Raw genomic sequence first — 144,179 nt, 5'->3', positions numbered from 1 at the left:
TTAACCTTCAATGAAGTCGTTTTATCTTTATAGTTAAGCGATTCTACCTAAAATGAAAGAAAACTTGGCTTTAATAATTCTGAAAAATTCTTCAAAATTAATGGAATCGTCAATAAAATTGCTAACTTTTTGCATCTTGTCTACAAAGGAGAAAAGAGTGTAAACATTGAAGATATTTTCACCACTTTATTTTAAATATTTTATAATTTATACTTGTATTTGAGTACGAAGTTGGAAATTGTACACGCACAGAAAAAACATGTTTGGACATGGTTGCCACATCCATTTAATGCTGTGTAATTGTCGAAATCGAAAACCATGTATGTATTTTGTCTTTGTAAAAATAATTTTCGAGCGGAAAAAAATATATGTTGGCAATAAGCATTTAAATGGTTCTCAGATGCCGCAAACATTTTCTATTATTTAAATGATAGAATTTGAGGCCATTACATGGTCGGAAAATCATGTACCTGATCATTCAATTTTTTGACTTTTTTGTAGAGAAAAAATTATTTTTATAGGTTACATATAGACATGTCTAGAACCATTACATGGCCATAAAGACCATGTACATTGTTTTCGTGACCATTTATTTTTTTAATTTTTTTTTTGCAGCGAAAAGATTTTTATAAAAACATTGAGCAGGTACACACGATTTTCATTTTGAGCGTCAGTCGTGTGTTGATTGTTTCTTAGAATGGACGGAGAATATGGAATTACTATGTTTTGTGTTAATTTATTTATTCAGGTTTTATGTGAACACAAAAAAGGAAAGTGTAATTAAAAACAAGTATATACGGCCGTAAGTTCGGCCAGGCCGAAGCTTATGTACCCTCCACCATGGATTGCGTAGAAACTTCTACTGAAGACTGTCATCCACAATCGAATTACTTGGGTTGCGGTAACACTTGCCGATGGCAAGGTATCTTAAAACTTCCTAACACCGTAGTATATACCACATAGTCCATACATGGTATATATTAAACTAAAAAAGGCCGATTAAATACGTATATAATTAAGTTTAAAGTTTCTATAGGAATAAAATTTTTACAAAATACAATTTTGACATTTGCTATAGTAAATTTTGGGAAAGATTTTCTATAGAAATACAATTTTGACAAAATTTTCTATAGAAATAAAATTTTGACAAAATTTCCATAGAAATAAAATTTGACAAAATTTTCTATAGAAATAAAATTTTAAAAAAATTTTCTATAGAAATAAAATTTTGACAAAATTTTCTATAGAAATAACATTTTGACAATGTTTTCTATAAAAATAAAATTTTGGTAGATTATTTTTGGCTCGAGTGGCAACCAATGGACCAATTTTTGTGTGATTGGGGATCGGCTATATATAACTATAGACCGATATGGACCAATTTTGGCATGGTTATTAGCGGCCTTATACTAACACCACGTTCCAAATTTCAATCGGATCGGATGAATTTTGCTCCTCCAAGAGGCTCCGAAGGACAAATCTGGGGATCGGCTTATATGGGGGCTATATATAATTATGGACCGATATGGACCAATTTTAGCATGGTTGTTAGAGAACATATACCAACACCATGTACCATTTGGTGCCGGATCGGATGAAATTTGCTTCTCTTAGAGGCGCCGCAAGCCAAATCGGGGGATCGGTATATATGGGGGCCGATGTGGACTAATTTTTGCATGTTTGTTAGAGACCGTATACTAACACCATGTACCAAATTTCAGCCGAATCGGATGAAATTTGGTTCTCTTAGAGGCTCCGCAAGCCAAATTTGGGGGTCCGTTTATATGGGGGCTATACGTAAAAGTGGACCGATATGGCCCATTTACAATACCATCCGACCTACATCAATAACAACTACTTGTGCCAAGTTTCAAGTCGATAGCTTGTTTCGTTCGGAAGTTAGCGTGATTTCAACAGACGGACGGACGGACGGACGGACGGACATGCTCAGATCGACTCAGAATTTCACCACGACCCAGAATATATATACTTTATGGGGTCTTAGAGCAATATTTCGATGTGTTACAAACGGAATGACAAAGTTAATATACCCCCATCCTATGGTGGAGGGTATAAAAATTACCTGGTTTTTGTTCTGCATTTTGCTATATGGTACAATTTATTTTTATTTGCAGTTATACTCGTATGATGTCTGCGTTGGTACATTTGATGACCATTGTCTTTTGATTCAAACAAAATTCTTTTTATCAATATAATAACATTTTAGATGAGGACAATTTTATTTTTCTTTGAACCATGTTCACTGAGCCAACATGGTTGCAGATGAAAATGGTACATGGTCGCCGGAAAAATAGCTCCTATTATATTATTTTTCTCTTCGAATATGATTGTGACAATCATGTTTCTTCTCTGCGTGTAGATGTCGTTAACATACTTTTAAAGGACTCTGATATCACATGAAGAAGGAAGGCGGAAAAACGAATAAATAATGAACCAAGTACTTAACTTAAATTTAAAAGAGAATTGTTCCTTAAAGTTTTAACTAATTCAATTCTCCACTTCTTAGGCTCGGAATCTTGGTATTGATTGCAAGAGTAACACCAAAATCTTTGGAACCGTGTATTCTTTTTCAGTGTATAGGAGCTACATGGCATATGATATTGTGTTTGCTTGCAATACGCATGATACGTAGTTCGATTTTCCGTCCGTTCAAAAGGTACAATTTAAACAAGTAGGTAAAACCCTCTATCATACACGCAGAGAAGGAACATGATCACCTCAAACATGTTTCAAGAGCAAAATGTTATTTTTGTACGGTAACCATGTAACATGTTTGTCACTAAAATGTTATTTTCTCGTCAAATATAACCTGATTGCCGAAATCAGATACATGATTTCCGAGAAAATAACATGGTTGCAAAAACCATGTTACATGGTCACCACCCAAAAATAACATTTTGCTCTTAAAACATGTTTGAGGTGATCATATTCCTTCTCTGGGTGTAGATTGCGCACAAAGTTCCAACAAACCTGTCACTCTCAATCGAATTACTTGGGTTGTGGTAACATTCACCGATGTCAAGGTATCTCAAGCGTTCTAAAAATTGTCTATTAAATTGAAACATAGTCCAACAGAGTCTTGTTAAATAAAAAAGCAAGATTAAATGCCTAAAGAAGCCACTTTCATTTTTGATCGGTTTATTTAGAAGTGTCTATAATTATGAAATGATATGAACTAATTTCCGCATGGTATGTTAATTAGAAGACCAAGTTCAACAAGACTGGAAGAAATTTGATCCTTCATGAAGATCCACAACTTCTTGACAAACATTTTTACAATTTGTTGTTGTTTATAGGCCACATTTCTTCTATTGATTGTTTGGTAGTTGTTTTGGAGTTTTAGTCATTTTTTGATATTTTTGGGCTTTTGAGCATAAAGATTAAATTTTTCCGACCTAATATATTCAGCAGTTTTGTTGGTCGTGTTAAGAGCAAAAAGTCATCAAAATCGAATTTGGCGAAAACCCGAAATCGAATTTGGCGAAAATGCAGAAATTACCTTTCTCCTCTCATCGAGCAGTTTCGGCTGGGAAAAATGATTTTTTGTTTGGACAGAATTAAATAGAAATAAAAAAACATATTTGATTGAAAAAAGAACAAAATAATTGATTTATTCGGCAATTTCAATTGATTTGGTCGAAAAACGCAATAAATTTTTTATTTGAAGCAATCAATTATTTATTGTGTTATGCTTTATTTACTTATAATTATTTTTACATGAGTTTATACTTGTTCTTTTTCTAATTATAATTATAATTGCATTTTTCTTTAGATTTGATTCAAAATTTAATGAACCAGTGAATAGTATGAAAGTAATTATTTCCGAATAATGGAGGTATAAAAATGTATGAAATATAAAATTTGTTTCTATATTCTTTACATTAAGTTAAAATATATTCCAAAAAAATCGTCGCCAAAAATGTTCGTTTTTGGATCCGGAAGTGGTGCAAAATTGACACAGAAGCAATGAATTTAACATGGACTTCCCAGCTAACAAATTCGAAGTTGTTCCACAAATATTTCTTTTAAAGCGCATCGCGGAATCCCTCATCAATTTTTTTCCACTTCCAGTGCAATCCTTTTGGACAAGTCCACAAACATTTAGGTGATCCCGGCATGCGCTTTAACATGCCGGGATCACCTATCGATTTGTTTCTATTTCCGATGAAGTCCCTTTGGACAAGTCTTAGAAAGTACGGAATAAGGCCGTTTTATGTGACAATTTAAATTTTGGACAATTAAAATTCGCAATAAATGATAGAAAATAAATAAAAAAGAAAAAAATAAAAAACAAATAAAAAATTCATACCCGCTGGGATTTGAACCTGTGCCGTTTGACTTTTTCACTTTCATGGAAGTTCTTTTGAGAAGTTTTCATTTTATTTTCCTTTTTATACCCACCACCATAGGATGGGGGGTATATTAACTTTGTCATTCCGTTTGTAACACATCGAAATATTGCTCTAAGACCCCATAAAGTATATATATTCTGGGTCGTGGTGAAATTCTGAGTCGATCTGAGCATGTCCGTCCGTCCGTCCGTCCGTCCGTCCGTCCGTCCGTCCGTCCGTCCGTCCGTCCGTCTGTTGAAATCACGCTAACTTCCGAACGAAACAAGCTATCGACTTGAAACTTGGCACAAGTAGTTGTTATTGATGTAGGTCGGATGGTATTGCAAATGGGCCATATCGGTCCACTTTTACGTATAGCCCCCCTATAAACGGACCCCAAAATTTGGCTTGCGAGGCCTCTAAGAGAAGCAAATTTCATCCGATCCGGCTGAAATTTGGTATATGGTGTTAGTATATGGTCTCTAACAACCATGCAAAAATTGGTCCACATCGGTCCATAATTATATATAGCCCCCATATAAACCGATCCCCCGATTTGGCTTGCGAGGCCCCTAAGAGAAGCAAATTTCATCCGATCCGGCTGAAATTCGGTACATGGTGTTAGTATATGGTCTCTAACAACCATACAAAAATTGGTCCACATCGGTCCATAATTATATATAGCCCCTATATAAACCGATCCCCCAATTTGGCTTGCGAGGCCTCTAAGAGAAGCAAATTTCATCCGATCCGGCTGAAATTTAGTACGTGATGTTAGTATATGGTCTCTAACAACCATGCAAAAATTGGTCCGCATCGGTCCATAATTATATATAGCCCCCATATAAGCCGATCCCCCGATTTGGCTTGCGAGGCCTCTAAGAGAAGCAAATTTCATCCAATCCGGCTGAAATTTGGTACGTGATGTTAGTATATGGTCTCTAACAACCATGCAAAAATTGGTCCACATCGGTCCATAATTATAAATAGCCCCCATATAAGCCGATCCCCCGATTTGGCTTGCGAGGCCTCTAAGAGAAGCAAATTTCATCCGATCCGGCTGAAATTTGGTACGTGATGTTAGTATATGGTCTCTAACAACCATGCAAAAATTGGTCCACATCGGTTCATAATTATATATAGCCCCCATATAAACCGATCACCAGATTTGATCTCCGGAACCTCTTGGAACACCAAAATTCATCTGATTCAGTTGAAATTTGGTACGTGGTGTTAATATATGGCCTCAAACTCCCATGCAAAAATTGGGCGATATCGGTCCATAATTATATATATAGGCCCCATATAAACCGGTCCCCAGATTTGACCTCCAGAGCCCCTTGGAAGAGCAAAATTCTTCCCATTCGGTTGAAATTTGGTACGTGATGTTAGTATATGGTATCCAACAACCATGCAGGAATAAGAAGTTTTAAGATACCACAACCCAAGTAATTCGATTGTGGATGACAGTCTTTCGTAGAAGTTTCTACGCAATCCATGGTGGTGGGTACATAAGATTCGGCCTGGCCGAACTTGCGGCCGTATATACTTGTTTTTATTGATTTTTAATTGAAAAAATATATTTATACAAAAATATATGCCGAAAAAAAAGACAAAAAAAAAACGATGTATAACATAAAAAATATTCTTTTTGCAAAATATTTAATAAAAAAAAATGCCGCTTATGAGATTTGAACCATAATAATAAAGATCATCTCAGGAAGTACTTAGAATGTCATGCCATGGTTCATGTCACAAACATTTGAATAGACGTTTTGATGCACCATGTTCAATGGTGTTTGTGGCTGAGTATGCTAGGCGTTCTGGCAGGCAGGCACAACTTCTAAAGCAATGCAAATAATTCAAAAATGGAGTACTTCCATCCTATGACAAGCCCATGTAAAATTCATTGGATATGATCCAAGTTTGCACTATTCCGTATCACAGATTGGAGATCCAAACTACTTTTTTGGATTCTCTTTTTTTTTTGCTGAGTTGTCATAGGACGTATGTCCACCATTTCAACAACCGTTGCACAGAATTTGTATCACATCTTAAGATATGATCCGAATTCAGTGTTTTGGATGTGAATTAAAAAATTTTGTGATATTTTGACAAATCAATAATAATAATCAATTATATTTAAAAATTCGCAATTTTCTAGAATGGATTCAGCATTTTTTTTATAAAACTTAAAAAGTTTGTACCATTTTATTAATTTTTACTCTATTTTTAATCTAGTTGAAGCAAAAAAATTACCCATTACAAATATGAAAGAAGCGAGTTATAAACAAGTATATACGGCCGTAAGTTCGGCCAGGCCGAAGCTTATGTACCCTCCATCATGGATTGCGTAGAAACTTCTTCTAAACACTGCCATCCAGAATCGAATTATTTAAGTTGCGGTAACGCTTGCCGATGGCAAGGTATCTTAAAACCTCCTAACACCATCTTCTAAATTGTATGTAAGTCCATACGAGGTATATATTAAATCAAAAAAGATCGATCCAATACGTATATAATTCAGTTTGACAAAGTAGACATAAAATTTTGACAAAAATTTCTACAGAAATAAAATTTTAACAAAATTTTCTATAAAAAATAAAATTTTCACAAAATTTTCTATAGAAATAAAAATTTCGACAAAAAATTCTATAGAAAGAAAATGTTGACAAAAATTTCTACAGAAATAAAATTTTAACAAAATTTTCTATAGAAATAAACTTTTGACAAAATTTTCTATAGAAATAAAATCTTGGTAGATTATTTGTGGCTCGAGTGGCAACCATGATTATGAACCGAATAAAATTTGAACAAAATTTTGTACAGAAATAAAATTTTGACAACATTTTCTATAGAAAAAAAAATTTTGAAAATGATGAAAATTTTATTATGAACCGAATAAAATTTTAACAAAATTTTCTCTAGAAATAAAATTTTGACAAAATTTTCTATAGAAATAACATTTTGACAAAATTTTCTATAGAAATAAAATTTTGGTAGATTATTTTTGGCTCTAGTGGCAACCATGATTATGAACCGATATGGACCAATTTTTGTGTTATTGGACCAATTTTGGTATGGTTGTTAGCGACCATATACTAACACCAAGTTCCTAATTTGAACTGGATTGGATGAATTTTGCTCCTCCAAGAGGCTCCGGACGTCAAATCTGGAGAACGTTTAATATGGGGGCTATATATAATTATGGACCGATATGGACCAATTCTGGCACGGTTGTTAAAGATCATATACTAACACTATGTTCCAAATTACAACCGGCTTGGATGAAATTTGCTTCTCTTTTAGGCTCCACAAGCCAAATCTGGGGATCGGTTTATATGGGGGCTATATATAATTAAGGACCGATATGGACCAATTTTTGCATGGTTGTTAGAGACCATATACCAACATCATGTACCAAATGTCAGCCGGATCGGATGAAATTTTCTTCTCTTTGAGGCTCCGCAAGCCAAATCTGGGGATCGGTTTATATGGGGGCTATATATAATTATGCACCGATGTGGACCAATTTTTGCATGGTTGTTAGAGACCATATACCAACACCATGTACCAAATTTCAGCCGGATCGGATGAAATTTGCTTCTCTTTTAGGCTCCGCAAGCCAAATCTGGGGATTGGTTTATATGGGGGCTATATATAATTATGGACCGATGTGGAACAATTTTTGCATGGTCATTAGAGACCATATACCAACACCATGTACCAAATTTCAGCCACATCGGATGAAATTTGCTTCTCTTTTAGGCTCCGCAAGCCAAATCTGGGGATCGGTTTATATGGGGGCTATATATAATTAAAGACCGATATGGACCAATTTTTGCATGGTTGTTAGAGACCATATACCAACATCATGTACAAATGTCAGCCGGATCGGATGAAATTTTCTTCTCTTTGAGGCTCCGCAAGCCAAATCTGGGGATCGGTTTATATGGGGGCTATATATAATTATGCACCGATGTGGACCAATTTTTGCATGGTTGTTAGAGACTATATACCAACACCATGTACAAAATTTCAGCCGGATCGGATGAAATATGCTTCTCTTTTAGGCTCCGCAAGCCAAATCTGGGGATCGGTTTATATGGGGGCTATATATAATTATGGACCGATGTGGACCAATTTTTGCATGGTCATTAGAGACCATATACCAACACCATGTACCAAATTTCAGCCAGATCGGATGAAATTTGCTTCTCTTTTAGGCTCCGCAAGCCAAATCTGGGGATCGGTTTATATGGGGGCTATATATAATTAAAGACCGATATGGACCAATTTTTGCATGGTTGTTAGAGACCATATACCAACATCATGTACAAATGTCAGCCGGATCGGATGAAATTTTCTTCTCTTTGAGGCTCCGCAAGCCAAATCTGGGGATCGGTTTATATGGGGGCTATATATAATTATGCACCGATGTGGACCAATTTTTGCATGGTTGTTAGAGACCATATACCAACACCATGTACCAAATTTCAGCCGGATCGGATGAAATTTGCTTCTCTTTTAGGCTCCGCAAGCCAAATCTGGGGATTGGTTTATATGGGGGCTATATATAATTATGGACCGATGTGGAACAATTTTTGCATGGTCATTAGAGACCATATACCAACACCATGTACCAAATTTCAGCCAGATCGGATGAAATTTGCTTCTCTTTTAGGCTCCGCAAGCCAAATCTGGGGATCGGTTTATATGGGGGCTATATATAATTATGGACCGATGTGGACTAATTTTTGCATGGTTGTTAGAGACCATATACCAACACCATGTACCAAATTTCAGCCAGATCGGATGAAATTTGCTTCTCTTTTAGGCTCCGCAAGCCAAATCTGGGGATCGGTTTATATGGGGGCTATATATAATTATGGACCGATGTGGACCAATTTTTGCATGGTTGTTAGAGACTATATACCAACACCATGTACAAAATTTCAGCCGGATCGGATGAAATATGCTTCTGTTAGAGGCTCCACAAGCCAAATCTGAGGGTCCCTTTATATGGGGGCTATACGTAAAAGTGGACCGATATGGCCCATTTTCAATACCATCCGACCTACATCGATAACAACTACTTGTGCCAAGTTTCAAGTCGATAGCTTGTTTCGTTCGGAAGTTAGCGTGATTTCAACAGACGGACGGACGGACGGACGGACGGACGGACGGACGGACGGACATGCTTAGATCGACTCAGAATTTCACCACGACCCAGAATATATATACTTTATGGGGTCTTAGAGCAATATTTCGATGTGTTACAAACGGAATGACAAAGTTAATATACCCCCATCCTATGATGGAGGGTATAAAAAAATAATTAAAAGAACTTGCTCTGTAGTTAATATAGAGAACATCTTTGGGAGGACATTTTTGGAAGTGCTTCTAACACAGAAAAAACTGAAGCAATTATTGGCATAATTGACTGAAAAAATTATATCAAATACGATTTTTATTAAGTCAAATATGAAAATAATTGGTTTAATTAAAAACTGGCAAAAATATCAAAATTCCCTTGTAATTGAATTCACAACACATCAATTACTATGTTCAATTGGACCAAGTGTAAATGTTATTGATTTAAGTATAATGTGTAATTGCCTGATAAAACTATTTATGACGTTGCTACGTAACGAAAAATAAACAAGTATATACGGCCGTAAGTTCGGCCAGGCCGAATCTTATGTACCCTCCACCATGGATTGCGTAGGAACTTCTACTAAAGGCTGTCATCCACAATCGAATTACTTGGGTTGCGATAACACTTGCCGATGGCAAGGTATCGTAAAACTTTTTAACACTGTCATCTAAATTGTAAGTTAGCCCATACGGGGTATATATTAAACAAAAAAAGACCGATTAAATATAATCTAGTTTGACAAAATTTTCTATAGAAATAAAATTTTAACAAAATTTTCTATAGAAATGAAACCTTGACAAAATTTTCTATAGAAATAAAAACTTGACAAAATTTTCTATAGAAATAAAATGTTGACAAAATTTTCTATGGAAGTAAAATGTTGACAAAATTTTCTATAGCAATACAATTTTGACAAAAATTTCTATAGAATGTTGACAAAATTTTGTATAGAAAAGAAATTTTGACAAAACTTAGTATAGAAATAAAATGTTGACAAAATTTTCTACAGAAATAAATTTTTTACAAAATTTGCTATAGAAATAAAATTTTGACAAACATTTTTATAGAATAAACTTTTGACAAAACTTTCTATAGAAATGAAATTTTAACAAAACTTTCTATAGTAATAAAATTTGACAAAATTTTCTATGGAAATAAAGTTTTGGTAGATTACAAAATTTTCTATAGAAATAAAATTTTGACAAAATTTTCTATGTAAATAAAATTTTGACAAACATTTGTATAGAAATAAACTTTTGACAAAACTTTCTATAGATATGAAATTTTGACAAAACTTTCTACAGTAATAAAATTTGACAAAATTTTCTATGGAAATAAAGTTTTGGTAGATTATTTTTGGCGATATGGACCAATTTTTGTGTAATAAGTCATCGGATATATATAACTAAAGACCGATATGGACCAATTTTTACATGGCTGTTAGAGGCCATATATTGACAAAATGTACCAAATTTCAACCGTATCGGATGACTTTTGCTCCTCCAAGAGGTTCCGGACGTCAAATCTGGGGACGGTTTATATGGGAACTATATATAATTATGGACCGATATGGACCAATTTTTGCATGGTTGTTAGAGACCATATACTAACACCATGTACCAAATTTCAACTGGATCGGTTTAATTTTGCTCTTCCAAGAGGCTCCGGAGGTCAAATCTGGGGATCGGTTTATATGGGGGCTATATATAATTATGGACCGATATGGACCAATTTTTGCATGGCTAGTAGAGGCCGTAAACTAACATCAGGTACCAAATTTCAACCGGATCGGATGAATTTTGCCCCTCCAAGAGGCTCCGGAGGTCAAATCTGGGGATCGGTTTATATGGGGGCTATATATAATTATGGACCGATATGGACCAATTTTTGCATGGTTGTTAAAAACCGTATACTAAGACCACGTACTAAATTTCAACCGGATCGGATGAATTTTGCTCCTCCAAGAGGCTCCGGTGGTCAAATCTGGGGATCGGTTTATATGGGAGCTATATATAATTATGGACCGATATGGACCAATTTTTGCATTGTTGTTAGAGGCCGTATACTAACATCAGGTACCAAATTTCAATCGGATCGGATGAATTTTGCCCCTTCAAGAGGCTCCGGAGGTCAAATCTGGGGATCGGTTTATATGGGGGCTATATATAATTATGGACCGATATGGACCAATTTTTGCATGGTTGTTAGAGACCGTATACTTAGACCACGTACCAAATTTCAACCGGATCGGATTAATTTTGCTGCTCCGGGAGGCTCCCCAAGCCAAATTTGGGGATCGGTTTATATGGGGGCTATACGTAAACGTGGTCCGATATGGCCCATTTTCAATACCATCCGACCTACATCAATAACAACTACTTGTGCCAAGTTTCAAGCCGATAGCTTGTTTCGTTCGGAAGCTAGCGTGATTTCCACAGACGGACGGACAGCCGGACAGACGGACGGACGGACAGACGGACAGACGGACGGACGGACGGACATGCTTAGATCGACTCAGAATTTCACCACGACCCAGAATATATATACTTTATGGGGTCTTAGAGCAATATTTCGATGTGTTACAAACGGAATGACAAAGTTAATATACCCCCATCCTATGGTGGAGGGTATAAAAATAGAAACAATAAAATGTCATTTATTTTTATTATTAAGAAACTTTGTAAGTACATGGTCGATTTACCCGCAAATAAACCATGGTATCGGTACCGCGAGTCGAATTGATTACATTAGCAACATTTTTGGTGCATTATATTTTATTTTTCCCGCAGGTACACAGTCTCACATAAGTTTACATACCCTTGAGGTTTTTACCTTATAACTAAACATGTTTCTTGTTGTTGTTTATAATCCAGACTAAAAACATCTTCTTGATAATGGACAAATACTTTGTTTTTCAAATTAATTTACAAAATCTAAGGCATATATATGCATATTTTATTATATTTTAATAATTAAAGAAAATACAATTTCTTAAACCGTATGTAAACTTGTGTAAGACTGTGTAAGTACCTTTATCTAAATACTAGTGTTTTTGGTCAAACGCATATTTTTTGTGGAAACTACACCCAAAGAATTCTCTTAGTAAAAATGAACATTTTTATTGTGAGTCTAGCGTGTGACGTGTTGGAGGAACTCTTTCTCTCTCAAGCATATTTACGAAATACTGATGTACACTGAAAAAAATATTGACCTAATATTGAGGATTATGCAACTTAAAATTTTAATTAAATTTAATTAAAAGAAAGTTTATAATCCTTGCTTCAAAAATTTTTTCATTAAATTTAGGACCCAAATCTTGAAATTTTGCGTCCCTCTGTGAAAGTTGTAGATCTTTGAAGTAAGGCAAATATTCCTTAAAATAAAGGAAAACATTTTTAATTTAAAGAAATCGTCTTTAACTCAACTGACATATTGAATATTTAAATTTAAGATAAAAATGCTTCAAATGTAGGCTAAGACTTATTTTAAGGATTTGCATCTTTGGTTTAAAGTTTTTTTTTAGCATTAAGAAAACAGTTTTTACTTTGAAGTACTTGGCATAATTTGGATTTTGAAACTGGAATTTGTTTGTACATGAATACCTTTATTAATATATCGCAAACAGAGAATAAAAATTCGATAAATGAGATCTGTATCCAATTTTAATTTTATCGAATCTAGATTTAAAGCCAGGGAGGTCCCTAAAAAATGTCTTTATTTTAAAGAAGCCGCATCTTTGGCTCGGAATCAATACCAAAATCCTTAAAGGAAGGTCAAAATCTTTGGATCTAAGTAAACTTTTTTTGAGTGTACGTTCACGCAAACAGAACTTGCAATTTTTTAAATAAAATTTAAATAAGTTTTACCATTTTATGAATGCTTAATCTATTTTTAACCTATTTGAAACAAAAAATGTAAAATTTTCCGTTAAAAATATGAAAAAAGCGAGTTATAAAAAAAATTGACTGTGCAGCTAAAATAAAGAACTTCTTTGGGAGGACATTTATGGAAGTGCTTTTACATTTATGGAAGTGCTATTTGCTGGCAAAAATATCGGGAAGGGACCAAATATCGAGTACTGAAGTAGCGGATCTTTGTGTACACGCCACCCCCAAACTTCCCTGAACATTTGAAGCAAACTAGAGAACATAAGCCCTATTTTCCAAATGAAGGGAAGGGGGAGGTCTCCCACCCCGTCCAAATAATCACAAAAGTAGGTACTCCGTTTTAATTTCATAGCTTCCTTTCTCGTCGTCTGTAAATTTCAAGTAAATTGGTGAAGTTTAATTTGTTTACTATATGTACTTTAGGAAAAAATCGAGCACAGGGGAGGTTGCCACTCCGACCAAATTTTAAAAAATTATTGTACCCTATATTAACTTAAGTAATTATAAATTGAGTTGGAAATGTTTAGTTTTTTCACTGTACTTAATAAAACAGTTGGACAAAGGGGAAGTCCCCTCCCTGACTAAATATCGAAAAATTTAGTATCGGATCTTTGCCTAGACGCCACCCCTTACCTAGCCTGAAAATTTTAAGGAAATCGGAGAAATTTGGTGAAATTTTCAAAAAGTCGGGCAAATTAAAAACAAAAAAATTAGGTAACCTATTTTCACAACATGATAACCTTCTACGTTCTCTGAAAATTTGAAGTAAACCGGTTCAGCCGTTTCAGAGCTTATTCTGAACATACAAGGTTAAAGTGGCAGTCCGGTTTATTGTCAGGCTCACTTAGACTATTTAGTCCATTGTGATCCAAGTAAATAAATAAATATTATTCAGATTTTATTTATACACCCAGAAAAAAGTGAACCATGTTTATGTTTGAAAAATAAAATATTTTAGTAATTTCAACATGATACAAAAAAATTAATAATTTTTGTCAAATTAAAGAAACTTTATTAAAAATAATATTAATAATAATAATTTTTTTCTGTCCTTTAATAAAATTTCATATTTTGGAAGAAAATTTAAATCAAAAATTGTTAAAATGCTTTTTGGGCTCTGTTAAAAACAGATAAAATTTATGAAAAATTTACTTATTTGAAAAATGTACTTATTTGAATCCAAATTACGTAAACTTCACCCATTTTAGGAAAATATGAACTATTTTCTATTTTTATACCAACCACCATAGAATGGTGATGGGGGTATAATAGGTTTGCCATTCCATATGCAACACATCGAAATATCGATTTCCGACTATATAAAGTATATATATATATCCTTGATCAGGGAGAAATTGTAAGACGATATAAACATGTTCGTCTGCTTATCTGTTGTAATCACGCTACAGCCTTCAATAATGGCGCGATATATTAAACCGATATTTTAGCGATATATTAAACCGATCTCCTTATTTGACTTAGTGAGCGTATAGACACCCCAATTTTTATCCGATTAGGCTGAAATTCGAAATGTAAAGGTATTTTAGGTCAAAAGAGTTGTGTCGAATGTAATGTGTATCGGTCCACGTTTTTGTATAGTCCCCATACCGGTCTAGGCTTTGATATAGACCCCCTATAAACGAATCCCCCGATTTGGGATCTTGAGCACTTATATTCATGCGATTTGCTTTAAATTGGAAATCTAGAAATTCTTTAGGTTCAGAAAGAAGCGTGGTGAGTATCTGATCAAGTTTTTACATAGACCCCATATAGGCCGACCACTGTCTATATTTTAGTGTGAGTCATACACTCAAAAAAAAAAGTTTACTTAGATCCAAAGATTTTAACCTTCCCTTAAGAATTTTGATATTGATTCCGAGCCAAAGATGCGGCTTCTTTAAAATAAAGAAATTTTTTAGCGACCTATCTGGCTTTAAATCTAGGACCAATAAAATTGAAATTAGGATACAGATCTCATTTTTCATTCTCTTTGCTCCAGTTTAAAAATCCAAATTATAACGGATAATTCAAAGTAAACAATGTTTTCTTAATTTCAAAAAAATCTTTAAACCATACACGCTAAATCCTCAAAATAAATCTTAGCCTATATTTGAAGCGTTTTTATCTTAAATCTAAAGTTTCAATATTTCCTTAATTTAAGGACAATTTCTTAAAATCTAAAATGTGTTTCTTTACTTTAAGGGAAATTAGCCTTAGTTCAAAGACATGTGACTTTAACGGAGGGACGCAAATTTACAAAATGTATGTCTTAAATGTAATGAAAAAAATTTTTAAAGCAAAGATCATAAACTTTATTTTAATTAAAATTTCATTATTTTAAAGAAATTTGTTATTAATATTTTGTAAATTTCGCATCCTCAAATTGAGGTTGCGTAATCTTTAATATCACGTAAATATTTTTTTCTGTGTATAGACACATCTCCCCCTTTTTGAATTCTTGGACCTCTAGACTCCACAATTTTTATCCGATCGTCATGAATTTTTAAATCTATATAATCCTAATGTAGACCGGTCTCTTCATGTGAACTTCTTGAGGGGATAGAAGTCATCGAAATTGCACGAAACTAGAAGTAAACATTTTCCGAGTTTAATCCTCGTGCTCATTCGAGTAATGGGAATAAACATCTATAGAATTTAGATTTAAAATCATATGAAATTCTATTCTATTTGATTCATGGTGGTGGGTATTTCAGATTCGGCCGGCCCGAACTTAATGGCGTATATACTTGGTTTTCCCCATTTTTAGTTCACGTCCTTAATGTAAGCAAAAAATAATTGAAATAAGAAAAATTTTCTCACATTTGGCAAAATTGAACTAAAATCAAATGATTCTCAAGAACTTGTAGAAAATATGCAATAAATTGTTCCCTTTTCAAAATAAAGTAAGACTCAAATTTTAAGGTTAGGACTCGTTTATTCAATACTCTAAGCTCGCTCTATACTCTCTGACCGTGAATAAGAATTCAACTGTACAACTAAAAAATGTTGCGCCAAGTGCGATACTATCAATGTCATTTAGTACAAGAAAGAGATAAATAGTAAATAATTTTATAGGGGGCCTTCAGGTGGTATCGTTTGTAAAAGCAGGGTGTTTACAAACTAAAATGAAGGTAAATCGGCTATAAAAAATGTCGTTGTCTTTTTCTGGGGGTAGATAATAACACTGTCCATAATTAATTTTGAATGTTGTGAATAATAATAAATTGGGGCTAGTAAATATTAATAGGGAGTTTTCGAGTAAAGTGATGTGTATTAGAGAGGGTGTTAGCACCAATTAAATTGTCCACATATGGGAAATATTATAATGCAATCCACAATTATCCAAAATATACTCACACATCAAAGGAACATACCACAATAAGCGATGACTAGGCTAAACATTTTATTGCAATAAAAATTTGTTCATAGAAATCTTAGTTATCTAGCCAAAAATAGCCTTTCCCAAAAAGCAAAAAAAAAAAAACGCAAAATAGCCACAAGCCTAAAACTCCATATAAGTCACTCAGCCATTTGTGGTATTTTGGTGGTCTCTAAGCAATTAGGTAACCATTGCTGGAATTGTTTCCTTTGCATCTAATGTCTATGGGAAATCCTCTCCGTTCCTCTGCCCCTCTATGTATTTAAGTCAGGCGTTATGGATTAAACTCCAATTGCACTGTGACATAATATTTTCTTTTCGTTTGCAGGATTTTGAATGAAAAATAAAATTAACACAACTTTTGAATGGGACTACAGACATAAATACACACATCTGGAACGGCAAAAGTGTTTCCTTGTTATTGCGTTTGAAGTGGCGCTCGAAAGAGTTGTACCAAAAAACCTCCAACAACCCACGGTTACGAGGCTTCCATTCGATGGCAATGTCATAAACTGGTTGCTGGGGCCAAAAAGACTTCCGACAAAAAAACACAAAACAAAACCGAATTTATTATTTGCTTCCGATTTTGGGGCGACATAACTATGACCGACCGCCAATATGCTCCGAGAGGAACAAGTCAAGAGGTTTCCGTTACAAGATCTTCAGGCGCCTGGTAGACGCCTGTCTTAAGAGGAAAGAAATGAAGTCTGTTCGAGATTTCAATAATTTGAATCGCTACCAAGGCTGGGGGCAATATGGCGTGCGAGGGTGAGTCTAAGTTGCATATTTTAATTAGTGGCAATGTGGTATGAAAGCCAATATTTTATTTGTGGCAGGGGGTATCTTGCAATTTGGCCAACCTCTAGTTCGCTGAAACTAGGAGCTGTTGTTTTTAGCAAAAATATTGGCAGTGGCATTCAGGCAAATGTAACGAATTTGATGGTTGCATGTTGGTCAATTTATGCCCAAAAGCTTGTTTAGCGGTAATCAGTTAAACTTTCAAAAATTTTCCAAAGATTATTGTTTGGTCCGGTTGAAAGTATGTCCGTCCATCTGATGTTTTTTTCTTTTTAAATCCTTCTATGAAGTTTAAGTTCAGCAGATGTTGCCATGCAACATATTGCATAATAGAATGTAAAAAGACTTCGCTTTAAATGTGCACAGTGCACTATGGGCGGAAATCGGAAAACAGCGGCAAAAAGGCAAATTTTCAAAGTGAAAAATTAGTAGATGTTCCAATTGAAATTACTTTACAATATCTTGGAAAGTACAAATCGAAAGTAAATGTAAAACTTGGTAACCCTGTTCATGAGCAAAATGCTATCAATGTTTATCAAAATTTATGCAATTTGCGTGTAATCTATGATACCACAAATTTGAAAGAGTTCGTGTTTAATGTTTTCGCAATAAAAGGGTATAAAGAAAAGTTTTAAATGTGGATTCTAAGAGGAGATATAAGTAGTTTAAAATGTTGTAAACACTTTAAAAATATTGTTTGTGTTTGAACTTGTATTTGAGGTTTCAGCAGTGCTGTTTATTTGTGAAAATTTTAGTACATACGTAAATTTGCGAGGAATATATCTAGAGTTGTTATCGTTTGTTAACGAAAACCTTAATTCGTTAGTTTTCGTAAACACGTATACTTTTACGTGTTGTAAATTTTGTCTGTCCACACTTGCCCATTCTAAAATAAATTTAATTTTTCTAGAAATAGTGATGATCAAAATAGCGAATTTTTCTCATTTTGACTGAAAAGCAAACAAAATACAAATTCTATCGTTATTTTCTGGAAATGTAAAATACTACATAAAACCGACGAAGAGTTAAGCAAATTACTTAAAACGCAAAAATTGTATTAAAAAGAATTGGGAAAGCCAAAAGAGAACCAAAATAAGGATCCTATGGCCAAAATTGGGAAAATTAAGCGATACATATATATATGGGAGTTATATCTAAATCTGAACCGATTTCGATGATTTTGAGCAGGTACAGATAGTACTATAGAAGATTACATCTTGCCAAATTTGAGTACGATCGTTTAATAAATAAGGGCTTTATAGTCAAATTTGGTAATATCGGTCGATACATATATATTGGAGCTATATCTAAATCTAAATCGAATTTGATGACATTTTGCACACTTTAAGAGAACTATAAAAAATTACTTTGTGTTAAATTTGAAGAAAATCGGGTAGTAAATCAGGGCAATATGTTCACATTTGTCGAAATGGGACGATACATATGTATGGGGTAGAGGTGTGCACGTGAGTAATATTTTACTCGCGCACACTCACTACGGAAAAATCTTACTCACGCACGATATTGTTTGGTAGGAGTCAGGCTCGCGTAGACTCACGAAAAGAAAATTTAAACTCACGCACGAAATGTCTTGGTCCATCCACTTCATCCAAACTTAGTTGGAAGATCTGGATTGCATCGTTTCAGCCTATTTAAAATAGATTCAGGGTCAGAAGGGTTTGCAGGTATCCACGCATGTGCTCTAGGTCTTGCCGGTATGTCTTTCTTCTCGACTAACTCTAGAGCAGCTCCTTCCCAAACTTCACCAATTAGTATCAGAGCAGCTTTAAAACATTCTATAGACCTCTGGTCTTCAAATGCGACTAGCTTAAATCGTCCTTGATACCAACCAGCCTCTTGGTGTCGAGGATCTGGGCCGGGAATCTTTTCCAGCACCTGTGAGTAGACGACAGGCAGAGCATTCTCAATTTCCCAAGAATTCCTTGAGCCCATTTTAAGGAATCGCTTTGTTTAGCCGACAGCGTGCTTGGGTCGACTGATCCTAACTTCTTTAGGATAAACAAAGCATTTCTGCGTTCCTAGAATCTCTTTCGTGAGGGATTACCTCCTTTTGATATCGTTACCTTAGAAAAAGTTCGACTTGTCAGAGTGTCGCCACCTGTCGACCCGTCTACAGGTCGGCTAATTGGGCCTAACTCTTGGTCATTGCCCAAATTTATAACTCCAGTCGATACCCGTCCACTGGGCCCAGAAGTTAGCAACCCAGTGGATGACTTTGAATTTCGCTGCATGGTGGCTTAATATCCCACCACACTTGAAATTCTTAGTAGGTACCTATTACGATGAGTTTATGCGCTATTAAAAAAACACGTCCGTTCCGTTCGACGGTTGAATAGATTGTTAGGTAGGACTCACGCTCACGTAGACTAACGAAAAGAAAATGTGTACTCACGCACGAAATGTTGTGACTCACGAAACATACCGTGACTCGCAAAAAATATCGTGACTCACGAATAATTTTATAACTAATTTGCCTTAGGGACGTGTTTGAAAATATGAGCATGATAAAATCGAGAGCGCTATTAAACTCTTAACATCCCAGGTGTCACTAAAATTGTAAATGGATTCATCTGGTAAGCGTTTTATGTCCGTGAGCCTGATTTTTTCGTAAGCGTATTTTTTCGAAATTCGTTACTCACGCACACTCACGAAGAAATTATTTTCGTGACTCCCGCTCACGCACGATTTATGATTTGCCAATCACGACCATGCACACTCACGCCATTGCCATCAGTGTGTCTCATGACTCACACGTGAGCCACGAAATTGTTCGTGATGCACGACAATTTCGATTTTTTCCAAATTTGATCCGATTTTTTCCAAATTCAACCGCGTTCGTCCTTTTACCAAGAAAACACGTTGAACCAAATTTCATCCAAATCGGTTACTAATTGCGACCGGAATATTGCGAACAACAAGCACAGATGGACAAAATTAGATACCGAAGAAAGTGATTTTGATGTTTAATATGTTTTTAATATTAATTTAATAAAATTTCTACTATTTACATCAAGTTCCGGGGATATGACACTTTCTTAATAAGAAAAAAAAAAAATAGGCAAGCATAAGTTAAAATATGATTACATTCTGTGATATTCCAAGTGCACCCAAAAAAAAGGTTTACTTGGATCAAAAGATTTTGACCTTCCCTTAAGGATTTTGGTATTGATTCCGAGCCAAAGATGCGTCATCAAATTTTCATTCTCTTTTCGCGGTTTATTAATAGAGGTACTCGCGTTCATACAAATGACAGTTTAAAAATCCAAATTATAACAGATACTTCAAAGTAAAAAATGTTTTCTTTACTCCAAAAAGACTTTAAACCAAAGACGCTAAATTCTCAATATAAGTCTTAGCCTATATTTGAAGCGTTTTTATTTTCAATATTTCAGTTAATTTAAGGAAAATTTCTTTAAATCAAAAATGTGTTTCTTTACTTTTAGGAAAATTAGCCTTAATTCAAAGACATGCGACTATAACGGAGGGACGCAAATTTACAAAATTTGTGTTTGAAGCAAAAATTATAATCGTTGTTATACCCTGCGCCACATTGTGGAACAGGGTATTATAAGTTAGTGCATATGTTTGTAACACCCAGAAGGAGACGAGATAGACACATGGTGTCTTTGGCAAAAATGCTCAGGGTGAGCTCCTGAGTCGATATAGCCATGTCCGTCTGTCCGTGAACACATTTTTGTAATCAAAGTCTTGGTCGCAGTTTTAGTCCAATCGACTTCAAATTTGGCACAAGTATGTGTTTTGGCTCAGAATAGAACCCTATTGATTTTGGAAGAAAATTCAGATTTAGATATAGCTCCCATATATATCGTTCGCCTGATTTACACTCATATGACCACAGTGGCCAATCATTTACTCCGATCTAATTGAAATTTTGCACAGGGAGTATAATTAGCATTGTAGCTATGCGTGCCAAATTTATTTGAAATCGGTTCAGATTTAGATATAGCTCCCATATATAGCTTTCGCCCGATTTACACTCACCACAGAGGCCAATTTTTTGCTCCGATTTAGTTAAAAATTTGCACAGGGAGTAGAATTATCATTGTGGCTATGCGTGCCAAATTTGGTTGAAATCGGTTCAAATTTAGATATAGCTCCCATATATATCGTTCGCCCGATTTTCACTCATATGACCACAGTGGCCAATCTTTTACTCCGATTTAATTGAAATTTTGCACAGGGAGTAGAATTAGCATTGGAGCTATGCGTGCCAAATTTGGTTGAAATCGGTCCAGATTTAGATATAGCTCCCATATATATCTTTTTCTGATTTCGACAAAAATGGTCAAAATACCAACATCTTAGTCGAAAAGTTGTAAAAATGATTCTAATTTTCCTAAACTTCTAATACATATATATCGAGCGATAAATAATAAATAAACTTTTGCGAAGTTTCCTTAAAATTGCTTCAGATTTAAACGTTTCCCATATTTGTTAATAACATTGTGCCGACTTGAATTTTGAGTCTATAGATTTTGTAGAAGTCTATCAAATTCTGTCCAGATCGAGTGATATTTAAATGTATGTATTTGGGACAAACCTTTATATATAGCCCCCCAACACATTTGACGGACGTGATATGGTATCGAAAATTTAGATCTACAAAGTGGTGCAGGGTATAATATAGTCGGCCCCGCCCGAGTTTAGACTTTCCTTACTTGTTTTAATTAAAATTTCATTATTTTAAAGGAATTTGTCCTTAATATTTTGTAAATTTCGCATCCTAAAATTTAATATCACGTAAATATTTTTTCAGTGTGGGATATTAATTCTGACCCCTCTATAGTAACGCATCTGGAATAAGGGGAATTTACTCCCTTTTTGTTGGTAACATTTGTTTTTGATAAGAAATATCGATATACCATGTTTGGAGACACTAGATTGATTGGAAAAAATGCCGCAAATTTTCAATTTCCGCCCATAGTGCAGTGGTTTGCAAGTATTTATTTAACTATAAGACGAAAGAGGGGTTTTCGTGTGGTGGAGGTAGACTTGCCATATGGCCGGGATTCGCCTAGATTCTTGCCAAAAATCCAGGAATATCAATTATTCAACGCATATATTTCAATGTTTTCCTATTTTGTAGTGTTTCCTATTTTGTAGTTCGCCACGTCCGACATTGCAGGACGTGGCGAAATTCCCAAATCCCAACAATTCGAGTCATTTTTAAAAATAGGCGAAGGAACTCAACTAGTCAGTTCAGTAAAGAATAGTAGTAAGTACATGTGGCAAAAATGAATTAGACCGAAATAAATTTATATTTTATATTGCAAGTGTATGATAGGTTAGGTTAGGTGGCAGCCCGATGTATCAGGCTCACTTAGACTATTCAGTCTAAGTGAGCCTGATACATCGTGTGATACCACATTGGTAAACTTCTCTCTTATCACTGAGTGCTGCCCGATTCCATGTTAAGCTCAATGACAAGGGACCTCCTTTTTATAGCCGAGTCCGAACGGCGTTCCACATTGCAGTGAAACCACTTAGAGAAGCTTTGAAACCCTCAGAAATGTCACCAGCATTACTGAGGTGGGATAATCCACCGCTGAAAAACTTTTTTTGGTGTTCGGTCGAAGCAGGAATCGAACCCACGACATTGTGTATGCAAGGCGGGCATGCTAACCATTGCACCACGGTGGCTCCCAATATTTAGATTATGTGTATGACATTTAGATTATAAAAAATATGTTATTAGTTTACTTAATAAATAAAATTTTATACATTTTTTTATTTACTTCTTCCAGAATCAACGGGGCAAAGTCCCGGATTTCGCAACCATCATCTGGCAAACCTATATGGAGGGTGGTTTAGATTCGGCCTGGCTTTCAGCCGTATATACTTGTTTCCCATTATTATATTTTCATATCATTGTTGCTGTTGTTTTTTTATACCCACCACCATAGGATGGGGGGTATATTAACTTTGTCATTCCGTTTGTAACACATCGAAATATTGCTCTAAGACCCCATAAAGTATATATATTCTGGGTCGTGGTGAAATTCTGAGTCGATCTGAGCATGTCCGTCCGTCCGTCCGTCCGTCCGTCCGTCCGTCCGTCCGTCCGTCCGTCCGTCCGTCCGTCCGTCTGTTGAAATCACGCTAACTTCCGAACGAAACAAGCTATCGACTTGAAACTTGGCACAAGTAGTTGTTATTGATGTAGGTCGGATGGTATTGCAAATGGGCCATATCGGTCCACTTTTACGTATAGCCCCCCTATAAACGGACCCCAAAATTTGGCTTGCGAGGCCTCTAAGAGAAGCAAATTTCATCCGATCCGGCTGAAATTTGGTATATGGTGTTAGTATATGGTCTCTAACAACCATGCAAAAATTGGTCCACATCGGTCCATAATTATATATAGCCCCCATATAAACCGATCCCCCGATTTGGCTTGCGAGGCCCCTAAGAGAAGCAAATTTCATCCGATCCGGCTGAAATTCGGTACATGGTGTTAGTATATGGTCTCTAACAACCATACAAAAATTGGTCCACATCGGTCCATAATTATATATAGCCCCTATATAAACCGATCCCCCAATTTGGCTTGCGAGGCCTCTAAGAGAAGCAAATTTCATCCGATCCGGCTGAAATTTAGTACGTGATGTTAGTATATGGTCTCTAACAACCATGCAAAAATTGGTCCACATCGGTCCATAATTATATATAGCCCCCATATAAGCCGATCCCCCGATTTGGCTTGCGAGGCCTCTAAGAGAAGCAAATTTCATCCAATCCGGCTGAAATTTGGTACGTGATGTTAGTATATGGTCTCTAACAACCATGCAAAAATTGGTCCACATCGGTCCATAATTATAAATAGCCCCCATATAAGCCGATCCCCCGATTTGGCTTGCGAGGCCTCTAAGAGAAGCAAATTTCATCCGATCCGGCTGAAATTTGGTACGTGATGTTAGTATATGGTCTCTAACAACCATGCAAAAATTGGTCCACATCGGTTCATAATTATATATAGCCCCCATATAAACCGATCACCAGATTTGATCTCCGGAACCTCTTGGAACACCAAAATTCATCTGATTCAGTTGAAATTTGGTACGTGGTGTTAATATATGGCCTCAAACTCCCATGCAAAAATTGGGCGATATCGGTCCATAATTATATATATAGGCCCCATATAAACCGGTCCCCAGATTTGACCTCCAGAGCCCCTTGGAAGAGCAAAATTCTTCCCATTCGGTTGAAATTTGGTACGTGATGTTAGTATATGGTATCCAACAACCATGCAGGAATAAGAAGTTTTAAGATACCACAACCCAAGTAATTCGATTGTGGATGACAGTCTTTCGTAGAAGTTTCTACGCAATCCATGGTGGTGGGTACATAAGATTCGGCCTGGCCGAACTTGCGGCCGTATATACTTGTTTTTTTTGTATTTTCATATCATCTAACACATAGCATCTCATATTCAATGAAGAGCATTCGGTCAAACTTATGTCGCTATGGGAAATAGCAATAATCTCAACATCACTTCCTATACCACAATCACAGCAACACTACGTACTCTTTAATGGCTCCTTGCGCTGAACTTTGATTGTACAAAATCGGGAAATCAAACACAAAATGTGTCATTCACTTTAATAATGAATTTTCATTTTTTTAATTTCAATTAAGAGCAAAGTTTATGAGTTTGTGAATTTTTTGCTGGATTGTTTGCCACCAATAGCTTTTCAAATGTTTAGCAGGCAATAGGTGTGGAAATTGGCATATGTATGTTGTGGCCTGGTAATTCAAATTGAAAGCAACGTCTAAGGAAAACTTTACGTAATATAGAAACTATCCTACATGTAAGTTGATACAACATGGTGTGAAAAATGTGAAAATACGATATAGTTATCGAGTTGACAGAATGGATTAAGTATTTGTATACCCACCATCATAGGATGGAGGTATACTAAATTTGTCATTCTGTTTGGAACACGTCGAAATATCCCTGTGCAAAATATCACGTAACTCAGAGTAAACTTTTGGCCTCTTGGGCTATATAAATGTAAATCGGGCGAAATCCATATATGGGAGCTATATCTAAATCTGAACCGATTTCAATCGAATGTTAATTCTACTTTCTGTGCAAAATTTCACATAAGTCGAAGTAAAACTGTGGCCTCTGTGGTCATATAAGTGCATACACTGTTAGAAAAATATGTTTTTCATATGTTCCGATATAAACAAAATGTGTTTCGGGCACAATTTTAAAACACAATATATTTAAGTGCAAACATATAATGTTCCTAAACTAACAGTAAATGTTTGGGACATCTATGTTAATATGTTAGAATATATTATGTTTGGGGCATGAATGTTTCATAAAAATCATATGTGTGAATGCAAACATATATAAATTTACAAATTTCGACTAAATATACATATGTTGTGATATGTTGTGATATCAACATAACACAGCGAAAGAATGAAAAGAGAACAATTTCTGTGAAACCGCTGGTATGTTGTTTCGGAAAACTGTTTTATGATAAGGCCAAAAATTTGATATGCTTAAGTCTAAATATTATTTAATTTGAATAAAGAGAATAGACATTCGGAACCAAGAGAATAGACATTTGAAAAAAACAGCATATGTTTTCGCCTTGAGAGCAGCATTTTATGTATGTGTGGACATGTGTTTTGTTTATCATTTTGGCGTATGGGCACAATTTTTTTCTTGGTTCGTTAAAAGAAATCAGGGGTCTTCATAAAAATAACTATACTCTTTTTAGAGTTGGTACAGTAAAATGAAATAAGGAGAAAATAGTGAAAAATTACACAGTAAAATGTGTAAAAACAAAGTTTAGTTCCTCTTTATTAATAAGTAGTCCACGAGTAGTTGACGGACACCTTCAAATATAAAAGCGGGCATTAAGTTCGAGTTTTGCAGCTAAAACAATTTAAAAAGTTTATTTTCTTTAAAATGAATTATTAAAGAAAAATAAAAGGCATTTTAGAGCGATGGTGTTAAATGCTAGTAAACAACTGTTCACGCCTAAATAAATTTATGTTTATATTATAAAATTATTTATGTATGTTTATACTCGACTCCACATTCTTCTTTTGTTAGAGTTTTTGAATTCCTTCCAAATTTTAAAGTTTTGTACCAGTTTTTGTTACAAAATTGTTATTTTTGCAATAAAAAAATAATATTTTATACAAAAATCATTCAATTTCGTTTATATCAAGCACTGTTACTGACTATAAATCTTTAATAACCCACATTTCGAAGTTTCATTATAAAAATTTAATACAGTATAAATATAAATGTGTAAATTAAAAAAAAAAAGTGTTCGGTCGGAGCAGGGATTGAACCCACGACCCTTTGTAATTAGTAATCATAAACATTTGTGAGGTAACATTAATATAGGTCTGGGAGATAAACCGCAGTTGCATATTTAAGAAAATTAAGGGGTACATGTTTATGGGTGCTTTGTCTCAATCTGACTATAGTTCATATTACAAATTATGTTGAGTGAAAATGTCCCTACATTGTGGCCCTACGTCCCTACAAGACGCTCAATATATAAAAAAACCTACATATAGGGAATTTCCCCTACTTCTAGCAACACTGGCTGTAGTTGATATTGCACCTACAGAGTTATGTTAGTATGCCACTAATATTGAGCCCATTATAAAAAAGAGAAAATCGTTCAATTAGTGTGGGTAATAAATCCAAATTTGTAAAAATCGAGCAATATTCTTATGTAAGAGCTACAAGTAAGTATAAATACGATCGGCTAGTACATCAAAATTTGAAATTTGAGTAACATTGTTTAATAAATAAGAGTATTATGGCCAAATTTGGGAAAATCGAGCTATGCATATATATGGAAGCTATATTAAATCTGAACCAATTTGCATAATATTTTGCGGGTTTGATTAATACAACACAAGGTTACCTTGTGCAAAATTTGAGTAAGATCAGCTAAGACATGAGGCCTCTATGGTCAAACATAAAGTCCTTAATTACCAAAATTTTCAAAATTGGGCGATACATATATGGGAGCTATACTACATCTGAACCGATTTCGATGAAATTTTGTACATACAGTTAGTGCTATAGAAGATTACTTTTAGCCAATTTTGAGTAAGATCGGTTGATAAATAAGGGTTTTATGGCCAAATTTTGAAAAATCGGGCGGTACATATATATGGGAGCTATAGCTAAATCTGAACCGATTGAGATGATTTTTTGCACATATAGTTAGTGCTATAGGAGATTACATTTAGCCAACACTGATTAAGATCGGTTAATAAATAAGGGTTTTGTGACCAAATTTGGAAAATCGGGCGATACATATATATGAGAGCTATATCTAAATCTGAACCGATTTTGATGAAATTTTGCAGATTTAAATGGAGATGAAAAAGATAACTTTTTGCCAAATTTTGTGACCGTTTGTAAAAAAGCGCAAAGTAACTCCGTTTGTTCAAATCTGGCGATACATATATATTGGAGCTATATCTAAATTTCATCCGATTTCTTCCAAATTCAATGTCGTTCGTCCTTGTGCCCAAAAAACTCCCTGTACCAAATTTCATCAAAATCGGTTAATAATTGCTAAGATTAACCATGGAAATATTTGCAAAAGATTCCCATTTCAATCCAAAGTCGAATATAGATAGTCGAAAGACTATCATAAGTATAATTGACTTTTGATTTGATTCGATTTTCAAACAGTCGATCATTCGAATTGAAAGATGTCGATAAAAAGTCGATTTTCGATTCTGTCTCCCTACATGATCCATAATAAATTACTCAAACAACCTAAGAATGTGTAATTCCATTATTTATTTGTTTAAAACCAAAAGCCCATTTTCAGTACATTTTATATCGCTTAACCCTGTGAACTATCAGGCTGATTACGTTGCTGGCCCATCATTACAGAAACCAAATGTTTCAGGTAATTGAAGTGATCTTCAATCTTATTGGTGTCATTTCGAGGAAAACACAACACACACTTGCATTTGGAACTTGACCTCAACAAAGAAAGTTCATTATCACTATGTCAAGAGGGCAACAAATGAAGCCCATGTTTCTATGGGCTTACAAAATAGGCACACACCATTTTTCATGGGCTGAGCTATTACTCGCTGAATGAATAGTGCCAGACAACAAAGTGCAAACTAACAAATAAAACTAAATTCCAAATTTAAATTTAATGGCATTTTTTCAGGGGTTCCATTCCATTTCGATGACATATTTTATTACTCATTTATTCACATAAATATACGTGTAGATTAAATTTTGGACATTTAATGAATTTGTCCCCACTGTTAGAAACTGCTGTGGTTGTTTGCGAAAAATTCATTCCTAAGATATTATATAATAATTTTGGGTAATTAAAGAAATATTCGGTGTGAGGGTATTTTGTAGCTTTTATTGAAGGTAATAAAATGCACCTTGGCTAAACTACTAGCCCCTGAAAAACATTAATTTAATGCTATGTATTGGAAAGATGGTTTCTATAGTAGTCATTTAAGAATCCACATTGGCCACGTTGTATATACACATAGGCATTGTCAATTCAGTGACTGACTGATGTAAATAATTAAATTTAGAGTCATGTTAGTAACAGTGGCAATTAAGATAATTACTTACTATCAATGCCCTACAAAGACTTTCGGTATTTACAGATCTTCATTTGATTGCAAATAAGTTCCCGGGTTCGTTACGAAACATGTAAGGAAAGTCTAAAGTTGGGCGGCGTCAACTATATTATACCCTTAACCACCTTGTAGACCAAAATTTGGGAAATTTTTAAAGCTAACTCCATTTTTATGAGATTTAGCTATAATTCATGTATAATATATTTCATTTTTAAATTTTTTGCTACTTTTACCATTTTACAAAAATGTGGGCTAGATCTCACCAATATAGGTTTGGCATCATGTGGTTATATGAATCAAGATCGATCGAAAGACTAATATGGGAGCTATATCTAAACTTGAACCGACTATGACTAATCCAGCAAAAAAGAGCTTTCAAAAAAGTAGTTTGAATCCCCAACTTGTGAGTAGTTCAATTTTGGATTATCTACAATGACGGAAGTACTTCATTTTCGGATTCTTTGCTTTGGAAGTTGTGCCTTAGAAGTTCATTTGAATGAAAAACAAAAAAATTAAACACAAATAACTTAATCGGAAGTGGAAAACATTTGATGGAGTAACAGGTTGGCTGATAAGTCCCCGGTCTGACACATAGATGGCGTCGCTAGTATTAAATGCATATTATTTTTATTTATAGTACCAACCTTCAAATGATACGTGTCAAAATTTAACGTCTGTAAGTGAATTAGTTTGTAAGATAGAGCGTCCTTTTTGAAGCAACTTTTGTTATTGTAAAAAAAAAATGAAAAAAAAGGAATTTCGTGTATTGATAAAATACTGTTTTCTGAAGGGACAAAATACGGTGGAAGCAAAAACTTGGCTTGATAATGAGTTTCCGGACTCTGCCTCAGGGAAATCAACAATAATTGATTGGTATGCAAAATTCAAGCGTGGTGAAAGGAGCAGGGAGAACGGTGAACGCAGTGGACGCCCGAAAGAAGTGGTCACCGACGAAAACATCAAAAAATCCACAAAATGATTTTGAATGACCGTAAAATGAAGTTGATCGAGATAGCAGAGGCCTTAAAGATATCAAAGGAACGTGTTGGTCATATCATTCATCAATATTTGGATATGCGGAAGCTCTGTGCAAAATGGGTGCGGCGCGAGCTCACATTTGACCAAAAACAACAACGTGTTGATGATTCTGAGCGGTGTTTGCACACCCTCACAAAAAATCGCTTCTGTAACATATACTCCCAAACATATATTGCTTCAAGCATATACATTTTTGGGTATTGCCCAAACATTTATATGTTTGATCTCTACCAATATAGAATATGTTTGAAAGCATATTGGTCTAAACAATATATGTTTGGGTAGTCTAAGTTCCAAACATTTTGTATTTTTGCATCCAAATTCAATAATGTTGTCTTCCAAAAAGCAATATGTTATTATGTGAACATATAATATGTTTGGAAGCATTTTGCACCCAAAAATATTATATGCTTAAAAAAAATTCTCCCAAACAATATTGTGCTCAAAATTTTATTTATTTATTTATTTATATATTTACAATCATAATGAATTATGAAAATAAACAGGTAATATAGGTGCTAACAACATAGGTTTTCGACCTGAATGCTCAAAATTTTGTTTCTGCCTAATTGTATATTCCCCCACATCTTTCTCACTTCCACGAGATTTTTTAGTTCTTAGCACCTTTTTCTGTAATACAAACATTGTAGAAGAAATTATTCAATTTTATGATTTTTTTATTTTAATTTTATCTTTTACCGGACGGGGATTCGAACAGCGGACCACACAGTTTGTAAGGATCAAAGAAGTAGCTGATCAATTGCCCAAGGAAAAATAAAATGTTAATTTTGTAATAACAAGCAACAACCACCAACTTAATTCAATATCGCTCCCTGTTAAATAGCGCTCCAAGCTACTAAACACATATATGTTTATAGGCTATTTCTAAATTAATATATGTTTGCATCAAAGCATATTATATTTACAAACATTTTATGTCCCAAACATAATATGTTCTAACATATTAACATATATGTCCCAAACATGTTATGCTAGTTTATGAACATTATATGCTTGCACTCAAAAATATTGTGTTTAAAAATTTGTGTTCCAAACATATAATGTTTATAGCCAAACATATGAAAAACAGTCTTTTTCATCCGTGCAGCTGTTAACTCGTAATACACCCGAGTTTTTCCGTCGATATGTGACAATGGATGAAATATAGCTCCATCACTACACTCCTGAGTCCAATCGACAGTCGGCTGAGTGGACAGCGACCGGTGAACCGTCTCTGAAGCGTGGAAAGACTCAAAAGTCCGCTGGCAAAGTAATGGCCTCTGTTTTGCGCATGGAATAATTTTTATCGATTATCTTGAGAAGGGAAAAACCGTCAACAGTGACTATTATATGGCGTTATTGGAGCGTTTGAAGGTCGAAATAGCGGCAAAACGGGCCCATATGAAGAAGAAAAAAGTGTTGTTATACCAAGACAACGCACCGTGCCACAAGTCATTGAGAACGATGGCAAAAATCCATGAATTGGGCTTCGAATTGCTTCGCCACCCACCGTATTCTCCAGATCTGGCTCCAGCGACTTTTTCTTGTTCTCAGACCTCAAAAGGATGCTCGCAGGAAAAAAATTTGGCTGCAATGAAGAGGTGATCGCCGAAACTGAGTCCTATTTTGAGGCAAAACCGAAGGAGTACTACCAAAATGGTATCAAAAAATTGGAAGGTCGTTATAATCGTTGTATCGCCCTTGGAGGGAACTATGTTGAATAATAAAAACGAATTTTGACAAAAAAATGTTTTTTCTTTGTTAGACCGGGGACTTATCAGCCAACCTGTTATACCAGAATGCCCTTAAAAAGAAATATTTGTGGAACTACGAGAAACCAGCAATGTTTTTTGCTGGTTTCTAATTGACATTGCACATATGATCCCAGCAAAATAATTTGGAAGTTCTTCCAAAGGCACAACTTTAAATGATGTTATTTATTTTAACTACCCAGGAAGTTCTTTTAATTCAATTTTTATAACTTGGTTTTTTCATACTTTTAATGGGTAATTTTAACTTTTGTTTGTTTCAAATAAGTTAAAAACAGAGTATGAATTCATAATATGATACAAATCATTTAAATTTTGTCGAAAAAAATGGTAAATCCAATCTGAAAAAAATTTGGTTTTTGTAAATATTTGAGATCAAACGTTTTCGACAAGCGATAGAATCCATTAAAAATTATAAAACATTATAAAAAATATTTATTTGACAAAATATCACAGAATTTTTTAATTTACATCGAAAACATTGAATTGGGATCACACCTAAAGAAGTGATGCAAATTCAGTTCAACGGCTGTTGAAATGGAGCCCATGTTAAATTCCTCGCTTCTGCGTCAATTTTGCACCACTTCCGGATCCAAAAAGAACATTCTCTTTACTTTTTTGGCGACGCTTTTTTTTTGCTGGGATTTGTTTATAACTAAAAACAGCTGATAATTGAGTGCTCTTTGAAGATTTTACTGGAAAAAACTTCTATAATTCTCAAATTTTTTTTCCGACTTTTTGGAGTAAACGAACAAACAAGTAACAATTTGTGATAATTATGAAAATTTATCGGGTACGCGAACAGAGCTAACTAATATAACTTAATTACATAGGGGAACAAAATTAAACTTTTTTAGTGTTGATTGGAAATTTATAGCAAATTCATGTAATTTGAGGTCGCTGAATTTCTCCCCGGTCAAGAATATATATACCCTATATATCGAAAAATCGATATTTCATCGGAATTCGATATTTCGAATGACAAATTTATTATATTCCCATCGCCAATCTAAGGTGGTGGGTATAAAAATATTTGAAATCAAATCTAAGTTTTTTGACATTAGAAAACCAAAATAATGCTACTCGGTCAACTCTGGTTATAATATCACTTTCAATTAATTTTGTCGATTTTCACTTTATTATTGTCAGAGCACAAACAATTGTTTAACTTAAATGTTTTATAACCGCTATCAGAAAAATAAATTCTTTTCGACAAATTAAAAAAAAAAATTTAGATTTATTAAATTTTTCTCATTGAAAGGGAAAGAAAAATTTGTAGTTTGAAGAAAATATTGGTGTTCAAAATTCCAAAACTGAGCCATATGGCAAATACGCCCATAATAAATTCATCCCTTTTAGACTGTTAGAAAAATATGTTTTTCATATGTTCCGATATAAACAAAATGTGTTTCGGGCACAATTTTTAAACACAAAATATGTAAATGCAAACATGCAATGTTCCTAAACTAACACTAAATGTTTGGGACACATATGTTAATATGTTAGAATATATTATGTTTAGGACAAGAATGTTTCATAAAAATAATATGTGTGAATATATAAATTTATAAATTTCGAGTAAACATAGATATGTTGTGATATTTTATTCAGAGAGCGACAGAGAGAGAGAGAGAGTAGAGAAAGAAACAGAGATCAGGGCTGCCAATTTTGCCGATTTATCGGCATTTTGATGATTTTTGACTCCAAAAATAGCAAATGCCGATTTTCCGATTTTTGCCCCAAAAATGACGATATTAGCTCCGTTCGAAAATTTTCAATAAAAACAGTTCGTTTACATGTTTAGAGCCAGCAAAGGAGAGTATAACTCATTTTAAGAAAATTTTATCAAAAATCTGCCTAATTAAAAAAATAATATTTTGAAGTTGTTGATCAAATTTTTGTGGTTAGTATATAAAAAATGTTGTTTTATTCCAAAGAAATGTTTTATATGGAAAATTGTGTTAAAATATTATTTCTATAGAAAATTTTGTTAAAATATTATTTCTATAGAAAATTTTGTCAAAATTTTATTTCTATAGAAAATTTTTTCAAAATTTTATTTCTATAGAAAATGTTGTCAAAATTTTATTTCTATGGAAAATTTGTCAAATCAATAAGATTTTTATGATCAAATTTTGAAAATCATTGCCCGATTACATAAGTGAATATTAAAGATATTTTTTTTAATAAAAACTTAAATCTAATCATAATTTTTTTTTGTTTATGCAAAACTGAATTCATTATGCTTTTGTTGATGAAATGATAATGTTCTGTTCTTAATATACTTTTGTTTTTAAGCAAAAAATTAGTTTGTTTTAAAATTATTTACATTAGAGATTTTTTGACGATTTTCAAAATAGAAATGACGATTATGACGATTTCTTCGGAAAAAAGTGACGATTTTTCTTGAAATTTTATTGGCAGCCCTGACAGAGATGGAAACCCGGAGGTTTGACGAAAGATATCAACATAACGTGGCGAGATAATCAAAAGAGAGCAATTTCTGTGAAACCGCTTGTATGTTGTTTCGGAAAACTGTTTTATGATAATTTGAATATTAGAATGAATTATTTGATTTGAATATTAGAATGAGTATTCGGAGTAAAGAGAATAGACATTCGGAACCAAGAGAATAGACATTTGAAAAAAAAAACAGCATGTGTTTTCGCCTTGAGAGCAGCATTTTATGTATGTGTGGACATGTGTTTTGTCTATCATTTAGGCATTATGGGCACAATTTTTTTCTTGGTTCGTTAAAAGAAATCGGAACGTACGAGGAGTAAGTCCATATATTCAGACAAAGGAAATTAAAAAAAAAAACGGTGGAAAATATACCAAAATTACAAAGGGATCTTCATAAAAATAACGAAAGGGCTCTATACTCATTTTAGAGTTGGGACAGTAAAATTAAACAGTAAAATGTATGAAAACAAAGTTTAGATCCTTTAGTTATTAATAAGTAGTCCAGGAGTAATTGACGGACACCTTCAAATATAAAACCGGGCATTAAGTTCGAGTTTTGCAGCTAAAACAATTGAAAAATTTTATTTTCTTTAAAATGAATTATTAAAGAAAAGTAAAACTCAAAACAGAACGATAATGCCAACTTAATATCGACCTTAAAGGTAAAAATGAAATTAAGTACAAAACACTATAAGTTTTAAATGCATTTAAAATGATGTTAAATGCTAGAAAAAAACTGTTCATGCCTAAATAAATGTATGTGTATATTATAAAATTATTTATGTAGGTTTATACGCGACTCTATATTCTTCTATTGTTAAAGTTTTTCAATTCCTTCCATCATTGCAAACTTTTATACGAAACACTGTTTTTTGTTACAAATTTGTTATTTTTGCAATAAAAAATAATATTTTATCAAAAATTCAGTCCATTTCGTTCATATCAAGCACTGTTTCTGACTGTAAATCTTTAATAACCCGCATTTCGAAGTTTCATTATAAAAATTTAATATAGTATTCATTATGTGTAAATTAAAAAAAAATTGGTGTTCGGAGCAGGGATTGAACCCAGGACCCTTTGAATGCAAGGCGGATATGCTAACCATTGCTCTACGTGGTAAATAAATGTATGTTTCTGTTAAATAATGTTTTCTTTGCATCGGCTCGTGGGCGCCGCAGACTATGCTATATAAATATAACGATAATTGTCTACAGATGATCATAACAGCTACGTAGCCCAGTGGATAGTGTGTTGGCTTACAAACTGTATGGTCCTCGGTTCGATTTTCCGTCCAGGCGAAAGGTAACATTTAAAAAAATTAGATAATTGAATAATTTTTTCAACATTATTTGTATTACAGAAAAAGGTGCCAAGAACTAAAAAATTTCGTGGAAGTGAAAATTATGTGAAATTCTTCCAAGCGTATAATATTTTTGGCTCAAAATGCTGCCAAACATATAATATGTTCACATAAAACAAACATATTAATGTTTCGGCAGTATCCAATAATATATGTGCTTCCTGCAGCCGGAGTTTTCTTTTGATGCAAAAATAGTTTCGTTAAAAGGAAATGAAGAAGATTAGAGACAACCGTTGCAACATTTGTCATGAATAAAATTTGTTATAAAATGCTTTATATTTATAACAAGGGTGAATTTCGTTTGTCTAAAATTTCGTTCTTGCACTGAAAAAAATATTGTCGTGAGATCAAAGATTTCGTGTCTTTAAAATACGAATGGAAATTTTGCTTAGCATAGAAGACGAATTTCTCTAATATAAAGTTTTTTTTTCTTGTCCAAAAGTCGATAAACTTTTCAATGAAGTCGTATTATCCTTATAATTAAGTGATTTCACTTAAAAATGGGTATCATAACATGAAAGAAAAAATGTTAGGGCTAAGGTCAACTTGACTTTAATAATTTAGAAAAAATCTTTAAATTTAATGAAATTGTCTTTAAATTTGTTGTCTTTTTGCATCTTGACTACAAAGCAAAAAATCGTTCAAATATAGGACATGTTTTTCAACACTTTATTTTAAAGACGTTTTTACTTGAAACACAGCATAATTTCTACTGGAAGTCGAGTATTAATTTGGAAAATAAAGTAGTCGGTAACTCGTTTTTAAAGCGAAAAATTAAAATTTGCTTCCTAGAAGCAAGTACACAAAACCCAAATTTAAAAGAGAATTGTGTCTTAAAAGTATCCTTACTTGTATTCTCCGCTTCTTTGGCTCGGAATCAATACCAAATTTTTTAAAGTAAAGACAAAATCTTTGGAACCGGGCATGCTTTTTTTCAGTGTGGGGAAAGTAATTTTTCTTGGGGTGTATAACTTTTTGCTGCTGTTTTAGTTAATTTAACTAACGTACACAAGTTTTTAATAAAACATAACAATTTTCATGAACTAAAATAAAATTAAATTTGCTTTAGTGCACTGGAGAGTTCGCTGTTGTGTGTGTGTGTGTGTTTTTTTTTTTTTGTATGAAATATAAAATTAGGGCAGTTTCAATAACTTTAACTTTTTGTTCATAGGCTCCTTCAATCCAGAAGTAATCAAAAATCCATAAACATCCACACTCATTTGCAATGCTAAAGAAACACGAATGATATTTTTAACGAAAAAGACTACATTTTGCTGATTTCAACATATGTTAAAGGAAAACTCATATTTATTAAAAACAATTTGTGGTGTGACTAGTTTACTGTGTGCTTAAAAGAAATAGACTTTCGCAATCGCGAAATATTGGATAGTGAGAAAATCGTCTGTTGCAGTGGACTGTCAAGACAATCTCTTGCAGAACTACTACGTAACAGATTAGAAACTTGATTATTAGAGCGAGTTATAGTATAGAGGCACAGGGAGGGAAAATTTTTGTTTTGTTTTAATGGATAAAATTGAAAGCAAATTGAAAGCATAGTTTATAATTTCACAAAATTATTCAATAAAGTACTATTCCCCTCTCTAAAAAAAATGCCAAGGTTTCCAACGGAAAACTCTCTTCCTGTCACCAATGAACTTGTGGACTTGTATTTGCTTCATAAGAAATTTTTTCCACTAATTTCCTCTTTAGTGTGACATAACAGAAATCAACAATAACAACAACATGCTCTTTATCGACATTAATCAAATCAAATGCATTCATCGTTCATTGTGGAGCGTAATATGAAATTAGTCCTGGCTACTTCTGTTCACTGAAAATTTTCGTCGAAAACTTGTTATTCGCAATCCTCATGAACACCTAGTTTCTTTTGGCGAAGTGATGCAATCACATATTCGAATGGCATTCCTTATTGATGCGGTTTTGCATGCGAACGGCAATGAGAGCGCATGGTGGAAAAATACAACTCATGTTTGTGTCTTAAGTCTTTTGTTTTGTTTTTATCTGGCAAATCCATGATAATGCATCATCGGACAAAGAAAACTAAAAAGATGTACATATTTGAACTGCCTTAAACATACATATATTAATAATAAATTTTCTATATATTTTTGACAAATTTGCAGAAAAAAAAATAATAACACTTAACAAAACAACACCGTCATGGGTGTATATTGCATTAAACGAATGAATGCACCAAATGGGAGGATCTAAAGTAGTTTTTGGACTCATATCCACTTGAAAAATTTAATGAACTATACATGTTTATATGTTTATATTACAACACTTGTGGACGTCTTTACATGGAAAAAAAAGAGACACACTATAGCATAAACATATACCTAATATCTTAACCAAAAATTTTAAAACCCTCTGCCATCTCAACCCGCATAGTGTAGCATTCAAGGAAATTGCGTCTGAGTTAGGGATGGCATTGAAGAATTGAGTTTTTTGCTGTTTTTAAATTTTCACTGCATTGCTTAGATCCAATTTCCGCAAGTCGAAGTACCTACCAACATGAATCAAATATAACAGTTTCATCTTATAGCTACGTCGAGTAAGGGATTACTTTAAAATATATAGAATTTCATATGGATTTTTAGACACTCTTCACCTAGATAAATTTAAAGTTTCTACATGTCGAGGCGACGTCGAATACAGGATTTATAAGAACCATTTTTTTAGTTTTAGAAGAATTTTTCAAAACAGGTTGGCAGATAAGTCCCCGGTCTGACACATAGATGGCGTCGCTAGTATTAAATGCATATTATTTTTATATAGTACCAACCTTCAAATGATTCGTGTTAAAATTTGGCGTCTGTAAGTCAATTAGTTTGTGAGATAGAGCGTCTTTTGTGAAGCAACTTTTGTTATTGTTAAAAAAATTGAAAAAAGGAATTTCGTGTTTTGATAAAATACAGTTTTCGGAAGGGAAAAACTACGGTGGAAGCAAAAACTTCACTTGATAATGAGTTTCCGGACTCTGCCCCAGGGAAATCAACAATAATTGATTGGTATGCAAAATTCAAGCGTGGTGGAATGAGCACGGAGGACGGTGAACGCAGTGGACGCCCGAAAGAGGTGGTTACCGACGAAAACATCAAAAAATCGTCAAAATGATTTTGAATGACCGTAGAATTAAGTTGATCGAGATAGCAGAGACCTTAAAGATATCAAAGGAACGTGTTGGTCATATCATTCATCAATATTTGGATATGCGGAAACTCTGTGGGTGCCGCGCGAGCTCACATTTGACCAAAAACAACAACGTGTTGATGATTCTGAGTGGTGTTTGCAGCTGTTAACTCGTAATATACCCGAGTTTTTCCGTCGATATGTGACAATGGATGAAACATGGCTCCATCACTACACTACTGAGTCCAAACGACAGTCGGCTGAGTGGACAGCGACCGGTGAACCGTCTCCGAAGCGTGGAAAGACTCAAAAGTCCGCTGGCAAAGTAATGGCCTCTGTTTTTTGGGATGCGCATGGAATAATTTTGATCGATTATCTTGAGAAGGGAAAAACCATCAACAGTGACTATTATATGGCGTTATTGGAGCATTTGAAGGTCGAAATCGTGGCAAAACGGCCCCATATGAAGAAGAAAAACGTGTTTTTCCACCAAGACAACGCACCGTGCCACAAGTCATTCAGAACGATGGCAAAAATTCATGAATTGGACTTCGAATTACTTCCCCACCCACCGTATTCTCCAGATCTGGCGCCAGCGACTTTTTCTTGTTCTCAGACATCAAAAGGATGCTCGCAGGGAAAAAATTTGGCTGCAATGAAGAGGTGATCGCCGAAACTGAGGCCTATTTTGAGGCAAAACCGAAGGAGTACTACCAAAATGGTATCAAAAAAGTGGAAGGTCGTTATAATCGTTGTATCGCTCTTGAAGAGAACTATGTTGAATAATAAAAACTAATTTTGACAATAAAATGTGTTTTTCTTTGTTAGACCGGGGACTTATCAGCCAACCTGTTATGTCGCTTATACGACATAACAAGAAAATTATTAAATAACGCCTTGGTTTGAAATCTAAATTCTGAGTTAATGAGTACAACAAATAAAATCTGAACATTTTACATTTAGTTTCGGGAAATTTGGATGACCAGTGCGCCTTTTATCGCCTCAAGAAGTGAAATCAGTACCAAATGATAAAAACTAAATTCGATACAGGTTTTGTAGACCTAGATTGTCAATTTTATATAAAACGCATTCTAGAAGCACAAGAAGTCAATATACCAAAACATTGTGTCATACCCATTATATCCCAGCAAGAAAACATCGCCCAAAAATAGTGAAAATGTTCATTTTGAATGCCGAAGTGGTGCAAACTTGGAGCAAAAGCGATAAATTTAACATGGGCTTGGTATGGTGTGATCCGAATTCAGGTATAAAAGTTTTAAGTTATAAAAAAACTTAATTAAAAGAGCTTCCTGTGTAGTTAAATTAAAAAACATCTTTGGGAGGCTTTTTTTGGAAGTGCTGTTAAAGTTGTGTGTTTAGCAAAACTTCATTTTTTTGCTGGGATTCGGCACACCTATTTGTCTGGAAATACATATAATTTCCAATTCCAGGCAAAATAACTACGGTTTTAGAAGCTTAAGCAGTCAAATCGCGGGGTCGGTTTATATGGGGGCTATATAAATACCTGGACAGATAAAGCTCGTCTTCGAACTTGACCTGCCTGCAAAACAAAGAACGAATTTGTGTGAAATTTGAGGACGATAGTGCCATTACTTAAGACAGATAGACGGACATGGTTGTATCAAATTTTAGGTTTTAGCAATGTTGGAGCTAAATCAAAAGAGGACCACACAGAAAAAAATTTCCGTAGATAAAATAACGCTAAATTTAACTTATTTTTATTGGAAAAAAATTATTTGCTTGTAAAGGGTGATTTGTTAAGAGCTTGATAACTTTTTTTTTTAAAAAAACGCATAAAATTTGCAAAATCTCATCGGTTCTTTATTTGAAACGTTAGATTGGTCCATGACATTTACTTTTTGAAGATAATTTCATTTAAATGTTGACCGCGGCTGCGTCTTAGGTGGTCCATTCGGAAAGTCCAATTTTGGGCAACTTTTTCGAGCATTTCGGCCGGAATAGCCCGAATTTCTTCGGAAATGTTGTCTTCCAAAGCTGGAATAGTTGCTGGCTTATTTCTGTAGACTTTAGACTTGACGTAGCCCCACAAAAAATAGTCTAAAGGCGTCAAATCGCATGATCTTGGTGGCCAACTTACCGGTCCATTTCTTGAGATGAATTGTTCTCCGAAGTTTTCCCTCAAAATGGCCATAGAATCGCGAGCTGTGTGGCATGTAGCGCCATCTTGTTTAAACCACATGTCAACCAAGTTCAGTTCTTCCATTTTTGGCAACAAAAAGTTTGTTAGCATCGAACGATAGCGATCGCCATTCACCGTAACGTTGCGTCCAACAGCATCTTTGAAAAAATACGATCCAATGATTCCACCAGCGTACAAACCACACCAAACAGTGCATTTTTCGGGATGCATGGGCAGTTCTTGAACGGCTTCTGGTTGCTCTTCACTCCAAATGCGGCAATTTTGCTTATTTACGTAGCCATTCAACCAGAAATGAGCCTCATCGCTGAACAAAATTTGTCGATAAAAAAGCGGATTTTCTGCCAACTTTTCTAGGGCCCATTCACTGAAAATTCGACGTTGTGGCAGATCGTAAGTCTATTCATGATGAAATGTCAAAGCATACTGAGCATCTTTCTCTTTGACACCATGTCTGAAATCCCACGTGATCTGTCAAATACTAATGCATGAAAATCCTAACCTCAAAAGAATCACCCTTTAGTTACATTTTATTATTTTTATCGAAATTTTCCACAGCTTAATGAAATCTTACTTTTTTTAAGTATGTCTCAAAAATTTTGTGAACTAAACGTGAGTATAAAGTTTAATGACCGTACACATAAGTTCAATATGAACTAAAACAAATGAAAATTTTCGTACTATTCCCAAAAATAGTAACAATGAACTAAATGCCAAGTTTTTTCCGAATTTTATTTGACATTTCTTTATTTCAGACTTATTCAATTTGAACCATGGGGAGATACACAATCCAACAACTTGTTAAAGTTATCCAGACCTACTATGAAAATGGGCGTTCAAATCAAAATGAATATCGTGCACTTCGTGATTTTTTGGTCAATTTGATCGTCCGAATGTGCGTACAATCGCAAAAATCGTGGAAAAATTCGAGCAAACCGGGTCTGTAGAAGATGCGAGAACACCAGTGTATGCTCGTACAGCTCGTACTGTAGAAAATAATGCTGCTGTTCGCGATAGTGTGGCTGAAGAGCCGTCCACCTCAACTCTTCGTCGTGCCCAACAATTGCACCTCTCACGCTCTTCGTTGATGAACATTATGCATAAAGACTTGCATTTACACGCTTACAAGGTGCAATTGGCTCAAGAACTAAAGCCTCTTGACCATTGCAAACGTCGTAAATAGGCAGAATAGTTCCAAGAAATGGCAACAGTGGATGATCAATTTTCGAAGAAAATCAACTTCAGTGATGAGGCAGGACGGTGCCACTTGCCACACAGCTAACGAAACAATGGCTGTTTTGCGCAACAAATTCAATGGCCGTGTTATCTCACGTAATGGCGATGTCAATTGGCCGCCATGATCATGTGATTTGACACCGTTGGACTTTTTTCTTTGGGGTTATTTGAAAGAAAAGGTGTACGTCGATAAGCCAGCAACAATTCAAGAGCTAAAGGATGAGATAATTCGGTACATTAACGGCATAGAACCTCCATTATGCCTTAGCGTCATCGAAAATTTGGACCATCGGATGAAGGTGTGCCACCGAGGTCGCGGCGCCCATTTGGCCGATATTTTGTTCCATACATAATTGAGTAATACCAATATATCATAATAAAATAAAATTACAATAATTTCCTAAATAGTTTGTGTTTTATTCAAATTGGGCATCGGCTATTGTCTGGTTAAAATGGTCATGAGTTGGCGCCAATGATATTCTTCTTTACTTTTAGTTAATTTTTTCTTCTATGAGATGATGTAATTTCGTGAATTGCAATTAAAAAGTACAACAGGGCATTAACAACGCTTTGTGGAAATCTCAAAATGTGGAGTAAAATTTAGTTCAATTTTCGTGCGTGGTAGTTCATTCTTCCTATAAAACAGTTCACTTTTTTTTCGGTGCACATGCCCATTATCGAACTGCCTGAAGGCAAAATAAAAAATTAAATTGTTCGGTGTTTTTTCAAATTTGAATAAATATTGCAATAATTTCGAGCTCAAAATGTCATGTTCTATGCAAATTGCTCAATTCCACACACGGTCAAAAATATTCAAACCCTATATAACTAATGTTCGTTCACGTATAGTTATAGAATCTCCGAGTATCATCGTCTTCTAGAACTCCTCTAATATCATGATCTGGAATCGAATAATATGATCCGGAATCGAATATTGCACTGGCCTTAGGTTAGTTCGCAAAGGCGGCCACATACATTTGCAATTTGAGCTGTAGACAAAACATAACTACTATGAAAACAATCACATAAGTTTGATTTTTTTTCTCCCCGAAATCTCTAATTTTGAACAAATTTTTCTTTTGGAACATTTTTGTATAGAGTTTAAATGTTCATAAAAAATGTAATAAAATAAACAGAAACAAAACAAAAATATTACTATTAAGAGCATACAGAGAAAAGGTTGTTGGTTTTTAACAGCAATCAGTAATAGTAACGACAAAAACAATTCAAAAGAAGTCACAAAGATCACCATTTAATGGATGGTGGCTCAATCTAGTGCAGTGTTGAACTGAACCATCTACGGTTGGACGCATCGAAGGTTGGGGCCCACATAAAAAAATCTATTAAAATTTTCAAAAGGATATTTATTATATTTCTCTGACATGACGTTGTTTTACCTGACTAAAAATTTTATAAGCATATCATTAAAGATAGTTTATTCTCAGGGATAGGTCATTATATTTGCTATTGGTATTCTGAGATCTTTTTTTGGCTATTTTATTTGGTCTAATACATTTTGTATTCTGAGTTAGCCGATTTGATATTAAGTGGATATTTGTTCAAATAAATACCCAGCACCATAGGTGACGGGGATATAAAAAGTTTGACATTTTGCGTTTATAACACAAACTGACAAAACAGTGAACCAACCAGAAAGAAAATTTTGGTTAATTTTAGAAAATTTTGATTATTTTTAGAAAATGTTAACTAAAAAGTCCCTACGGGAGATGGATGAACCACAAGATAGGTACAGGACCTGGTGTGTATGGACTAGTCCCAGTTCTGGTCAAAACGTATGGAAGGGACCAGTCACTTTAAGATGGGTTTGTCATTGACGGGGTAAATTTCCACTTTTGGACACGTCTTGGACTCATTCCAAAGGACACGTCCTGGGACAATTTAGCAGGAGCATTCCATAGACAGGTCCTCAGGAACCAATCCCGGACAAACACTTAGAAATCTGTTTCATTTTGGACAGCCGAATCGCATCCGAAATAAAAAACTTTTGAAATATGTCGCACAATAGGTTACATTGATAATTTTATTTCACTAAATGTGTAGATCCAATAAGATTTTAATATCAAGCGAGTACGGAAATCAATAAATTACGACTATTTAAAAATTGCTACTAACTGGAGCACCGGTACCAGTTCTGTGATAGGTCCGCCAGTGGCAATTTGCACCAATTCCCGTAGGGGTATTACAAACACTGACGTCACGTCGATATCACATATCTTTCGACAAATTCAAGAAAATTTTTTTAGACATTATTAATTTTTTCACTTGTTAACGTAAATTTTGTAGTTTGAAGGAAAACTGCACTTTAAAATTGCAAGAATGTCTTTACACTGAAAGAAGAGTTTTCTTTTCTTAGGAACGAAATTTCAGACAAGCAAAGTTTTCGTTTGACGCTAAAAAATCTCTATTTTAGAGTTTAGAGACAATCTATGAATCACTTGTCATAAATTCGAGTTTAGTTGCCCTAAAAAAAATAATTTATAGGAAAGGAAAATTCCGTTTGTCTAAAATTTCGTTCGGAAGGAAAGTATTTTTTCTTTGGGTGTAGTGCCATACGAAGTTCAAGATGAGCGCATTTGTAGTAAAATTTACAAATTCAAAGAAATAATGAAAAATGTTGTGAGAAGTAAGACTAACGTGTGCAAAAAATATTAGAGTGAAGGAAACTTTCTCCAAACATAATATTGTATGAACTAAAATAAAGTTAAATTAGCTTTATTGAAATAGAGGGTTCACATTTTTGAGTGGAAATATCGATTTCCTGCTATATAAAGTACATATTTTCTGGGGCATGGTGAAAATCTACGGCAACCTAACGATGTCCGTCTTTTTATATGACTGTTGTAATCACGATACAGCCTTCAATAATAAATCTATCGAGCAGAAATTGTTGCACCATCCCACTCCTTGCTGGGAGGTCAAGTTCGACAATGGGATATATTGGACCATCTTTCGATATAGCAATCAAATAATCCAATCCCCCATTTGACATATGCTGGACATGTCACGCTGATACTTTTATTCGATTTTCCAGAAATGACCATTTCAGTTCCATAAAAAGATATTCTAATTTGGTAATATATCGGTCCATGTTTTGATATAGCCCCCATATATATTGATCTTCCGATCTACCTTCTTGCATCGCGTGCAACAACAAAAACGGAAAACACAAGAAATTATACGAAAAATGAAGCACAGATTTGATCGAAATCTTCGCCGCAGTGGTAGAAAACGGGCTCGTTTTTGGTTGCAACTGAAAAATGAGATTGGACTAAAGCCACTAAAGTTCTAACAAGTGCAAGAGCTCACCTATGCACAAAAAAGATTGACTGAAAAAGTTAGCCAAGAACTTGCTTTGCTTGCACGAAAGTGGTCAGTTACGAAATTTGATTTTTTTCCGAAGAGAAGACATTTCAATGCCCTCAAGAATTCAAATCGGGAGATGGGTCTATAAGGAGGCTATGTAAAAATATAGACTGATATATACCAAATTTGGTACAGATTTAAAATTCCAACCAAATCAGATGAAAATTGCGGCTTCCATGCCCTCAGGAAGTCAATTCTGGAGATCGATATCAAAACATGGGTCGATATATACCAAATTTAGCACAGCTTTTTATAAATCTAAAATTCTTCTGGATTTCCAATTTCATGAATATCGGATGAAAACGTATATACACAGTCTTACACAAGTTTACATAAGGTTAAAGAATTTGTATTTTTTGATGTATTTAGTATTTATTTTTAGTAAATTAATTAAAAACATGTATATACGGCCATAAGTTCGGCCAGGCCGAATCTTATGTACCCTCCACCATGGATTGCGTAGAAACTTCTGCGAAAGACTGTCATCCACAATCGAATTACTTGGGTTGTGGTATCTAAAAACATCTTAACATCGTTTTCTAAATTGTGAGTTAGTCCATATGATTATGGACTGACAGAACCACTTTTGGCATGGTTCTTGTGGTAATACTTACCAATGGCAAGGTATTTTAACACTTCTTAACATCGTTTTCTAAATTGTGATTTAGTCCATACGTGGTATAACATATATTAGACAAAAACGTTATGTATAGGTAAGTTTACAAATAATTACGAATCGATATGTACTTTTGCCCGGTACGTGGAGAGCCAGAATTGAAATATGGGGTGTCGCTTATATAGGGGCTACAATTATGAACTTAATATGGACCAATTTTTGTGTGATTGGGGATCGATTTATCTGAGGGCTATATACATATAACTATGGACCGATATGGACCTAGTTAGGCATGGTTGTTAACGGCCATATACCAGCACAATGTACCAAATTTCAACTGACTCGGATGACATTTGCTCCTCCAAGAGGCTCCAAAACTAAATCTCGGGACCGGTTTATATGGTGGCTATATATAATTATGGACTGATATGGACCAATACCTGCATGGTTATTAGAGACTATATACTAACACCACGTACTAAATTTCAATCGGATCGGATGAACTTTACTTATCCACCGGAGGTCAAATTTGGGGATGGGTTTATATTGTGGCTATATATAATTATGGACTGATATGAACCAATTCCTGCATGATTGTTGGATACCATATACTAACATCACGTAACAAATTTCAACCAAATCGGATGAATTTTGCTCTTCCAAGGGGCTCCGGAGGTCAAATCTAGGGATGGGTTTATATGGGGCTATATATAATTATGGACCGATTTCGACCAATTTTTGCATGGGTGTTTGAGGCCATATATTAATACCACGTACAACATTTCAACTGAATCAGATGAATTTTGGTCTTCCAAGAGGCTCCGGAGGTCAAATCTGGGGATCGGTTTATATGGGGCCTATATATAATTATTGACCGATGTGGACCAATTTTTGCATAGATGTTAGAGACCATATACTAACAACATGTACCAAATTTCAGCAGGATCGGATGAAATTTTCTTCTCTTAGAGGCTCCGCAAGCCAAATCTGGGGATCGGTTTATATGGGGGCTATATATAATTATGGACCGATGTGGACCAACTTTTGCATAGTTGTTAAATACCATATACTAACACCATTTACCAAATTTCAGCCTGAGACCATATACAAACACCATGTACCAAATTTGCTTCTCTTAGAGGGTCTGCAAGCCAAATTTGGGGGGTCCGTTTATATGGGGGCTATACGTAAAAGTGGACCGATATGGCCCATTTACAATACCATCCGACCTACATCAATAACAACTGCTTGTGCCAAGTTTCAAGTCGATAGCTTGTTTCGTTCGGAAGTTAGCGTGATTTCAACAGACGGACGGACGGACGGACGGACATGCTCAGATCGACTCAGAATTTCACCACGACCCAGAATATATGCACTTTATGGGGTCTTAGAGCAATATTTCGATGTGTTACAAACGGAATGGCAAAGTTAATATACCCCCATCCTTTGGTGGAGGGTATAAAAAAACACAGTAATTGTTAATTTTGAAGAAGATTTTTTGTTATTGTTTATAACTAACAACAAGAAACATGTGTTTTTAAAAGGCAAAAAATCAGGGATATGTAAACATGTGTAAGACTGTGTATTCTTAAGAGGTCAAATCGGTTGATCGATAGGGGTTTATATCAAAAACATGGGTCGATATAGCCAATCGTCTAACTTGACCTGCCTGCAGAAAAAACGAGTTTCTGCTAAATTTCAGATAGCTTCATTATTAAATACTTTAACGTGATTACAACAAACAGACAGCCAGACAGATGGTCATAGTTGTATTGTCTTAGAATTTCCCCATCAATACACTGACAAAGGCATACCTGGTTCCAATGACTTTGTCTTTACACTAATAATTTTGGTACTTATTCCGAGCCACGGAAGCGGAGTATTGGAATTGGGATAGATTTAAGACAAAATTTTCTTTAAAATTTGAGTTTTGCGTACTTGATTCTAGTAATTCATTTTTAATTTATTCGATTTTTGAGCTCCAATCTTCATGTGTTATCAAAGTGCTTTGTAGAGGTGTCAATGACAACTTATATCTCTAAATTCCGAATGGACCTTATGTCAGAGAAATTCGTCTTCTATGCCAAACAAAATTTCGCATTCGTATTTGAAGGACATGAAATTTTTGACCTCACAACAATATTTTTGTCTGTGAACATAATATCGTTTTAATCTTCATATAAAGGCCCCATATATCTAACATTCCCCAAAAGACTACTTTGACGACCCTGCGCATGCGCCACATAATAATTTAAACGCGTGCCACAGTAGACATATTTTATGCATGTGTGTGTGAGGGGCGCAATTTTTTTTCAAACATTTGTTAAAAAGATTTTCTTTAAAAGACGCTGATTTGGAGGAAAATCTTTCAAATGATTTTCAGACACAAGACGAGTAGTAACGGTCTTTAACGATAACTTTGCGCATGCTCATAACCGCACACACACACAATAGTGGTGGATTTAAATCAATTGTGAATAACAACAAAAATCAATAAAAACTCCAACACAAAACAAAAAAAAAAAAAAACAAACTCAAAACGCGGTTTGAGTATAAAGACAAGACTTGGATCGTAAGAGTGTTGTAAAGAAAGTGAAAAGAAATTCGAAATAAAAAACAGAAGAGGCATACGACTTTGTGAGTCCCACTCGAAAAAAGCTTGAGATAGGTTAACAGAAAGTGAATGAACAAACAGAGAGAAGGTGAAACATCGTAACATATTGGAGTAATACCAGCGCCAGCCAATGCCGGTTTTGGGTCTAACATAAAAAAGTCTTGACGATAAAGCCAAACATAACGGACGTCTTAGTAAACGCGCTTAGTCTCGGCAAAAACAATATCGGAACGGAAACGGAAATAAAAAATAAATATAAAAGTGAATTAAACGAATATACAAAAATTCATTGAACTTTAGCTATTTGCAATCCAAAGAAACACATCACACAATGAAGGTAGGTAATTGAGTTTAAACCCGGGACACTCATAAGACAGAGACCTATGTCAAAATAAGAAATAACTCATAGCATTAGCGTCTCAAATGTGATGTTTTAGCCAATATCTTAGAGGGATAAAAAAATCACCAGTGTATTTGATTATTTATTTTACCAATTATTGGCCAAGAAAAGAGTGAAAGTGTGACGATGATCATGATCATGGCTTAGGTAAACACTTTGTTCGACTATATTGGTTAAGACATTGTGCGTACCATGTTGCAATGTGGATATTTTTTTATTTAAACTTAAAAACGAAAATGACATAAAAAACAACCAAACACTGGAATAAACTAAATGGCAATGGCCAAAATCGAGTGACAAGTAATAAGAAAAATAAACGAAAATCAATATAAATTAAAAAACAAAAGTGATGGCCACTGTGGTAGTCTTATTCAGTCAAGTGAAAATTGAAATCAGTTATTACAACTTCCCAAATTAACTCTAGTAGCCAATTTATTTGTTTTTTTTTTCACCATGGCAAAAAACAAGTTCAAGTGCATTATTATTATTTTTCTGCATTCTTCACTTCTCTTTTATGGCTAAGAGGAAGCCAGAGCTTCATTACAACATTTCATCTTTTCAAATCAACCAAAAAACCACTCATTTTTCATGCACCATTTCCATCATGTAAAGATTGGGTTTGAAATTGGCTTAGTGTCTTTCTTCCATACTCTTGACCATTGCTTTCTTGCTACTACAATACACACGCACTGAGAGTGAGAAAAAGAGAGTATGAGTAAGTGAGATCAGAAGAGACTACGAATTTCAGTTTGGTTGGATTTTATGTTGAGGGGGATATTTTAAGCAAATACGTGAGTGGCTTAGAAATTATGTAATATTAACAATACCATTCAAGCTCAGCTGATAGACTGCTCACCCTCCATCCCTCTCTCACTCCCTCTTTCACATTTATCCAACCATTAGCATAGCCATGTCATGTTAAACCAAGCGGTCAATCGAACCAATTCCCCTCCCATTGACAAAAAGAAATATATGCAAATCGAAAAAATGCTGAAATACCCTCACACAAAAAAGTAATGTTGTGTGCAAATAAAAAATTTTATTTCCATTGAATGTCATCGATGATGTCTAACCACAACATTTAAATATTTTTGTAATAAAATGCGGGCAAATATGTTGCAATGGCAAATTGAATTTGAACAAAAAACAAAACTGATACCATGATATTCATCCATTGAATTTAACTTAATCACTATGATTCAAAATGACAAAAGCGGAAGAGATGTATTGTTGATACAATTTTCTTTTGAACTTTACAAAAAAAATATATACATATATATAATTTTTTAATGAAATAAATAACAAACAAACAACGGGGATGAATTTGGCCTGCCGAAGCTCACATAACACCCGTCATAGATTTAAAATACAAGGATCTGCTGTAGAAAGGTTGATAATATTATAATTGGTGTAAAATATAAAGCATCCCAGTCCTTCCTAAGTCATTATTTTTAAAGTACGTCCAAACATGTTCTTTATATAAAAATCCCTTTTATTTACGTACTTTTCGCAATACAAATACTTGAAAGAAAAGAATTTGTGGGATGATGCTCAGTGGTGAAGTTTCCAAAAAGTTGCCGCATTTTTCGATTTAAAATTTCTGTATTAAATACATATGTATCTATATTTTTCTTCTTCAATTTTCATTTTCATTTCATCAAATGACATTTAAAATATATTTGAAATATCATTCGGCTGTAACTACTATATGAAAATGGAGGCTACACTCAAAAAAAAGTTTACTTGGATCCAAAGATTTGGACCTTCCCTTAAGGACTTTGGTATTGATTCCGAGCCAAAGATGCCGCTTCTTTAAAATAAAGACATTTTTTACGGGCCTTCCTGACTTTAAATGTAGGATCAATGAAATTAAAATTGGATACAGATCTCATTCATTTTTTTTGTTTTTGTTTTCTTTTTGCGATATATTAATAACGGTATTTATGTACAAACAAATTCCAATTTCACAATCCAAATTATGCCAGGTACTTCAAAGTAAAAACAGTTTTCTTAATGCTAAAAAAACTTTAAACCAGGGATGCAAATCCTTAAAATAAGTCTTAGCCTATATTTGAAGCGTTTTTATCTTAAATTTAAAAATTCAATATGTCAGTTGAGTTAAAGACGATTTCTTTAAATTAAAAATGTTTATTTTATTTTAAGGAAAATTTGCCTTCAAAGATCTACAACTTCAGCAGAGAGACGCAAAATTTAAAGATTTGTGTCCTAAATTTAATGAAAAAAATTTTTGAAGCAAGGATTATAAACTTTCTTTTAATTAAAAACAAGTATATACGGCCGTAAGTTCGGCCAGGCCGAAGCTTATGTACCTTCCATCATGGATTGCGTAGAAACTTCTTCCAAACACTGCCATCCAGAATCGAATTACTTAAGTTGCGGTAACGCTTGCCGATGGCAAGGTATCTTAAAACCTCCTAACACCATCTTCTAAATTGTATGTAAGTCCATACGTGGTATATATTAAATCAAAAAAGATCGATTCAATACGTATATAATTCAGTTTGACAAAGTAGACATAAAATTTTTACAAAATTTTCTACAGAAATAAAATTTTGAAAAAAATTTTCTATAGAAATAAAATTTTCACAAAATTTTCTATAGAAATAAAAATTTTGACAAAATTTTCTATAGAAAGAAAATTTTGACAAAAATTTCTACAGAAATAAAATTTTAACAAAATTTTCTATAGAAATAAACTTTTGACAAAATTTTCAATAGAAATAAAATCTTGGTAGATTATTTTTGGCTCGAGTGGCAACCATGATTATGAACCGAATAAAATTTGAACAAAATTTTCTATAGAAATAAAATTTTGGTAGATTATTTTTGGCTCTAGTGGCAACCATGATTATGAACCGATATGGACCAATTTTTGTGTGATTGGACCAAATTTGGTATGGTTGTTAGCGACCCTATACTAACACCACGTTCCTAATTTGAACCGGATAGGATGAATTTTGCTCCTCCAAGAGGCTCCGGAGGTCAAATCTGGAGAACGTTTTATATGGGGGCTATATATAATTATGGACCGATATGGACCAATTCTGCCACGGTTGTTAAAGATCATATACTAACACCATGTTCCAAATTACAACCGGATTGGATGAAATTTGCTTCTCTTGGAGACTTCGCAAGCCAAATCTGGGGATCGGTTTATATGGGGGCTATATATAATTATGAACCGATGTGGACCAATTTTTGCATGGTTGGTAGAGACCATATACCAATATCATGTACCAAATTTCAGGCGGATCGGATGAAATTTGCTTCTCTTTGAGGCTCCGCAACCCAAATCTGGGGATCGGTTTATATGGGCGCTATATATAATTATGGACCGATGTGGACCAATTTTTGCACGGTTGTTAGAGACCATATACCAACATCATGTACCAAATTTCAGCCGGATAGGATGAAATTTTCTTCTCTTTGAGGCTCGGCAAGCAAAATCTGGGGATCGGTTTATATGGGGGCTATATATAATTATGGACCGATGTGAACCAGTTTTTGCACGGTTGTTAGAGACCATATACCAACACCATGTACCAAATTTCAGCCGGATCGGATGAAATTTGCTTCTCTTAGAGGCTCCACAAGCCAAATCTGGGGATCGGTTTATATAGGGGCTATATATAATTAAGGACCGATATGGACCAATTTTTGCATGGTTGTTAGAGACCATATACCAACATCATGTACCAAGTTTCAGCCGGATCGGATGAAATTTTCTTCTCTTTGAGGCTCGGCAAGCAAAATCTGGGGATCGGTTTATATGGGGGCTATATATAATTATGGACCGATGTGGACCAATTTTTGCATGGTTGTTAGAGACCATATACCAACAGCATATACCAAATTTCAGCCGGATCGGATGAAATATGCTTCTGTTTGAGACTCCACAAGCCAAATCTGAGGGTCCCTTTATATGGGGGCTATACGTAAAAGTGGACCGATATGGCCCATTTTCAATACCATCCGACCTACAGCGATAACAACTACTTGTGCCAAGTTTCAAGTTGATAGCTTGTTTTGTTCGGAAGTTATCGTGATTTCAACAGACGGACGGACGGACGGACATGCTTAGATCGACTCAGAATTTCACCACGACCCAGAATATATATACTTTATGGGGTCTTAGAGCAATATTTCGATGTGTTACAAACGGAATGACAAAGTTAATATACCCCCATCCTATGATGGAGGGTATAAAAATGTCATTGTTTTAAAGAATTTTGTCCTTAGCATTGCGTAAATTTTGAGTCAAAAAATTTAAGTTGCATAATCTTCCACATTAAGTCAATATTTTTTTCAGTGTACAAACTGATAGTTAAGAAATATTTTTACGGTTGTTCGTATCAACCAATTTTAATTAAAATTATTCCAAGGAGGTAGATTTGGTTGTCACAACCATTTATCTTGTGACACAACAGAAAATCTGTTGAAAATCTCACCAAATTGTTATAGATATGATATGAACAGCTTATATATATATTTCTGAATATAGAATGTTCCTAGTTACAACCGAATTCCAACCAATTTCTTTTCTGTGTGCATATATATGTATCGCCCGATTTTCCCAAATTTGGCCATAAAACCCTTATGTATCAACCGATCTTACTCAAACTTAACTTAGCACTAACAATATGTGTAAAAAATCATCCAAATCGGTTCATTGCTCGATTTTCTCAAATTTTGCCATAATACTCTTATTTATTAACCTTTGTTACTCAAATATCAAATTTGGAAGTCTAAAAACGATCGGCTAGTTTTTAGACTTACATGTAGCTTACAAACTTGGATTTATTACCCACACTAAATGAGCGATTTCCTCTTTTTTATACCCACCACCATAGGATGGGGGGTATATTAACTTTGTCATTCCGTTTGTAACACATCGAAATATTGCTCTAAGACCCCATAAAGTATATATATTCTGGGTCGTGGTGAAATTCTGAGTCGATCTGAGCATGTCCGTCCGTCCGTCCGTCCGTCCGTCCGTCCGTCCGTCCGTCCGTCCGTCCGTCTGTTGAAATCACGCTAACTTCCGAACGAAACAAGCTATCGACTTGAAACTTGGCACAAGTAGTTGTTATTGATGTAGGTCGGATGGTATTGCAAATGGGCCATATCGGTCCACTTTTACGTATAGCCCCCCTATAAACGGACCCCAAAATTTGGCTTGCGAGGCCTCTAAGAGAAGCAAATTTCATCCGATCCGGCTGAAATTTGGTATATGGTGTTAGTATATGGTCTCTAACAACCATGCAAAAATTGGTCCACATCGGTCCATAATTATATATAGCCCCCATATAAACCGATCCCCCGATTTGGCTTGCGAGGCCCCTAAGAGAAGCAAATTTCATCCGATCCGGCTGAAATTCGGTACATGGTGTTAGTATATGGTCTCTAACAACCATACAAAAATTGGTCCACATCGGTCCATAATTATATATAGCCCCTATATAAACCGATCCCCCAATTTGGCTTGCGAGGCCTCTAAGAGAAGCAAATTTCATCCGATCCGGCTGAAATTTAGTACGTGATGTTAGTATATGGTCTCTAACAACCATGCAAAAATTGGTCCGCATCGGTCCATAATTATATATAGCCCCCATATAAGCCGATCCCCCGATTTGGCTTGCGAGGCCTCTAAGAGAAGCAAATTTCATCCAATCCGGCTGAAATTTGGTACGTGATGTTAGTATATGGTCTCTAACAACCATGCAAAAATTGGTCCACATCGGTCCATAATTATAAATAGCCCCCATATAAGCCGATCCCCCGATTTGGCTTGCGAGGCCTCTAAGAGAAGCAAATTTCATCCGATCCGGCTGAAATTTGGTACGTGATGTTAGTATATGGTCTCTAACAACCATGCAAAAATTGGTCCACATCGGTTCATAATTATATATAGCCCCCATATAAACCGATCACCAGATTTGATCTCCGGAACCTCTTGGAACACCAAAATTCATCTGATTCAGTTGAAATTTGGTACGTGGTGTTAATATATGGCCTCAAACTCCCATGCAAAAATTGGGCGATATCGGTCCATAATTATATATATAGGCCCCATATAAACCGGTCCCCAGATTTGACCTCCAGAGCCCCTTGGAAGAGCAAAATTCTTCCCATTCGGTTGAAATTTGGTACGTGATGTTAGTATATGGTATCCAACAACCATGCAGGAATAAGAAGTTTTAAGATACCACAACCCAAGTAATTCGATTGTGGATGACAGTCTTTCGTAGAAGTTTCTACGCAATCCATGGTGGTGGGTACATAAGATTCGGCCTGGCCGAACTTGCGGCCGTATATACTTGTTTTAATAATGGAATCAATACTCGTATAAGTGGCATACTACGTCTGTAGGTGCAAAATCAACAATAGTTCCTAATATCAGACATTTCTGTTCGCATTGTGATAAAACTCCCATAAACATGTTTTATCTCCCAAACCTATAGCAATGTTTATATTTACTAATTCAGTAGGGTTGGTTTAGGGTATGATATAGTCGGACCCGCCCGACTTTCTACTTTATTTAGGTAAAAAATCAAGTATAGATTTTAATATCGGGCACTTCTGTTTACATTGGGATAAAGCTCCCTAACCCAAATCAACGATACCTCTCAAATGCTTATGTTAACTATCTCAAAATTGCACCAAAAAGGAAACTGTTTTAGAGCAAGAATAAACTACCTCATGCGAATATTTAACTAATTGTACTCTTTATTTTGAGACTTCCACATAGCGAAAATTTTCAAATTTCTGTTGAGTTTCAATGAAAAAAAATATCTTTACACAAAAAAATGTGCCGAAAAAAAAAAACAAAATAAAAACATTGTTTAATAAAGAAAAATAACACTACTTTACACTAAAAATGTACACCGGAAATGTATCTCACTCATCAAATACATTTTTTTATGAATTTTCATCTGCTGAACATCACTTATGGACAAATCCTATCTCGAGCTACAAATGTCCGATTTATATATTATTATTATTATGTAAGAGTTACATGTAAGTCTAAATACGATCGGATAATACATAAAAATCTTGAACTTGAGTATAATTGTTTAATAAATGAGAGTATTATGGCCACAAAAGTCGAGCGATGATTTGATTAAAATCGGTTAATAAATGGTCAAAATAAGTTCATTAGAGACAACTTTTTGAAAATCGTGAGCTACAGACATATGGGAGCTATATCTAAATCTGAACCGATTTGGAAAATATTTTCGGGGTTTGGTTGATACCACTGAAGGTTAGTGTGCCCAATGTGAGTAAGATCACTTAATAAATAAGGCTCCCAGCAAACAAATCGTCGCCAAAAAAGTAATGAAAATGTTCTTTTTGGATCCGAAAGTGGTGCAAAATTGACGAAGCGATGAATTTAACATGGACTTGTCATAGGACGGAAGTCCTCCATTTCAACAGCAGGAGCCACCGTGGTGCAATGGTTAGCATGCCCGCCTTGCATACACAAGGCCGTGGGTTCGATTCCTGCTTCGACCGAACACCAACAAGTTTTTCAGCGGTGGATTATCCCACCTCAGTAATGCTGGTGACATTTCTGAGGGTTTCAAAGCTTCTCTAAGTGGTTTCACTGCAATGTGGAACGCCGTTCGGACTCGGCTATAAAAAGGAGGTCCCTTGTCATTGAGCTTAACATGGAATAGGGCAGCACTCAGTGATAAGAGAGAAGTTCACCACTGTGGTATCACAATGGACTGAATAGTCTAAGTGAGCCTGATATCGGGCTGCCACATAACCTAACCTAACCTAACCTAAGATTTACAGAGAACAATTGTTAATATATGGATGGGATAGCTTTTTGAAAATTGGAACAAAATTATCCAATTTGCTTGAAATTATCAGGGAAGGTTGAAGGGAGACCTCTCCTCAAGTACATACCGTGAAACAATTAAACTTGAAATTTACAGAGGATGTGAAGTAGGTTACATTATTATAATAGATATCTGATTTTGTGATATTCGGAAGAGAAGAGGGGCCTCCCCTTGTCTTGCTGTTTAAAAATTGGGCTTATAATTTGCTTGAGATTTTCTGGGAAGTCTACACAATATACGCTACGAAGGAAAGTTTACAGATTTTCATTACAAAAAATAGTGCAAAATCTAACCTTCTCCGATTTACTTGAAATTGGGAGAAGATGATTAAATTTATACAGGGTACATGATTTTTCGACATCTGCGTGGGGAAGGGGAATACTGAAGTTGGATAGTTTGTGAAATGAATTTACGATATCTGGTCGGTGAGGAGCGAAAGAGGGGGGGGGGGTTCCTTTTGCCCACGTTTGAAATTCACAGGAAATGTAGAAGATTGTCCAACGATTTTAATACAGAAGAGTTAAAAAATAAAAAATTGGTTGAAAGGGAACACCTCCTACCCGACGTTTGTTAAGCTGGTCCGTTTTACATCCGTATAAAATTTCTGTGTATAAACGAAAAAGCAAGTAGTCTGATTTTTTTTAAATGTACGGGACACGTGTGTGGAAACCTTGGAGAGACTAATCAGTACTTCAGTTTTTGTGCCAGACTTCAAATCTCGAACCGTATCAATCCGACTTCAAAATCGAATTTGTTTTCACATCGACGGATATGGTTGACTAGGTTAACGAAAATATGCTTCGGGAGGTGCAGCGAAGCGGGCCGGGTGCCTAGGAAGCGGGCCTTGTGCCATAAAACCGCAATGCAATGAAAGTTTACAGATTTTCATTACAAAAAATAGTGCAAAATCTAACCTTCTCCGATTTACTTGAAATTGGGAGAAGATGATTAAATTTATACAGGGTACATGATTTTTCGACATCTGCGTGGGGAAGGGGAATACTGAAGTTGGATAGTTTGTGAAATGAATTTACGATATCTGGTCGGTGAGGAGCGAAAGAGGGGGGGGGGGGGGGTTCCTTTTGCCCACGTTTGAAATTCACAGGAAATGTAGAAGATTGTCCAACGATTTTAATACAGAAGAGTTAAAAAATAAAAAATTGGTTGAAAGGGAACACCTCCTACCCGACGTTTGTTAAGCTGGTCCGTTTTACATCCGTATAAAATTTCTGTGTATAAACGAAAAAGCAAGTAGTCTGATTTTTTTTAAATGTACGGGACACGTGTGTGGAAACCTTGGAGAGACTAATCAGTACTTCAGTTTTTGTGCCAGACTTCAAATCTCGAACCGTATCAATCCGACTTCAAAATCGAATTTGTTTTCACATCGACGGATATGGTTGACTAGGTTAACGAAAATATGCTTCGGGAGGTGCAGCGAAGCGGGCCGGGTGCCTAGGAAGCGGGCCTTGTGCCATAAAACCGCAATGCACCAAATTTCATCAAAATCGGTTAGTAATTGCGACCGCAATACTGCGAACAACAAATACATGGACAGACGGACGGACACCAACGGCTAGATCGACTCAGGCGGTGATTCTGAGTCAATCGGTATATATTTTATGGGGTCTAAAATAAATATTTCTGGTAGGCACATTTTTTAGCAGATCAAAGTTATTATACCCACTATGTGTTTTAGGGTATAACAATCGTGTTTTTCAGTGACTCTGCCGCCGAAAAAGTATAAAACGTTAAAAACAAAAACATCTGGCTTCACTTCATGTTCATAAAGATGATACTTTAGCGTAAGAAATAAGACCAACTAGTAAAAAATCGACCGAAAAATTATAAAGTTATAAGCAATTGAGTGAATAAACCCGATATCAAATAATAATGAGCCACTCACCCAGACAAAAATGTATTTTTGTGTGACCGAGTGGCACATTTTAACCTTCATTTTCGAATTCAGCAGATGAAAATACATAAAAAAGTCACACTTCATCAATGAATACAAAAAATATTTTGTAAACTAGTGTAATTTCTTAGACAAATATTTGATAAAAAATAACCTCTGGTGAAATTTGAACATGCGTTCTTCAGTTTTTTTTTTTTTCATAATAATAGAGAGCATCTCGAGAAGTAGTTAGAGTGTTATGCCTTGGTGTCATATTATGATCATATCACAAACATTTTAATTGAGGTTTCGATGCTTCGTGTTCAATGGCGTTTATGACTGCGTGTGCTAAGGCTTTCATCCTATGGCAAGCTCAAATTAAATTCATTGGAGAAGATCCAGGTTTACAATACTTCCAGATCAGCAATTGGGGATTCAAATTTTTAGCACATTATTTTTAAGTGCAAACATATAATGTTCATAAACTAATATAATATGTTTGAGGCATATATGTTAAAATGTAAACATAATATATTTATGTTTACATTTTAAATATAAAATCTCTGGACGCAAACATATATATGTTTGGAAATTTCGTTTAAACATGTATATGTTTGGAAACGTTAGAGAGAGCGAGAATAGGTTAAAAGGTTATGTTAAATTGGCAGCCTGATTTTTTTTCATGCTCTCTTAGACTATTCAGTCCATTGTGAGAGAGTAGAAAAAATGATGAAGATGGCGACAGAGATAAATAACGAAATTTAATTACAATATAAGTGTAGGTTGCTGAGAACAATAACAAAATATTTTCTTTTTTGCAATAAACGTTAGTTTATTTTAGCATGACTTTAACAACGGACATTTTTTTCTGTTTAACTATTATTGAGCTATTATTTAAGCCTATGACAATTGTAGACTTTTGTTACTATTCATACACAAAAAGAGATCTTTCAAAATCAATTACTCCAATCATTTTTAGTTTTGTATGAATAAAATCCATTAAAAAATATAACAATAATTTAACTTCCAACAAAGAGAAAATATACAACCAAACTACATACATAATTGAAAACTACATTAAAATCCACTTTTTTGCATATTTAAATGCAAAAGCCATAACAGAGAAGATAATGACAAAATGCGTGTACAAAAAAAATCCATATTTGACAAAAATAATAAACAAAAGATGTAAACAAAAGCTCAAGCCTAACCACACCCTTCTCAGGAGAAAGCTGTCAAATGGATATACCGGAACACTGATGATTTCGACAAAATGTAATGGAGGCGTTTACAGATGACGTCTTCATGCAAAGACCATCAAAGGGCTAATTATCGTGTAAAGACAACACCTGTGTTCGAGGTAATCTTGGTCTTGGTAAACTCCTACGACATCTATTCATGGCTTCATTCCATATCCATACGAAGTAATCTAATGGGCCAAGAGTAATTCTCACGTTACCACATGATTTTGTGGTAGGTTAGGATCTTCCATCGAAACCATAGTTCCATAGACTACTTGACCTTCCATTACTTATCAAGCGATACGATTAACTTGTCTCTGTTGTACTATATTCGTAAGATGCCATGATGCATGCTAGCAAAAGATATTGTGAGTTCCAAAACCACAAAATATGACTCAAATGATTTAATGATGAAGCCGTATGGTTGACTGGCTCGCTTGTTGGCTTATTTGTTAATCATTAGCATTGTCTTGGACGGAAAAACAGTTGTTTTTGGACATTTCTTTTCTTTGGCCTATTCAGTCATTTGATGTCATTCACTTTGGTTGAAACGAATGAGAAATTGACATAATCGCATGTCATAATAAATGTGAATAAGAATGAATGTGCGAATGTCCCAGATGATGCAACTATAACCTATCCGAGGTTTTTGAAGCTTTGTCGTTTGGAAATGATTTTGTATAAAGTAAAATATGAATAAATTGTTGATAATGAAAATAAGTACCCAGTAAGTTTTAATTTAATTTTTTTTTTAGTTTTTATATAGTCATGCAAATTCGAATTTTCTTACTACACGCATGTCTCAAAATGATTGTACAAATACTTTCAGCGCAAGCAGTGGTGCAATGGTTAACATGCCAGCCTTGTGTACAAAGGTTCATGGGTTCAATATAAGTTTTGAGTGGACACCAAATAGTTTTTCAGTGGTGGATTTTCACCCCTCTCAGTAATGCTGGTGACATTTCTGAGTGTTTCAAAGCCACCGTAATGTGAAACGGATGCGGCTTTAAAAAGGAAGTGCCTTGCAAATGAGCTTAACCTAGAATTGACAGCACTCATTGACAAGAGAGAAGTTCACCACCTGTGTTATTGGAAATTTTCGTACGATTGGCAAAAATTCTATGTTAAGAATCAACTAAGGCACCCTAAATAAGGTCATGATTTGGCACCAGAGATTATTATACCCTCCATCATAGGATGGGAGTAGAGATAGTCCGACTAGCAAGTTTTTTGGTTTTGTCAGAAAGTTGTAAACATCGTAAACGTTATATACAGTAATCCCTCGATTTACGTCGTGATTGCTTCCGGGATTTGACGCCGCACTGAAAATAAAGCATACTCGGTTCCAAAGATTTTGCCTTTACTTTAACAAATTTGGTATTGATTCCGAGCCAAAGAAGCGGAGAATACAAGTAAGGATACTTTTAAGACACAATTCTTTTTTACATTCAGGTTTTGTGTACTTGCTTCTAGGAAACAAATTTTAATTTTTCGCTTTCTCAGCTTTATTTTCAAACTTTATTTTCAAAATTAGGACTCGACTTCCAGTAGAAATTATTCTATGTTTGAAGTAAAAAACTTCATTAAAATAAAGTTTTGAAAAACATGTCCTATATCTGAACGATTTTTTGCTTTGTAGTCAAGATGCAAAAAGACAACAAATTTAAAGAAAATTTCATTATATTTAAAGAATTTTTCTGAGTTATTAAAGTCAAGTTGTCCCTAGCCTATAAATTTTTTCTTTCATGTTAAGATACCCATTTTTAAGTCAAATAACTTAATTATAAGGAGAATATGACTTCATTGAAAAGTTTATCGACTTTTGGACAAGGAAAATAACTTCATTTTAGAGAAATGCGTCTTCTATGCTAAGCAAAAAATCTTTGACCTCACGACAATATTTTTTTCAGTGCGTTAATCGAAACGACGTAAATCGAATTGCTTATGTATATATGAGCGGATACATAATCAAAAACTTCAAAAATAAAGGTAATTCAGTCTTGCATTCATAAAATATAAATAAATAAATATACTATATACATAAAATAACAATTCATTATTCAAAAATATCAGAGTTTAACAATTAAGTTCATAAACAAATGAAAAACCTTTACGTTGTATACATATAAAAAACATCGCCACTTCGGTAATTGCCTTATATATGAAATATCAATCAGAATTTGACGAATTTTCGGTAAGAATTTCAGAAATAAATGTTTCAATGTCATCATCGTTGGTACTTATTTCACTTATGGAAGGAGTTTCTGATAAAGTTGGAAAAAAAAAATCGACGAAGTAAATGAACACAAAATTTAACGACGTAAATCGAAACAACGTAAACTGAGGCGACGTAAATCGAGGGATTGCTGTACTTGTATAAAACGTAAAAAACCGTAGTAAATGTCGCAAATTCTTACAGCATACTAAGATTTGATTCCAAACTATTTTTTTATATTCTATAGCATATGGAAGAATTTTTATATGGTTATGTGAAATCAAATTGTAAATAGTACGCCTATGAAATTTGGCTCAAAGTTTTCCATTGCATGGTTTATAGTCGACTCCGGTCGATATTAGGTTAGGTTAGGTTAAAGTGGCAGCCCGATTAAATTTCAGGCTCACTTAGACTATTCAGTCCATTGTGATACCACATTTAACTAAAAGTACCTATTACATATGGGCACTTCTAGTCTTAACCACTGAACCTTCTCGATATTAGAATTTTCTGACTCTTTTCTTTAAGGAAAATGCGTTCGTAAATACAAATGTTACTAATAAAGCCGAATGTATACAAGTAGGAAATAAATGGTTCTAAAAACGTATACTATAGGAATTTCAATATTGTCAAACACGAAGTATTTTACGGAGGTTTACGACGTTTTTGACGTATAGTAATATACGTCGTAAATGTATGTCAAATACGTTACAGTTTACGACAGACCATCTCTGGATGGGGGTATACTATCCTTGTCATTCCGATTGTAACGCATCGAAATAATGGTGTCAGACAGCGTTGCCAGAATTGATTTACCACAAACCGTTAGATTTGCCCAAAAAATGGCTAAAAAATAACTATAAAAAAAGTTAAATTTTTTTGTATAAAAAGTCACAATTTTCATTGAAATTCAACAAACTTAAAAGCTTTATTTTACTTAAAATGCATATTAATTTAATTGTATTCATTTTAATTCTACTTCTGTGAGACTGCAATAATATCAAAGTCATATCATTAGAGAATATCATTATGCTTCGTTTTAATTGGATTAAATCCGCTGAATTAATGATAAATTTGTGAACGTGTACATTTTTGCTAATTTTACCCAAGAGAGTAAAACCCATTCTTACTGTCTTGCAAGTTAAAAAATGCTAAAAAATAGTACCACATTCAAAACTTTATTTCCTTAATTTTCTCTTGCATACACTGAAAAGATTTTGTACACTAATGATTTTGGTATTTATTCCGCGTCAAATTTGAATTTATTCGTTTTTAAACTTTTTCTTCATGAGCTATCAAAGTGCTTTAAAAACGTGCTAACGACACTGTAAATTTCCAAATTCAGACTCGACTTCAAGTAGAAATTATTCTATTTATCAAGTAAAATACGTCTTTAAAATAAAGTGTTGAAAACCCTCTTCTTTTTTGGTTTGTGGTCAAGATACAAAAACTCCAAAAATTTAAAGTTTATTTCAGAATTGAAACTAGCCTAACATAATTTTCTTTCATATAAAGATACCCATTTTTAAGTTGAATCGCTTAACTGTAAGGACAAAACGACTTCACTGACAAAAAGACTTTGTCGACTTTTGAACAAATGCTATTATAAACAAAATTCGCGTTCATATTTTAAGGACATGAAATCTTTGGCTTCACGACATTATTCTTTTCAATGTACAAAGCAATTCACATCCACTATTTTAACTTAGTAATAACATAATAACTTGAGAATATTATAATAACATAAAAATGACACCATAAACGAGTCAAATGCTAATATTAAATAAATTTACTGACAGGTTATCTAAAGACTTATCCACATTTCAATAGAAATATGTCGAAATTAAAAAAAGCTAAACATAGCTAATGGCGATTTCGATTGGGAAAAAAGGTGCAACATTCTCGAAATTGATTGCCACATATGAAGGACACTGTCATAGATTTTGGATCCTGTATCCCTCAAAATGTTATGAATTAATAATTACTTTGGAATGACACTATCATTTGGGCGATAAAACAATGAGGGAAAAAGTAGTGTAACACCAAGGCAACATATTTTTTGCGAAACGAAAACGCCCTAAGAGAGTCATGAAAAAAGCCAAAAAAAACTAAATGCATTTTTCCCGCTAAACGACTTAAAAAAAGCCAAATCTATCGGGAAAATAGCTAAATTGGCAACGCTGGTGTCAGACCCCATAAAGTAAACTAGTATAACATTTTAGGTCATTCTGGAATTCTGAGTGAATCTAGAGATGTCCGTCCGTCTGTTGAAATGCGTTTCGAACTCGACTATAAAAAGGAGGTCCCTTGTCTATGAGCTTAACATAACATCGGGCAGCACTCAGTGATAAGAGAGAAGTTCACCACTGTGGTATCACAATTAACTGAATAGTCTAAGTGAGCCTGAAATATTGGGCTGCTACTATACCTAACCTAACCTACCACCTGTGGAGTGAATAGTCTAAGGTAGCCTAAAAAACCTAGTCCCCCAGGCCGCTCTCAACTACATTATAAAATAATTAATATTAAGGTTTAAATTTTAGCACAATTCATTTGTAAGTCGTACAATAAAAATAGATTTTTCGCATTAATTTTGCTAGTTCTCCAAATTCCAAGTATTTGCATGACTTAACTGAAACGATCACAGACATCTGCATCTGCAAGATGAGTGCCAACAAATCACCGCTCTGAAATATCCGCCCATTTGTCAATCATTTTGAAAATTACTTTATCGTGAACTACTGCTACTGCTTTATTTAAATATCGTTTTCAAATTGCTAATTGCATTGCAATTCGATTTCATAAAACGAACAATAACAAGAAAATGGAAAATTAATGGTTCGTTAAATGTTTGGCTCAATCGAAGCATTTAATTGAATATTTATCGTAGTTGACTATATTAGAATTAATATTCGATTGTTAGTTAAACTGCAGAAAAAAACTGAAAATTTTTTAAAATACATTGTTATGCATATTCAATTATTACAGTATTTTCTTTTAAATTATATGAACATTTATGAAAAAAAAAAACACTCAAAAGCATTTCCCAATTTTTCCCTTGTATGGGCGTTGCCATCATGTCATGGCCATGATGGAAATTTCCGATGATATAATTATCATGAACAAAAAAAAAGCAAAACCCGAGAAACACAATCATATCATTTTTGTCCAACAAATACTGATAGCATTTGATTTATGTAATAATTTATTGATGTTCCACTTCTGTCACAGACATATGAAAACTTCACAACAATTTTGTTCATTCATTATTCCCTCATAATTAAATTATCACTCTTGGCTGTGTTGCAGAAATAAATAACGACAATTAGAGTAGGGTAGCGATAATAGCCATCCTCTTTGAATGAGGATATGAGAGTCCTATACTACCGATTAGAAATGACAATAGTAGAATAATAATAATGGAAATTTTTATTACACTGAAAAAAATATTGTCGGGAGGCCAAATAGGCGCTTAAAATATGAATTGGAATTTTGCTAAGCATAGAAGAAGCATTTATCTGATGTAAAGATTTTTCCTTGTCCAAAATCGATGAACTGTGCAATGATGTAGTTTTTCCCCATAGCTGTGTGATTCGAGGTAAAAATGGGTATCATAACATTCGTGTGACTAAGGTCAACTTAGCTTTAATAATTATGAAAAATTCTTCAGATTTAATGTCTTTAATATTTTTGACTTTTTATATCTTGATTACAAAAGCATAAAGCTTCCAAAAATACACTAAAAAAGATTTACTTGGATCCCATAGTTTTGACCTTCCGGTAAGGATTTTGGTATTGAATCCGATTCCGGCATCTTTAAAATAAAGACGTTTTTAGAGGTCATATCTATCCCTAAATCTAAGATCTATAAAATTAAAATTACGGGACAGATATCATATATCGAATTTTCAGTCTCTTTTTGTGATATAATAATGAAGCTATGCACGTACAAACAAATGACAATTTAAAAATCCAAATGATCACAGATGTTTTAAGGAAATAATAACAAAAAAATAAAAAACTCAAACCAATCATGCAAAATCCTCAAAATAAATACTTGCCTATATATGAAGCTTTTTTATTTATTTATATATATTTATAGAAAGATGATTCCCACATCTTTTCCTCAGTTCAAAGACATACAACTTTAACGGAAGGATGCAAATTTCCAATATTTTTGCCCCAAAATTTAATGAAAAAATTTTAAAGCAAAGATTATAAACATTCCCTTAATTAAAATTTCATTAATTTAAAGAAAATGTTGTCAACTATATATGATAGTAGTAAAGAATTAACAGGTTGGCTGATAAGTCCCCGGTCTGACACATAGATGACGTCGCTCGTATTAAATGCATATTATTTTTATATAGTACCAACCTTCAAATGATTCGTGTCAAAATTTGACATCTGTAAGTCAATTAGTTTGTGAGATAGAGCGTTTTTGTGAAGCAACTTTTATTACTGTGAAACAAAAAATGGAAAAAAGGAATTTCGTGTTTTGATAAAATACTGTTTTCTGAAGGGAAAAAATACGGTGGAAGCAAAACCTTGGCTTGATAATGAGTTTCCAGACTCTGCCCCAGGGAAATCAACAATAATTGATTGGTATGCAAAATTGAAGCGTGGTGAAATGAGCACGGAGGACGGTGAACGCAGTGGACGCCCGAAAGAGGTGGTTACCAACGAAAACATCAAAATAATCCACAAAATGATCTTGAATGACCGTAAAATGAAGTTGATCGAGATAGCAGAGGCCTTAAAGATATCAAAGGAACGTGTTGGTCAATGTTGGCTCTGTGCAAAATGGGTGCCGCGCGAGCTCACATTTGACCAAAAACAACAACGTGTTGATGATTCTGAGCGGTGTTTGCAGCTGTTAACTCGTAATACACCCGAGTTTTTCCGTCGATATGTGACAATGGTTGAAACATGGCTCCATCACTATACTCCTGAGTCCAATCGACAGTCGGCTGAGTGGACAGCGACCGGTGAACCGTCTCCGAAGCATGGAAAGACTCAAAAGTCCGCTGGCAAAGTAATGGCCTCTGTTTTTTTGGGATGCGCATGGAATAATTTTATCGATTATCTTGAGAAGGGAAAAACCATCAACAATGACTATTATATGGCGTTATTGGAGCGTTTGAAGGTCGAAATCGCGGCAAAACGGGCCCATATGAAGAAGAAAAAAGTGTTGTTCCACCAAGACAACGCACCGTGCCACAATTCATTGAGAACTATGGCAAAAATTCATGAATTGGGCTTCGAATTGCTTCCCCACCTACCGTATTCTCCAGATCTGGCCCCAGCGACTTTTCTTGTTCTCAAACCTCAAAAGGATGCTCGCAGGGAAAAAATTTGGCTGCAACGAAGAGGTGATCGCCGAAACTGAAGCCTATTTTGAGGCAAAACCGAAGGAGTATGTTACTACCAAAATGATATCAAAAAATTGGAAGATCGTTATAATCGTTGTATCGCTCTTGAAGGGAACTATGTTGAATAATAAAAACAAATTTTGTCAAAAAAATGTGTTTTTCTTTGTTAGACCGGGGACTTATCAGTCAACCGTTATGTGACTGAACTTTGTCCCTCGCATACAAAAATATAAGAATAGTAACAGAATAGCAAGTTTGTCAAAATAAGCGGAAATACTGGTGTACCGTTTGTGCATTGAGTTTCACGGAGCAAGCAAGCATTACTTTTTTTCATGAATCGGACGTATTCTCATGAATTTGGTCAAAGTTGCGAGGTTTTCTCCGTCCAGGATGTAGGCCGAATTTAGATCCATTCATATCTATTTTATTACAATATTCCTGTATGTTAATTATTATATGATCAACGATTATATATGGTAACATAAGTACTATTAAACAATGATGAGTTGAGCAAATAAAACAATTTGTCAATAGCTGAACAAAATTTCAATAAAAAAGATGGTGTATAATGATTTTCATGGAAATTTACAATTGTGTAAGCAACATGAAAATGATTTAAAAGAAATAAAGAAACACTTGTCATATTTTAATTGCAGTCGTACTCGAAAGATTGGTTGCATGTCTAGATAGGTGATACTTGCAACACACAATGAGACGTATACCTAATGGCAGTTACTTGAATTGAATTCCATACACTGTTAGAAAAATATGTTTTTCATATGTTCCGATATAAACAAAATGTGTTTCGGGCACAATTTTTAAACACAATATATTTAAGTGCAAACATGTAATGTTCCTAAACTAACACAAAATGTTTGGGACACATATGTTAATATGTTAGAATATATTATGTTTGGGGCATGAATGTTTCATAAAAATAATATGTGTGAATGTAAACATATATAAATTTACAAATTTCGAGTAAACATATATATGTTGTGATACTTTATTCAGAGAGCGACAGAGAGAGAGTTAGTATAGAGAAAGAAATAGATATGCAAACCGGGAGGGTTGAATAAAAAATATTAACATAACACAGCGAGAGAATGAAATGAGAGCAATTTCTGTGAATGTATGTTGTTTCGGAAAACTGTTTTATAATAAGGCCAAAAATTTGGTATGCTTAAGTCTAAATATTATTTAATTTGAATAGTAGAATGAGTATTCGGAATAAAGAGAATAGATATTCGGAACCAAGAGAATAGACATTTGAAAAAAACAGCATATTTGTATTACAGAAAAAGATGCGAAGAACTCAAAAATTTCGTGGAAGTGAAAATTATGTGAGGGAATGAACATAATCTTCTTTGGGGAATTCTTCCAAGTATATACTATTCTTGGACTCAAAATGCTTCCAAACATATAATATGGTCACATAAAACAAACATATTAATGTTTCGGCGGTATCCAATAATATATGTGCTTCCTGCAAAATATGTTTGGAACATATGTTAGAGAAGCGATTTTTTTTGAGGGTGTAGGCAACAACGTTTTATACAGTGAACGATATGAACGATATAAAACAATTACACTTTTAATTAATTTAATTTAAATTTAATTCTACTTCCTACGAAACTTTGATTGAAGGAATCACAAACGTCACTGTATTTTGGGGTATACCAACAGAAGAGGTATATATCAAACGCTTTTAGGCCACTAATGAATTTGAGATGAGGTGAACAAAAAATTTTCTTTTTAAAATTTGTGGATTAACAAATAATGCTAGTTAGGTATTTTTCAAGAGATATTGTTGGAATCGTCAACCTTCTGCACAACTCATCAGATTGTGTCATGTCATATGGTGACATTTCAAGCTTCCTTTAATCATAAAAAATAAAATTCAGAGATGTTTACAAAAATGCCACCGCTGCAAACAAGGAGTAAAAATTATGAAGCAAACGCGTACGACTGGCACCTTCAAAGATAATTAAGAACCCAACGCCAGAGTTCTCGATAATGACAATTGGTTGATGGCTGAACGTGTAGAATGACTTCGATAGATCAAGATCCACGAGGACCGTCCTATGACACGACTTGCGCTGGTTGAGCCCTGTATGTATACATGCTGTAATGAGATGCAAAGCTGTTGTCTTGCACCGTCAAGTCGCCAAAGGTGACCGAGAACCCATCGTCCTTTGTATCGAGATTCGACAGGACTTTTACGGTTGACTACAACTTTCCTGTGTCTAAATTATATTGCTTCGGGAACTCTAACTTGTACTCGTCGACTATCTTACTCTAGATTTAGTTTCCTAATTCTAAGGTTAGCAGGATTAGCACGACGGCGTTTATCACGCTCGTCTGCGAGTACAGCCCCTTATGCTGAGAATTTGGACAATGGGACATTACCCTGGTGAGAATGCCATAATGGGCATCGAAGTCTCATAGCACCAGACGGTTATGCTCACACAACAGCCACTCAATATGCGGAGCACGACGGCGTTCATCACGGTCGGTTGCGAGTCCCGCCGCTTCTGCTGAGAAGTTGGGCCTCACCTGGACAATTCGATCAACGGGTATTAAGCGAGCGGCTGCTTGATGTCCCTGAGCACCATCTCGGCAACATAAACATGGTGGGGGTACGGGATCTCACTGAAGCGGCGATCGGTGTATCCTCTGAAGCCGTCCCAGTTAGCTTTCTTGTGGTTGATAAACGTCCAACATTCAGAGATTATGAAATCGAAGGTTTGATCAATGGTGAGAATAATGGTCGGGAGGTGACCTGATCACAATGTAATGAGGGGTTGCTGCGTCATTTATCAGATCGGGTGACGCTAAGGAAATATCTGGCAAACTGCTGCAAATCCTCACCGTGAAAAATGTGGAGTCATCGATCGGCTCTACCAAGCTATTACGCAAGTAAGAATGTCAACGTCTATGATGGGTATCAAAGTCTCCTACACACAAAAAATTTTTTTCCGATTAAATCACGAAATTAATTGATTCAATTAATTTTTAATTGAAATGTCTCCAATCACAGAAATAGTATCAATTAAAAAATTAATTGAAGGTCAATTAAAAAGTTAATTGATCCAATTAAAAAATTAATTGATACTATTATTTTTGTGATTGATTTTTGTTTCAATTAAAAAATTTGTTGAATCAATTAAATTTTTAATTGAATATTTTTAAAAACGCAATTTAAATTTTAATTGGAAAAATTTTAGTGAAATATTTTTTTGTGAAGCACCAATTGGTTATGCCCACGCAACAGCCACTCAATATGCGGATTATAACCTGGAGGGCGAGATATAGATATTGTGTATATACGAGTATTTGTCACTGTCTTGAATGAACCGCATATTTCATAACCTCTTAACGCCGCATTTTTTTCAAAAGAAAGCCAACTGGAACGACTTCAGAAAAGTCCCAGACTTTATAGCTACACCTATACATTCCATGTACGGTTCAGTAGTTTCTGACACAAGCGAAATAGGTCTATACAGCACAGAACGGAGTCATATAAAAGCCACGCTACCACCTCCATTCATTGTGCAATCCTTAAGTAGCACATTGTATCCATGACAATGGCGCAAGCTACGGTCAGAGATGGTCTGTATCAAACTTTTTTAGGTTTGCGACTGTCGCAAAGTTGTAAACGTCACATACGCGTCGTAAATGTAGAAAAAGTAACAAAAGTCGCAAACTCAAAATACTTTAGTTGCGTCAGCTAGGCAGCGAATTCGATGATATCCAAGACGATGGTATGTGCGAAGAAGTTTCAATTCTTAGGAATGTCCACATTTTTCGGTTTTAGTCCCCACATTTTCCCTATTGCATTTTGCAAGAGTACCGTGGATTTTCTCAACCTTTCTTAGCTTTAAGTTCAGTCTCCTGTCCAATATAACCCCAAGGTATTTTGCACACTCACCAACGGGAATTTCGATACCACCTAAGAAAATAGGCTTGACCGTGGGAAAACTTTCACAAATTTACACATTTTTCATCGCAGTTTTAGGTTGTTCGTTTGAAAAATTTTTACGTTTTAGGTGTATATATTTCTTCTTCTGCATTGTTAAGTATGGTCTTCCGTTGTATCTTGTGAATTCTATCACCTTTTTGTCCACCAGTAGAAATACTCAAGTTCTTCTTGAGCATTTCTCCCATTTGGTACTGAACGGTCATACTCGGTGCGAGTGGCAAGATTATGGAATTCGCTGCCACATCACCTGAAAAATTTTTCAATTAATCCTTCATTATTCAAGCGCAAATTACTTTTATATTTCTCAGACATGGAATGATCTGTCTAGGACCATCATACTGACAATCGATTTTCTTGATGTACCAATCTTTTGTATATAATACTTAATTTTTATTAAAAGATTGTGTGCTAGTATAGGTTTAATAGTTAGTTTTAAGTCAATTTTTCCTGAATTGTACTAAATTCTATCAACATGTTGTCCTATAGGGCGTTGGTTGATTAAATAAATGAATAAATAAATAAATTTCTGCAAAAACTCACAGCGAATGCTGTCAAACTAAATTAAAAAATGTTCAGGATTTCTTCTATTCAAAATTAGGTTTTATAAAGTAGGTTTACGACTTTTGCGACATACGTATTATACCGTCGCAAATGTATGTCGCAAAAGTCACAGTTTGTGACAGGCCAACCCTGGCTACGGTGCTGAATCAGGTTTCAGCAGACTGGACAGTACCGAGTTTAGACTAGTCGGTCAGCGGCTGCCACATAAGTGTACGTGTTATTTAGTTCGCCGTTTTGTTGGAGGAGTTGCATCTCGGTTTGCTTCTTCTTTGAGGTTTTCCTCCATCCCGGCTAGAAGCAAACCAGGATGCACCTCCTCCAAAACACAAAACGGGGAACTAAACAACACGTATACTGATGTGCAGCCGCTAGCCGATGAGTTGGACCCATCGGGTCGATTCAGTAATTAGAACCCGCCGACGAGTGATGTACTTCTCCCGACCGGTCGAACGATTAATTCTACACTTTCCAGTAAACCGCTGGTGAGATTTAAACAAGGTTAGGTTAGGTGGCAGCCCGATGTATCAGGCTCACTTAGACCATTCAGTCCATTGTGATACCCCATTGGTGAAGTTCTCTCTTATCATTGAGTGCTGCCCAATTCCACGTTAAACTCAATGACAAGGGACCTCCTTTTTATAGCCGAGTCCGAACGGCGTTGGTGTTCGGTCGAAGCAGGAATCGAACCCACGACCTTGCGTATGAAAAGCGGGCATCTACACGCAAAGAAAAAAACGTTTGGAAAACGTGTACCGAAAACGTTTTTCTTTTGTTAGAGTTTTTTGAATTGCTTCGAAAATTTTAAACTTTTATCACCAAAAAAATTCGTTTGTTACAAAATTTGTATTTTTTCAATAAAAAAAGTTATTTTTGAAATAACAACACAGTCCATTTCGTTTATATCAAACACTGTTCTTTTCTGACTTTAGGTCTTTAATAACACACATTTTACAGTTCAAAATTTAATATAGTACAATGTAATGTTGAACATTTTTTCGGAATCTTCCGAATATATCTGGAATATATGTAAAAAAAACAAAAGCAAAAAAAAAACTTTGGCCGAAGCAGGGATCGAACCCACGACCCTTGGCATGAGAGTCGGACGTAGCTACCACTGCTCCACGGTGCCAAACTAAATGTTTGTTTCTGTTAAATAAACTGTGTTTATTCGGTTCGTGGGCGCCGCAAGCTATGCTATATAAATATAACTTATATGGGTATTTATCTATGGATGACCATAACAGGTACATAGCTCAGTGGTTAGTGTGTTGGCTTACAATGTGCATGGTCCGCGGTTCGATTCTCCGTCCAGGCGAAAGGTAAAAAAAATTTATAAAATCGTATAATTTCTTCTACATTGTTGGTATTACAGGAAAAGGTGTTAAGAACTAAAAATCCTCGTGGATGTGAGAAAGATGTGAGGGACAATGCAATTAGCAAGAAAATAATGTTTTTTGAGCTAGTCTTTATGAAATTGTTTTTACATCCTGGAAAAGAATAAACGTTTATCACAAAAAGTATATACTTTTCTTCCAAATACACTTCCTTACAGCGAAAAGCAAATGAGAAACGAACTTTGTTTGTCTAAAATTTCGTTTGGGAGGAAAGAATTATTTTTTTGCGTGTAGAGATTTTTTTGAGATTTAAACAAGAGCCATAGATCGATACGAACGGCCAGAACTTGGCTGGAAAGTTTTGATGCACCATCGCTCTATCATTGGTTCGTTCAGTGTAGACCTCAATTAATGGAATATAGTTGGCTTCAAAAGAAACCTTGTCGTAGTTTTTCGCCAGGAAACCACAAACGTTTTTCACTGATGGAATAATGTCCCTAGTGGGAAAATGGCAAAAGGAGGGCGAACAAAATGGTCCATATTTGGATTTTGACCCACTGTTTATGAAGGCTAAGTTCATTGAAATGGTACCATAAATCAGTTTTTGTAGCAGAGAGAGTAGAATTTTCTATAAATATTGTGTAGAAAAGTTCCCGGACAAGTGGGAGTGAAAATATAACATCCTCGGATCCCGTTACTGGGAAAAATTGAAATCGTTTGACTGATTTTTTCATGGCATCAACAGCATTAAATTATACCAAGACTTACAATGCGCATATCTTTAAATAAGATTCATTAGACTGTGTTTTGTTTTTCGCATAACGACTTAAGTGCTATTGCTTTTTTGATAGTAACAAAAAAAAAAAATATGTCTCATGACAAATTTCCCTGAGCTGGAACATATGGCACACATCCCAGTTTAAAAAGCCGCAATGCTCGGATACCGTATGTATTTAATGGAAAAAATAACACTTGAAAGCGTTTCCCAATGACTTTCCAACGAGCCATGCTCATAATGTTCTCTACGTGATTGAGGCAAATGATATGGGCTGCGCCACTCCATAGACAGTTGCATTGCGTTGACAGCAATTAAATGACATAACCAAGCTTTGGACATATACAAATACCAGTTGAACATATTTTTCGTTTTTTAATTTGCCATCTTTTTTCTTTTTGCTTCATTTTTAGTATCTGCAACTACTGCTGCTGACGTTGGCGTTGCCGTTACTGACACATTCATATCCTGCGCCTGAAGAAAAATCCTCCACTCTGGACGATGTGGCCATAGATACTGATGAAGCTGCCAGTGCCAAAGACTCACAGCTGCACAAGAGGTCGGGTGGCATAGACTATGCCCTTCATGCAAAATCCAGTTTATTGTCCAGCCTGGGTCAAGCTTCAGCGTCTATAGCATCCAGTAGTTCGGGTGGCAGTAGCGGAGGATATGGCTATAAGCCCCATGGGGACCCGCATCATGTATGTTTGTTCCCAATTTGCCTATGGATTACCACATATGAAAATTTATGCATAAGAGGGTGTTGATGCTAATTTCTCGTTTTTTTTTCTCTTCTTTTTCTTCTTGCAGTCATATGGTGGCCATGGTGAATACGATCCCTGGTCATTGAAAAAAAGTGTACTGAATACCATATTCCAAGCAGTTAAGGCAATTACTGGTGGTGTAACAGCTCTTAAGGGTCAATTGATTAAGGGCAGTGGTTATGCTCTAAGTGCCAGTGGTAATCTGGTGGCTGCATCCGGAGACAAGGTTACCGATGTTGGCAAATACATTATCAATTCAGCCACATCTAAGATCCATCCCATACCCAGCGGCCATGGAGGTGGCGGCGGTGGTGGATTATTTGGTAAATTTGCTTCCCTATCTGGTGCTTCATCGGGTGGTAGCAGTAGTGGAGGAGGTGGCAAGCATCCAACCGTTGTCCATACAGAGAGTAAGTCAATAAAATTTTGCATAAATTATGAATGGTTAGGATTGCAAATGTTTCGATTCATGTCCATGTGAAATGGAGGACATTGCAAGTAAATTGACAATAATTGGATGTCCGATTAGTAATCAAGTTGTCGAACAAAGTGGCATTCAGGGCTAAACAAATGTGTCAACTATTCTATGGATCTTAAAGTGTACTATGCTATAACTAAAAGTTAGAAAATCATTCAAAGTTAGTGAACAAGTTTTAAGGAGACTCCATAGAGGTGTCCATGTTAAGTTATATTAAGTTAGCCGCAACCGGCCCTTCGAAGTAAATTTTAAAGGAATATTTTGCGTTAACTAAGTTAATGATATCCTTCACAGAAAAAAAGAATAAATAAGAATAAGACAGTCCTTCTAAAATATTCCAAAGGCTTTGAAGTTAATTTCAAAATATATGTGAATAAGAATTTAAATTTCTTGGTGGGATTTATCACGGCTTTTTCTGAGGTTATCGAAGAAGATGGAGCGAACACAACAGTTTTCTTTCAGCTGTGGTTTATTGCACCCACCACCATATAATCGTGATGGGGGTATAATAAGTTTGTAATAAGTTATATATATTCTTGATCAGGGAAAAATCTATGATTATATAATCAGATCCGTCTGTCTGTCTGTTGTAATCACGCTACAGCTTTCAATAATGGCGCTATCGTCCTGAAATTTGGCACAGATTCGTTTTTCGGTCCATCGGTCTATGGTTTCCTATACACGCAAAGAAAAAAAAAAACGTTTGGAAAACGTGTACCGAAAACGTTTTTTTTTTGTTTGAGTTTTTTGAATTGCTTCGAAAATACAAAATTTTTATTTTTTCAATGAAAAAAGTTATTTTTGAAACAACAACACAGGCCAATTCGTTTATATCAAACACTGTTCTTTTCTGAATTTAGGTCGTTAATAAGACACATTTTACAGTTCAACATTTAATAAGTACAATGTAATATTGAACATTTTTTCGGAATCTTCCGAACATATCTGGAATATATGTAAAAAACAAAAACAAAAAACTTGGTCGAACCAACGACCCTTGGCATGCAAGCCGGACGTAGCAACCACTGCTCCACGGTGCCAAACTAAACGTTTGTTTCTGTTAAATAAACTTCGTTTATTCGGTTCGTGGGCGCCGCAAGCTATGCTATATAAATATAAATTATATGGATATTTATCTATTGATGACCATAACAGGTACATAGCTCAGTGGTTAGTGTGTTTGCTTACAAAGTGCATGGTCAGCGGTTCGATTCTCCGTCCAGGCGAAAGGTAAAAAAAATTTTAAAAATTTATAAAATCGTATAATTTCTTCTACATTGTCGGTATTACAGGAAAAGGTGTTAAGAAGTAAAAACCTCGTGGATGTGAGAAAGATATGAGGGAAAATGCAATTAGCAAGAAAACAATGTTTTTGTTTTTGAGTTAGTCTTTATGAGATTGTTTTTACATTCTGGAAAAGAATAAACGTTTATCAAAAAAAGTATATACTTTTCTTCCAAATACACTTCCTTACAGCGAAAAGCATAGAGAAACGAACTTTGTTTGTCTAAAATTTCGTTTGGGAGGAAAGAATTATTTTTTTGCGTGTAGCCCTCATATAGACCAATCACCGATTTTACTTCTTGCGCTTGTAGAAGCCATAATTTATGCCTGTTAAAGCTAGAGGTTTTTAGGGCCATAAATAGGTGTTCCGAATATATTGTGTATCATGTTTTGATATTCCCCCCTTATAAATCCACCCTCAGAATTGGGGTTTTTTAAAACCACTATTTGGTGTGCTATATTTGGTGTCTACTGTTAAACCCGCCCTCCGATTTGGGATTTTTCAAAACCACTATTTGGTGTGCTGTATTTGATGTCTATTGGTGCATGTTTTTGGTATAGCTCCCATATTGACTGATCTCCCGATTTATCTGCTTGGGCTTATATAAATCCGACCGATTTCTGTTCTTGAGGGTATAGAAGGCTTAGATATTATGAAAATTGTTTAAACTTAAAGTAAAATTTCCAGATTTTACTTCTTGTAATAATTTGAAAAATAAGGGTAAAAATCTATAGACTTTAGATTTCAAATCAAGGCGCTATTTCATCATTTTCTTGCACAGTGGCACGAGATGTTTATGATTCCTCACTCAAACTAAAAATGTTGTTATAAATCCAGAATCTGATATAGTTTTCATATCTGCTTAGAAGAATATCTGTCATCAAAACCCCCGAAATTCTATATATTATTAAGTAATTCGCTACAACGAAGAGTTTTCAAAGGAAACTTCTACACTGAAAAAAATATTGTCGTGAGGCCAAAGATTTCATGTCTTTAAAATAGGAATGCAAATTTTGCTTAGCATAAAAGACGCATTTCTCTAATACAAAGTTTTTTTCTTTGTCCAAAAGTCGATAAACTCTTCAATGAAGTCGCATTGTCCTTATAATTAAGTGATTTGACTTAAAAATGGGTATCATTTTAACGGCAAAACCAGAATAACATTACAACTTTTTCCGGTAAATTGTATTATAACATGGTGGGGAAAGATCCAAAGCAACAATTGAATAAGTTTATTTTCTTTAAAAGAAATTATTAAAGAAAAGTAAAAGGGTAAACATGGCCATTTTAACGTGATAATTCATATTTATTTGTATTTCTAAATTAATGGTGTTACATGCTAGCAAACAATTGTTCACACCAAAATAAATTTATGTGCTGTTTTAAAATTACTGTTTAGAATTTAAATATAATGTGCTTTTGAATGGTTATCGTTAACCTTAGGATTCGATGGAAAAATATTTATATATACTCGACTTCACGTTCTTCTTTTGTAAGAGTTTTTGAATTTCTTCGAAAATTTTAAACTTGTATACAAAAACCTTTATTTGTTACACAATTTTTATTGTTGCAATAAACAAATAATATTTGATTTGAACTCAGTCCAATTCGTTTATATCAAGCACTTTTCTTTTCTGACTTTAAGTCTTTTATAAAACACACATTACAATTTCGCATTAAAAATTTAATATAATAGCATGTAATGCTGAACACCTTTTCCGAACGTATCTGGAATATATGTTAAAAAATATATTAAAAAAAAAAAAAAAAATGGTGTTGGTCGAAGCAGGGATCGAACCCAGGTCCCCTGTCACGCAAGGCGGACGACCAACCACTGCTCCACGATGCCAACAAATGTATGTTTAACAATGTTATGTTTGCATAGGCTCTTGGGCGCCGCAAGCTATGCTATATAAATATAACTTATAACGATAGTTATCTCTTGATGACCATAACAGCTACGTAGGCCAGTGGTTAGTGTGCTGGCTTACAAACTGTGTGGTCCGCTGTTCGAATCCCTGTCCGGCAAAAGGTAAAATTAAAAAATTATAAAATATAATAATTTCTTCCAAAATGTTTGTATTAGAGAAAAAGTTGCTAAAAACTCGTGGAAGTGAGAAAAATGTGAGGGAATATACAATTAGGCAGAAAAAAAAATTGAGCACAATCTTCTTTGGGAGAAAATTCTTCTAAGCATATAATATTTTTGGGTTCAAAATGTTTCCAAACATATTATATGTTCACATAAGAACATATAGTTTTTTGGAAGGCAACATTATTGAATTTGGATGGAAAAATACAAAATGTTTGGAACTTAGACCAACCAAACATATTATATTGTTTAGACCAATATGCTTTCAAACATATTATATATTGGAAGAAATCAAACATATAAATGTTTGGGCAATACCCAAAAATGTATATGCTTGAAGCAAAATATGTTTGGGAGTATATGTTACAGAAGCGTTTTTTTTTTTTTGAGGGTGTGGGTGGTCTCGCTCCCCGTTCAAAACAAAATCTAAAACAAGTAAGTAATAATATTTTGCAAGTTTGATTAATACCACAAAAGGTTACCTTGTGCAAATGAAACCACTAGTCAAAAGTAAGGTTATTAGGGACTAATTTTTGAAAATCGGGTAATACATATATGCTGGATCCCTATCTAAATGTAAAACGATTTCCATGATTTTTTGCACATACAGTTAGTACTATAGAAGATTATAAATATGGGTTAAATGGCCATATTTGTTAAAATCGGGCGATGCATACATATGGGAGCTTTATCTAAATCTGAACCAATTTGGATAATATTCTGCAGGTTTGGTTGATATTACAAAATATTAGCTTGTGCTAAATTTGAGTAAATTCGGTTAATAAATGAGGCAAAAAAAATGGTTATTAGAGAGAAAATTTTCAAAATCGGGCGAAACATATCTGAACCGATTTCGATAACATTTTACACATACAGTAAGTACTATAAAATACTAGATCCAGCCAACTGTGAGTAAGATCGGTTAATAAATAAGAGTTTTATGGCCAAATTTTGTAAAATCGGGCGATACATATATATGGGAACTATATCTAAATCTGAACCGATTTCGATGAAAATTTGCACATAAAGTCAGGACTATATAATACTAGATCTAGCCAAATTTGAGTAAGATCAGGTAATAAATAACGAGGTGATTCTGAGGCGATCAGTTTATATTTTATTATAGTGACAGTCTGAAATATCAGGCTCACTTAGGCTATTCAGTGCATTGTGATACCACAGTGGTGAATTTCCCTCTTATCTCTGAGTGCTGTGCGATTAGCTCCATGATCTCCTTTTCACAGCCGAGTCCGAACGGCGGTCCACATTGCGGTTAAAACCATTTAGATTTTAAACACTCGGAGGTATAATCCACCGCTCAAAAACTTTTTGATGTTTGGTCAAAACCCATGACCCTTTGTATGCAAGGCAGACCATTGCACAACAGAGTTTTCCTGGTATCCAACCATAAATTGGAAGAAAAGGTTTCTTTTCCGAGGACCAAAATTTTAGAGAAACAAAGTTTCCTTTTTATTTGCCCTTAGACGAAAGACTTTATAACAAAGACGAATTTCGTTCGTTCTGGAGGAAAGAATTGTTTCCTTGGGTGTAGGACGTGTTTTCATCCCGAAAATGAATTCTCCACCCATCCGAAATCAAAAAAAAAAAAATCTTCCACAATGCATCTTTACACTGTTACTTCGCCGCGCTTTTTGAGTGGTTTTTTACCCATATCCCGCTTATAGATAAATATCCAATCTAACAAAAACATTAGGATAAGATCAAGGGCATCCAAAGGATATCTATTCCAAGTCACTGTACAACATTGCTTTTTCAATCTATCTTGGTTATGCCATTTAAGCAGAAGCTTTGAAGAAAAACACTTTAATATATTTTTTCGGAAATGTTTGCAGTTTTTCTTTATGGTAAATTGAGTTGTAGTTATTTGTCAAGCTTAGAGGGAAAGATACATGAGCAAACATCCCCAAAAAGATGCCACCCGTTTGCCGTAGGAGTTATTGTTAAATATTTCACAGATATTTTTCTCCTCCGGTTGGTTTGAGGTATTTCCATCCATTGATTTCAATTGTGTTCCAAGCACGCACTATTGTTTGTGGAGGGGCACATGCTAGCGTTAAGCTTTTGTTTGGGTGGTGGGGGGAGGAGGGTGCATGGGTATCCATCCTCTAACTCTGTTTTGCTGCGGTATAGATACTTATTTAGTGATGTACATTGACCTAAACAAAACCACATTTATCGCTATACTGACTGAAGTCTGTCTGTCTTATGGTGATGTTTGTGGTCCAATAGTGGCGGGCAGCCCATTGCTGATTTCGATGATTGCAATGACAACTTTCCAATCGATGGCAACATTTACTTGGAGGGGAGTAGCACTCTAGCCCACTGTATTACAAAGATCTATGTGGTTCGTGTGTGTCTGAATGGCATTACCACTTTGAGCTTCAACTGTACGACCATCAGTACCAACCATGGTGCAATAGTTTGCTGCTTTGTAATTTATTTCATATTTTTCCATACATTGTGCGACGCAATCTTGTCCAAATACGGCTTTCTCAATAGCCAATGGCTGTAACTAACTATGGAAATGTTAGATCAGCTTCCAATACGGAGGCCATCTAATAAGAAAGGACATAACAAGAGAATGGCTATAACGAATACCGCAGCTGATAAATAAGTCTCCCTTGACATCTATTGAGATGGTATAATCAGATAAAACAATTGGTACAATTGTACAAAATATAAATTGTTGTCTTCCGCATGGATAGTACCATATGATATCTTCGGCATATATTATAAAAAAGTACACCCAGAGGAGGAATATGATCAACTCAAACATGTTTCAAGAGCAACATGTTATTTTTGGGCGGAGAACATGGAACATGCTTGTCGCAACCTAGTTATTTTCTCGGAAGTTATGAATCTGATTTCGGCAACTATGTATATGTTTGGCGAGAAAAAAACATTTTTGAGATAACAATGTTCCCATCCACAAATAACATTTTGATCTTAAAATATGTTTGAGGTTATCATATTCCATCTTGGCGTGTATCTAAGTCCAAAAGTTCGGCCAAGTCGAATCTTATGTACCCTTCATCATCGATCGGTTTATATGCAGGCTACACCGAAAAAAGTCTGCAGTTACATTAACGCTAATTTTCACTTAATTTTATTGGAAAAGTTATTTGTTGGTAGTTAAATATCATTATTTTTTGAGCTATTTTCCACAACCCAATGAAATTTTCCCTTTTTTAAGTATGTCCCTAAACGTGAGTACAAAGTTCAATGACGGTACACATAAGTTCTATACGAACTAACTTCGAAGAAATTTTTCGTTCGAATAAACTACAGTATGGTTAAAATGGTCATGATTTGGCGCCAATGATTTTTTTCTTTACTTTATGTTAGTTCATTTTTATACCCTCCACCATAGTATGGGGGTATATTAACTTTGTCATTGCGTTTGTAACACGTCGAAATATTGCTCTAAGACCCCATAAAGTATATATATTCTGAGTCAATCTAAGCATGTCCGTCTGTTGAAATCACGCTAACTTCCGAACGAAACAAGCTATCGACTTGAAACTTGGCACAAGTAGTTGTTATGATGTAGGTCGGATGGTATTGCAAATGGCCCATATGGGACCACTTTTACGTATAGCCCCCATATAAACCGATCCCCAGATTTGGCTTGCGGAGTCTCTTGGAAAAGCAAAATTCATCCGATTCGGTATAAATTTGGTACTGTGCGCTAGTTAGGGCCGCTAACAGCCATGCAAAAATTGGTCCATATCGGTCTATAGTTATATATAGCTGATGACCAATTACACAAAAATTGGTCCAAATCGCCAAAAATAATCTACCAAAATTTTATATCTATGGAAAATTTTCTCCAAATTTAGCTCAGTTAGCCCATACAGTCCTATTATACGTATTTAATATTTAATGGAATAACTTACAATTTAGAAGACGATGTTTAGAAGTTTTAAGATAAAGGGTGGTTAAAATTTCAGGGGCCGATGTTGATTTTGAATAAAACACAAACTATTTAGGAAATTATTGTAATTTTATTTTATTATGATATATTGGTATTACTCAATTATGTATGGAACAAAATATCGGCCAAATGGGCGCCGCGACCTCGGTGGCACACCTTCATCCGATGGTCCAAATTTTCGATGACGCTGAGGCATAATGGAGGTTCTATGCCGTTAATGTGCCGACTTATCTCATCCTTTAGCTCTTGAATTGTTGCTGGCTTATCGACGTACACCTTTTCTTTCAAATAACCCCAAAGAAAAAAAGTCCAACGGTGTCAAATCACATGATCTTGGCGGCCAATTGACATCGCCATTACGTGAGATAACACGGCCATTGAATTTGTTGCGCAAAACAGCCATTGTTTCGTTAGCTGTGTGGCAAGTGGCACCGTCCTGCTGAAACCACATATCGTCCACATCCATATCTTCCAATTCGGGCCATAAAAAGTTCGTTATCATCTCACGATAGCGAAAACCATTCACAGTAACTGCCTGACCGGCCTCGTTTTGGAAAAAATACGGCCCGATGATGCCGCCAGCCCATAAACCGCACCAAACAGTCACTCTTTGTGGGTGCATTGGTTTTTCGACAATCACTCTTGGATTCTCATTCGCCCAAAATGCGGCAATTCTGTTTATTGACGAATCCACTGAGGTGAAAATGTGCCTCATCACTGAAGATGATTTGCTTCGAAAATTGATCATCCACTGTTGCCATTTCTTGGAACCATTTAACACGTTGTTGGATTGTGTATTTCTCCATGGTTCAAATTGAGTAAGTCTGAAATAGAGAAATGTCAAATAAAATTGGGAAAAAATTGGCGTTTAGGTGTGGTTCACATCCAACATCGGAATTTGCCGTCGGCAAGTGTTACCGCAACCCAAGTAATTCGATTGTGGATGACAGTCTTTAGTAGAAGTTTCTACGCACTCCATGGAGAAGAGTACATAAGATTCGGCCTGGCCGAACTTACTGCCGTATATTTTTTTTTTAATTTTCTGGCTAGTTTCATTTTCCCTCCATTAATGCACACGTATTTAAAGAAACTTCGTGCAAAGAAGGCAAACAATTTTAGTTACAAACGTCTGATGCTCTGTTTCATACAAACAATGCAATTTAAGGAAATGATATCATTCAATTGATTCAGCTATAAATTCCGAAACTTTTGTAAAACTTCGTAAGGATAAATTTAGCATAGTAAATGTTTGCTGCGAAATATCAATATTTTCAGGTGAAAGCCATTTGAAGAACAGTGCTTGATATAAAGGAAATTGACTGGGTTTTGAAACAAAAATGTTTTTGATTATCTATGTACCCAGACTCTACCTCCTCCACCTCTCCCACCATCTTAAAAATAATTATTGGCTTCGCATATAGGTTTCAAAATCTGAATTTTTTATTCGGTTTTCGGAAAAAAATATCATTAATTGTTTAATCAAGTATTATATTTACGGCCAATTAAAACTGTGATTGATGCTATCATTTTCGTGATTGAAGAAATTTCAATTAAAACCCCAATTGGATAAACTAATTTCTTGATTGAATCATACAAAAAATATTTTCTGTGTAAATGTTTGTAAGAAAGTGGTTTGATTTCTGTGAACAAAGTTTCTTTACATCGACTTACGTGTGCCTAACAATATGCTCTAAAAAGAACTGTATGACTGAATACATTGCCTGTGCGTTGATGGCTATAGCGATAATTTTGTGTTAATGACAATAAGAACTACATGTCCCACTGGATCTGTTGCAAAAAACAAAAAAATCCTAATAGCGAAAAACTATACGAAATGTGAAGAACGAATTACCTTTTGTGTGTGCTTATTAATACAATAAATATTAGTTAGGTTACTTTACACAAACTCAACTTTTGTTGATGCCCCTTTGCAACATATGGACAGAAAGATGAATGAATGACGATTACATTCAACACATTCGAGTTCACCCCAAAGTGTGAAACGGATTAAATGATTTCCTACGAAATGTGTGTTTCCTAATTGAATTTGTTCTTTGATACAAAGGTCATGGCATGTGCAAATATGGGGGGTCTCGCACATTCTCCAAAATGAATGGGAACAAGGAATGTGAACAAGCAGTTGAGTCCTTTTTAGGAATAAATACCACCACAATCTTTGTGATTGGCAAAATATGTGGGTTGGGCGATGGTGTAATTTCGTTATGAGACTTAAATCGTAAATAGGTCTTAAATTGTTGTATGCGTATGTGTGGTTGTGATTATGCTATCACAATCATCGTTCTATTTTGAATAGAATTTCAAAATTATATGTTGAATGTTACTTGTTAAATTAAATTAAAAATTCAGTATATAACCTTAAGAACCTATTCAATCAAATAAAAGTAGAATTAATTAAATGAGAAACAACTAGACTTCTGTTGAATTTCATAATTATAAAATTTAATGCTTAGTGCTACTGATTGGGATTTCTTTATACTTTTATATAGGACATATATAAATCAAGGTAATTTGAAAAATTAATAAAGGAATGTTTCTTAAATGTATCATTACATTAAAAATCATGCTGAAATTACGTAGGCTTTGGTTCAATAGCCATATCCTTCAAGAATATTGGTTCATCGTTTAAGGTAACGAAGCTAGATTTTAAATTTGTCTCTATGGACCCGTCAGATTCCGGATCTATAAGAACCATTTTTGTTTGAGTTCTTGAGATAAGATCTGATATAATTATATCTATCCCTATATAAAGTTGGATCGGATGTTATATATAGTCATGTATGGAATTATATACAATTATATCTAAATTTATCTAATCTTATATGGGAATATCAACTTAGATCTAAAGATCTACGAATTGGTTGAAATTCAAAATCTAGAGGTATTCTAAGTCTATAAATAGGTTTCCCCATGTAGACCGATTTGACTTCTTGGGTTTCTAGATACCCCACTTATTATTCGATTTGCCAGAAATTAGAATTTGAATGGTATTTCAGGTCCGTAAACAAGTGGGGCGAATATGGTGGGTATCGGTTCATGTTTTGATATAGCCCCCCATATAGACCGATCTCCCGATTTGATTTCATGGGCTTCGCGACACCTATGAAAATGATTCGGCCCTGCCGGTCCAGGTGTCCCTTTCTGAATTTAAGACCTTGGAACTTTTTGGAAATTTGGAGTAATAACGACTTTTGACGTCGCTTTTGAGAAGAGAAAGACAGCATATTCCCCTCCCAACTAATGGCGATTTCGATTGGGGAAAAAGGTGCAACATTCTCGAAAGTGATTGCTATATACGAAGGACACTGTCATAGATTTTGGATCCCGTATCCCTCACAATATTATGAATTAACAATAACTTTGGAATGATACTATCATTTGGGCGAAAATACAATGAGGAAAAAAGTAGTGTAACCCCAATGCAACATATTTTTTGCGAATCGAAAACGCCTTAAAAGTCGTCTATTCGTGTTTTTGTTAATCTGAGCCGATCTATCAGCCTTTCGGAACCCAGCAAAAAAGAGCTTCCAAAAAAGTAGTTTGGATCCCCAATCTGTGATCCCGAAGTATTGCAAACTTGGATCATCTCCAATAAATTTTACATGGACTTGTCATAGGACGGAAGTACTCCATTTTATTTTTCTATTATCTAATTTTTACAATTTGAAAAACTTTTTCGCTCCGACCAGGGGTTGAACGTGGTTTTGCTGTCACCATAACAGAACGACTTAGCACACTCAGCCACAAACGCTATTGAACATAAAGCGTCGACAGGTCAATTCAAATGTTTGTGATATGATCGTAATACGACAAGAAGGAATAACATTTAAATTGCTTCTCGAGATGTTCTTTATTAGTATGAACGAAAAAATAAGAAACGCAGGTTCAAATCTCACCAACGGCAATTTTTTTATAAAATATTTTTCTAAAAAAATATTTTTTATGTTACGCATCGTTTTTATACCCTCCATCATAGGATGGGGGTATATTAACTTTGTCATTCCGTTTGTAACACATCGAAATATTGCTCTAAGACCCCATAAAGTATATATATTCTGGGTCGTGGTGAAATTCTGAGTCGATCTAAGCATGTCCGTCCGTCCGTCCGTCCGTCCGTCCGTTCGTCCGTCTGTTGAAATCACGCTAACTTCCGAACGAAACAAGCTATCGACTTGAAACTTGGCACAAGTAGTTGTTATCGATGTAGGTCGGATGGTATTGAAAATGGGCCATATCGGTCCACTTTTACGTATAGCCCCCATATAAAGGGACCCTCAGATTTGGCTTGTGGAGCCTCTAAAAGAAGCATATTTCATCCGGCTGAAATTTCGTATATGGTGTTGGTATATGGTCTCTAACAACCATGCTAAAATTGGTTCACATCGGTCCATAATTATATATAGCCCCCATATAAACCGATCCCCAGATTTGGCTTGCGGAGCCTAAAAGAGAAGCACATTTCATCCGATCCGGCTGAAATTTGGTATATGGTGTTGGTATATGGTCTCTAACAACCATGCAAAAATTGGTTCCCATCGGTCCGTAATTATATATAGCCCCATATAAACCGATCCCCAGATTTGGCTTGCGGAGCCTCAAAGAGAAGAAAATTTCATCCGATCCGGCTGAAATTTGGTACATGATGTTGGTATATGGTCTCTAACAACCATGCAAAAATTGGTCCATATCGGTCCATAATTATATATAGCCCCCATATAAAACGTTCTCCAGATTTGACCTCCGGAGCCTCTTGGAGGAGCAAAATTCATCCGATCCGGTTCAAAGTAGGAACGTGGTGTTAGTATATGGTCGCTAACAACCATACCAAAATTGGTCCAATCACACAAAAATTGGTCCATATCGGTTCATAATCATGGTTGCCACTAGAGCCAAAAATAATCTACCAAAATTTTATTTCTATAGAAAATGTTGTCAAAATTTTATTTCTAGAGAAAATTTTGTTAAAATTTTATTCGGTTCAAAATAAAATTTTCATCATTGTCAAAATTTTATTTCTATAGAAAATTTTGTCAAAATTTTATTTCTATAGAAAATTTTGTTCAAATTTTATTCGGTTCATAATCATGGTTGCCACTCGAGCCAAAAATAATCGACCAAGATTTTATTTCTATAGAAAATTTTGTCAAAAGTTTATTTCCATAGAAAATTTTGTTAAAATTTTATTTCTGTAGAAATTTTTGTCAAAATTTTCTTTCTATAGAAAATTTTGTCAAAATTTTTATTTCTATAGAAAATTTTGTGAAAATTTTATTTCCATAGAAAATTTTTTAATATTTTCTTTCTGTAGAAAATTTTGTCAAAATTTTATGTCTACTTTGTCAAACTGAATTATATACGTATTGGATCGATTTTTTTTGATTTAATATATACCACGTATGGACATACAATTTAGAAGATGGTGTTAGGAGGTTTTAAGATACCTTGCCATCGGCAAGCGTTACCGCAACTTAAGTAATTCGATTGTGGGTGGTAGTGTTTAGAAGAAGTTTCTACGCAATCCATGATGGAGGGTACATAAGCTTCGGACTGGCCGAACTTACGGCCGTATATACTTGTTATTTTTTATTTTCGGCATATATTTTCGTATAAATATGTATTTTTCCATTAAAAATCAACAAAAAAATTAAAAATTCTCGTAATTTGCAAAACCCTCTCAAACGAACTTCCATGGAAGCGAAAAAGTCAAACGGCACAGGTTCAAACACCAGCGGGGATGAAATTTATTTTATTATTATTATTATTATTATTTTACTTTTTTATTAATTTTCTATTTTTGCATTAGTTTTCTATTTTTTTGTAAAATTTAATTGTCCAAAATGTGCACTTAAAATAGCCTGATTGCGTTCTTTCTAACACTGGTCCACAAGGACTGCATCGGAAGTAGAAAAAAATCATTGGGGGATCCCACAATGCGCTTTAGAAGAAATGTTTGTGGACTTGTCCAAAAGGACTGCATCGGAAGTTCAAAAACTCGATGGGGATCTGGGATGGGTTTTAAAAGAAAAGTTTGTGGGACAACTTCCAATTTTTTTTTGCTGGGATGCCAGTATGTTTGAAAATGGGAATAATTTTGTTTTCTCTGCTACCATTACCTGGTTCATCCTTTGAGTGACGATTGCTCAAACGCCATTTTTATATTTTTTATATAGATCAGCAGATTCGATGTTTTTAATTTGATCCGATGTACCCGCTGTCCACAGCCATTTGCTGAATAGGAGTCGTTGGGGCAGCACTTGGTATTCCCACACCGAAAGAATTTTCTTCTTGGTCAAAAGTACAAAATGAGTCACTGCTTTACAACCCATGAAAGACTTTTGACATCGCAGATGTTCAATCTCTATGAATTTGATATAGCCCCCACATAAACCGACTCTCCACTTGGAGTCATGAAATTCAAAACCTGGAGGTATTTTGGTCAATAAATGGATATGCCGGAGATGGTGGGAATCTGTCACTATTTGGGTATAGACCGATCTCCCGATTATAGTTATTTGACTCCTAGACACCATATTTTTTATCCAATTTGTCTAAACTTGGAAATCTAAAGGTTTATGGGTCCATTACCAAGTGTGCCGGATATGGTATGTATCGGTCCATGTTTTGGTATAGCCTCCATATAGACGGATCTCACAATTTGACATCTTGGGCTTTAAGAAACCACATTTTTTATCCGTTTTACATGAAATGCCCAAAATTGTGTTTTGGTATAACCCCCTAATTGGCCGGACCTCCGATTTTACTTCTAGAAATCGCCTTTTTTATCAGAGCTGTCGTATTCATTCGATTAATGTGGGTAAATATCTAAAGAATTTAAAATTCATATTATTGGAAAGGCGATCTCTCATCGCATTTTCTTGCGCGCTTAGACGAGTAGTTTAAGATTCCTATCAAAATCAAACAAACTGGTTCGTATAAATCCCAACCGATCTGCTTTGGAGAGTGGCTGTCATCAAACCCCCTGAAATTCTAAATATTTTCAAGGAACCCGATGCGACGAAGAGTTTTTAAAGCAAACTATTAATTTGATTCACGTTGGTGGGTATTTAAGATTCGGAAGAATCTTAAGAAACCCAGCAAAAAAATTTGGAAGTTCTTCCAAAGGCACAACTTTAAAAGCACTTCCAGAAGATGCACTCCAAATGATGTTCTTTGTTTTAACTACCCATGAAGTTCTTTTAATTAAATTTTTTATAACTTGTTTTTTTCATACATTCACCCAGAGAAGGAATATGATCACCTCAAACATGTTTTAAGATTAAAATGTTATTTTTGGGTGGTGACCATGTAACATGGTTTTCGCAACCATGTTATTTTCTCGGAAATCATGTATCTGATTTTGGCAAGCAGGCTATATTTGACGAGAAAATAACATTTTAGTGACAAGCATGTTACATGGTCACCATACAAAAATAACATTTTGCTCTTGAAACATGTTTGAGGTGATCATATTCCTTCTCTGCGTGTTTAATGGACAATTTTAACTTTTTTTGTTTCAAATAGGTTAAAAACAGAGTAAGAATTCATAAAATGGTACAAATCATTTAAATTTTGTCGAAAAAAATGTTCAATTCAATCTGAAAAATTTCAACATATTTGAGGTCAAACGATTCCGACTAGCGTTAGAATCCATTTATAAAAAATTATAAAAATTATTTATTTGACAAAATATCACAGATTTTTTTTTAATTTACATCCAAAACATTGAATTCGAATCACACCTAAAGAAGTGATGCAAATTCAGTGTAACGGTTGTTGAAATGGAGGACTTCCGTCCTATGACAAGCCCATGTTAAATTCATCGCTTCTGCGTCAATTTTGCACCACTTCCGGATCCAAAAAGAACATTTTCATTACTTTTTTGGCGACGCTTTTTTGCTGGGAACTTAAAGCCTTATATACTTGTTTCATCAAACATGGAATATATAAAGGGTGATTCTTTTGAGGTTAGGATTTTCATGCATTAGTATTTGACAGATCACGTGGGATTTCAGACATGGTGTCAAAGAGAAAGATGCTCAGTATGCTTTGACATTTCATCATGAATAGACTTACTAACGAGCAACGCTTGCAAATCATTGAATTTTATTACCAAAATCAGTGGCAGAAAATCCGCTTATTTATCGACAAATTTTGTTCAGCGATGAGGCTCATTTCTGGTTGAATGGCTACGTAAATAAGCAAAATTGCCGCATTTGGAGTGAAGAGCAACCAGAAGCCGTTCAAGAACTGCCCATGCATCCCGAAAAATGCACTGTTTGGTGTGGTTTGTACGCTGGTGGAATCATTGGACCGTATTTTTTCAAAGATGCTGTTGGACGCAACGTTACGGTGAATGGCGATCGCTATCGTTCGATGCTAACAAACTTTTTGTTGCCAAAAATGGAAGAACTGAACTTGGTTGACATGTGGTTTCAACAAGATGGCGCTACATGTCACACAGCTCGCGATTCTATGGCCATTTTGAGGGAAAACTTCGGAGAACAATTCATCTCAAGAAATGGACCGGTAAGTTGGCCACCAAGATCATGCGATTTGACGCCTTTAGACTATTTTTTGTGGGGCTACGTCAAGTCTAAAGTCTACAGAAATAAGCCAGCAACTATTCCAGCTTTGGAAGACAACATTTCCGAAGAAATTCGGGCTATTCCGGCCGAAATGCTCGAAAAAGTTGCCCAAAATTGGACTTTCCGAATGGACCACCTAAGACGCAGCCGCGGTCAACATTTAAATGAAATTATCTTCAAAAAGTAAATGTCATGGACCAATCTAACGTTTCAAATAAAGAACCGATGAGATTTTGCAAATTTTATGCGTTTTAAAAAAAAAAAAAGTTATCAAGCTCTTAACAAATCACCCTTTATATGAAGTAACTTACAATTTAGAAGAAAATGTAAAGTAGTTTCAAGATACCTTGCCATCCATCAGCTTGCTTGGATAATTCGATTGTGGATGACAGTCTTTGGCAGAACTTTGTTCGTAATCCGTGGTCGAGGGTTCATAAGATTCGGCCTGGCTGAACTTTCGGGTGTATAACATATTCTTGTTTAAACTTAATTCTTACAATTTTTTAATAAATTTCTTATATAAGAAGAATGAACAACCTCGTGCGAAAAATGAACTAATTTGTACTCCACATTTTGAGATTTCCCCAAACCGTTATTAAAATCAGGAAAATTGAATGCCCTGTTGTACTTTTGAACTGCTGTTCACGAAATTACATCCCCTCATAGAAGAATAAATAAACTACATATAAGTAAAGTAGAAAATAATTGGGGCCAAATCATGACCATTTTAACCATTAAGTTCATAAAATGTTTGAGACATACCTAAAAAAATAAGATTTCATTAAGCTGCGATTTCATTAAATATTTTTTTACAATAAAAACAAGTATATACAGCACTAAGTTCGGTCAGGCCGAATCTTAAATACCCACCACCATGAACCAAATATTAGAGTTTCCTTTGAAATTTCAGGAGGGCTTGAGGACTTGAGGACACTTCCCGAAGATAAATTTAAAGATTTCACCTATGAGGACTATATCAGATTCTGGATTTATAAGATCCATTTTTGTTTGAGTTTTAGAGGAATCATTAACATCTCTTGTAAGTGTGCCAGAAAATTATAAAATAACGTCTTGATTTGAAATCTTAAATCTGTAGAAGTAAAATCTGGAAATTTTACATTGAGTTTCAAGCAATTTTCATGATCAGTGCGCCTTCTACACCCTCAACAAGTGAAGTCGGTCTATATGGAGGCATTGCCAAATGGACCGAAAAAAACTTAATCCGATACACGTTTTTGTGAGCCTAAAATACCAGAATATTTACAATTTCAGGCAAATCAGATAAAAACTACGGTTTCTAGAAACCCAAGGAGTTAAATCGGGAGATCGTTCTTATGGGGGCTATACTAAAATATGGACCGATACTCATCGTTTTCGGCACACCTCCTTATGACCCGAAAATACCTCTAGTTTTCCAATTTCAGGCAAATAGGATAAAAACTTCGGATTCTAGAAGCCCAAGAAGTAAAATCGAGAAATCGGTCTATATGGGGGCTATACCAAAATATGGACCAATACTCACCATTTTCGGCACACCTCTTTATGGTCCTAAAATACCTCTAGATTTCCAATTTCAGACAAATTGGATAAAAACTACGGTCTCTATAAGCCCAAGACCCCAAATCGGAAGGTCGTTTTATATTGGGACCATACCAAAACATGGACCGATACTCACAATTTTTCGCACACGTATTTGTGGTCCTACAATACCTCTAGATTTCCAATTTCAGGTAAATTGAATAAAAACTGCGGTTTCTATAAGCCCAAGAAGTAAAATCGGGAGATCGGTCTATATGGGGGCTATACCAAAATATGGACCGATACTCAAAATTTTTGGCACATGTATTTGTGGTCCTCCAATACCTCTAGATTTCCAATTTCAGATAAATTGAATAAAACCTGCGGTTTCTATAAGCACATGAAGTAAAATCTGGAGATCGGTCTATAAGGGGGCTATACCAAAACATGGACCGATACTCACCATTTTTGGCACACCTCTTTATGGTCATAAAATACCTCTAGATTTCAAATTTCAGGCAAATTGGATAAAAACTACGATTTCTATAAGCCCAAGACACCAAATCGGGAGGTCGGTTTATATGGGGACTATATCAAAACCTGAACCGATATAGCCCATCTTCGAACTTGACCTGCCTGCAGACAAAAAACGAGTTTGTGCAAAAGTTCAGCACGATTGCTTCATTATTGAAAACTGTAACGTGATTACAACAGACAGACGGACATCGTTATATCGTCTTTCTCCCTGATCAAGAATATATATACTTTATATAGTCGGAAATCGATATTTCGATGTGTTACAAACGGAATGAAAAACTTATTATACCCCGTCACCATTCTTTGGTGGTGGGTATAATAAGTTAAATTCCGCATTTGTTTAACTACGGATTTTTTTTCGGTGTAGATATGAATTTAAAAGTCGGACAATTGACTATTAACGTAGCCTAAGCAGCCTAATAACAAGGTTTAATATATGTAAAAAAATGTAATTGGATTTAAATTTCAGCTAAATTAAATAACCCATATTATTTTATATGCTTTAAACCGGTGTGAAATATAAAATACGACAACACATATAATTCTCATAACCGTTCAATGATACTTGATAGATTAATTCATTTGGGAAACACATTAAGCTGATTTTATGAATTTCCATTTAAATCCCAATCCGCCAGTTATTCATTTTCCCCTAAATACTCGAAGATAATGCGATGTTAATAGGCTTCTTCCGTTTAATGGCCAAAGGTTTTTTGCTCCTTCTTTGATTTCCATAATTTTCTTTAGCTGAATGTTAAGTAAAGTTTATGGGAAATTATCGGTAATTACATGGAGCCATTTGTAGCCACTAGAGTTTGTTTAATAACACCTTTTATAATGGTCTCTTACACTGTTTTTTCTTTTTTTTTCCTTATGAATGAATTTTTTCTTAGTTTAGTTTGTAATATCAGATAGGAGACAAAAGATATCCAATTCATCGATAGGATTTCCTTATTTGGACCGTGGACAATTAGAGCAAATAAATGCAATGTTGCAATTCCATGCAACAAATGTCAATACTCTCCAGCATGACGGCGCCTTCGGAATGGACTGTATTATAAAGATATTTATCATTTTTTTAAAATAATTTTTTGAAATGTGCTGGTCGATCATTGATTTTAGTACGTTGATTACATTTTAATTAATACTCGTACAGTAGATTATCATTTTTATACCCTCCACCATGGGATGGGGGGTAGATTAACTTTGTCATTCCGTTTGTAACACATCGAAATGTTGCTCTAAGACCCATAAAGTATATATATATTCTGGGTCGTGGTGAAATTCTGAGTCGATCTGAGCATGTCCGTCCGTCTGTTGAAATCACGCTAACTTCCGAACGAAACAAGCTATCGACTTGAAACTTGCCACAAATAGTTGTATTGATGTAGGTCGGATGGTATTGCCATATCGGTCCACGTATAGCAGAGCCTCTAAGAGAAGCATATTTCATCCGATCCGGTTGAAATTTGGTACATGGTGTTAGTATATGGTCTCTAAAAACCATGCAAAATTGGTCGACATCGGTCCATAATTATATATAGCCACCATATAAACCGATCCCCAGATTTGGCTTGCGGAGCCTCTAAGAGAAGCAAATTCCATCCGATCCGGTTGAAATTTGCAAACATGGTGTTAGTATATGGTCTCTAACAACCGTGCCAGAATTGGTCCATATCGGTCCATAATTATATATAGCCTCCATATAAAACGTTCTCCAGATTTGAGCTCCGGAGCCTCTTGAAGGAGCAAAATTCATCAGATCCGGTTCAAATTTGGAACGTGGTGTTAGTATGTGGCCGCTAACAACCATTCCAAAATTGGTCCATATCGGTCTATAGTTAATATAGCCGATCCCGAATCACACAAAAATTGGTCCATATCGGTTCATAATTATGGTTGCCACTCGAGCCAAAAATAATCTACCAAAATTTTATTTCTATAGAAAATTTTGTAAAAATTTTATTTTTATAGAAAATTTTGTTAAAATTTCATTTCTATAGAAAATTTTGTCAAAACTTTATTTCTATAGAAAATTTTGTCAAACTGAATTATATACGTATTCAACCGGTCTTTTTTAATTTAATATCTACCACGTATGGACTTGCTTATAATTTAGAAGACGGTGTTAGGAGTAATTCGATTGTGGATGGCAGTATTTAGAAAAAGTTTCTAGGCAATCCATGGTGGAGGGTACATAAGCTTCGGCCTGGCCGAACTTACGGCCATATATACTTGTTTATATATAATATAAACACAGTGAAGTTACACTATACACACAAAATAACAAATAATGCCTTTGCAAAGCGGATATAGTAAGCGCTAAAAGTTTTTGTACCACAAAAAAATGTTTGCCATAAATAAATATATTTTTATTCTAAAGCCTCAGTGAATTTCGTTTCCCTCAAGCACTGTTCTCTTATGAAGAACGAATAGCTTTACACAGCAAATAGGACCCATCTTGATGTATCGTGGTAAAAATTTAGTACATTACTTCATTAATTTCCAATTTAGGATAGTCATGATTTATTTCATTGTTAAATTAGCTGAGAAAAAATTATTTTTCATCTCGAAGGTAGTACTCTGCTATATCCATTTATTATTAACGTCGTCTGGGCATTATGTACAAGTTCTAGAGGTGATTGAGAAAAAAATGTATCCTAAAAATTTTTATATTAAGTTCATAGAATAATACTTTTCCCTTACCTCTTGGTACGCACAGAACTAATTTTTAGCTCAAATAAAATATTATTAAATGGAAGCAAAATTTATTTATCCTTAAGAAGTTATATGCTAACATGTAAAAATAATATGCTTGAGAGAAAATAGACTCCAAAACGTACATTCTTACACTGAAAAAATATATTGTAATTAGGCCAAATATTTCGTGTCCTCAAAATACGAATGCGAATTTTGCTCAGCATAACAGGCGAATTTCTCTGATGTAAAGATTTGTTTCCTTGTTCAAAAGTCCATCAACTTTTGTTCTTATAATTAAGTGACTCGACTTAAAAATGGGTATCATAACATGAAAGAATTTTTGTTTGGTCAACTTGACTTTAATACGCAGCAAACAAAGCGTCGCCAAAAAAGTAGTGAAAATTTTCTTTTTGGATCCGGAATTGGTGCAAAATTGGCGCAGAAGCGATGAATTTAACATGGGCTTGTCATAGGACGGATGTCCACCATTTCAACTGCCGTTGCACTGAATATGCATCACTTCTTTAGATGTGATCCGAATTCAGTGTTTTGGATATGAATTAACAAATGCTGTGGTATTTTGACAAATAATTAATTATTATAATTTTTTATGATTTTTAATGCAATCTAACGCTTGTCTGAAACCCTTGACCTATTTTCAAAATTTCGCAATTTTTCTAGAATGAATTTAGAAATTTCTTTGACAAAATTTAAATAGTTTATACCATTTTATTAATCCTTAGCCTGTTTTTAACATATTTGAAACAAAAAATTTTAAAATTGCCCTTTAAAAGTATGAAAAAAGCGAGTTATAAAAAATTGAATTAGAAGGATTTCTTAAGTAGTTAAAATAAAAAACATCTCTGAAAGGACATTTTTGGAAGTGCTTATAAAGTTGTGCCTTTAGAAGAACTTCCAAATTTTTTTGCTGGGCAGTTCAGAAAAATTAATTAAAATTGTATTTAAGTTTATTGTCTTTTTGAATCTTGACTCCAAACAAAAAAGTGTTCAAAAATAAGACATGTTTTTCAACACTTCATTTTAAGGACTTTTTTTACTTGAAACACAGCATAATTTTACTGGAAGTCGAGTCTGAATTTGGAAATTAAGGTTGTGTTGAACAGGGCTGTGGAGTCGAGTCAATTTTGCTCGACTCCGGCTCCGACTCCAGCATTTCTTGTTAGCCTCGACTCCGACTCCGGAGTCGACTTCAGGTGGTGTACCTAAATCTCATTTTAGCAGTATTCCAATTGTAATTTTAAGGTGTAGTGTTCCAAAAATAGACCGATATAAGTATTCTATTTTGTCATATGTGTTTATATGTCCTAAAGAACCCTAATTTTAAATTTTGATACGACTCGACGACAAATCTCAGCAATTTAGGGATGTAAAGAACTCTACATTTTAATGTCAGGCCAATAAATTAAAATACGACACAAGACCATATAGAGACCACATCAAAATATCTGTAGATAACAAGAATCTCCAGAATATGTATTTATAAAAACAAAAAATAATCAGGCTTCCAGATGTTTAAGAAGTAAAATCCTGGTATTAATCTATATAGGCATTTTATAAAAAATAAAAACAGATGACAGAAATCGCTGGACAGTTACGAATATTGTTTCAATAGAAATAAAATGGTGATATATCGATGGTCTATCAGTTATGGACAATAGAGGCCATTAATTTAATGTAAAGAATTTCGAGTGGCTTTGATGAAGCAAACATTCTCCCAAAAGACCGGCTCAGATGGCACGTTGGCAGAGGTTTAATTTAAAATTACAGCTTCTAAGGACATCGAGTGTATATGGAGATTTCTCAAGTAATTATCTCCATATACAAAATCTGGGCCGACGGGAAATATCCGCATTTATTTATGGATCTCAAATAACTCTAAATTCAAAATTTCTGACAAATCTTAGACTGGGAAAAACTTCTTAAAACAAATCGGAAGATGGGTTGTAGGATGGGATGGGATGTAGGTGCTATATCACAAAATTGTCCGGTATGACCCATCTTCGAACTCAACATGCCTGCCAAAAAAATTTAGAACGTTAGGTTGTACTGCTATATTACCTTCAAATTGTACCTTTATCAAGAGTACATATAGGATCGATATTTTAATATGTTAAAAATGGAAAATATTATTGATTAATTCATCCCATATTCTAGTAAAACCTACTTTTTATATCACCGTGAAATTTCCCCATGTAAATACACTTTGAATGGCATGAAATCCATTAATTCGTTTTTCGTTGTTCGATTAAAACCCCTAATGGAATCTAATTTGTCGAAATATTTTTTTCGCTACAATGATAGCAAGTGTTTTTCAAAGTTTGTTTCGGTGGAGTCGGAGTCGAGCGAAATTTCTACGACTCCGGCTCCGACTCCAAGTCTCCGACTCCGGCTCCGACTCCACAGCCCTGGTGTTGAAGAAAAAAGCTGAAAAAACGAAAAATTTAAATTTAAATTTTAATGAGAAATGTGTCTTAAAAGTATACTTGCTTAAATTCTCCTCCTCTTTAGCTGGGAGTAAAGACAAAATCTTTAAAACCGGGAATGCTTTTTCCAGTGCATATAGAAACATATATTATTTATAAATCAACTAATGACACATATATTTGGATGACAAAACAAATATGCTAAAGATCGTCAATATATTTATTATGGTCAATCACGGAAAAGATAGTTAAATATAGTTAAATATAAATTAAAAATATTCTTGAGTAAAAAATTAGTTGATTTTTTCGACAATTTCAATTAATATTTTAATTCGTTCAATAAAAAATTTAATTGCGAAAAACTGAATTAATTTTTAAAAGGGATAATCAATCAATTATTTATTAATAATTGTTTTGCATTTAGATGAAGCAATTTTCTTGTAATTTTCATACGCGTTATACCCTCTACCATAGGATGGGGGGTATATTAACTTTGTCATTCCGTTTGTAACACATCGAAATATTGCTCTAAGACCCCATAATGTATATATATTCTGGGTCGTGGTGAAATTCTGAGTCGATCTGAGCATGTCCGTCCGTCCGTCCCTCTGTTGAAATCACGCTAACTTCCGAACGAAACAAGCTATCGACTTGAAACTTGGCACAAGTAGTTGTTATTGATGTAGGTCGGATAGTATTGCAAATGGGCTATATCGGTCCACTTTTCCGTATAGCCCCCATATAAACGGACCCCCAAATTTGGCTTGCAAGGCCTCTAAGAGAAGCAAATTTCATCCGATCCGGCTGAAATTTGGTACATGGTGTTAATATATGGTCTCTAACAACCATGCAAAAATTGGTTCACATCGGTCCATAATTATATATAGCCCCGATATAAACCGATCCCCCAATTTGGCTTGCGGAGCCTCTAAGAGAAGCAAATTTCATCCGATCCGGCTGAAATTTGGTGCATGATGTTAGTATATGGTCTCTAACAATCATGCAAAAATTGGTCCACATCGGTCCATAATTATATATAGCCCCTATATAAACCGATCCCGCGATTTGGCTTGCAGAGCCTCTAAGAGAAACAATTTTCATCCGATCCGGCTGAAATTTGGTATATGGTGTTAGTATATGGTCTCTAACAACCATGCACAAATTGGTTCATATCGGTCCATAATTATATAGCCCCCATATAAACCGATCCCCCGATTTGGCTTGCGGAGCCTCTAAGAGAAGCAAATTTCATCCGATTCGGCTGAAATTTGGTACATGGTGTTAGTATATGGTCTCTAACAACCATGCAAAAATTGGTCCATATCGGTCCGTAATTATATATAGCACGCATATAAAACGATCACCAGATTTGACCTCCGGAGCCTCTTAGAAGACCAAAATTCATTTGATTCAGTTGAAATTTCTCTAACAACCATGCACAAATTGGTTCACATCGGTCCATAATTATATATAGCCCCCATATAAACCGATCCCCCGATTTGGCTTGCGGAGCCTCTAAGAGAAGCAAATTTCATCCGATTCGGCTGAAATGTGGTACATGGTGTTAATATATGGTCTCTAACAACCATGCAAAAATTGGTTCATATCGGTCCGTAATTATATATAGCACGCATATAAAACGATCACCAGATTTGACCTCCGGAGCCTCTTAGAAGACCAAAATTCATCTGATTCAGTTGAAATTTGGTACGTGATGTTAATATATGGCCTCAAACACCCATGCAAAAATTGGTCGATATAATTGTATATAACCCCATATAAACCGATCCCCAGGTTTGACCTCTGGAGCACCTTAGAAGAGCAAAATTCTTCCCATTCGATTGAAATTTGGTACGTGATGTTAGTATAGGGTATCCAACAACCATGCAGGAATTGGTTCCTGTCAGTCCATAATAATATAAACCATATAAACCGATCTCCAGATTTGACCTCCGGTGCCTTTTGGAGAAGCAAAATTCATCGGATCTGGTTGAAATTTGGTACGTGGTGGTAGCATATGATATTTAACAACCATGTGAGTTGAAATTTGTGGATGAAAGTCTTTCGTAGAAGTTTCTGCGCAATCCATGGTGGAGGGTACATAAGATTCGGCCTGGCCGAACTTGCGGCTGTTTATTCTTGTTTTTCTTTGGATTTGAGCAAAAATTTAATGATTATACTACGCATATAGAAACTAAATGATTACTTCCGAACAGAATTTTCAATGGCATATATTTTTATTTGGAAATATTTTTGATGTAATTAAAATTTTACTTGGAATAATAAATTGGTTCAGATTTTTCCATATTTGGCCATAAAACCTTTGTTTATAAACCTATCTTACTCAACGTACTTACAATACCTGGAAAGAATGATACAAATCGGTACAGATTTATATGTAGCTCTTATATATTTTTGTCGCCCGATTTTTCAAAATTTGTCCGTAATATGCTTACTCAAATTTAGCATAACGTAACCTTCTGTGGTATCAACCTGCAAAATATCGTACAAATTGGTTCAGATTTAGTTATAGCTCCCATATATATTTATCGCACGATTTTCAAAATGTTGGTCCTAATAACCTTAGTTTTGATTATTAGCCGTCATTTATTAACCGATCTTACTCAAATTTAGCAAAGACAATCACTTGTAATATCAAGCAAAATATAGCTCCCATATATCGCCCGATTTTCACAAATTTGGCCATAATACTTTTATTTATTAACCAATGTTACTCAAATTTCAAATTTATTGTGAAAATATCTTTTCACAATATCTCCCAAACCTATTTCAATGAGACTCCACAAATGCCTATGTTTATAACGATATAGTCGGCTCGCTCGACTTTCTACTTTACCTACTTGTTTTATTTGATTTTAAGGAAACATTTTTTAGCGTTAAAAGAAAACTTCATTTGTCTAAAATTTTGTTGCTCGGAAAAGAAAACTCATCTTTCAGTGTAAGAATTAACAATCCCGTGAATATATAGCCAACGTTTCAAGTGATTACCACAACCCAGCGAAGAAATTTGGAAGTTGTTCTAAAGGCGCAACTTTAAAAGCTCTTCCAAAAATGTCCTTTATTTTAACTGCACAGGAAGTTCTTTTAATAATTTTTTTATAACTTGCTTTATTCATATTTTTAATGAGTACTTTTTACTTTTTTGTGAAGAACAGAGTAAAAATTAATATAGCTGTACAAATTATTTAAATTTTATCGAAAAAAATCTAATTTTTTTAAATAGTAAAGGCCGAACCTTTCAGACAAGCGTATGGAGTTAGCGGCCAAAAATACTTCCAGTATAGGTATCATCGGGAAACTTCGGCCACGTCTTTATAATTATCTCAGAACTATTTAATGATAAAATGGAATTGATTTATGACGTTTTGGTATTATAACCCCCTATATAGACCGAGCTCCCGATTTTACTTATTGGGCTACTAGAAACTGTACTTTCTATCCGATTTGGCTGAAAATTGAAATGTAGGACCAAAAATAGTTGTGGTGAAAATGGTGTGTATCGGTCCTTGTTTTGGTATAGCCCCCATATAGACCGATCACCCGATTTTATTCCTGGGCTTCTAGAAACCACAGTTTCTATCCGATTTCCCTGAAATTGGAAATCTAGATGTATTTTAGGACCACAATTAGGAGTGCCGAAAATTGTGCCTATCGGTCCATATATTTATATAGCCCCCATATAGACAGATATCCCGATTTTACTTCTTGGGTTTCTAGAATTGCCTTAAACTTGAAATCTAGAGGTATTTTAGGACCACAAATAGGTGTGAAGAAGATGATGGCTATCGGTCCATGTGTTGGTATAGTCCCCATATAGACCGATCTTCCGATTTTATTTTTTGGGCTTCTAGAAAACGTATTCTCTATCCGCCTACAATTTGAAATCTAGAAGTATTTTGAGATCACAAATAGGTGTAACGGAAATGAGGTGAATCAGCCCATGTGTTGGTATAGCCCATATATAGATCGATCTCCCGATTTTACTCCTAGGGCTTCTAGAAACAGTTTATTTATCCGATTTTCATGCAATTATAAATCTTGTGGTATTTTATATATAGAGTCATTGTAAAACAATATGTTTTTGAAAATTCGCCCTATTTTCAATCCACCGATCCAATTATACACTTTTGTTCATCATCTCAATACCTGGCATTCAAGTACGAACAGTGATATAATCGGACATTTTTAACTCGAGTAACTAAAAATAACGGGATATCTAAAAAAATATTTAACCTCCATTTTCTAATTCAGCAGATCAAAATACATTAGAAAAGCCACATCTCATCAGTGTAAACTAGTCTTAAAAAACACCACACAAACAAATCATATTTGGATGTAAGAACAACAAGACCGCTTCGGTCTGAGGGGATAACACAAAGACGGGCAAAAGAAAGCAGCTGATATTATCAATTTAGAATCTTGGAATCCCCCCTGAAGTCTCATTGAAGACTTCAGGGGGGGAACACAATTAAAATTCCAGTTAAAATTTACATATATGAACAAACGAACACGTAACAATGAGACTGAAAAATATTAATTTTACAACAAATTTAAAACAAGTTTTACACATTGTTATTATTTTAAAATATAGACAACACCATTTAATTCAATATTAATTTCGATATAAGTTCTTCTTCTTTTGTTTTATTTATTTTAAATTGCGCTTAATTTTATACTTTTTAACACTGCAAAATTCAACTGCTTACGTGCTCTCTCTTTTGAAGCCGTTCTTAAAGATTACAGATGGAATAAAACAAAACAAAAATATAAATTTTAAAACCTTTTTTACATAAGAAGCAGTGTTGCAACACTTTTTGACAAACTTCTAACTTTGATTATTTTTTTTTTTTTTGCCAATGGGATCGACCACTGTGAAGCGTTAGAATGTATTAAAAAATCATATAATATTATACAAATTATTTATTTGGCAAAATATCACAAAATTTTTAATTCACATTGAAAACACTGAATTCAAATTACAGTGATACAAATTCAGTACAAAGGCTGTTGAAATGGTGGTCATCTGTCCTATGACAACCCCATGGTAAATTCATCAATTCTGAGCTAATTTTGCACCACTTCCGGATCCAAAAATAACATTTTCACTAAGTTTTTGGCGACGTTTTTTTTTTTTTGTTTGTGGGGAATTAAACAATTTTTTGTCATATAGTGTAATTTATCTATCATCGATAGTATTTGAAATAGGAATGCACTTTCATTGATCTAAAAAAAAAAAAACAAATTTGCAATTCGATGATTATGTTTCAACAACATTTTAATTTCACATATCTTTGTATTATTTTTCAGGTATAACATCGTACGAGATTCCAAATGGGCACTCCAGTTATGGTCCACCATCGAAACCACCATCGTATAGCAGTGCCACACATCAATATCTGCCACCAACCGGTAATGCTTATCCAGGTGGTAACGGCGGCTATGGTGGTGGTCATGTCGCATTCGAAGAGCCATCGAGTAACTATTTAGTAACAGCCTATGGACCAGATGGTGCGTATAATTATCATATGTTTAAAGTCCCCATGGCCTATGTATAATATCATCATCCAATTTCCTATTCATATTTCATGGTAAAAGGGTTTTGATTTTTAGTTCGATTTGGTGATTGGGTCATCGTACTTTGTACATGCATTTGGGAATGTCTTTGTTTCCCATAATGATGTCCTATATAACCATAATATCGATATAACCGTGTTCATTTTAAACGTAGTCATTTGGACTGTATTTATAGTTGCCCCATGATATATTATATAATTATTTATCTTAGAGTTATTATATCTTAAATATAAAACAATCAGCATATTTCTTAAATATAAAACAATCAGCATACACATATATGTATGTGTAGCGGTTTCTACATGCAGAGAAGGAAAAAGTTAAGCCCATACATGTTTCAAGAGCAAAATGTTATTTTTACATGGGGAACATGGAAGATGTTTGCCGCAAAAAAGTTGCTTGCCAAAATCAGCAGCCAAATTACATGTCCCAAAAACAACAGTTTGCTCTTGAAACATGTTTGAGGTAATTATATTCTTTCTCTGCGTGTATACTAAAAAAAACAGTTTATTAAAATATTTTGACCATCTCTTAAGGATTTTGGTATTTATTCCGAGCCAAAGATGCGGCTTCCTTAAAATAATGACATTTTTTAGATATAAATATAAATATAGGCCACATATAATTTAAATTGGGATTGATCTTATTTACCGAATTTTCATTCTCTTTATGCAATAAATTAACAAAGCTATTTATGCAGAAATATATGTATATATATACATATACCTATATATATATATATATATATATATATATATATATATATATATATATATATATATATATATATATATATATATATATATATATATATATATATATATATATATATATATATATATATATATATATATATATATATATATATATATATATATATATATATTGAAAACTAGTTGAAGACCATCATTTTTATAATCCCAAAAAAATTTACTTGGATCCAAAGATTTTGACCTTCCCTTAAGGAATTTGGTATTGAAACCGAGCCAAAGATGCGGCTTCTTTAAAGTAAAGACATTTTTAGCAACCTATCTCGCTTTAAATCTACACCATCAAAAAAATCGCTTCTGTAACATATACCCCAAACACGTTTTGCTTCAAGCATATATATTTTCAGGATTGGTCCAAACAAAATATTGTTTGTATTGTTCAAACATATTATGTTTCACCTTAGGGCATACACAGGTTGTAAAAAAATTTAATGAAATTTTCTTTGTGTGGATATATTTTTAAGGCGCCAATTGGTTACTTCCATTCTTTTACTTACATCATACTCTCTATGTCTCTCTTTCTAAACACATATATGTTTATACGCTATTTCCACATGAATATATGTTTGCATCTAAACATATTATATTTACAAAAATTTTATGTCCCAAACATAATATGTTATAACATATTAACATATATGTCCCAAACATGTTATGGTAGTTTATGACCATTATGTGCTTGCACTTAAAAATATTGTGTTAAAAATTTGAGTTCCAAACATATCATTTTCACACCCAAACATATGGAAAACAGTCTTTTTCGTCCGTACATGTGTTCACTAAACTAGAACAGTAGCTTAACTAACAGAGAAAGAGTATGTTTGTCAAATTTATTTGGGAAGAGTCCTTTAGACTGCAATATGGATTACCAATCAGAGTAAATTCGGATAATACAAATGAAAATGTTCGTACGATTCCCAAAAATGGTAAGAATAAACTAATGTATGGTTAAAATGGTCATGATTTGGCGCCAATTCTTCCAATAAAACAGTTTTCTTTTTTTTTTCGGTGTCGATAGCTTGTTTCATTCAGAAGTTATCGTGATTGCAATAGACGGAAATCGCTAGATCTACTCAAAATTTCAACAGGACCCAGAATATATATAATTTTGTCAAAATTTTATTTCATTCGTTTTGTTTGTTATTGTTGGCTTCTCTTCAATCGTTATTGTTGTTTCTTTGATCTCAGTTACATCCAAATTTTGACAAGATTTTCTATAGAAATAAAATGTTGAAAAATTTTTATTTCTATAGAAATAAAATTTTGTTGTTTCTTTGATCTCAGCTTAAAGCCATGCATTGACAAAACTACAAGAGTAGCTTAACCAACAGAGGAAAAGTATATTTGTCAAATTTATTATATATATTGAAAGATGGTTGGATGGACTGTCGTTTCGGAATTACCACATTCCTCATCAGTATCCTCAACATGCAGAAAAACTATCAACCAATTATCAGAATAAATTCGGGTAATTCACTAAACCCAAAGTAAATTACACTCGAACTTCCCGAAAAAAGGTTTTCGATAGTCGACTTTGCCTAATAAATTTTGTACAAATATTTCACTTTTCCTTTTTTTCTTTTTTATTCCTATAGAAAATTGTGTCAAAATGTTATTTCTAGAAAGAAAAGCCAAACCAAACAAAAAATCTACAACTTTTGGTAGAATTCTAACAACGCGCATTCTCAATGAGTGATGTACTATTCTATGGTAAGATCAATGAACCCATGACCTTTTGCATGAATGATATGGACATGGTAAACATTGCATCACAGAGGTAATGCATTAAATATGTATCGGTCGACCAGTTTTGTATGAAAGTGAAAGTAGGTGTGCGTACACATTGCTCTTGTCGCTATAATCAACTACCGGCGTTTTTTACTTAACACTTATGTCAGTCAAGATCAGTTGTCAGCTTACTCACGCTGATCTTAACTAACTCAAAAGCACTCTTCCATGACGTAGTTCTTCCTCCGTGTGAGTCTACTTGCGTGTTTGAAGCCCACAAGACTTGAGCTAAGCATTCCACAATCGGGCATGGCTAACATTTACTCTTATGTTTACGCTGGCAAATCTAGCGTGTATCTACAATGAACCAGAAAAGTTGACGAACACTCTGACTTGCTTTAGTAAGTACAAGTATACACGATCGAAAGATCAACCGCATCGACTGAAATTTGCTTCTCCAAGAGGCTCTCGGAGCCAAATTTGGGGATCTGTTTATATGGGGACTAAATTTAAAAGGGGTCCGATATGGCCCATCGTACTTGTCAATAGCTTCTTTCGTTCCGAAGTTAGTGCGATTTCAACAAACAGACGGACCGACATCGAATCAGAATTTGACCACGACCAGAATATGTGGGGATGGGTATACCCCCATTTATAATTAAATTATATTTCAAGTAGTTTACATGTAGTGTGTTAACTTTTTCGACGTGAATTTACTTATTCTATACACTCCAAAAAGTGAGCCCTATGTGTCAAAAAAGCCGATTTAATTATATTTGAGTTCATGGAATTATTAAGATTTGAGAAAGTTTCCCTGATTTAATAATTGTTAATAAACTAACTAAAAACGGGGAAAAAAATTACACAAATGAGGCATAAAGATTTACTAAATTCGTGTCTCCTGCAAAATTGTTCAGGATTTTTTAAAATTTTTCCAATGATGGGCCCTTCATAAACTTCGTAAATACATTTTAGCAATTTTTTAATCCAATTTTTACCTTCAGACTACGAAATTTTCTTTAACAAGTGAAAACTTATTTTTGTGGAATCGGCGTGACATCTGAGTTTGCAATACAGTTTAGTTAAAATTTTCTAAAATTAACCAAAATTTTCTTCACGTTGGATTCACTGATTTTTGAGTATACTAATAATTTTTAATAATTTTTGTATAAAAACACAAGCTTATGTTTTAAACGTTATTATTTATTACTTACTCCATAAAAATTGGTTTGATTACATTTCTCTTTACCAAGTATTGGATGTATGTAATCTTTTTTGGCTCACTCTATTTTGTTTGCATTTGGTTTCATTTCTTTCTTCTATTTTTGTTCGAATTAATTTTTATAGATTTTATTAACACCATTTGTTAATCTCGTATCATTTAAATTCGTCAAAAAAAGTTTATAACTGTTTTCAGTTTTGTTTGTCTAATAAATTGATTTTTATCCGTCCGTCCCATGTGCCTCCAAATTATGCAATTTTATGTTTGTGAGTTTTAAAGCTTTGAGTTGAAGCTTTTATTTCCTGGTTTGACGGTTTTCGTAAACAAATAAAAATGTTTTAGTGTGCCACTTTTTTTTATGGAAATTAGGAATGTTCCACTGACACCGCATTGAGTAGACATGTAAAATATTGAAACATAATTTTTGTGGTCATATGTAAATGAGAGACGGCCTTGAAAATACGAAATTAAGTGTTACATCTTCCCCATGTTTTTAATTCGAATTTTGATCTTACAAATGGTTGGGCAGATATTAAGTTAAATGGATTACTGCATCTTATGCACGGTCTAAAAGAATTTTGTGCAGAAAAGAAATCCCTAATATTATTCCCGTACCCTGCAAAAAATAATATCGTAATTACTTTCAAAAAAGTGAACCATAAAACCAATTTTATTATATAATAATAATATAATAATTTTTTGTGTACGTTACTTAAATTAACAAAAAAGGGGGGAAATGATAGACAAGTTAGGCATAGAGATTTACTAAATTCGTGTCTCCCACAAAATAGCTCAGAATTTCATAAAATTTGTAAATTTACCAATAATGCGTCCGTCATTATCTTCGTATGGTAATAAAGACATGTTTGTGTCTTTAACAATGAAAACGAAAGTATTTATTTCTAATAATTTTTTTTTGAGTTTGTCGAAAAATATACTTTTGTAATATAGTTTAGTTAAAATTTTCTAAAATTAACCGACAATTTCTAAAATTAGCCAAACTTGTCCTTCCTAGTGGGTTCACTATTCTTTAAAGGTGAGTACTATGTTCGGTTTTTTTTTCACAAAAACACTAAATTAAAAGTACAAAAATATTTATGAAGACTATTATATTTATATCAAGTCTTATCAAATAATGGATGGAAAAGATCCAATGAATTGATTGATAAATATTTCTAAATAAATTAATTAAGAAAAGTAACCGTGAAATAAAGCTGGTTTTCAGCTTGAAAACTGAACATATTACTCAGCTTAAGCTCACAAAGATTTCATCTCCTTCAACTACGAATGCAATTTTTGCGCAGCATAAAATATGAATTTCTCTGATACAAAGAAGATTTTTTTATTGTTGGATTTTTTTCTATCGCCAATGTATTTGTTCAAGCTTTGAAATTTTTTTCAACCTACACTGAAAAAACAGTGAACCCACCAGGAAAGAAAATTTTAGTTAATTGTTGAAAAATTTGATTAATTGTAGAAAATTTTAACTAAACAGTATTATAAACGCAGATGTCGCTCCGATTTCGCAAAAACAAGTAAAAAATTTTCGACAAATTTGAGAAGATTTATCAGACAAAATTATTATTTTTCACTTATTAAAGAAAATTTCGTAGTTTAAAGGAAAAAAAAATTGGAGTTCAAAATTGCAAAAATGTCTTTAGTGCCATACGAAGTTCATGATGGACGCATTATTGGTAAAATTTACAAATATTAAGGAATTCTGAACTATTTTGTGGGAGACACGAATTTAGTTCATCTTTATACTTCAATTGTGTATAATTTTTTCTTCTGCTTTAGTTAAGTTAACTTACGTACGCAAAAAATTGTTAATGGCATGGAAACTTTCTTAAAACGTAATAATTCCATGAACTAAAAGAGTATAAAATCAGCTTTAGTGAAATATAGGGTTCACTTTTTTTTTAGTGTATGAAAAGAGCTTCAAAGATTTTTTACTTGACCAACACTTGTTCAACTTTTGGAGACATTTTGTTCTCAAAGTTAGTTGAATCACCTTTCAAATGGTGAATGAAAATTTTGTTTGATTAAGATCAACTTTGCTTTAAGAATTCTTCAAAATTAATGAAATCGCCTTTAAATTCGTTGACTTTTTGTATCTTAAATACACACAGTTTTTATTTATTCAATCACATAATAATTGATCCAATTAATTTTGTATTGAAATGTTTGAATTGTATAAAAAACATATTTGATTAAAAAATTAATTGATCTCATTAGCAAATTTCAATAAATTTTTTGAGTCAATTAAAAATTTAATTGATGATGATTGTAAAACTCAATACATTTTTTTATTAAACACGTATCTATTTTCAATTATTTTCTTAACTGACTTAGTGTTTTTAGTTTGATAAGAAATTGATTCTTTGCAATAAATGTTTAGTTAAAAATTAAAAAAAATTTCATCACTTTTTTTAATTGACTTAGTCTTCGGAGTTTGATTAAAAAGTTAATTGTATCAATTAATTTTTTAATTAAAAAAATAAAATTTTCAATCATTGAGTCAGTATAAATTAAATTTATTATTTCACACTCTCAAATATAATCCAATTGAATTCAATAGTTTCGACCATTCCTTAAGGATTTTGGTATGGATACCGAGATAGAAAAATAAATTTTAAATAAAGACATTTTTTAGGAATTTATTTATCTTTCAAACTAGACCCTATAAATTAAAAATTATGATCGAATTGTCATTCCCTTTTTCCTTTCCTTTTTATATTAACATAATGCAAAAAACGTTAGGTCAAAGATCCAAAATCCCCAAAATAAATATTAACATATTTTTGAAGCTTTTTATACACCCTCAAAAAATCGCTTATGTAACATATACTCCCAAACACATTCTGCTCCAAGCATATATATTTTCAGGATTGGTCCAACCAAAATATTGTTTGTATTGTTCAGACATATTATGTGAAAAACACATATATGTTTATAGGCAATTTTTAAATAAATATATGTTTGCATACACACATATTATATTTAAAAATTTTATGCCCCAAACATATGTTGTAACATATCAACATATATGTGGCAAACATGTTATGGTTGTTTACTAACATCATATGCTTGCACTTAAACATAATGTGCTAACAATTTTTGTTCCAAACATATAATATTTACACCCAAACATATGAAGAACAGTCTTTTTCGTCCGTGTACCTTTCATTATAGAATGGGCGTATACTAACTTTGTCATTTCAATTGTAACACATCAAAATATTACTCTCAGACATCATAAAAAATATATTCCGGGTCGCGGTGAAATTTTGAGTCGGTCTAGCGATATCCGTTCGTCCATCCGTCTGTGGAAATCACGTTAACTTCCGAACGAAACAAGCTATCGACGGACAATGTTTAGGTAGGCTCCATATAAACCGAATACCAGATTTGAATTCCGAAGAGAAAATTGTATCCGATCCGATCATATCGGTTCAAAATTATTTATTGACTCTTCTATATAAGCCATCAACATCTTCATAGGGACTAATTCACAATATAGATTGTGTACGATGGTAGTCTTTAGTAGAATTTTGTATGCAATTCATGGTGGTGGGTGCATAAGATTCGGCACAACTTGTTAATGTATATACTTGTTATCTATAATCCAAAGATGCAATATCTTGTTATACACACCTCCATACAATGGTGATCGATTTCCGACTACATAAAGTATATATATTCTTGATCAGGGAGAAATTCTAAGACGATATAACCATGTCCGTCTGTCTGTCTGTTGTAATTACGCTACAGTCTTCAATAATGAAGAAATCGTGCGGAAATTTTGCACAAACTCATCTTTTGTCTGCAGGCACCGTGGTGCAATGGTTAGCTTGCCCGCCTTGCATACACAAGGTTGTGGGTTCGTTTCCTGCTTCTACCGAACACTAAAAAGTTTTTCAGCTGTGGGTTATCCCACCTCAGTAATGCTAGTGACATTTCTGAGGGTTTCAAAGCTTCTCTAAGTGGTTTCACTGCATTGTGGAACGCCGTTCGGACTCGGCTATAAAAAGGAAGTCCCTTGTCATTGAGCTTAACATGGAATCGGGCAGCACTCAGTGATGAGAGAGAAGTTCACCAATGTGGTATCACAATGGACTGAATAGTCCAAGTGAGCCTGATACATCGGGCTGCCACCTAACCTAACCTAACCTTGTCTGCAGGCAGGTCAAGTTCGAAGATGGGCTATATCGGTCCAGGTTTTGATATAGTCGCCATATAAACCGACCTCCCGATTTGGGGTCTTGGGCTTATAGAAACCGTAGCTTTTATCCAATTTGCCTGAAATTGGAAATCTAGAGGTCCATTTGGGAAGGCCTACATATAGACCGATTTCACTTCTTGGGGTTATAGAAGGCGCACTGACCATGAAAATTGCTCGAAACTGAATGTAAAATTTCCAGATTTTACTTCTCGTAGTCATTTAAATAATGGTGGTGAAAATCTACAGATTTTAGATTTCAAATCAAGGCGTTATTTCATAATTTTCTTGCACACTTACAAGAGATGTTATTGATTCCTCTAAATCTCAAACAAAATGGCTCTTATAAATCCATAATGTGATATAGTCTTCATAGTTAAAATCCTTAAATTTATCTTCGGGAAGTGTACTGGTTGAACTGCTCTGCTTGAGAGAATATCTCCCCTCTGAAATTTCAAATTAAACTATAATATTTGATTCATGGTGGTGGGTATTTAAGATTCGGCCCGGCCGAAATTACTGCTGTATATACTTGTTTTCTAGTAAAGTTATTCTTAATATTGTGTAAATTGAGTATCCTAAAATTTAGGTTAAACAATCTTTCATATTAGGTCAATATTTTTTCAGTGTACAAATATTTATAAACTCATGTATATATGTAGAATAAATATGTACCAGATAATCAAATTTATATAAACATAAATACTTCCACCCAGTTAGTTCGAATTTCAAGAACATTATGAAAATGTCTTATTTGAACTCTTTAGCAGTTCATATGACTATTTAAAATTAATTAAAAAATGTATTTAAAGTGTTGTAATCTGATATAGATTGAAATTACAAAGATTTGGTCGTTGTTTCGTACCAGTAACGAAATTTTTACTTACACATATTACAAAAAGTTTTCATACCAGTCAGTTCGATTTTATATTAATTAATACCCGTTTTTCTTAAATGTTAATAAAAATTACCACGATTTGACCCTTAAGACAGTTTTACCGTCAAAAGTTAGTTTTTTCACTGCGGTACACGAAATTTGTTCCATTTTTAAAGAAATTTGTAAATAAAAAATAATTAAATTAAGTATCAGAAATACTTTGATTTAGCTTCACTTTTCTTACTCTTAGTTCGAATGAGTTCAATATTATTCAAATGAATATTTCATGGTAAGAAAAATTTACTATATTCGTTGAAACATCTATTAAAAACAAAACAATTTTTTACACTAAAAACAAGCCCACTTACCCGTACAAAAATGTCATTAAAATTGTTAGGTTAGGTTAGGTTATGGAGGCTGACACGAATCCGAACTTGCGGGTTTGTGTCCACTTAGACCATAGTTGGTCCATTGCGATACCTCTAACTTCTTTCCATCTTCCTCCTCGTGTCCGTCTACTTCCGGCCGGAATGAGTCTATCGTATGATAATGTATCCTTTGGACGCACCTAGTTCCTCCACCCCGAAGACCTGATGAAGACGAGGATATTCCTCATACTGCATACTCGCAAGTCGGTCATAGTCTGAAAGAAATAAGAGCCCAGTATCTTGTTTCTTCTGAAAGATAGTGCTGGACACTGGCACAGGAAGTGAAAAGAATCTTCCGTAGCATCGGGGTCCAGACACCACCTACAAATGTCATCATTCGCTAGACCTATCCTTACCATGGGTTTTCCCAAGGTGTTGTGTCCCGTTATGGTGCCTATCATAGACCTTACATTAAAATTGTTAGAAATTTCCTTTGCAATATGTAGCCCTATGCGGTGGATCGTTACAAGTAATAAACAATGAACTCGGAATCAGTAGAAAATTAATCATTAGTGTAAAGACCAAATCTTTGCTACCGGGCATGCTTGATTTCAGTACATTGTATTTATTCAAGTTTTGAAATTTTTGAATAAACAATGAACTCGCTTGAGGTACCATAGTAAAAAAATTAACCTACTGATGGTAAAGCTGTCTCAACGGCCAAATCAGGGAAACTGTCATTAATTTTTGTAAAACTGAACTATCTTCATGCATTTTGTAATATGTGTAAGTAAAAATTTCGTTACTTGCACGAAAAACTGACCATATCTTTGCAATTTCAAACTATATCAGAGTACACCACATTAATCCTTTCACTACCGATGTCCACTTAGAAGGACATTCGAAAAAGACACCAAATTCTATTTTCCCATTTAGTTTCGATTTATTTCTCGATGTTATTTTAAAGTAGAGGCTTTAATCTAACTAAGCTATAAATGTTGTCCATATTGGTGAGGTCTAAAATACATTTTTATAAACTTCTTTAACAATAAACGAAAAATACGAAAATTTGAGACAATTTTTGTACTGTAAGTTTCTAGTAAATGGAAATTTATACAAAAACTATAGCTGATACTTTTACGGGTTCTTTTTGGAATTTTTTTTCACACTTTGAAAAATATCATAGGCCACATAGCGCTTATTTTCGTAAGGCTATTTGGTCACAATTCAAGAATCAAATTTCCAGAACAAGTTCATATAGCTCTTGAAGTAATTGAGGTAGGTTTTCAAAATGACAATTTTTGTTCTACATGCTGTTAGTACAAGTAAAAACAGAAGAAAAATAAAAGTTTTTATCATTAGGTTTATTTCGGTAGTGAAAGGGTTAGTGAACTGCAAAAGAGTTCAAAATAATAACTATTACGAGATGTTTATAAAATTATTGAAATATGAACTGGATAGAAGTGCGATTAACTAAATTCAAGTTCAAAACATGTCATAAATTACGAGCTACTTTTTTCTGTGTAATTATTATTGAATCATATAAATAAATATAAATGTGTACATATTTTGTAATATATGTGTATATAATAAATAAGTGCTTTAGTTTTCCATAAAACTTTTATAAAATCCAACACAACTTTATCCCTAACATCATAAATTAATTAGTACTGTATAACAATAGTCCAATACCATATTAGAGTATCATTTCTATAGAAGTGTACATGTAAATATTCTACTCTAGCTCTAAAAAAACAAGAGAATTTAATTTAAAACTAGATGGTAATACGAGTTTAGCAAGATAAGAAATTATCTGAAATGAATACAAATCTAGTAAGTAAATAACCCCATTTTGTACATTCACACAACTCCATTAAATAATAATGACGATACAAATAACTCCATTACAAATATCCACACTAACACCAAACTATACAATAACAGAGGAACAACACTTCCATAAATTTCTATGGAATGGATTGGCAAAACATGGATATAGTTGTGCATTCCAAAAGGATATGCATATAGCCAACTCCAAACCATAAAATACTAAGGAAAATATTTTAAGTTTTCACAGCAGCCGATTCAAGTAGATCAACTCATTTGTATGGAATTCCTTGATAGTTTAAGATATTAATTTATTTATATTACACTTCCATTATTCTGTGTTTCACAGAATAAATTACCACATATATAATGCGAAAGCAAGAAAGAAATATGTAGTATTAAAAGGGAGGTTTTCTTCCTAAATATCTCGAGTTTTAAAATTCATAATCTGTGTGATCCAGAGTGTAGCAGCTATGAAATCAGCAGTAAATACATAATTTTTGAGATAACTTGGTTAAAAATTAATGAGAATTTTTTACCCAGCAAACAAAGTGTAGGCAGAAAACAATGAAAATGTTCTTTTTGGATATGGCAGTGGTAGTGGCTCAGAAGCAATGAATTTTACATGGGCTCGTCATATTTTTAAGCATCGGAATCAAATGCAAAATCAAAGCAGGCATTAGTGATGGTATTTCAGATTTCATTTAACAAAAATAGGGAAAACCTTAAAGAAATAAATTTTTTTCTCAATTTTTCCAAATTTATCTCTATATTCAAAAAACAGTGAACCCACAAGGAAGAACAATTTTTAATTTTAGAACTAAACTGTATTACAAACGCAGATGTCACGCCGATTTTACAAAAATAAGTAAATATTTTTCGACAAATTAAAGAAAATTTATTTGACATAATTATTTTGTTTTATCTTCTAAAAGAAAATTTTGTAGTGTGAAGGGAAAAAAATGAAAATTGCAAAAATGTCTTTAGTGCCATGCGAAGTTTATTGGTAAAATTTAAAAATTTTAAGAAATTATCAACTATTTTGTGAGAGACACGAATCTAAAAATCTTTATTTAAAAATATTTGTTAGACTTCTTTAGACTTAAAATTTAAGTCGGCTAATACCCTGGGTTGGGACACTATGTTAGTAAAAAAATTTAAATCTGAAGCAATTATTAGGCAATATTGCAAAAGTGTATTTATGATTTATCGGTCGATAGATTTGTATTAGAAATATAGGAAAATTTAAGTCATTTTTAAAAGTTTTCTACTTAGCAGTGGCGAATTTTAAGCTGAACTTCAAGGTTAATATTTAAGAAAGGGCGAGAAAAGCCACTGTAGCTTTGTACTCGTGCAAAAAGGCAATAGGAAAAAAGTGGGGACTAAAACCGAGAATTGTGTATTGTGTGTATGTATTATAATGCTATATGGTGTTGTAGGCTGGTGGCCAGCACTTCAGAAACCGACTTGTTTAGAAAAATTTCAGCGAGCTTATGTATCTCAGTCGCATTTAGTAAGACAGGAACAGACTCCCTTAATGTCATGCTGCATCTATTGCCTTTAGACTTAGATTTTGACCAAACAGTCAGCTGCAACAACGGCTGTGCGGTTGCGCGAGCTATCGCTGAGGTCGGAAAAAATGTACGGTCACAGTTCGGTCCTCAAAGTAATGCCAGATGTGCCTAACGTATTGGATTACACCCTGGCAAAACCACTTTTCGAAAAAAGTTTGAAACTCTAATTCCCAACAGTGAGGCGTGTGTACACAGACCCCGGGGAATAAACAATGTATAGATTTCTACACTGATGGCTCCAAATTGGATGGACAATTGGGTTTCGGAGTATATTCCAATGATCTGGAACTTCGAATAGCGATAAGATTACCTATTCACTGTAGTGTTTTTCAGGCTGAAATATTAGCAATAAGAGAGGTGGCGAATGGGCTAAGAAGTAATGTTCCAAAAAAATTTTGCCATTAATATATACTCAGACAGTCAACCTGCAACAAAATTCTTGGACCCTGTGTTCCTTAATTCGAAGACGGTCGCCGACTGCCTCAAATCTCTCAATGAGATGGCTGAGCTGCACAATATTCACCTAATATGGGTGCCTGGAACATACCGGGGAACTGCGAAGCGGATGAGTTAGCAAGGCTAGGGACTACCTGACATATTCCAGGGGAACTAGAATCTGTTGGTATGTCTCTGGCTACCTGCAAGATCTTACTGCGTGAGAAGGCTGTTATGATGGCAAATGTTCGATGGGAGAATTGCAAGGGTCGTAACGACACCAAGCAAATATGGCCCCATTTCAACTTAAACCGCACACTAGATATGCTAGAGTTCTCGAGATGTCAGATATCACTCCTGATATCTGCTATAACGGGTCGCTGCCTGATAGGCGATTTTGCAAAAACTATTGGCGCGAAGTATAATAACTATTGTATGCGCTGTCATGATGCGAAGGAAAAGGAATCAATTAAACACCTCTTCTGTGAGTGTCCTGCATTTTGTGTGAGGCGTAACTAACCTAACCTAGCAGTGGCCATTTCTGCCGAAATCAGAAAAACATGTATATGGGAGATATATCCAAATCTGAACAGATTTCAACCAAATTTGGCATGCATAGTTACAATATTAATTCTACTCCCTGTACGATATTTTACGTAAATTGGATTACAATTCCGACCTCTGTGGTTATATCAGTTTAAATAGGGGGAAAGATATATATGGGAGCTATATCTAAATCTGAACCGATTTAAACCAAAATTGGAATGTGTATCCAGAACGTTAATTCTACTCCCTGTAGAAAATTTAAAGCAACTCAGAGCAACACCCTGGCTTCTGGGGCCATAGAAATTTATGGGAGCAATATATAAATCTGAATCGATTTCAACCAAATTCTGGCCTATGGGGCCATATTAGTAGATATCGGGCGAAAGATATATATGTCAGCTATATCTAAAACTGAACCGATTTCTTCTTCCCTGAGCAATATTGCTAAAGACACCATATATCTACCTCGTCTCATTCTGGGTGTTGCAACCTTGTTCCTCAGTGTGGCGCAGGGTATAAAAAGTAGTTTGGATCCCGAATTTGTGATCAGGAAGTAGCGAATTAAAAAAAAAACTAAAAAATTTTTTCACCAATTTCACTTTTTATTTTTATTAATCTGGTATTTTCTTGTTATCTAATTTTTACAATTTAAAAAAACTTTTTCGGTCCCACCGGGGGTTGATCCTGGGACTGTAGGTACCATAAGAGCCCAACAAAAAAAAAAACAAACATTTATTTTAATCAATAAATGTTTTTCTACTTCCGATGAAGTACTTTTGGACCTAGAAAATACGTTATTTTTCGGACAATTTTTGGACAATTAACCGTCACAAAAAATTGTAGAAAATTAACAAAAAATTAAAAAATAATGAAAATAAAACTTAAATTAAGTGAGAAGGTTTTCCAAATGACTAGAAATTTCAATTTTATCAATTTCAATTTAAATAGAAAAATTTATTTCTATATACGCAGAAATAACAAAATAAAAACAATGCACAAAATAAAAAAGTATCTTTTGTGATAAAAAATTTGCCGCTGGTGAGTTTTGAACATGTGTTCTTTATTTTTTTATTCATATCCAGCAAAAAAAATTTGGAAGTTGCTCTAAAAGCACAACTTTAAAAGCATTTCCAAAAATTTCCTCCATGAGATGTTTTTATACCCTCCACCATAGGATGGGGGGTACTTAACTTTGTCATTCCGTTTGTAACACATCGAACTATTGCTCTCGATCTAAGCATGTCCCTCCGTCCGTCTGTTGAAATCACGCTAACTTCCGAACGAAACAAGCTATCGACTTAAAACTTGGCACAAGGAGTTGTTATTGATGCAGGTCGAATGGTATTGCAAATGGGCCATATCGGTACACTTTTACGTATAGCCCCCATATAAAGGGACCCTCTGATAATTATATATAGCCCCCATATAAACCGATCTCCAGATTTGGCTTGCGGAGCCTCAAAGAGAAGTAACTTTCATCCGATATGGTATATGGTCTCTAACAACCATGCAAAAATTGGTCCACACCGGTTCATAATTATATATAGCCCCCAGATAAACCGATCCCCAGATTTAGCTTGCGGAGTCTCTAAGAGAAGCAAATTTCATCCAATCCGGTTGAAATTTGGAACATGGTGTTAGTATATGATCTTTCACAACCGTGCCAGAATTGGTCCATATCGATCCATAATTATATATAGCCCCCATATAAACCGATCCCCAGATTTGACCTCCGGAGCCTCTTGGAGGAGCAATTCATCCGATCCGGTTCAAATATACTAACACCACGTTCCAAGTGGTGTTAGTATATGGCCGCTAACAACCATACCAAAATTGGTCCATATCGGTCTATAGTTATATATAGCCGGTCTCCAATCACACAAAAATTGGTCCATATCGGTTCATAATCATGGTTGCGACTCGAGCCAAAAATAATCTACCAAATTTTATTTATTTCTATAGAAAATTTTTATTTCTATAGAAAATTTTGTCAACATTTTATTTCTATAGAAAATTTTGTCAAACTGAATTATATACGTATTTAATCGATCTTTTTTGATTTAATATATACCACGTATGGACTTACATACAATTTAGAAGACGGTGTTAGGAGGTTTTAAGATACCTTGCCATCGGCAAACGTTACCGCAACTTAAGTAATTCGATTGTGGATGACACTGTTTAGAAGAAGTTTCTACGCAATCCATGGTGGAGGGTACATAAGCTTCGGCCTGGCCGAACTTACGGCCGTATATACTTGTTTATTTTAACTACCTAGGAATTTTAATTCCATTTATGTCTTAGGTATGTTAAAAACAGAGTAAAAATTAATAAATGGTACAAATTATTAAAAATTATTTTGTCGAAATGTCCACTCTAGAAAAATTGCGAATTTATGAAAATATTTGAGGTTACGCGTTCCGGACAAGCGTTAGAATGCACTAAAATCATAAAAAATTATAAAATTATTTATTTGACACAACATCTCACAAAATTTGTTAATTCATATCCAAAATACTGAATTCGGATCACACCGTAAAAAGGGATGCAAATTCAGTGCAACGGCTGTTGAAATGACAAGCCCATGTTAAATTCATCCCTTCTGCCTAATTTTGTGCCACTTCCGGATCCAAAAAGAACATTTTCACTATTTGTTTGTCGACGCTGGGTACCAACTTCTGGCGAACTGAAAATTACGGAACAATTTTATTTTTTGTTTGCTGGGTACTAATAGCAATCTTGCTTACTTTCCCAAGAGAAGGAAAATAAATCTCTGAAGCGTTACTAAAAGCGTTGGCGAGGTGCATGTTGAAAACATTAAAATTTTACGGCTAAATACAAAAATAAATTATAAATTTAGCTGCAAAGATGCTAAACTGATCACACTGTTCATAAAAGAGGGACGAATTAAATGTCGCAGCATAGAGCTTAATAGTGTGCTACAGTTTTTGTATCAAACTACAATCGCATTTGATTGCAATACACCTCAACTACATGATGGGAGGTTTAGCATATTTGATATTCCGTTTGTGACGCACCGAAATATTGGTTTGTCTTTTATGAACCTTCAAATTCGATTTTTAGCACTTTTTTGCAATTTTCGTATGACCATAGCTCAAAAAATGCTGTGAATTCATTTTTGTGGTATTAAGCAGTGTTATAGCTCTTGACTCGGCCAACAGAAATGCTGAATATAAAGGGTGATACAGTCAAACTTTGGTCAAGGGAAAACGCGTGTAAATCGGTGAAATCATTTATTTAAAAAATCAAATTAAATTTCTTTTTCAAGTTCAATTAGTATAAAATTCAGGAAAAATATTCAGTTAGGCTTTCGCTTTTCCAAATCCGAATTGCCAGGCCTCACGCTTGACACCTGCCATCAGATTTTGTACAGCCACCTTGTCCACCTTCTTCGCCGCAGAAAGCCAGTTTGCCTTGAGCTGCTGCTCGTCCTTAGCAGTTTTTTTGGTCTTCTTTAGGTTCCGCTTGACAATAGCCCAGTATTTCTCAATTGGGCGGAGCTCTGTCGTGTTGGGAGGGTTCTTGTCCTTGGGAACCACCTGCACGTTGTTGGCGGCGTACCACTCCATGGCCTTTTTACCGTAATGGAAAGATGCCAAATCCGGCCAAAACAGTACGAAACAACCGTGTTTCTTCAGGAAAGGCAGCAGACGTTTATTCACGTAAATTTCTTGGTTGACAGTCCCGGAAGCTATGAAACTGCTGCTTTTCAAGCCACAGGTACAGATGGCTTGCCAAACCAGATATTTCTTTGCGAACTTTGACAGTTTTATGTGCTTGAAAATATCTGCTACCTTTCCCCTTCCTTTTGCCGTATAAAACTCCTGCCCCGGAAGCTGCTTGTAGTCGGCTTTGACGTAGGTTTCGTCGTCCATTACCACGCAGTCAAACTTCGTCAGCATCGTCGTGTACAGCCTCCGGGATCGCGCTTTGGCCTTCGTATTTTGTTTATCATCGCGATTTGGAGTCACTACCTTCTTGTAAGTCGATAGTCCGGCTCGTTTTTTGGCTCGATGCACGGTTGTAGACGATACACCCAGCTTATTTGCGGCATCTCGGAGAGACAGGTTAGGGTTTCGCTTGAAACTACCGGCAACTCTCTTTGTCGTCTCTGCGGCTTCCGGTTTTCGATTTCCCCCCGATCCAGACTTCCTGGCTATCGACAAACGTTCCCCAAACACTTTAATTACATTTGTAACGGTTGATTTGGCAACTTTTAGCGATTTTGCCAGCTTTGCGTGCGAGTAGCTCGGATTTTCACGAAGCGCGAGCAAAATTTTGATACGCTGCTCTTCTTGCTTGGACGGCATTTTGACAACTGAAGAGTGAATTCCAAAATCAAAATAGGAGCAACATTCTACACACACACACCTTCAAAATGAGGGGTGTTCAGGTTTTTTAAATGCAAAATTGAAAGAAATACGTCAAGTTTATATTGACCAAATTTTGACCGTATCACCCTTTATTAAGTCGTCTTCTGCGAAAATGTCGTCTTCGACTACATCTCCTGAACTGTTTAAAATGTTACCAAACAGTCGGTGGAAGAAATGTAGCCTAGTTATAAAATTATGAACAACTTTGTAGTACATGCCGAATTCATCTCCGAGTTATAATTCGAACCCCCGATTTGAGTTTTTAACCATCTTGGGAAATCAGTTCTTATCCTATCCAGTTTTTGACATTCCTAAGTGCTATCAGCGCAATCTGAAACGCCTTTCGAACTCTGCTAGAAAAAGAAGGTACATTATCATTGAATACAGAATCGACCAGCACTCATTGATAACAAATATGTTCACTACTTGTGGTCTCACAATGAACTGAATCATCTAAAAGGGTCCAAAATAACTTTCTGATACTCAACCTAACCTATTCTACTATGTCTGCTTGGTCAAATGATCCCCATTTTTAAGGGTAAGCAAAGTACTTTAACCTGATCTTTAGATCGAAGGTTTAAGGAACACCTGGTATGCTAAGAAAAAATTTGTGCTTATCGTTCTCATATATGACCATTGCCTTAAAATGACTCCAACACCTGCCGTAGACTGAGTATTCAGAATTCAAGTTCAATTTTGTCAAATTCAGTCAGTCGATTACTTTTAAGGATGTCAGAGCAGGATAAGAAGGGCTTGTAGCAGTCGTTTTTTCTATTCTTGATACTGTGCGATGTCCGTCCGTCTGTTGAAATCACGCTACCTTGCGAACGAAACAAGTTGGAAGAGCAAATTTCTTCCGATTCGGTTGAAATTTGTTACGTGATGTTGCTATATATCTTCTAAGAACCATGCATCATTTGGTCTAAATGTTCATATAATTATATGTCGCCCACATATAAACCGGTGCTCAGATTTGAGCGTCCTGGAGGAGCACATATCATCTGATCCGTTTGGACGATAGTATGTGATGTCAGAACATGCGTTCTAATAATCATGCAAAACTTGGTCTGGGTCACTGACTGAGTCTTCAGTATTAAACTTGCTTTCTGTCCCGTTTCATTTGTCTTATACATTGAGATAGTTGGGATTAAAATGATTTACAGGTTCCTTGTATTCTTGGTCTAGCCGCTATATCGCCGGTTAGCTTTCACGGATTATATATTTATTTAATGAACATTCCTAAAAGGTGGCTCTTCAACATTAAAACCCGATTGAAGGGAAGCATCGTACAGAGCCGTCCATCCCAATAAAAGCTTATCGTTTAGCAAGGTTGAAGTTTGCTGTAATTTATGTTTTTGTATGATATGGTAAATAGTGATAGGTCCCAACAAATACACATGTATAGTACACATTACAATTTACTGATTTCCATTGTACATATGCATTGAGCATTTACACTTGTATACATTTCAGCACAAATCTAACAATCACATAAAACACTAACACTTAAAAATCTTTTTAATCTATTGAGAAATCAAATAAATTGATACGTCTGAGATTTTTCTTTTCCACACCACGAACATCAATGTCAACACCAATAATATTGCAACACAACTCCATACACAACCCACGACACAACACACAACTTTTCGGTCCTACATTGTTTTTGCGATGTAATGCAACAGTACCTTCGGCACCTTCAGAACAACACTACCATACGCACGACGGTCATCATGTATCAGCACCTACTGGCCAAGAATTCAATATCTATGGACGTCATAAAAAGCTTAGCGATGAAGAGGCTCGAAAAGCTGCTGTACAATTACAAGAAATATTGAATATGCTGCCCGATGGTAAAACCGAATATACTGCCTCCAAAACTGTTGCCTTGGACACTTCAAATTTCCATACGGGACCTGGTCATACCGGTCCTGGTGATCATGCCGATTTGAATTCCTATGGATTACCCTCAAATCTTGGACCCTTAGAATCTCTCTCCCATACCGAGTCTATAACAGCTGCTTACGCGGCGGATATCTATCATCAAATGCATAAACAAAAGCTCAGTCCTGAGGAAGCATATATCCAGAAGCATCCACAAGAGGGTTACGATTACAAGCCATGGACAAATCCAAACACTGGTGGAGGTTACAAAGAAGATAACAGCTATCCATCATATACGGGATCAGGACAATCTCACGATAATTTGAAAGATTTAACTCCCATATTGGCAGCTCTGGAAGTGGCTAAAAGACCAAATCCTACACCAGCCCAAGTTTCATATGCCTTAGAGAAGAATGTTCATAAGGTACCTCCTCCAAACAATCCAGCCTACAAATATATTCCTCCAGCAGTGAAGAAAACCAAATATATCATCTATCCTCCTGCACCCTCAAGATATCAAGAGTTCCATACTTCCTATAATGGACCACACAAGGTTAGACGTTATACCGAATCACAAAGGACAAGACCAAAGCGTAAAGCCCAAGTCCCTCCTCTATTTAATGCTCACGATTATGGAAATCAAGATAATTTGCTGTATAATCCCCTTGTTGGGAGTTTATGAATAGAACCTCTAGAGAAGAGAGAGGGAGATCGAGAGAGAGAGAGAGCAACTCTAATGAAGCAACACATTGTATTGTAGTTCTAGTCTAAGTCATTATTTTAATTTTAAGTTCGATTGAATTCCTTTGACTTTTTTGCATTTTTTTCACAAAATTTATTTATTTTGTCATTCCATTCACTTCATTCATGCATTTTATTTATTTTCATACAAATCAAATATTTATTAGTTTATTTATTTATTAATTTATATATCACAATTTTTACACATTTGTTACAATAATACACCAACGAAATGAAAAATACACAAACAAATATTTGCAATTTTTTCTTTTTGCTTATCACAATGCTTTTTGTTTCACGCAGAACAATTTTATTTTTTGCACTAATAGACTATGATGAATATTACTCCTTTCAGCAAACTATAACAAGAGATTATAATTTCTAGTCTTATTAGTTCCTAGTTGAACCGCTCAGCCATCTAGTTGAGAGATTTGTTATAGCCGATGACTATTTTCAAGCTACGGAACATTATGACAGCTTGACTATTCAAGCATATAATTTTTAATTACAATCAAGGTTTAAAGAGGAAAGGACAGGCGGTATTTCATCCTGAAATCGGTTAGAGAAACTTTTAAACACTTAGAAATGTCATCAGAATAAATGAGAGGTGATAACCCATAGCAATACGAGGTGGGATTACTAACCATTGGTTCCCAACTTAATTCGTCCTCTTTCCGTATTGTCCGGTTTCAGTCTTCCTTCCCCAATATTATATATTGAGAAATTGCTAATGTTGCCCTGCCGTGGAATAGGTTTCTCCTAAGTTTACCTACTGTAATTTCCTGTCTCGGTCGGCAATCCTAAGCCTCTTTCAACTACATAAGAAAAAGACAATTTTGAATAGACATTTCAATAAACTCTTCAATGAAGGCGTTTAGTCGTTAGGGTTGGGAGGAAGACCTTTTTTATAGCCGAATAAGTTTTGGTGTTTAGTCGAACCCATAATCTTTTGTATGCGAGGCGGACTACTAACCATTGAACCATTGTGGCTGGCAATATGCAAATTTGTAGCAGGGTTTGTGACAATACAGTTTCATCATAGCTATAACTAGCATATACTCAGACACATGGATCTTGAGTTCATGCTTAGACTTATTTCCGACAAGGATAAGTTTTCGATATCTAGCTCCTTCGCGTTTCTCTCCGTTATATAAAACCTATCTGTGTAATAATACCTACCATATTGTAGGTTTTCCTGTGTTTCTCCAGATAACTTCCCTATCACTAATATTCTAGTCGCCTCCATGGTCATTTCAATCTTGATTTTTATCGGCCATATGTTTATTGCATCCGGTTCGTTTCTTGCATTTTCTCCATACTATAGGGAAGAAAGTTAGTAAAGGCATAATTAAATTTTCATTGCTCCAGTGACATTTTTGTGTCGAAGCAGGAGCGTATGACATTTCAGACTGTGTGAGAATTTATCGTGTTGTATTTTATTCCATAGTTAGGTTAGATAAGGTTGAAAAGAGGATTCAGGCCCTGTCTCATGTCGGCTGACATACACCTAAGCCTGTATTCAACTTGTTGAGCGCTCTAATTTCTCTTTTTATCTTTTTTTATTCCACGAACTCTGTATCTGTAACTTATTTCCCAATTTATTTCCAGTTCCAGTTGGACAGGTTACGAATCACCACTTAACCGATATGGTTATATCATTGCCTGGTAAAGGCAGGTTAGTGACAACGGTAGTGTTCCAAGGTCTAATCAACCTCAAAACACGCGCCACTTTCTGCTGTTCCCATTCGACACAATTTTAGGTGCCCGGTCATTATTCCCACGATCTCTCTCCTTGAGTAGTTCTCTAGTCTTTTTCTGGGTCACCTAATAGTATTTTCGTCCCCTTTCCGACCATTGCATTGGTCCACATCGCTTATGTGTCTCCCGGGCCATCTCGGCCCTCTATTGGCTTTGCGTTATTTAAGTTCACTTCCCTATGTATCCTAGCTCTTATCGTCATTTGCTTTTACGTTTCCTCTTATTTCGGCATGTCCCAGCACCCATATGACGCGTATCCTCTGTTTTCTGAGTATTCGATGATGCTTTTGCATTCCAATACGGTTCGTGATCAAACCGTAATGTCTAGTTTTGGATTAAATGCCATTCAGCAATCTGTGAAAATGTTAAAATTTTGTGGCCCCGTATTATTTCCGAGCCATTTAACACATTCCGTTATGGCACGCACTTCTGTCTTCAGGATTGTGTTGTGATGCGCTAATCGAATCTCGATGTTTGTCATCCACATATATACCCAGTCCCGTTCGCTCAGTTATTATTACAGTTATTTCCCTCTGGTATTTTTTCGATTTCCATTCACCCCGGACCATCTTAATGGCATAAGAATGCCACGCCTGGCATATTTGGCTACCTCAAGCACTACGACATCCATCATTTCACCAAATGTCTCCTCTATTATCCTTTGATGGTTCTTCATGTTTCATGTCCTGCACCTCCATAGTTTCGCTTGAAAATTTTGGATATTCTGACGGGCAGATATATCCGATTTTCCATTAAACGAAACCATGTTCTCTTATCTCTCTTATATCCTCATCAATCCAGATTTGTTGAATTTATTATCAAGTCTTAGGGAAAGATCTGCTATGAACAAATATCGATATGCTAGGAATAATTTATGAAAGGTATTGCGCAAATTTGGTATAGTTTTTCCCCCGAAAAAAATAATTCCATCATTGGCGAATAAAAGTGGTACAAGACTAGATCCTCCTGTTGCTTATTTTACAAGGAGAAAATATCGAAAATATTCTATATTCACACATTCACATTTTTTTTTGTAATTATGTTTAGTGTGCCTTTTTTTATGTAAATGATACCTTTTCAATACCTTTTCTCTTTATGCTCGCACATCGGTCAGTGTTTGCTTAATAACCATATGTTTTTATGGAAAATATGGCTAAAAAGGTTTTGATCAAAAATGTTAACGCAGGATATCAGTTTAGAAATAAGGTTTGCCGGACCCCACGTTAGTTATATTGTTCAAATTGGACCACCTCACCTACAAAGCGTTAATTGTACAGAGAGTATTATCAATTGCGCAGTTAAGTGACTCAATTTCTATTTGGAAAACGAGAATTACCGTACAAATCAGTCAATTTGCATTACAAAAAAAGGTGTGGATGTATAGAATTTTACATGTTTTTCCAATATTTGGTGTTTCATCAAAAGAACAAATTAAAGCCAAATTTAACAAGTAAAGAAAGTCTAAAGTCGGGCGGGGCCGACTATATTATACCCTACACCACTTTGTAGATCTAAATTCGATACCATATCACATCCGTCAAATGTGTTGGGGGCTATATATAAAGGTTTGTCCCAAATAAATGAATTTTAATATCACTCGATCTGGACAGAATTTTATAGACTTCTACAAAATCTATATACTCAAAATTTAAGTCGGCTAATGCACTAGGGTGGAACACAATGTTAGTAAAAAACCAGTAAGGAAAGTCTAAAGTCGGGCGGGGCCGACTATATTATACCCCGCACCACTTTGTAGATCTAAATTTTCGATACCATATCACATCCGTCAAATGTGTTGGGGGCTATATATAAAGGTTTGTCCCAAATACATACATTTAAATATCACTCGATCTGGACAGAATTTGATAGACTTCTACAAAATCTATAGACTCAAAATTTAAGTCGGCTAATGCACTAGGGTGGAACACAATGTTAGTAAAAAAATTTGGGAAACATTCAAATCTGGAGCAATTTTAAGAAAACTTCGCAAAAGTTTATTTATGATTTATCGCTCGATATATATGCATTAGAAGTTAAGGAAAAATAAAGTCATTTTTACAACTTTTCGACTAAACAGTGGCGATTTCACATGGAAAATGTTGGTATTTTGACCATTTTTGTCGAAATCAGAAAAACATATATATGGGAGCTATATCTAAATCTAAACCGATTTCAACAAAATTTGGCACGCATAGCAGCAATGCTAATTCAACCCCTTGTGCAAAATTTCAACTAAATCGGAGCAAAAAATTGGCCTCTGTGGTCATATGAGTTTAAATCGGGCGAAAGCTATATATGGGAGCTATATCTAAATCTAAACCGATTTCAACCAAATTTGGCACGCATAGCAGCAATGCTAATTCAACCCCTTGTGCAAAATTTCAACTAAATCGGAGCAAAAAATTGGCCTCTGTGGTCATATGAGTTTAAATCGGGCGAAAGCTATATATGGGAGCTATATCTAAATCTGAACCGATTTCAACCAAATTTGGCACGCATAGCTAACAATGCTAATTCTACTCCCTGTGCAAAATTTCAACTAAATCGGAGCAAAAAATTGGCCTCTGTGGTCATATGAGTGTAAATCGGGCGAAAGCTATATATGGGAGCTATATCTAAATCTGAACCGATTTCAACCAAATTTGACACGCATAGCTACAATGCTAATTCTACTCCCTGTGCAAAATTTCAACTAAATCGGAGCAAAAAATTGGCCTCTGTGGGCAAATGAGTGTAAATCGGGCGAAAGCTATATATGGGAGCTATATCTAAATCTGAACCGATTTGGCTGATATTTTGCACGTTTTTCGAGACTCATAAAATATTCGGATGTACGGAATTTGAGGAAGATCGGTTGATATACACGCCAATTATGACCAGATCGGTGAAAAATATATATGGCAGCTATATCTAAATCTGAACCGATTTTTTCCAAAATCAATAGGGATCGTCTTTGAGCCGAAACAGGACCCTATACCAAATTTTAGGACAATCGGACTAAAACTGCGAGCTGTACTTTGCACACAAAAATACATCAACAGACAGACAGACAGACAGACAGACAAACAGACAGACAGACGGACATCGCTAAATCGACTCAGAATTTAATTCTAAGACGATCGGTATACTAAACGATGGGTCTCAGACTTTTCCTTCTTGGCGTTACATACAAATGCACAAACTTATTATACCCTGTACCACAGTAGTGGTGAAGGGTATAAAAATCACTCAATTGCAGACGTAAAAGAGGCCTCTACGGTGTGCAGACAAACTACAGCGCTGTGAATTCACTTGAGATGTCTATACCTTCCTTGGTCTATGGTATTATACAACATCAGTTTTCATTTTTAAATTGTCATAGTGTTATTCTCATTCACAATTAAATGACAACACTCTATATGATTTTGCAGTGCCCAAAGGTATGCTTTAAATTATTTCGTTAATGGTGTAGATGTCGCCAATATAGGGTCATAAATGATACTGCAAAATAAAGTGCATACCACTTTTAGGCGAAACAAAATATTTGGTACATTGAATTCTGGTTTTAATGATTATGCAGTCAAAGCTCTGTTTTACACATGAAACACATTGTACGGCCCTTTTGATATATAAAAAAAATTCTTTAAATCAAATGCAATTTTAAACATTAACTTTTAGTTAAATTTTGTTGTTTTTAGCAAAGATTAATATATCTTAGTATTTAGGTTAGGTTAGGTATAGTGGCAGCCTGTTAGGCTCAATTAGACTATTCTGTTCATTGTGATGCCACAAGTAGTGAACTTCTCTCTTATTTGAGTTAGGTAGTTCCGAATAGAACTAGCTCATTGCAACTAGCTACTTTAGGGAAATGCGGTGCTAGTTCCAACTTTCGTGATTTCTTTTGAATTTAACTTTTTGTATGGGCAAACGACTCGTTTTGAAATGCTAATAAAGGGAAAACATTTCAAACTCCAAAACATGCTTGGTGACAACGCCATATAAGATAAAATCGAACTTTGAAATGTTGTAAAGGAATGCAGCCTTAGATGAAATTGGACACTTACCGTGAATTCATTATTATAATTTCTACACATACATTTAACAGAAAAACGTTAATTTCAAACCAAATTAGGTATTTGGGTATATTTTTGTTTACATTTACTGATCAAGTGCCATCTGGTGTTTCGAAAGACAGTGATGGTAAATTGATTTGTTTTAGTCAACGATAAGATAGAATGAAGTCGAACAAAATCTGACAGCCAAATGTGCATTTAGGTTAGGTGGCAGCCCGATGTATCAGGCTCACTTAGACTATTCAGTCTATTGTGATACCACATTGGTGAACTTCTCTCTTATCACTGAGTGCTGCCCGATTCTATGTTAAGCTCCTTTTTATAGCCGAGTCCGAACGGCGTTCAACATTGCAGTGAAACCACTTAGAGAAGCTTTGAAACGCTCACAAATGTCACCAGCATTACTGAGGTAGGATAATCCACCGCTGAAAAACTTTTGGTGTTCGGTCGAAGCAGGAATCGAACCCACGACCTTGTGTATACAAGGCGGCCATGCTAACCATTGCACCACGGTGGCTCCCAAATGTGCATTTAAAATCTATGAATATCCAAAAGCAAAAACAAGTATATACGGCCGTAAGTACGGCCAGGCCGAAGCTTATGTATCCTCCACCATGGATTGCGTAGAAACTTCTACTGAAGACTGTCATCCACAATCGAATTACTTGGGTTGCAGGAACACTTGCCGATGGCAAGGTATCTTAAAACTTCCTATGACCGTCTTCTAAAATGCAAAGTTGTCCATACGTGGTATATATTAAACTAGAAAAAGGGCGATTAAATACGTATATAATTAAGTTTGACAAAATTTTTTATAGAAATAAAATTTTGACAAAAGTTTCTATAGAAATAAAATTTTGACAACATTTTCTATAGAAGCAAAATTTTGTCAAAATTTTCTATAGAAATAAAATTTTGACAAAATTTTCTATAGAAATAAAATTTTGACAAAATTTTCTATAGAAATAAAATTTTGACAAAATTTTCTATAGAAATAAAATTTTCAATAGAATTAAAATTTTGACAACATTTTCTATGGAAATAAAATTTTGGTAGATTATTGTTGGCTCGAGTGGCAACCATGATTATGAACCGATATAGGCCAATTTTTGTGTGGTTGGTGATCGGCCATATATAACTATAGACCGATATGGACTAATTTTGGCATGGTTATTAGCGGCCATATACTAACACCACGTTCCAAATTTCAACCGTATCGGATGATATTTGCTCCTCCAAGAGGCTGCGTAGATCAAATCTGGGGAACGGTTTATATGGGGGCTATATATAATTATGAACCGATATGGACCAATTTTTGCGTGGTTGTTAGAGACCATATACTAACACCACATACCAAATTTCAACCGAATCGCATGAATTTTGCTCCTCCAAGAGGTTTCGGAGGTCAAATCTGGGGATCGATTTATATGGGGGCTATATATAATTATAGACCGATATGGACCAATTCTTGCATGGTTATTAGAGACCATATACCAACAACATGTACCAAATTTCAATCGGATCGGATGAATTTTGCTCCTGCAAGAGGTTTCGGAGGTTAAATTTGGGGATCGGTTTATATGGGAGCTATATATAATTATGGATTGATATGGACCAGTTTTTGCGCAGTAGTTAGAGACCATATACTTCCACCACGTACCAAATTTCAACCGGATCGGATGAAATTTGCTCCTCTAAGAGGCTCCGAAGTTCAAATCTGGGGATCGGTTTATATATATAATTATGGACTGATATGGACCAATTTTTGCATGGTTGTTAGGGACCATATACTAATACCATGTACCAAATTTCAGCCGGATCAGATGAAATTTGATTCTCTTAGAGGATCAGCAAACCAAATCTGGGGATCGTTTATATGGGGGCTATATATAATTATGGACCGATATGGACCAATTTTTGCATGGTTGCTAGAGACCATATACTTACACCATGTATTAAATTTCAGCCAGATTGGATTTTCATTCAATCTATGCTACTCTTAGAGGCTCCGCAAGCCAAATCTGAGGGTCCGTTTATATGGGGGCTATACGTAAAAGTGAACCGATATGACCCATTTGCAAAACAATCCGACCTACATCAATAGCAACTACTTGTACAACGTTTGAAGTCGATAGCTTGTTTCGTTCGGAAGTTAACGTGATTTCCGAACGGACGGACATGCTTAGATCGACTCAGAATTTCACCTCGACCCAGAATATGGGGTCTTAGAGCAATATTTCGATGTGTTACAAACGGAATGTCACCCTCTATCCTATGGTGGACGGTATAATAAGCGATTTGATTTTAAATCGTTTTCATTTCTAGAAAATCACAAAACTTACAACATACACCGAAAAAAAAGTGATCTGTTTTATAGGAAGACTGAACTACCTCGCACGAAAATTGAACTAAATTTTACTCCACATTTTGAGATTTACACAAAGCGTTGTTAAAACCAGTTCACGAAATTACATCATCTCATAGAAGAAAAAAAATACTAAAAGTAAAGAAGAAAATCATTGGTGCCAAATCATGACAATTTTAACCATACAGTAATTCATTCTTACTATTTTTGGGAACCGTACGAAAATCTTCTTTTGCTTTAGTTTATATTGAACTTATGTGCACGGTCATTGAACTTTATACTCACGTTTAGTTCATAAAATTTTTGAGACATACTTAAAAAAAATTAGATTTCATTAAGCTGTGGAAAATTTCGATAAAAATAATAAAATTTAACTACAAGCAAATAAATTTTTTCCAATAAAAGTAAGTTAAATTTAGCGTTAGTTCAACTACGGAAATTTTTTTCTGTGTATGCAATTCCGGTTTTTTTTTTTGGAAAATTTTGTGAAAGATTCGGGACACTTCTTGGAGCCGACAATCCAGGCGAATCCCGACTATCTAGCAAGTCTGTCATCACAATACTTTGTTCAATAAGATAATGTTAATATTCCCCATAGAATGAAAGCCTCTGATGCGGCTCTCAATCCTTCTTTACTAATCAGTCCAAGAATTATATAGGTTAGGTAGTGGCAGCCCGATTAAATTTCAGGCTCACTTAGACTATTCAGTCCATTATGATACCACATTTAACTAAAAGTACCTATTACATATGGGCACTTCTAGTCTTAACCACTGAACCTTCTATATTATTTACTTTTGTTGAACCAACCAGATTGCTCCACAAACATTAACAAACTGCTTAAGTTAACGTTTTCCAGGTCCGCCAGTAATCTAAAGCTATATGCTCCTAAAATTCGCTTACGCCTTACACAAACAGCAGGACACTCACACAAGAGGTGTTTAATTGATTCCTTTTCCTCCACGTCATGACAGCTTATACAATAGTCATTATACTTCGCACCTATAGTTTTTGCAAATTCGCCTATCAGGCAGCGACCCGTTATAGCAGATATCAGGAGTGCTATCTGACGTCTCGAGAACACTAGCATATCTAGTGTGCGGTTTAAATTTAAATGGGACCATATTTGCTTGGTGTTGTTACAACCCTTGCAATTTTCCCATCGAATATTGGCAATCATAACAGCCTTCTCACGCAGTAAGAGCTTGCAGGTGGCCAGAGGCATACCAACAGATTCTAGTTCCCCTGGAATATGTAAGGTAGTTCCTAGCCATGCTAACCCATCTGCTTCGCAGTTCCCCAGTATGTTATATAGAGCCGTACTTAGTTTTCGATACCATCCTCTCATATTGGTTTAATATGCCTCCAGGATCTCTGGAGCTTTAGTACCTTGCTTTGCTGTATAGCTTTCTGTAAGATTTCCTCATTCTACTAAACCACAATGGCGTATGAGCCTAATATTAATATGCATCATAATTAAACTATTGATGTAGGCCAAAAGCAAGATTTAGACTAATTATAATCGTCACAGTCTACTTTAGCATTACCATACTATTTTCTGTTTTGTTAGCTTATTGTGAAGTAAGTATAAACATGTTTACCCAACTCAATCCGTGTTTTATTTATATATGTTATATATTAAGCAACTCACATTTGTTATTTTCTCTTTTTCTGTACTTTTCAGCCTATTATTATCAATAATTGTATTTCCTCGCAGTCCAGTTCCAGAAGTCAGCTGTATCAACTTCCTTTTATTATTTAGGCTAATTAATAATATTTTCAATTCTACATTTTCATTACAACTCATTGTGGTTTGTGAATCGGCTAATAATTAACAAAACTATTTAAAATTAAGCCTAAAACTATGCTCCAAAATTTTCTAATTCTCAATCTATTTTAATTGAAAGTATTTTGCAAGTGATGCTGAAGAATATTTAAAAAAATGGTGGATTAAAATGACTTACTTTCATTTACTAAATTTTAAAATTTCATATTCCCGTTTGTAGTTTTACGAATTAAGTATTTATTACATCAAATCATGTTTTTTTTTTAAAGTTGTTACACGTTCACACCTTATGTATTATCTTCATTGTAAAAAAATATGTGTATAAATAAACATTTTTGTATTTACAAGAAAACTTACTTTGAATATATGGATTTCTTTAATTCTGGTGAAGGTAAGTAAAAATGCATTATAAAAAAACACTAGATAAAGGAATGTGATTAACTACGTCATTGAAAAGGTATACAGTCGATTCTCGATAATTTGACACTCGTTAATTTGAATCTCTTGATTATTTGAAGTCTTTTAACGGTCCCCACAACACACAAACACACAAGTACGAGTTTGACACTTTGAAGCCGTCGCCAACATTCTATAATTTGAATTTTTGTTATTTTACTCTCTCTATTTTGAAGTCGGTGATTCCTCGGTTAAGGTGAGTACTATGTACGGTTTTTTCACCAAAACACCAAATTAAAAGTACAAATATATTTATGAAGACGATTATATTTTGATCGAGTCTTGCCGAATAATGGATGGAAAAGATCCAAGGAATTGATTGCAAATAATTTTATATTTCTTAATTAGTTAATTAAAAAAGTAACCGTGAAAACAAGCTGGGTTTCAGTTTGAAAACTGAACATAGTACATGAAAAAGGAAAAACGCAAAATCTTATTGCACCGTGCATAATAACCCACCCCCATATATCACGTGAAATTGATATTTTTCCACCCAGCACGACATCAAAGATACAACCATTAGACTAAGGCATTATCCGGAACTTTAAAACTCTCTACCACAGAGAAATTGTTTCTATTGTGGTGGATAGCATTAAAAGAATGAAAAAGTGAATATCGCTGTTTTAGCCGCTGTAACGATGCTCGATAAGGCCTGGAAAAATGTCAAGCCTAAGACTCTTAAAAACTGTTTCAAAAAGTGCGCGTTTAGACAAACAAATAATGAGCCATACACACAAAAATTAATACATTTATTTTATGAATAGTGTTCACAAAAATTTTCCAAACACGGGATTCATAAATTATATGAAATCAATTCATAAAATAAAAAATACAGGCTTTCATTGGCTACGAATGTATACATAATATGAATGGAGTTTTTTATATTATAAATGAAGTATACATATTTTTCGTCATTGAAAAATATGTACTTTTTCATAATATATATTAAAAACGTAATGCAATACATGTAACTTTTCCTTTAGATTTTCCCCCTGATTATTAATGCCTGTATAATTGGTCAAAATGTTTGAATCCATTTACTAAAAACCACATTATAATCCAACCAGTAAAGAACATAATTTTATAATATTTTATATTACTTATGAGCACCAACGCTTCCATTTAATATTGTTTTTTGTCAATTTTTTACAGGAAGAAAAAATTCTTCGAGTCGCGACGGTGACTCAAACTGTACTGAAAAACTCAAACACACGTGTTGCCTTCAAAACGTTTTGTTTCGTTTTTTTTGTCTCGTATTATATGCTTGTATTGTTACATATGAGAGTAACTCTATGTTGTGGTTCTCTCACACTATGAGAAAACCAGTATTTTTTGATATATTAAGTAAAGTTTCATTGATTTTATGAGACCGTTCATATATATTATTAAAAAATTCATAATTTCACAACAAGTATTTACGAAAACAATATATTATGTAAGTTTACATATTTTTAATGGAGGTTAGGTTAGGTTAGGTTAAAGTGGCAGCCCGATTAAATTTCAGGCTCACTTAGACTATTCAGTCCATTGTGATACCACATTTAACTAAAAGTACCTATTACATATGGGCACTTCTAGTCTTAACCACTGAACCTTCTCTATTATTTACTTTTGTGGAACCAACCAGATTGCTCCAAAAACATTAACAAACTGCTTAAGTTAACGTTTTCCAGGTCAGCCAGTAATCTAAAGCTATATGCTCCTAAAATTTCGCTTACGCCTTACACAAAAAGCAGGACACTCACACAAGAGGTGTTTAATTGATTCCTTTTCCTCCACGTCATGACAGCTAATACAATAGTCATTATACTTCGCACCTATAGTTTTTGCAAATTCGCCTATCAGGCAGCGACCCGTTATAGCAGATATCAGGAGTGCTATCTGGCGCCTTGAGAACACTAGCATATCTAGTGTGCGGTTTAAGTTTAAATGGGGCCATATTTGCTTGGTGTCGTTACAACCCTTGCAATTTTCCCATCGAATATTGGCCATCATAACAGCCTTCTCACGCAGTAAGAGCTTGCAGGTGGCCAGAGGCATACCAACAGATTCAAGTTCCCCTGGAATATGTAAGGTAGTTCCTAGCCTTGCTAACACATCTGCTTCACAGTTCCCCGGTATGTTCCTATGACCAGGCACCCATATTAGGTGAATATTGTACTGCTCAGCCATCTCGTTGAGAGATTTGCGGCAGTCTATGGCCGTTTTTGAGTTAAGGAACACAGAGTCCAAGGATTTTATTGCAGGTTGACTGTCTGAGTATATATTAATGCCAATATTTGTTGGAACATTACTTCTCAGCCAATTCACCACCTCTCTTATTGCCAATATTTCAGCCTGAAAAACACTACAGTGATTAGGTAATCTTTTCGCTATTCGAATTTCCAGATCTTTAGAATATACTCCGAACCCCACTTGTCCATTCAATTTGGAGCCATCAGTATAGAAATCTATATATCTTTTATTCCCCGGGGTCTGTGTACACCACGCCTCACTGTTGGGAATTAGAGTTTCAAACTTTTTGTCGAAAAGTGGTTTTGCCAGGGTGTAATCCACTACGTTAGGCACATCTGGCATTACTTTGAGGACCGAACTATGACCGTACATTTTTTCCGACCACAGCGATAGCTCGCGCAACCGCACAGCCGTTGTTGCAGCTGACTGTTTGGCCAAAATGTCTAAAGGCAATAGATGTAGCATGACATTAAGGGAGTTTGTTCCTGTCTTGCTGAATGCACCTGAGATACACAAGCTCGCCATACGCTGAACTTTATCTAAACAAGTCGGTTTCTGAAGTGCCGGCCACCAGACTACAACACCATATAGCATTATAGGTCTAACCACTGCCGTGTATAGCCAATGCACAATTTTTGGTCTTAGTCCCCACTTTTTCCCTATTGCCTATTGAATTTCAGTACCCCCTAAGGAAATGGGCCTAACCTTGGGAGTTTTGCGATCTTTGCAGTACATGACTATTTCTGTCTTTGCTGGATTTACACCAAGACCATTATCTTTCGCCCATTTCTCAGTCATCCGGAGAGCCCTCTGTATAATATCTCTGATTGTGGATGGGAATTTTCCCCTGACTGCTAGCGCCACATCATCTGCGTATGCCACCACTTTTATCCTTTCTTTTTCTAGAGAAACCAGAAGGTTGTTTATAGCAACATTCCAAAGAAGAGGTGATAGAACTCCTCCTTGGGGAGTGCCTCTGTTCACATACCTTTGTATGTTTGCTTGCCCTAGTGTGGCTGAAATACGTCTCTTCATTAGAAGTTCGTCTAACAGCCTAAGTATACCTGGATCAACATTCAGAGTTGTCAGTCCATTTAATATCGAGCTCGGATGGACATTATTGAACGCACCTTCGATGTCTAGAAACGCCACGATTGTGTATTCTTTGACAGATAGTGAGCTTTCAATAAAGCTGACCAGTTCATGCAATGCGGTCTCAGTAGACCTGCCCTTCGAGTATGCATGCTGTCGTTTCGAGAGCAAACCTGAATCCACGCTAGTTCTAAGATACATGTCTATCATCCTCTCCAGGGTCTTAAGTAGGAATGAGGATAAGCTGATTGGTCGGAAATCCTTCGCACTCGAGTGAGAGGCTTTTCCTGCTTTAGGTATGAAGACGACTTTTGTTTCCCTCCACTTTTCTGGAATATATGCCAAGTTTACACATTGTTTATATATCACCGTCAACCAGGGGATAATTCTTTCAGCCACTGCCTGTAACTCCGCCGGAGTAATTCCATCAGGTCCGGGGGATTTGAATGGTCCAAAGCTATTTAAAGCCCATTTTATTCTAGATTCCGACACAATTTCCTCGATAGGAAATGATCGCTGAGCCTCTGTTACACCGCCGGAACATGGTTCAACCGTCTGATTTCCAGGGAAGTGTGTGTCCAAAAGTACCTCCAACGTCTCCTCACTGGACGTTGTCCAATTTCCCTCCGATGTTTTAATGAAACCTGGAGCGGTGTTAGTGGATGCTAGTACCTTCCGTAGTCTAGAAGCCTCTGACGAATTCTCAATACTGCTACAGTAATCATCCCAAGAGTTTTGTTGAGACCTTCTCAGTTCTCGTTTATATTCTCTCAGATTCATCTTGTAAGTGTCCCAATCCTCCGGAGCTCTTGTGGACTTTGCTTTGTTAAAGAGCTTCCTGCAGGATTTCCTCATGTTACTTAACTCCGTAGTCCACCATGGCGGCCGATTTTTTCCCCTTGGCTTTCCTCTAGGGCATGCAGCTTTCAGTGAAATGTTGAAGGCCTTAGTAATCCGCTCCACTGCGTGTTCGATATCTTGCACAGTACTCATATTTGTCTCCGGCACTTCCGGTATCATCAAATTGAACGATTCCCTATACCTATTCCAATCAGCTTTCCTAACATTTGGCGGAAATATGGTCTTTGAAGTACGAACAGCCAATCTGAAACTGATGTAGCGATGATCTGAGAAGCTATGTTCCCTCAAAACTTGCCACTCAGATATCTTATCATTCAGTTCCGGAGAGGTCAACGTTACGTCCAAAACCTCTTGTCTGTTCCTGGTGACGAAGGTTGGTGCATCTCCCTTATTGCAAACTACCAGGTTAGTACGCAAAATAAACTCTATTAGCGACTCTCCCCTTGCATTAGTATCACTACTTCCCCAAATACTATGATGTGCATTTGCATCGCATCCCATAATGAGTTTTGTCTTTGTTTTTAGTGACTCCTCAACTAAGGTCTTAACGGCACAGGGTGGCATATCCCTATCATGTCCCATGTAGACCGAAGATACCCAATATTTGCATGTGGATATCTCTAGACTGGCTACGACAGTGTCTGCATTGCTCAATGAAGGAAGCAGAAACAAGTTTAGTTCGTTTTTAGCAATTATACATGCTCGATTTATATCGTTACCGGTATTATGCAAAAGTTTGAAACCCGGAGTGCTTAATTCACAGATCTTGTTCTTATATATGTATGGTTCTTGAATAAGAACTATATCTATGTCTCCTTTCATCAGGAGAACTTTTAAGGCAGCACAAGCGGCCTTACAATGGTGAAGATTTATCTGGAGGAACCGTAGAACCATCCAAATTTTCAACCACCGTCACATCAGCCGATTCAATTGAGTCATCAAGGGCTTCCTCTTCACAGATCTCGGTGACTCTCGCAACAGTCCGCGGTTCAGCTTTGGTGAGGCTTGAGCCTGTAGAAACTTCCCGCATATGATTTTCGCCATAGTCTGTAGGTTTTATGTCTCCTTCGGCTTCGCTAGGAGATTTTTTCACTGCTGACTCTACCGGAGGCTTGTCCGTTTCGGTATCCTTTGGCTGATCGCTTTTGTATACCTTCATATGGATATCATGAAAGCCATAACTTACGCGTCCTTGGTTCTGGGCTAGATGTGACAGCGACTCTATGTTTAATATAAACACCGCATGTCGTCTTGGTCCATCCACCTCATCCAAACGACCAACCTTCCAATCGGCGGTTGGAAGATCTGGGTTACATTCTTTTAGTCTCTCTAGTATTGACTCAGGATCAGGAGGGTTTGCCGGTATCCATGCATGTGCTCTAGGTTTAGCCGGTATGTCTTTTTTATCGACTAACTCCAAAGCGGCTCCTTCCCAAACTTCACCAATTAGCATCAATGCAGCTTTAAAGCAATCCATAGACCTCTGGTCTGCAAAAGCTATTAACTTATATCGTCCTTGATACCATCCAGCATCTTGCCGTCGAGGACTTGGTCCGGGAAACTTTTTTCGCACCTCTGAGTAGACACCAGACATCGCGTTCTCAATTTCCCCCCATTTTTGCCTTGGAATCATACCGTCCAATGCTCCTTTATTAATAATCGCCATCACAAGGCTGTCTTTTGCAACTGAGGCAAACGATCTTTGATCCCGTTTAGAGGATGGTAGCTCATCCGGTGATCGTTCCCTTTTTCCAGCTTCAAGAATTCCTTGAGCCCATTTTAAGGAATCGTTTTGCTTAGCCGACAACGTGCTTGGGTCGACTGATCCTAATTTCTTTAGGATAAACAAAGCATTTCTTCGTTCCTTGAATCTCTTTCGAGAGGGATTGCCTCCTTTTGATGTCGTCACCTTAGAAAAGGTTCGACTTGCCAAAGTGTCACCGCCAGTCGACCCGTCTACAGGTCGACTAATTGGGCCTGACTCTTGGTCGCTGCCCAAATTTATAACTTCAGTCGTTACCCGTCCACTGGGCCCTGAAGTTAGCAACCCAGTGGATGACTTTGAATTTCGCTGCATGGTGGTTTATTATTTCCACCACACGTGAAATTCGTAATAAGTACTTATTACGATGAAATACTCCGCTATTAGAAAACACGTCCGTTCAGTTCGACGGTTGCAGGAAAAGTCCATAAATTTATAAAAATGTACAAATTTATGTACAAATTCATATTTTATTTTTTTGTGTGTAGTTATCAGAACTACCAATATTTTCGAGTACGAACCCCCGGGTGAGGACTTCTAACTGTGGAGATTTAACTTTTGAGGATTTTGTTCAAGTTGATACTGACATCTGTGTTTGTGGAGTTCTTACTGATGCTGAACTTTTAGATTTGGACAAAAACAAGGAGGAAAAAGAAGAAGACCAACAGCTGAATCCAGTCATATTTATTGAGCGAGGCAAGGAAATCTATTAATAACCTACGCTCCTACACCCTTAGAACTGACACAAGTGACTAATTATATTCAGCACTCATAACAATAGAAAATTCATTAGGTAATGATAGATCGCCAACTCAGAAGAAAATAACACATTTTATTTTCAAAATAATATGAAGTAAAACTATTTTTCCTGATTTATTAATACTCTTGTTTATTTGAACTTTTTCCCTGTTCTCTCTTGACAATTTGAACTCTTTTGAAACATTTGGTAATTTGAACTTTTTATCTTGTCCCTTGAGTTTCAAATTATCGAGAGTCGACTGTATATGTTGCAGCCTTGGCGAGTGTGACAGATTTATTCCAGTGACAGCTAATTTTACCGATGGTAATGCAGTGGGCCGCCGTAATGGACGATTGTCGCTCAACGCTTGTATTCACCGACCGTGGGGTCAAAATAAATGCCAAATATTATTGAAGTCCTGAACAGACAGACATTTCGGTCGCAGACCATGGACATTCCAAAAGGGCTCAGCCGTTCTGCACGCTTCAATGGCTTAATTTTTTCGGTACAATGCCCAAGAAACTCTCCGGATCTCAATCCGATGGACTTTCACGCCTGGGACCCTTTGGAGAGTAAGGTTGGCATGAAAAACTACCAAAGTGTCGATCATTTCAAGACGACTCTTCGGCGGGAATCGGCCAAATTTTCGCAGATCCACTTTTGTACAGCGTATTGTGGCTTTATCGGCAGTTTGAAGGCAGGTGCAACAAATATTGAGAAGTGAGCTTGGACTGATGGAATCGAAGTTGCAAAAAGTGCTAGAGTTTACCAATACACACAAAAATAGTTAGACTTGAAAAAGCCAAGGAAATTTCTTCGCTTACACGAAAGTGGTCAGTTAAGGAATTTGAATTCTTCGATTATAAGCCATTCCAAATTGAGCAGCTCGTCAACAAACTAAATTATCGGATTTACTTGCCAATGAGGTCAGGTGATAATCTACACCTTCTTGCGTCGCTAATTAAAATGGTATGAGCCACTCTAGGTTAGGTCTGAAACTTAATCGGGCTGCCACTTTAGCCCGATTTAGTTTCAGGCTCGTTTAGACTATTCAGTCCATTGCGATACCACATTAACTAAAAGTATCTATTACATATGGGCACTTCTAGTTTTAACTGCTGAACCTTCTCGATTATTTTCTTCTATTGAACCAACCAGAGCCGCCCCAAACGGTCGAAGGGTGCCGTGGGGTCAAGATAAATGCCAGACTAACAATTTATTGGGCATTCATGGCGGAGTGTGGATAAGATTCAGTGTGACCGATCTTTTGGCCGCAAATAATATATATTTATTATGAATTTCAAAGGCATTGCTAAAGTGAGTGCTATTCCAAAATTATTGAAGATCATTATTTTGGATATTTTCGCTCATCAAGTCTCATATTTTCTATAACACAAACAACATGACTTCCGCAAATCTTCAAATTAACTACAATGATTAATGAAGGCGTTAAAGATTGATGTCATTTACACTGATTTTGTAAAGGGTTTGACCTCAAGGCAGTCATCTTGGACCCTTATTGTTCTGCTTATTTATAAATGACCTTCCATCAGCAATTCGATTTGGTAATACATTCATGTATGCTGACGACAATTTTAGGGAGCCACCGTGGTGCAATGGTTAGCATGCCCGCCTCGCATACACAAGGTCGTGTGTTCGATTCCTGCGTCGACCGAACACCAAAAAGTTTTTCAGCGGTGGATTATCCCACCTCAGTAATGCTGGTGACATTTCTGAGGGTTTCAAAGATTCTCTAAGTGGTTTCACTGCAATGTGGAACGTCGTTCGGACTCGGCTATAAAAAGGAGGTCCCTTGTCATTGAGCTTAACATGG

General features: G+C 34.9%; 1 protein-coding gene across 1 annotated transcript; it reads left to right on the top strand.

Moving 5' to 3' along the window:
• Positions 1-48,802: 48,802 nt before the first annotated feature.
• LOC142221753 (uncharacterized) lies at positions 48,803-125,500 on the top strand. Its single transcript, XM_075291543.1, has 5 exons — positions 48,803-49,381; positions 75,097-75,384; positions 75,494-75,857; positions 104,388-104,588; positions 124,300-125,500. The coding sequence occupies exons 1-5, from the start codon at positions 49,376-49,378 to the stop codon at positions 125,178-125,180; spliced, it is 1,740 nt and encodes a 579-aa protein (XP_075147658.1). The 5' UTR covers positions 48,803-49,375; the 3' UTR covers positions 125,181-125,500.
• Positions 125,501-144,179: the final 18,679 nt, after the last annotated feature.

This window comes from Haematobia irritans, chromosome 1 (assembly GCF_050003625.1).
Source record: "Haematobia irritans isolate KBUSLIRL chromosome 1, ASM5000362v1, whole genome shotgun sequence".
Taxonomy (NCBI): Eukaryota; Metazoa; Arthropoda; class Insecta; order Diptera; family Muscidae; genus Haematobia; species Haematobia irritans.
Note: the sequence above shows the minus strand (reverse complement) of the source record. Positions and strands in the feature narration are given on the sequence as shown.

Excerpts from the sequence above, each read along its gene's own strand:
- LOC142221753 (XM_075291543.1), top strand. Across the intron at positions 75,385-75,493 it reads CCCATGGGGACCCGCATCAT|TCATATGGTGGCCATGGTGA; the intron begins GTATGTTTGTTC and ends TTCTTCTTGCAG. Across the intron at positions 104,589-124,299 it reads AACAGCCTATGGACCAGATG|TACCTTCGGCACCTTCAGAA; the intron begins GTGCGTATAATT and ends GTAATGCAACAG.